At 43.3% G+C, this 144,179-nt stretch overlaps 3 protein-coding genes across 9 annotated transcripts; all 3 read left to right on the forward strand.

The window, feature by feature from the left end:
• Positions 1-17,127: 17,127 nt before the first annotated feature.
• mfn2 (mitofusin 2) lies at positions 17,128-48,154 on the forward strand. Of its 2 annotated transcripts, XR_009508219.1 has the most exons (19): positions 17,128-17,215; positions 17,748-17,926; positions 19,813-19,948; positions 20,231-20,393; positions 20,996-21,120; positions 21,234-21,342; positions 21,429-21,536; positions 23,253-23,406; positions 23,973-24,040; positions 24,245-24,366; positions 24,706-24,832; positions 24,980-25,084; positions 25,877-25,979; positions 26,700-26,920; positions 27,759-27,914; positions 43,489-43,685; positions 45,370-45,504; positions 45,868-46,029; positions 47,922-48,154. XR_009508219.1 is itself a non-coding variant. In XM_059952059.1 (18 exons), exons 2-18 carry the CDS (start codon positions 17,752-17,754, stop codon positions 45,935-45,937), a joined length of 2,274 nt encoding a protein of 757 aa, XP_059808042.1. In that variant the 5' UTR covers positions 17,128-17,215; positions 17,748-17,751; the 3' UTR covers positions 45,938-48,154. The 2 variants fall into 2 exon arrangements, 1 of the variants encoding a protein (XP_059808042.1); XM_059952059.1 differs by having other exon boundaries at positions 45,868-48,154.
• A 9,312-nt stretch (positions 48,155-57,466) lies between these two features.
• miip (migration and invasion inhibitory protein) lies at positions 57,467-85,124 on the forward strand. 5 transcript variants are annotated; one of them, XM_059952058.1, is made up of 11 exons: positions 57,467-57,758; positions 58,535-58,734; positions 61,885-62,565; positions 64,659-64,761; positions 64,939-65,050; positions 65,715-65,782; positions 66,249-66,375; positions 73,174-73,270; positions 75,462-75,587; positions 78,460-78,554; positions 84,056-85,124. In XM_059952058.1, the coding sequence occupies exons 2-10, from the start codon at positions 58,561-58,563 to the stop codon at positions 78,544-78,546; spliced, it is 1,575 nt and encodes a 524-aa protein (XP_059808041.1). In that variant the 5' UTR covers positions 57,467-57,758; positions 58,535-58,560; the 3' UTR covers positions 78,547-78,554; positions 84,056-85,124. The 5 variants fall into 5 exon arrangements, with proteins under 5 accessions (XP_059808041.1, XP_059808040.1, XP_059808036.1 ...); XM_059952057.1 differs by lacking the exon at positions 78,460-78,554 and having other exon boundaries at positions 57,468-57,758; positions 84,056-85,121; XM_059952053.1 differs by lacking the exons at positions 78,460-78,554; positions 84,056-85,124 and adding an exon at positions 76,582-78,440 and having other exon boundaries at positions 57,472-57,758.
• A 12,571-nt stretch (positions 85,125-97,695) lies between these two features.
• Positions 97,696-129,000, forward strand: LOC132382152 (tumor necrosis factor receptor superfamily member 1B-like). 2 transcript variants are annotated; one of them, XM_059952060.1, is made up of 8 exons: positions 97,696-97,787; positions 108,912-108,990; positions 119,121-119,249; positions 119,806-119,955; positions 122,286-122,379; positions 125,240-125,436; positions 126,511-126,639; positions 127,973-129,000. In XM_059952060.1, exons 1-8 carry the CDS (start codon positions 97,722-97,724, stop codon positions 128,194-128,196), a joined length of 1,068 nt encoding a protein of 355 aa, XP_059808043.1. In that variant the 5' UTR covers positions 97,696-97,721; the 3' UTR covers positions 128,197-129,000. The 2 variants fall into 2 exon arrangements, with proteins under 2 accessions (XP_059808043.1, XP_059808044.1); XM_059952061.1 differs by lacking the exon at positions 97,696-97,787 and adding an exon at positions 98,278-98,626.
• The last annotated feature ends 15,179 nt before the right edge of the window (positions 129,001-144,179 follow it).

Consider the following 144,179-nt stretch of genomic DNA (forward strand, 5'->3'; position numbering starts at 1 on the left):
TTTCTAAAAGTTGTTCTGTATGTTTGCGATTGATTGGAGTGATTGGCAATGAAGTGCTGTTTGGCCTTGCTGAGCGCGTTAACAATATTAGCTTAGAGAAATTAAAATGAGAAACTGGTATGTGAAAGAAACTAGTTCTCATAAGATATTGTAGAGGTTACTGCTGCTGAAATCACTTGTTTAGCAACACGAGTGAATCTGCAGATGCTGGAAATAAATAAAAACACAAAATGCTGGCAGAACTCAGCAGGCCAGACATCATCTATGGGAGGAGGTTGTGACGATGTTTTGGGCCAAAACCCTTCATCAGGAGTGAAGAAACATGGTATGTTTGAGGGGGGATAAGAAGTGGGGGGAGGAATGAAGGTAGAGAGCTGGGAAGTGATAGGCTGAAGGGAAATGGGCTAGGCAGGGGAAGGTGGAGAATTATGGGAAATTAAAGAGAAAGAAAGGTAGGGCTGGGGGGAGATTATAGTGAGGAGGGGGAAGAGAAAGAAAGAGAACCAGACTAAAATTATAGATAGGGATGGAGTAAGGGGTGGCCATTGATACCCCTTACCCCATCCCTATCTATAATTTTAGTCTGGTTCTCTCCCCCCCCCCCCTAACTATCATCTCCCCCCAGCCCTAACTCTCTTTCTCTCTACTTCATCCCTCCCCCCACTTCTGATCTCCCCCCCCTTGACCATCCCATGTTTCTTCACTCCTGATGAAGGATTTTGGCCTGAAACATCGTCACTACCTCCTCCCATAGATGCTGTCTGGCCTGCTGAGTTCTGCCAGCATTTTGTATTTTCATTTGTTTAGCAATTGATTTTAATTAAAGTGGAATTTTTAAAGTACACAGCTTGGTTTGTTGTCAATCACTACTTAGAGCATTCATCACAGACTGATTACAAGAAGATTTCAGCTGTAGTTCAGAATCAGAATCACTTTTAATATCACCAGCACATGTCGTGAAATTTGTTGTATTTGCAGCAGCAGTACAATGCAATACATGATAATACAGGAAATAATGTGAATTACAGTAAGTATATATGTTAAGTAGATAAATAAGTAGTGCAAAAATAAAGTGAGGTAGTGTTCATGGGTTCAACGTCCACTCAGAAATCTATTGACAGAGGGGAAGAGGCTGTTCCTGAATCACTGAGTGTGTGCCTTCAGGCTTCTGTACCTCCTACCTGATGGTGGCAATGAGAAGAGGGCATGACCTGGGTGATGGGGGTCCTTAATGATGGACACCACCTTTTTGAGGCACAGCTCCTTGAAGATGTCCTGGATACTATGGAGGCTAGTGCCCATGATGGAGCTGGCTGAGTTTACAACTTTACAGCTCTGCCGCTTATTTTGATGCTGTGCAGTAGCACCAACAACACCCCGCCCCCATTCCAGATGGTGATGCATCCTGCCACAATGCTCTCCACGGTACATCTGTAGAAATTTATGAGTGTCTTCCATGACAAAGGAAATCTCAAACTCCTAATGAAGTACAGCTGCTGCTGTGCCTTTTTTAATATAGCTGCATCGATATGCTGGGCCCAGAATAGATCCTCAGGAATATTGACACCGAGGAACTTGAAATGACTCAAAAAGGCAATTCAGTGTGAAGACAGACACAATCAGATTCAGGACAGCTGGGGCAGGGCGTGCATCCCATTACTTCCTGTAAGGCAAAGCCTAACATAAATGGCAATGATACTTCACTCCCGGATGAGATCAACACCTTTTAGGCACACTTCAAAAGGGAGAACAACTCTACACCTACGCATGTCCCCACAGCATCTGGTGATCTGCCTTGGAGGTGGACGTTAGAATATCCTTCAGGATGGTGAACCCTTGCAAGAACATCAGGTCCCGCAGGTGTACCTGGTAGGAAGCTGAAAATCTGTGCTGACCACCTGGCTGGAGTGTTCAAGGACAGTGTCAAGCTCACACTGCTGTAGTTGAAAGTTCCCACATGCTTCAAAAGGACATCAATCATACTGGTGCCTATGAAAAGCCCCAAGCTGCCTCCAGGACTATTGTAAGGTAACATTCTCATCAACTGTGATGATGGGTTTTGGGAGGCTGGTCATGGATAGAATTAACTCCTGTCTGAGCAAGGACCTAAATCCACTGCAGTTTGCCTTCCACCATAATTGGTCTACAACAGATACATCTTCACTGGCTCTCCACTCAGCTTTGGAGAACCTAGACAACAGCAGAACGTACATCAGGTTGCCATTTATCAATTACATCTTGGCTCCATCCATCCCCTCAGTACTAATCAATAAGCTTCAAAACCTGGGCCTCTATACCTCTGTCTGCAGTTGGACCCTTGACTTCTTCATTGGAAGACCACAGTCAGTGCAGATCAGTAATAACACTTCCTCCTCGCTGACTATCAACAGGCTCACCTCAAGGACATGTACTTAGCCCACTGCTCTACTCTCTACACTCATAACTATGTGGCTAGGCACAGCTTTAGTGCCATGTATAAATTCACCAAAGGACACTGTTGTTGGCAGGTTCTCGGGTAGTGACAAGGAGGCACCACAGGAGTGAGGTTACTTTATTGTCTCCAAACAATTGATACTAGAGCGTACAATCATCACAGCGGTATTTGATGCTGTGCTTCACGCTCCCTGAAGTACAGATCAAAGTAAATACAATACAAATTTAAATTATAAATCATAATTAGAAAAGGGAAAGTACAGTAGTGCAAGTCAGGTCCGGATATTTGGAAGGTACGGCCCAGATCCGGGTCAGGATCTGTTTAGCAGTCTTATCACAGTTGGAAAGAAGCTGTTCCCAAATCTGGCCGTATGATTCTTCAAGCTCCTGAACCTTCTCCCGGAGGGAAGAGGGACAAAAAGTGTGTTAGCTGGGTGGGTTGTGTCCTGGCAGCACTGCTCCGACAGCGTGCGGTGTAAAGTGAGTCCAAGGATGGAAGATTGGTTTGTGTGGCTGGGCTAGGTTCATGATCTTCTGCAGCTCCTTCTGGTCTTGGACAAGACAACTTCCATACCAGGTTCTGATGCACCCTAGAAGAATGCTTTCTACGGTGCATCTATAAAAATTAGTGAGGATTTTAGGGGACAGGCCAAATTACTTCAGCTTTCTCGGGAAGTAAAGGCACTGGTGGGCTTTCTTGGCAGTGGACCAAGTCAGGTCATTTGTGATATTCACCCCGAGGAACTTAAAGCTTTTGACCTGTTCCACCTGCACACCACTGATGTAGATGGGGTCGTGTGGTCCGCTACTCCTTCTGGGGTCAACAACCTTGCTTGAAGTCTTGCTGACGTTGAGGGATAGGTTATTGTCTTTGCACCTTGCCACCAGGTTCTTAATTTCCTCTCTGTACTCAGACTCTTAGTCTGATTAGTCTGCTCTTTGGTGGCACAAAGACAACCTGGCACTCAACGTCAGCAAGAGCAAGGAATTGATTGTAGGCCAGAAAGGGAAAGTCGAGGGGACGCACCCAGTCCTCGTTGAGGGGCCAGCAGTGGAAAAGCTGAACAGCTTCAAGTTCCTGCGCATCAACATCTCAGAGGATCTATCCTGGGCCCAACACTGATGAGTTCATGAAGAAGGCAAGCTAGTTGGAGGAGATTTTGTATGTCATCAAAGACTCCTGCAAACTTCTACAGGCATACAGTGGAGAGCATTTTGATTGGTTTCCTGGTGTGTGTGTGTGTGGGGGGGGGGGCTCCAATGGCAGAATCACAAGAGTCCAGCTCCATCACGGGCACAACCCTTGAAGACATCTTCAAGAGTTGGTGCTTCAAGAAGGCAGCATCCATCATTAAGCTCCCTCAGTATTGAGGACATGCCCTCTCCGAGCGTGGTCGTTGATAGAAGGAGACACATGAGATGTTTAGATAGGCACACAAATGTGAGGAAAGTGAAAGGGTATGGGCATTATGTAGGCTGAAGAGATTTGTTGGCCTTTTGATTGCTAATTTAATTGGTTCAGCACAACACTGAAGGCTGAAGGGTCTGTTCCTGAGCTGTACTGTTGAATGTTCTACTTTACTACCATCAGGGAGAAGGTATAGGAGCCTGAGGATCAACATGTAACAATTTAGGAACATTTTTTCTCCCCAACCATCAGATTTCCGAATTATCTATGAAGACTTGAACATTACCTCATTATTCCTCTTTAGCAGTATTTATTCACTGGTGTGATTTAAGATAATTTTATGTCAGAAATCTTTTATACAACTGGTTTCAAAAAGGGATTAGATATATAGGTGACTGTTTTGAAGGAGGTAAATTGATGTTGTTTGATCAACTAAAGAATAAATATATCAAATAACACTCTTTTCTGTTATTTCCAATTAAAGGCTTATTTAAGAGATAAACTGGGTCAAACAATGTTAATGCCGAAGCCTAATGAAATAGAAATTTTAATTCAAAAAGGAAAAATTTAAAAAATTACTTGTATGTACAATTTGATTCAAAAACAGACAATTAAACAAGGAATTCATAAGTCAAGGCAAATGGGAAACTGATTTGAATATTAAAATTGATGAAATAAGTTGGTCAAGACTATGCCTTGACAGTATGACAAGTACAATAAATGTCCGACTTAGATTAGTACAATACAATTTTCTACATCAATTATATATTACACCACAAAAAATAAATAAATTAAACCCAAATTTATCTGATCAATGTTTTCGATGTAATCAAGAAATTGGTACTTTTTTACATTCTACTTGGTCTTGTTATAAAATTCAACCTTTTTGGATAAATTTAAGAGTTTTATTGGAACAAGTTATTAGAATACAACTTCCACATAACCCAATGTCATTTTTACTAGGTGATATTGAAGGGATAAAACTGAAACTTAAATTGAACAAATATCAGAAAAAATGTATAAAAATTGCATTGGCAGTAGCCAAAAAGGCTATTGCAGTTACTTGGAAATCAGATTCATACTTAACTATGGACTGTTGGAATAATGAAATTTTTAGCTGCATTCCACTTGAAAAAAATTCTTATAATTTAATAAATGAATATGACATATTTCTGAAAATTTGGCATCCTTAATTACAAAAGATAGGATTAAATATATAGGCCCTTTGAAGATAAAGTTATTAGCCATTTGGGGAAATAAATAAATAAATAAATAAATAAATAGATATATTTAAGTTATTTTGAATTCCATGGAGCATGTGGGGATCTTTTGATATCCAGGCACTCTTTCTTTCTTTCTTCTTTCTTTTTCTCTTTTCTTTTTTTTCAGATGGGGATGTTAAGGGGGGAAAGGGTTAAGGGGAGGGGGAGGGCTGATATTATACTTTATTAATCTCTTATTCTATTCATTCTATGTAATTATCTCAAAAATTGAATAAACAATATATTAAAAAAGATAATTTTATGTCTTTCACCAGATTGCTATTGCAAAACAACAGTTCATGTTGTTATCTGACTCATATTTTCCACTATGAGCTCATTTAATTAGCCTTCCAACTAACTTCAAGGCAGAGATCATAGCTTCATGAAGAGGTCCTTACAAGGGGTGATTAATAAGTTTGTGGCCTAAGGTAAAAGGATTCAATTATTCAGTTATTTTTTCAACATAGCCCCCTCCTACATTTACACACTTTGTCCAACGGTCGTGGAGGTCATCTCCTTCTACCTTAGGCCACGAACTTATCAATCACCCCTGATGAGTTATTAACTTCAAACTTTCTGCATAATCACTGGAAGAGCCGAACTGCATGTACATCTAACGAGAGCTGTATAACTCATCGCCATCACCCCTGCTCTGGACACTTGCTCCATGACCACTGGACTAAGTGTGCAAATATAGGAGGGGACTATGCTGAAGAATAAATGAGCTAGGTTTTCTAAAATTGACTCCTACTTTAGGCCACAAACTTATCAATCATCCCTGGTAGAATTGTACTGCATGGAAACAGGCCACTGGGCCCAACATGCCCATGCTGACCAGTGAGAAAGCTTGCTATTAATTCCACCTCCCAGTACTTGGTTCATAGCCTCTGTACCCAAGTGAATCAAGTGTTCACCAAGACACTTGTTAAATGCTGTCAGTGACCCAGTTTCAGCCCCTCTCATATCTCCTCTAAATTCCTTCCTGTTTTCTGTAAGCATACTGTACATCCTCTGATTTTATCTGCCTCTGACATTTGATTAAGGGTAGACTGTAGTTTACCTGATCTCTATCGATCAGGTCTTTTCCAATCCTTTCAACTCCAGGGAGAACAACCCTAACTTGTTTCTCTCATAACTGAACTGATCCTGGGCAACATTCTGGTGAATCCAGAGCTTTCCTGTGGCATGGTGATTAGAACTGCACATTGTTCTCCAGACGAAGTCCAACCAGGGCTTTATAAGGTCGGAGCACGACCTCCACACAGGATCAAAATAAGCTGCAGAAAGTTGTAAACTCAGACAGCTCCATCTGGGGCATTAACCTCCCCAGCATCCAGGTTCTCTTCAAGGAGCGATGTCCCAAAAAGACAACATCCATCATTAAGAGTCCTGACAGAGGGTCTCGGCCCGAAACGTCGACAGCGCTTCTCCCTATAGATGCTGCCTGGCCTGCTGAGTTCCACCAGCATTTTGTGTGTGTTGTTGTTTGAATTTCCAGCATCTGTAGATTTCCTCATGTTTGATCCATCATTAAGGATCCCTATCAATCAGGACATGCCCTCTTCTCATTGCTACCATCAGGAAGGAGGTACAGGAGCCTGAAGGCACACACTCAGCGATTCAGGAACAGCTTCTTCCCCTCTGCCATCTGATTTCCGAATGGACATTGAACCCAGGAACACTGCCTCACTACTTCTTTTCCTCTTTTTGCACTACTTCTTCTGGAGAGGGACGGGCTCCACCAGGTTTCAGATGCCCAAGACACGCCACATGATGAGCACACCAAACTGGTGCAAAGCTTGTCATGACGGCACCCCGACGACTCCAAAGGAGTTAAGGGTGCAAGAAGAAGAAGAATATAATTTACAGTTTTTATTATGTATTGTAATGTACTGTTGTCACATAACAACAAATTTCATAACATATGCCGGTGATATTGAACCTGATTCTGATTCTACTTCTGTATTCAATACTCTGATTAATGAAGACCACTACCCTATGTGCCTTCCTAGCCACATTATCTATCTAAGTTGCCAACTTCAAAGACCTATTTACTTCTACTCCCTAGTCTCTCTCTCCTCAATTTTCCATAAGAGCCATTGTTCACTCTATCTTTCTTAGCCTCATCAGAACTCCCAAAGTGCATTACCTTACATGTGTGGATTAAATTCCATATGCCACTTTTTCAGCCCATTTCACCATCAAGACATCTTTCATTTTGGCAGCAAACTTGGATGTAGCTTGGCAAGACTGATGTAGAACAGAGAACAGAACAGCACAGGAACAGGCCATTCGGCCCACAATGTTGTGCCGACCAGCTAAAAAGCAAATCAGAAACATCCAAACACTAATTTATGGACAGGAAAGGAATGGAGGGTTATGGGCTGAGTACAGATAGGTGGGACTAGGTGAGAGTAAGTGTTCAACACGGACTAGAAGGGCCGAGATGGTCTGTTTCCATGCTGTAATTGTTATAAGGTTATATAATTCTTCCTACCTACACAATACACAAAGATATCCTTCCATCTTCCTTCTGTTCATGTACCTATCCAGACATCTCTCAAATGCCTCTAATGTATTTGCCTCTACCATACCAGGCAGCACATTCCAGGCATCCACCACTTTCTGTGTAAAAAATCTTACCCCTCACATCCCAAGCAACCTATTCCCTCTCACCTTCCTTGCATGCCCTCTTTTTTCATTTCATTTCCCAGGACATTTCAATCCTGGGAAACAGATACTCCCTGTCTACTCTTCCCATGTCTTTCATAATCTTGTAAACCTCTATCAGATCTTCCCTCGGCCTCTGGTGCTCCAGAGAAAACAGCCCAAGTTTATCCAGCCTCTCGTGATAGCAGATGCCCTCTAACCCAGGCAGCATCCTGGTAAACCTCTTCTGCACCCTCTCCAAAGCCTCAACATCTTTCCTTTAGTTGGGGGGGGGGGTGACCAGAACTGTATGCAATCCTCCAAACTTTGAAATTGATCCAAAGTAAAGTTAAATTCCAGCAAATAATGTGTTTTGGCTCAATGTCTTAATCTTTTGCAGCTGGTCCATTCTGCTTCTGAATCCTCAGTGCACTTTTGAATTCTGCTGAAAAGGGTCAAGCAACACTCATGCCAAATTGATTTCAGGAACTCAGCATTTTCCAATATGTGTGAAACAACTTTCCTGGAATCATAAAATTCCAACAGCGTAGTATTATGATTGTATCATTGCATCATGGTATTGGTCACCTCTAACAATTCCCACCAACTGCACCTCTCCAAAAACAAACCCAGATGCTCTTGTCTATCCTTACAAATGTAATTGAAATTTAAATGGCTCACCCTCCATAAGATACAGGAGCAGACTCGTTTTTGTGAACCTTGTTTGAACTCTCCCCAATGTCAGCACGTGCTGTCTCAGATAAGGGCTCCAAAACTGCTCGAAATACTGCAAGTGAGGCCTCACCAGTGCTTTATAAAGCCTCGACATTTCATACTTGCTTTTATATTCTAATCCTATTGAAATGAATGCCAACATCACATTTGCCTTCCTCACCACCAACTCAATCTGCAAATTAACCTTTCAGGAATCCTGCACAAGGACTTCCAAGTTCCTTTGCACTTCAGATAGTTTGACCCTTTAGAAAATAGTCTCTGCTTTTATTTCTTCAACTAAAGTGCTTGATCACACACTTCCTGACACTGTATTCCATCTGCCATTTCTTTGCCCACTCTCCTAATCTGTTTAACCTCTTCTGTAGTCGCTCTGCTCCCTCAACACTACCTGCCCCTCCACCTGTCTTCGTACCATCTGTATGTAACCTTGGCCATGAAGCCATCAATTCGGTCATCTAAGTCATTTACATATAATGTGAAAAGCAGTCCCAACACTGGCACCTGTGGAATACCACAATTCACTGGCAGAGAACCAGAAAAGGCTCCCTTTATTCGATCCTTTGTCTCCTGCCTATCAGCCAATGCTCTATTCATGTTAGTATATTTCATAATACCAGGGGCTTTTAACTTGTTAAGTAGCCTCATGTGTGGCACCTTGTCAAAGACCTTCTGAAAATTCAAATACACAACATCCACTGATTCTCCTTTGTCTATCCTGGTGTAACCCCCTGGGTCGCCTCAGGCTCGCTCAGCTCATTTCCGTCTAGGGGGAGCAGCCTTCGGCCCCGCCAAACTGGGTGATCAGCTGGTGTGGATGCTGTGTGATGTCCCCACCTCGCCCAAAAACAGACAGTACACCATATGCGATTAAATGAGTACAATTTATAAAGGTTACTATAACTAAGTGATTAATAATGATACAGTATATATGAAGAAAAAACTAAAGAAAAGGCGCCAAACTTATCAAAGTCCAAACCACTTCGTGCACAACCGTTGGAGCTCAATTACTGAAGTCTTCTGGCCACCATTCGATCCCCTCCGAACTCCTCGACTCGCAGCTCAGGACCCTCCGAAGTGGTCAACCCAGCACATCTAGCTTCATCCCCCCTCCTGGGAGTACCTCCTGGCCTCGGACCCCCGCTTGGGGTCCGTTCCTCGCCCAGCTTACAGCATTGCATTCTCTCTCTCAACCCCCTCGTGCTGATCTGCCCAAAAGCCGGTCAACAATCGCTTACAGACTCAGAAGAAAGAACAACATTAATCCCCATTTGGTTTACAAAGGAATACAATTCTCGTTATCAGTAAATTTTAACCCAAACAAGCTTCCAGCACTCTCTCGCAACAAAGAAGCATTCCTGCTAGTTAACAAAACAAAGAAGCCCTTTTGATTACATACACAGTAACAAAGAAAAAAGAAGAAACCCCCTTTACACTGGTTGTTATTTTTTTTCAAAGAATTCGAACAGATTTAGAAATATAGAAAACCTACAGCACAATACAGGCCCTTCAGCCTACATATTTGTGCCGAACAAGTCCCTACCTTAGAAATTACTAGGTTTACCCATAGACTTCTATTTTTCTAAGCTCCATGTACCTATCCAAAAGTCTGTTAAAAGACCCTATCGTATCCACCTCCACCACCATTAACGGCAGCTCATTCCATGCACTCACCACTCTCTGCGTAAAAAACTTAATCCTGACATCTCCTCTGTACCTACTTCCAAGCACCTTAAAACTATGCCCTCTTGTGGCAGCCACTTCAGCCCTGGGGAAAAAGCCTCTGACTATCCACACTATCCACTTTTGTCAAGCAAGATTTTCTCTTAAGGAAACCATGCTGACTTCAGTCTATTTTCTCCCGTGCCTCCAAGTACCCCGAAACTTCATCCTTATCCATTGACCCTAACATCTTCCCAACCACTGAGGTCAGGCTAATTGGCCTGTAATTTCCTTTCTTCTGCCTCCCTCTCTTCTTGAAGAGTGGAGTGACATTTACAGTTTTCCAGTCTTCTGGAACCATGCCAGTATCCATTCATCCTTGAAAGGTCATTGCTGATGTCTGCACAATCTCTTCCATAAATCTCCGCCTATGAGTTTTCAATTAATTTATGAGTTCACTTCTTCCTCATTCTGCTTAACCTTATCAATCTCCTAATCTCACGTTCTTTCTCTGTTATCAGTTTTGGTGCCTATTGAGTTTCCTTCTGAATGACTTTTGAGATACTTTAATTGTGATTGACAGGCACAAGGGTTCTTTGACTCGTTAATCGTTAATCGACTAGCGTTAATCGTCTGACCCACCGAGCTGCTGAATTGCGGCTTTTATTCCCGGTAAATAAAAGCTGGAAATGCTGGGGTCACTCAGCAAGTCTGCCAGTATCTGTTGAAAAAAAAAAGTAATGGATCAGATCCAAGATACTTTGTCAAAGCCTGTGGAAAATTCAAGGAACAACAGAATCCAATCTCCCCTTTCTCAAACTCTCAGTCTCCATCTCTGGAGACTAACTTTTTACTGATATATTTTATAAACCTGATTCCCATGGCTATCTTGACTATATCTCTTCCCACCCTGTCTCCTGTAAAAATGCAATTCCCTTTCCTTAGTTCCTTCGTCTCCACCACATCTGTTCCCAGGATGAGGATTTCCTCTCCAGAACATCAGAGATGTCCTTCTTCAAAGAGTGGGGCTTCCTTTCCTTCACCATTGAGGCTGCCCTTGCCCAATGGGTCTCCACATCCCCACATTGTTCTCTGCAACTTCATCCACCTTCAACGGGACCCTGCCACCAAACACATCTTTACCTGCTTTCCACAGGGATCGCTCCTTCCGTGACTCCCTTGTTCACTCATCCCTCCCCACTAATCCCCTTCTTGGTGCAAACCCTTGCAAGTGACAGAAACACCCATTCACCCCCAATGGAGCAGGCTCCACCTGAACCGTAATGGGACCTGGATCCTAGTGAACACATAACTTGAGCTGTGGATAGGGCTTTAAGCTAAATAGTAGGGTGGCGGGTTCAACAGGTTGGAGAAGTATGGATAAAGTTTAAAAAAAGTGTGGATCAAGAAAAAACAAAGGATAAAAAGAGAAAAGTAAGAGTGGAGTGAAGAAAAGTCAAGTGCAAAAGTGTAAAAGATTACAAGATTTTTAAAGCACAATGACCGTAAGGGTACTTTATTTGAATGTTTATAGCATTCGAAACAAGATCAGTAAACTTGTGGTTCAAATCAGTACAAAGAGGTATGATTTAGTAGCCAATACAGAGATGTGGTTGCAGGGTGGAGAGGATTGGGATTGAAATATCCAAGGATATCAGTAATATGGAAGGATAGGCAGGAAGGTGAGGGAAGTGGGATAGTGTTCTTAGTTAAAGATGAGATCAGGATGATAGTGAGAGACAATATAAGATCTCAGGAGCAGAATGTTGAATCCATCTGGCTAGATAGTAGGAATAGTAAAGGAAAAAAATCACTGGTGGGAGTTGTCTATCGGCCACCGACTAATAAGATTGCAGTGGCACAGGCAAAAGACAGACAAATATCTGAGGCATGTAAGAATGGTACAGCAGTTATCATGGGTGACTTTAACTTGCACATAGATTGGGTGAATCAATTTGGTGGAGGCAGTCTTGAAGTGGACTTCATAGAATGCATCTGCGATGGCTTTCTTAAGCAGCATGTTACTGAACCTACAAGGGAACGTGCTATCTTAGATCTGGTCCTGAGCAATGATCAGGAAAAATTACTGATCTTTTAGTTAGGGATCCTCTTGGAAAGAGTGATTGCAGTATCGATGAATTTCTCATACAAAAGGAGGGTGCAATAGTTCAATCTGAAGCAACGGAGACTACCATGGGATGAGGGAAGATTTGGCTAGTGTAGGCTGGGAACACGGGCTATATGGTGGGACAGTTGAGGAACAGTGGAACCCTTTCAAAGAGATGTTTCATGGTGCTCAACATAAGTATATTCCAGTTAAAAGCAAGAACAGTAAGGGTGGGGACAGCCAGATGAACATAGGTCACTTGGAGGACAAGAAGGGGGAGTTGATGTTGCTTAATGAGGAAATAGCAGAGGTTTTGAATGACTATTTTGAGTCAGTCTGCACAGTGGAGGATGCATCTAACATGCTAAAGAGAGATGTTATGGATGTGATGGAAGGTGAGGACCTCGATATAATAGCTAACACTAAAGAGGTAGTGCTGAGCAAACTTGTAGGCCTGAAACTTGTCCCCTGGTCCTGACAGAATGCATCTGAGGGTACTGAGAGAAATGGCAAAAGTTATAGTAAGGCTTTGGTGATGATTTGCCAAAATTCTCTGAGCTCTGGGCAGGTCTTGGCAGATTGGAAGACGGCAAATGTCATGCCACTTTTCAAAAAAGGATGTCGGCCAAAGGCAGGTAGCTATCAGCCAGTTAGTTTAACATCTGGCGTTGGGAAGATGCTTGAAGATATCATTAAAGAAAAAATAGCATCTGGAATGACATGGAGGCATCCATGAAGAAATGGAGAAATAGCGGGACATTAGGCAGATGCAGCATGGATTTAGCAAAGGCAGATTCAGTCTGACAAACTTACTGGAGTTCCTTGAGGATATAATGAGCACAGTGGATAGAGGGGAACAAGTGGACATTATTTACTTGGATTTCCAGAAGGCGTTCAACAAGTTGCCACATAAAAGATTTATCCATTAGATAAGGATGCATAGAGTTGGGGGTGATGTGTTAGCATGGATGGAGGATTGGTTAACCACTAGAAAGCAGAGAGTTGGGATACATGGGTGTTACTCTGGTTGGCAATCAGTGGTGAGCGGTGTGCTGCGGGGGGTCGGTGCTGGGCCTGCAAATGTTCACAACATAAATTAATGAGGGGGGGGAGTTCGAGTGTAGTGCAGCTAAGTTTGCTGATGACACTAAATTTAGTGGAAAAGCAAACTGTGAAGGGGATACAGAGAGTCTGCAGAGAGATATAGCCAGGTTAAGTGAGTGGGCAAGGGTCTGGCAGAATGTGAGGTCATCCACCTTGGAAGAAAAAATGGAAGAGCAGATTATTATTTAAATGGCAAAAGACTGCAGCATGCTGCTGTGCAGAGGGACTTGGGAGTGCTTGTGCATGAATCACCAAAGGTTGGTTTGTAGGTGCAGCCAGCTGACAAAAAGGTAAATGGGACATTGGCCTTCATTGCTAGAGGTTATGCTGCAACTGTACAGGGGACTGGTGGGGCCGCACCTGGAGTACTGTGTGCAGTTCTGGTCTCCTTACTTGAGAAAGGATATACTGGCTTTGGTGCAGAGGAGGTTCACCAGGTTGATTCCAGCATAGTCAACCCTTATGTGTACGGCATCAACGACTGACTATGAGTGGCAATCAGACACAGCATTATTTTTCCCCTTCATATGTTGTATATCAATTGTGAACTGGGATATGCAGGCCAGATGCTGGGCAGACCAAAGGTATGATATGTTGGCCATCACATGCAGGAGGGGTTTGTGGTCAACAAATGCTGTGAAAAGCCAACCCTCTAGAAGAAAACAAAAATGGCAGACAGCCAGATGGAGACTCACAGTCAAACGTGTTGTACTTCCTTTTGGGAGGGACGGAGCTGTCGGTTGAAAAAGGTGAGCGGCTGCCACACCAATTGTTGGTGTACAGAATGCACGGCACCGTCTGAAGCGTCAGTGTAACGGCTGTGGTGCATCGGGGAGGGGCGCGCCAGTAGGGTCGTGTTGGGAAGGAGCATGTTTCATATCATCAAATGCCCTGGCTCATGTCCGCTGACTTGATTACGGGTGCTGCCTTTAAGGGCACTATACAGGGGGAGCGTAAGTTGAGTAGTTTGCGGGATGAAGTGGTGATAGAAATTCACCAGACCTAAAAACTCCTGTAGATTTTTTCGTAATGCGGGTCGGTGGGAAATCCATAACAGTGGCCACTTTTGATGGGAGGGTTTCCATACCTTCTGTGGAGATGTGATATCTCAGGTAATCAATGGTTGAGATTCCAAACTGGCATTTAGCAGGATTAATAATCAACCGTGCTGGCTGACGCACTCAAGAAGTGTGCGGAGATGAGATACGTGTTTGGGTTTGGATTCACTGGCAACAAGTATGTCAGCTGGGTAAACTAAAAGAAAATCTAAGTCTTTCAGTGCAGAGTCCATCAGTTGTTGGAAAGCCTGTGCTGCATTTTTCAGTCCAAAGCGCCTATGCAGAACCTCAAAAAGACCACACAGGGTTATCACAGCTGCTTTGGGATTGTCCTCCAAGCACACAGGGTAGGCCCTAACTAGAGCGACTTTGGAAAAAAAATTAACTTTCCAACTAAACATGCCGAAAAGTCCCGAATGTGTGGGATCGGTAATAATGGGGGGGCAGGGGGAGTGGGTTGGTGGTGGCCTCGTTTAGGCGTCGGTAATCACCACACGGGCAGCAACCACCTTCGGACTTGGGGACCGTATGGAGGGGCGAAGCCCAGGGGCTATTCGACTGGTGTACAATGCCATGTAGAATAGAATAGAATAGTACAGCACTTTACAGGCCCTTCGGCCCACAATGTTGTGCTGACCCTCAAACCCTGCCTCACATATAACCCCCCCACCTTAAATTCCTCCATATACCTGTCTAGTAGTCTCTTAAACTTCAATAGTGTGTCTGCTTCAGGCAGTGCATTCCACGCACCAACCATTCTTTGAGTGAAAAACCATCCTCTAATATCCCTCTTGAACTTCCCTCCCCTTACCTTAAAGCCATGTCCTCTTGTACTGAGCAGTGGTGCCCTGGGGAAGAGGCGCTGACTGTCCATTCTGTCTATTCCTCTTAATATTTTGTACACCTCTATCATGTCTCCTCTCATCCTCCTTCTCTCCAGAGAGTAAAGCCCTAGCTCCCTTAATCTCTGATCATAATCCATACTCTCTAAACCAGGCAGCATCCTGGTAAATCTCCTCTGTACCCTTTCCAATGCTTCCACATCCTTCCTATAGTGAGGCGACCAGAACTGGACACAGTACTCTAAGTGTGGCCCAACTAGAGTTTTATAGAGCTGCATCATTACATCGTGACTCTTAAACTCTATCCCTCGACTTATGAAAGCTAACACCCCATAACTATCCTATCTACCTGTGAGGCAACTTTCAGGGATCTGTGGACATGTACCCCCAGATCCCTCTGATCCTCCACACTACCATGTATTTCCATGTTGACAAAATCAGCTTTTCTGGGTCCATTCTGTGTCTGGACTGGCAGGCCAATTGTGGGAATGTGGTGCTCAGCCTCATGTTTTGTGACTGTCATGGAGAATGTGGGCTTGATGACATTTGGGAGTTCATACAGCAGTCAAGTAAGCTCTCATGGAGTGGTGCATAAGCTTGCCAGAGTCGTTGTGGGGAATTTACTGGGGGAGCAGAGTATTGGCCCAAAGTCTTTGACTTCCACAAGCTGGCAGTTCTTAGGATCAACCAACAGTCCTTGGGCACACAGGAAATCTGCACCGAGCAGAAGTCTAGCCAGTTTAGGCAGGACGTAGACCCATGTGTAATGTTGGCCACTGAGACAGAGCATCAGCCGTCGTGTCCCGTAAGTCTAGATCCTGGAAGTTGACGGCCTCCAGCGAGGTTTTGTTGCTCCTTGCCTTCTCATCAATAGGTGATACTGGCAGTACACTCATTTGAGCACCCATGTCACCTATCGTCCTGAAAGTGTGTCCGTAAGGAACACTAGATGACCCTGGCAGCTGGAATCCGCAGTGTTCACAGACATCAGATGTGCTGATGCGTTGGCACTATCAAAGCTGCAAGACAGTCGGCACTTCCTAGTGTTCGTACCAAAGCCACCATGGTAAAAACCCTGGCCTGCCATCGTCTGTTTCACAGCTATAGGCGTCCTTATGTTGGGGGCCTTGCTGACTGGGCTTATTGAGGTAGAGAAAGGACGAGGAATGATGTACCTCCGCCTAGCTGAATGGAGACTATCAGCCATTTTAGCCAGCTACCTATAGTCCATCACGGGTGCATTACTGAGGGCTATACAAACTTGATCATGAATTTGCTGCGTAAAACAAGGGTGATGATTTCTCAGGAGAGACGGCATGTGGTCCATTAGCTCCAATGGCTTAGCATCTCCGAGACCAGGCAAGGAGAGCAACCGTTTTGTAAGCCCAGACTCCGATAGCCCTGAAGTAAAAGGTGAGTTTTCACTGATCGGTGTTGGAGCAGCCTCACTATTCTCCCAGCCATGGAGTTTCTAAGCAATGCTGCCACATAGGAGAATTTGCTGTTGTTGGAGGCCATTTCTCGCAGCACGAATTGGGCCTCAGCTTATACAAACCAAACAATGGCATTTTGCTCCCAAAACTCCGGCAGTTTCAAAATAACTGCGTCGGGTGCCACGTTCACTAACTCTGAATCGTCCTAGAGCATTGCGGTCACTGGTTGTGGTTTTCACTAATAAAACGAAGGGAGGCATTTTAAAAACTTGTAACTCATTTTATTGTCTTCGAAAACCTACACACAAAAGCGCAATAAAACTCTTTACATAAAAACTTCATCGCATGAGACTAGCCCCTAAAAGATAGACTCCCAGTGAAGTTCAGCGATTAAATTCCAGCACCGCTATTTTCCGGTGCGGCTTGATGACGTACGCGGTCGCAGGTTAACGACGCTGAATCGGGGCCCTGGATTGAGGTGAAGCCGCTTCGGCTGTGGGAAGGAGAGTGGCGGCTGCAGATCAGGCAAGGCTCCGGTCACTGAGCGGATGCGTGAGCTCGGCCCGCCGGCGTGCCCACAGTAAAGGCCCGATCGCCCCCGGCGGCAGAGGGAGAGAGAGCTGGCGTTCGACCCTGGGGACAAAGTCACGGTGCTGCGCCGTGCTTTGCGCTAGGCCGGAGTGGTGCCAGAACTTGGAGCGGGAGGTCGAACCCGAAGCTCCGGCTTCGGCTGATGGGACCCCAAGGCTCAGTGCACCCGCACCCGCACCCCCACCCCCTGCCTTCCTCCCACTCCTACCATGTTCCTCATTTACACACGGGCTGCTAACCAGCCTTCCTCATTACCCCATTCCACCCTCCTTATTCCGACTGCCTTCGCTCAAATCGTGCCCACTCGCTGGACAGAGCCAATCATTTGTTGAACAAACCTCTGACCCTCTAATCCTGTGTTTGTGAAAACAATCCACTTTGCAATGCTCTTGTATGAATGAGGAAAGGCTCTTTCTCTCCCCCACCTCCCCATGCTCTGTGCTTCACGTATCTCTCTGTCTTTCAGTGCCATGTCTCTGATGTTCTCCCGCTCACACCCAGTTGTCATTGGTAAAAAAGACAAGCGTCTGATGGCCGAGGTTAATGCTTCACCGCTCAAACACTTTGTCACTGCTAAAAAGAAGATCAATGGAATCTTTGAACAGCTTGCAGCTTACATCAAGGAAAGTGCTGCATTTCTCAAAGGTGGGTTGTGGCCTTTACTGTGTCAGGAATGGGGTATGTATGCATAGACCCTTGCAAGTACTGTAACTGGCCAACAAACAGTCTACTGGAGGAGCTCAGAAGGCTGAACAGAGTAGGTGTGGTGGAGGAAGGACTCATGGACTTCACTGGGAGCCCATCTTTTGGAGAATCAACTGCACGAGAAACCAGGAATATTACGCCTGGAGAAATAGAGGACCTCCTGGGTTGATTTCAGGATGGAGGCTTTCAGCCCACCACAGATGCTGCTTGACCTGCTGAGTTCCTCAGGCAGATTGTTGTGCCAGTCCCAGAACCCTCCAGTCTCTTGTGTCTCCTGTAGTTCACCATTCTTAGTATGAAGGGAATGCATACCTTTGGAGAGGAAACTTAGCTGGCCTGCTATTCACCCGGTGTAACTTCTTAGTATCTGCAAATCAATGTATGCATGTAACTAACCAGTCACTTTAAAAAATATATATATATTCTATGATAACCGTCATGTACCGTTCAGCTAGGTCTTCCAAATACAGAAACAGGCTACAACAAATTCAGAGTGGATCGAATTATAGGTGCATTTATCATTTACTTGCAAGCGGAGCTACTGCACATACTATTGTCTGGAGATCACTTCAATCTTGTGCTCGAACTTTTATACTTATATACTTTTTACAGAGAGCGGTATTTAATTCCATTCCATAACATTTCTTTGTTACCTGCATCTTTATCTGGTTCCTGATATTTGTTCTTTAGCGGCTATGTCATTCTTACCTCTGTTGTCAAAATATCCCTACCCTTGCCGTAAAACACATACCTTGATATATAAACACATGCACAGACTTGTAAGCTTCCCATCCAAACCAGCAAAGCACTCTGGGGTTTCATAGGTTCAATTTTGTCACGTTACATTTTACAAAAGTTACAAATTCATAAAGACTACAGATGTATTTCCACAAAGTCAAAAGGCAGGGGTTTTGCAAGTGTTGTGCAGTATTCAAATGTATGTTAGTTCAAAGTAAATTTAAAAGTACGTATATATCACCACATAGCAGAGATTCATTTTCTTGTGGGCATACTCAATAAGCCCACAATAAAATAATAACAATTATAGAATCAGTGAATTGATTGCACAAATTTGGGCATTCAGCCAGTGTGAAAAAGTCAACAAACTGTTCTAATACAAAAAGGAAGCTATAATAATAAATAAATAAATAATAAATTCCGAGAACATGAGATAAAGATTCCTTGAAAGTGAGTCCATAGGTTGTGGGAGCATTTCAGTGATGGGGCAAGTTGAAGTTATCCGCTTGGTTCAAGGGCCTGATGGTTGAGTGATGGTTACTGTTCCTGAACCTGGTGGTGTGAATCCTGAGGCTCCTGTACGACCTACTTGATGGCAGCAGCAAGAAGAGAGTGTGTCCTGGGTGGTGGGGTCCCTGACATTGGATGCTGTTTTCATGCAACAGTGTTTCGTAGATGTGCTCAATGGTGGGGAGGGCTTTACCCATGATGGACTGGGCTGTATCCACTACTTTTTGTAGGATTTTCTGTTTGAGGGCATTGCTGTTTCCATACCAGACCACGATGCAGCCAGTCAATATACTCTCCACTACACATCTATAGAAGTTTGTCAATGGTTTAGATGTCATACGGAATCTTAAGACCTTAAGTAAATTAATTCGTTCAGTGATGTTGTGGGGGTGGAACTCTGGCGGTGGTGTTGGAAAAGAGGATGCTGCCCAAGTTGCATGCCAGCTTGGACAATGTCTCCCATTCTTATACTGGTTTTCCTAGTGACATTCCTGGGGACTGCATTCACTTTCAAACACAAATCTGGGCTGCTGACTATAATTCTATAATAAAATTCGGATTTTTAAAAAATTCTGCAGAAACTTACCAGGATGGAGAACTGGATCCAATCACCACAGAAGAGCAAGTGCTGGAGGTGACTGGTTATCTTTCAAAGGTCGGCGGGATCAGTGAGGTGTTAGCAAGGCGACATATGAAGGTGGCTTTTTTTGGCAGGTATGTTTATAATGAATCCTAGTTCCTACCTCTGTAGTCCCAGTCTATTCTGTTCTGTAAGTAACAATCTGTTGCTCCAGATTCCACCATCTGTAGTCTCTTGTCTCCGTGTGAATAATGATTGACACTGGCATACCGTTACAGTTCTGCGCACCTATGTTAGATTTGATTCTGGTTGGTATTTCTAGAATTGCTTGAAATGTTGTTGGACCTGCTCCTGCTGCTACTGGTTCAGTGCCTGTTGTCCCGGTTGTGCTGGGGATTGACTTGTTTTTTTCACAGGACGAGCAATGGGAAGAGCACAGTGATCAACGCCATGCTGTGGGACAAAGTCCTTCCTTCGGGAATCGGCCACACTACCAACTGCTTCCTGCGAGTGGAAGGATCAGATGGTAATGAAGCCTATCTGCTCACAGATGGATCTGAGGAGAAACGGAATATCAAGGTGAGATGGCAGTTTGAAGCCCAGTGGGCTGTGTGATGTAGATTAAGGTTTCCGCCTGTTGTCTTGGAAAGTTGATGGGGGTATGGTGCACCAACACTTAATGGAAGAAAGTTAGATGGGGATGTGATAGATTTAAAAATAAAACAAAGATTATTGGGGTGAGTGGTTCACGTAGGATAACAATTGTTGGTAGGTGGGGTTAGCATCATGTGATGAATGGGGTTCCAACACATTATGGTTGGAAATGTTGGGAGATAGCTCAAGATTTAGGTCATGCTGTTATTTTAACAGCTCACTCTTTGCTTCACTGCTGTAGCTCTGTAGTACACTAGCACTGAGGTATTTGCTAATCCTTTTAATTTACTGAGATTTTCATCCTGTCTGGTTTGGTGAAGTTGGAGACTTCCATGAGCCAGTCTAGTACGTCTTTCTGCCAGTTGAAACAAAGCCTAGCTAATCATCAGTATCTCCAGTAGCAGAAGCAAGCCATGCCACCCTCTCAGGGTATAGGTGTATTCTGGTCTCAGAGCTGAGGGTTGTGTGGGAGATGCCATGAGGAAAATGTTGAACTTGGATTTCAGTGTTTGTTGTAACCACTGCAGACTGTGAATCACTTGGCTCACGCACTGCACCAGGATGAGCAACTCACCGCCGGCAGCCTTGTTTCTGTCATGTGGCCCAAGATGAAGTGTGCCTTATTGCGAGATGACCTGGTGCTGATGGACAGGTATGAAATTATACTGAAAGGTTGATCCCAAAACTTGGTCTTGCTGTAAGTGCTAGGATTCTGTGTTGTTTTATGCATTTACCCAAATGTCTTTCTTGTTCTGTTCCTCTCAGTCCTGGAATTGATGTAACCACCGAGCTAGACAGCTGGATTGATAAGTTCTGTCTGGATGCTGATGTGTTTGTGTTGGTTGCAAACTCTGAGTCAACGTTAATGCAGACGGTAAGTGAGTGAGATGCCCCTGTTTGCAAATAGTAGTCCCTGCAGTCCTATATGAGGTAGAGTTTACCTTTTGATTTCTGTTACAGGAAAAGCAATTTTTTCACAAAGTGAACGAGCGGTTGTCACAACCCAATATTTTTATCCTCAATAACCGCTGGGATGCATCTGCATCAGAACCTGAATATATGGAAGAGGTAAGGAGAGAGAAATAAAGCAGGGCAGGAGACCTCATTGAGTGGGTACTGGTACATTGTATTGGTGTGGGACTAACAGAAATGGTAGCAAATTGCCAAAGTTGAGGTGAATGGCATGAGTTCTGTATCAATGGAAATGGCTTCTCCTTGCTCTTGACGTTTTCAGTATTTGAACCCGTTTGGGAAATTTCCTCTCTGCTGCTTTGTTTCAAAAAGAAACAGTTCCAGCTTTTCCACAGAGGCTCTGGCTACGTGTACTTCAAATAGCTATTGAAACTTCCTCCTTTCAGAAGAATCAATACACAGCACTGTTCCCCCTAGGCTGCACAGTAACTGAAATGCTCCTACATGCATAACCTTTGTTGCTGTGCAGCTGGAATTTTCTTTCATATAATGGTAATATAATTTTTATGTCATATAAGTTTTGATCCAGTATTGCAAAGAGTAAGTTAATGAATGTAACAAACCAATCAGTAACTACTGCCTGAAGATTTTGACCAATCCACAACCTCAAGAAGCATTATCTGTCCTTAAATGACGTTTTAGAAGATCCAGCATCTCTTTGTAAATTCCTTCAGAAAAGCTGTTTGAGTACAATTGAAGCACTGCAGTCTAAGAAGCAAAAAAAAACAAGTTACAGTCAACAGTATCTTGGTGATGCTGTTTATTGGAGTGACAAAGTGAAAGATCTGCTTGCATCCATAAGTTCTGGCATCAATACTGCACCTATTATTCGATTCATTCAATGTGTGTTGAATCACTTGGAAAATAGATTTCCTGACAGTGAGTTAAGAGAATAGCAAACTTTTGACCCTGTTGCTATTGCAAACGCAACCAGTTTTGAATTTGGAAAACAGAATGTTTTATTATTGACAAAAAAAATACTCGGCTGCTATTATGAACTATGACGAAAGTTTTGCCTGAAAAGTACTGCAGCAATACTGTAATTTCAAATTTGTCATTTCTGAGAAAGTTAAGACTGGTTTGATTAAGATGTTGAGTAATATGTTGAACTACATGCTTAGACACAAAGGATTTGAAGAACTCTGGATTCTGGTTGACATTGTTGGAAAGTTTCAAACTTCTATTGCTGACTACAAACGTGAGTTCAGGTTTATGAATTCAATCAAATGTAAATCCTTAAACAAACTAGAAGTGGAACATTTGGATGATCTAAAGAGGATTAAGACTTTCATCTGGATGCAAAATTAATCTAGCCAATATTTATAGACAATAGATCTGTAATAAAGACAGATGAGAAAAAGTTAATGAAATGTAAATGATTTTCTTTGTACTGTATTTCATCATACCCTTCAATTAATAAATAAAATCAAAAGTGTTTGAGTTTTCAGTTTTCATTCTAAGTATTTAAAAAGACATTTAAAGTGCCACCCAATTTTCAGGCCATGTAAAAATTTCCTGCTTAGAGCAATGGTTGGTCCGTGCAGCTGTAAAATAAAAAGAAAGAGGGAACGTTGATATACAGTAAGGCTGAATGGCCTGATGCCTGCCACGGCCATGGAAATGGAGAAAGAATCTCATGTTTGAAAACCGTTGGTTTCTCACTAAGGGGTGTGTGTGTATACAGTGTCTTTTAGTAGATACTCTGCACACTTTACAATATGACACCAGTGGCAAGGGTTATGCATTTTAATACTGCCATCTTCAGTGGGATATTCTGTATATGGTGCAAGTCAAGTGGAATTTCTTTGGCAGGTGCGACGCCAGCATATGGATCGCTGCACCAGTTTCTTGGTGGATGAGCTAGGAGTGGTAGACCGGGCTCAGGCCACTGATCGCATTTTCTTTGTATCAGCCAAGGAAGTCTTGAATGCTCGGATCCAGAAAGCTCAAGGGATGCCTGAAGGAGGTATGACAGATGTAGATTCAGCTCATTTAGTCTAATTCTGGGTAGTGGCATAAACGGTATAAGCTGCTCTCACTTTGCATTCTATAAGTCACACATACCTTTGAAAAAGCTATCCAATTAATTCCATTCTCTTTGCTTCAAGTATCACTTTGTTTATACAATATATCACCTTTAACATGTAGGATCATTAGCTCTTTATATATGGAATATAAAATGGGTCAAGGTTTAACATGGGTCATCTTGATTCATTCATAAATTGTAGATGTTTCTGGAGTCAGATGAATATTCACTCAGATTTGTGCACTGTGAGCAACTAAGTAAGAAGGCATAGTCTCTAGGAAGTTCATAAGGAGCCAGATCATTCTATAAATGATTGTGAATATTATCAACTTGGACTAAATCTGAAATTATTGCAGAGCTTTCAAAATTTGAAATCCTAATTCATTTGTCATTAATGAATTAAAAGCAGCTCTCTCTCACTTCTTATCCCTGCCCCTTTTCTACCACCTTAAGCAATAATTTCAAAGGAAAGTGCTATAACTCAAGCTGTTCTGTGTTACGAACAGGTGGAGCACTTGCTGAGGGATTCCAAGCAAGAATGTTTGAATTCCAGAACTTTGAGCGGCGGTTTGAGGTGAGCATTTGCTGAAAATTGTCTCCTGATTTGCAGCTTCCTTCCAAGTTGATATGTTTCTAAATTTGTTCTGAATGCTTTAATGACGCTGACTGCTGGTCTGTTTTCATAACAATCCATCTGAACAAACTTCTAACTTGTGAGTTATTCTCACTTTGAGGTTTAAGATGACTCCAGTAATTGTTTGCTGAACATTATCCACAGGAATGTATTTCGCAGTCAGCAGTGAAAACCAAGTTTGAGCAACACACCGTCCGCGCCAAGCAGATCTCGGAGGCCCTGCGGCAAATTATGGATTCTGTCCACGTCTCTGCCACTGAGCAAAGGTGCGTACTGAGAGTGCGTTAGTCATGTATTTTGGACGGGGTTAAATGCGTGATGATGTTTTGGCATCACATTTCCTACCCAATCCAGCCATCAAGTTCAAATTCATTTATTTATCACATGGAGTGAAATGTATTGTTTAGTTAACAGCCAACGCGCTTAAGGGTGTGCTGTGGATAGGCTGTGAGTTTTGCCACATGTTCTGCTGCCAACATAGCATGCCAGCATTGCTAAACATCTACTCGCTGCCTGATAGAAGCGGAGATGCGTTAATTTGGGAAAATGAGGAAAACCAAAATTTCATAGAAAATGAAACTGAAAGCTGCTTCAAATTTTTTTAGGGTGCATTGCCTGGATCAGAGAGAGGAGCGAATGGATCGATTGGAGTTTATTGAAAATCAGCTGGATTTATTAACTCAGGATTGTAAAAGCAAAATAAAACAAATTACCGAAGAGGTGGAGCGACAGGTGAGAGTGGAGAAATTGCACTCGTGTTTCTGCTGTGGTGGGGTGGGTTTGTGATTTTTAATGTTTAATTTGTTCTGTTGCACAAGGCTTTTGCCTGAGCTGTTGAATACATTCGGCTGCTCTCTGATGCTCTTTGCTTTGTTACAGGTCTCTAATGCAATGGCAGAAGAGATACGACACCTTTCCATGTTGGTGGATGATTTCCACTTGGATTTTCACCCCTCCTCAGTGGTGCTCAAAGTCTACAAGAGTGTGAGTATCAATGTAAAAGGAAGAGATGGTTGTTCCTGTTTTGGAGACCCTGGGAATTTTAAAGTAGCAACAGGGCAGAGTTAACCTGGATTTATGAAATGAAGGTGATGTTTATCAAATCTTTTGGAAACTTCTACATTGTATCGAGCAGAATGGATTTAATTAATTTAATTGATTTGCCTTGCTTGATTTTCATAAGACCTTTTGATAAAGATTATAAATAAAATTGGTATCTGTGATATTTGGGGAGTAATATTGGTTAACAAGCCGAATGATTTAAATAAGAGAAGCATTGCTGATGACTCAGTTTGTCTATGGGTTGTAAGGAGAATGTCTAGTGGCTTCACCACATGAAGCTGGGTCAAGTTAATGGGCAAGGATATGGGAGATGGAAAGTTCTGTAAAAATAGTGGGAGAAGGGAAAATAGAATAATAGAATATTTTTTAAATGATGAGAGATTCACTGGTCCTGGTGTTCAGAATGAAGTGGACGTGCTTTAAACTGAAACAGTGAATAGGAAGGTTAAGCAAGCTAATAGGAAGGCACATTATTTGTTGGCTTTCATTGCAAGAGATTTAGAGATCAAAGTAGAGTTGTTGTTCAATCATACAAGTCCTAAGTGAGGCCAGGCTGTGAGGTAAATGATGTAAACAGTTAGCTGCATTCTGCCTCCCTGCACAGATGATGAGACAAATCTGGATTATTGGTTCCCTAAGGCACATGTGAAATTGTTACTTCAGTTCCCCAACCTCTTACATAACGTAAGCATCAACCTTTTTTCTCTTTTGCAGGAGCTTCATAAGCACCTCGAGGAAGGTCTGGGACGCAACATGTCTGAGCGTTGCTCTGTTGCCATTACATCCAGCCTCCAAAAAACCCAGCAAGAGATGATTGGTAATTGTTGGAAAGTCGATTATTTTGCACTGTAATAATCCAGTGCTTCAGTTGTATGTCAACAAATAATATCTAACTTGGGCACAAACTGCAGATTTGCTTGTTTAAGCTGAAGTTTCCAATCCTGTTTTCTCTCAATCAATTATTATAAGCAACTAGAAGCGGGAGTTAGACTCACTGTGCCCTTCCTTCAATATGAACATGGCTAATTTGTTCTGACCTCCGTTCTTGCTCATTGTAGGTTCCCACAGAACCCTCCATTTCTCAATCTTTTAATTATTCATTAATATCCATCTCAAATATTCCTCATGATCTGATTTCCACTAACCTCGGGGCAGAGAATTCCAGAGATTCGGAGGGAGAGATTGCCCAGAATAAGCAGATGGAGGGATTTTATGATGGTTAGAGTGGGTTCACTATGTATTCAAATCAGTTGAAGTATTGAAGTGTTAAGGGTGGATTGCTGAGTAAGAACAGGTAACTTGAACTCCATTGGTGCTTCCTTGTATTATATTTGTGTTTGCTGTGGATTTATTATTATTAGTTGGTGTCCTCTTTCTTAATTGTTATTATGTTCTGTAAAATAGATGGACCCTTGATCTTGTCATTGCTCTCATATTCCTCTTGAATTCATTGATCAGTGCAGACGACACTGATAGGGGAACACAACTGAAGAGTAAGTTATGGTTTAGTGATGATATCTCTCCAAATTTTATCCAGACAGCCTCCAGCCCCTGCTGCCACCTACAGAGAGAGGCCATGTCGATCTTCCAGTCCCTCGTCAGCGCTTCAGCCTCAGCTACGACCTGAACTGTGATCGCCTCTGTGCAGACTTTCAGGAAGATATTGAATTTCACTTCTCCCTTGGATGGACGATGCTTGTTAACCGTTTCCTTGGACCAAAGAATGGCCGCAGGGCACTGGTCGGATGCAACGATCAGGTAAGGGGCAGAGAAGGAGAAATCAGAGTCAGAACAGGAAACAGATGCCTTACTCAAACGTGTCTGTGCTGACCACTGTGGTCAGTCTGTGCATTGTGAGCTCCCACACCCAGCAAAGCGATGATGATCATGTACCTGTCTCTAAGTCAGCATTAACTAAAGAGGCCCAAGTAGTACTTGGAAGAATTCTTGTCTCTCACATATTTCTAGGAAGCCAACAGGATCTTGATTAAACATCAAATTTGAAAGAGATGCCTCTGATAATGTGTAGTGCAGGTAACTGCAGCAGTCAGGGAGGGCTTGATAAATTGCTTTAATCTCTTCGTTGATAGATAAGTATTTGGAAGAATACCAATGTTGTGCTGTTCTGGCTTGAAGGTTGAATGTAAGTAACAAGAAGTAGGAACAGGAGTAGGCTATCTGACCAGTCGAGCCTGCTCTTCCATTCAGTAAGGTCGTGGTTGATTTGGCCATGAGCTCAGCTCCACCTACCTGCCTGTTCCTCATAGCCCTTAATACCCCCCACTGTGCAAAAATTTATCTAACTCTGTCTTAATTAATTATTTAAAGTAGTGTTTACTGCTTCCCTAAGTCCAATCTGAAAGGGGACACCTCTGACAATGTATCAGCCATTAGAATGAGCACTCCTTTAGTGCTGCTATGGGTGTATCAGCCCAACTTGTGCACAAACCTCTGGATTCAAATATGCAGCAGCAGTGAGAGTGCTTCCCACTGAGTTCCAGCTACCACCAGTGGCAATTGTTTCATTTGCTTATTGCTCATTCGGTGGCTTGTATGCAGCTTTTCTCTCGCTGAAATCTGGTTCCCTTGTCTCCAGGTTCCAAGGCAACTGCCTATTACCCCAGTCAGCACGAGCTTGCCACCTTTACCTCAAGGGTCAATGACCCAAGAAGAACTTATGGTATCTATGGTAACCGGATTAGCATCTTTAACCTCGCGGACATCAATGGGAATAATCGTTGTTGGTGGGCTGGTAAGTGACAATTCCTCATTTAGCATCAGGTTATGGTGATCTTTCCCGCTCCCACAACTGGCAACTGTTTGGAGTCACTGGTGTTTTGACTAGCCTGTGTGTACCTGCGTACAATTCAACTAATGTTTTTACACAGAACACAACAATAATGCATTATGGGTAAGTGGGATAAATGGGTTGGGTTAGACTCTGAGGGCAAGGGTTGGTGCTGGGATGCTGAAGGGGTAAAATACTTCTCAGTCCCATTAGAACTTTTTTTATTAATTTTAAAATGAAAAAAATCCCAATAAAGAATAAGTTTGTACAGTGCAAAACAAAGGTATCAAATATACAGTTCATTACAGTTTTTTAAAAAAGCACCCATGGTGGAATCATATATATTATGTATGTGTGTGTACACACACACACACACGTTAGTTACCACCGCACCCTCCCATTGCCTGACTCCAAGCCAACCTTGCAATATATAGAAAAGTTCAACAGAACTTTTATCTCCACAGAGCTGTATTTATAAAAAGAAGTTATATAGCCTACTACCTTGACACATATGTTTACACATCAAAAACTAAATTTTAACTGAAAGAAGCTGGAAGTAAGGGATTTATGTATATATATAAAAGGAAAAAAGGGATGGACCTTTCATCTAAATGGGAATTATGAAAGTGTTCAAGAAAAGGTCCCCACACCCTTTGGAACGTGGTCTTGTAGCGGTGTGCTACACGCAGTGCTAAAATTACGACAAGGAGTCGGTAACTGCAGTCGAAGGAAAAAACTTTATTCGAAAACTTCAGCCTCACTTTTAAGCCTCTGTCAACCGGCCCCCCATGGCGCAGAGGCTCCAAAGCTCTGTGCTCGCAAACCCCCGTAGGCTATCTAATTGTGAGTCGGTTCGGATACGCTAGGAAATGGGTCGCCACATAACCCCCCCCCCCCCCAGAACCGGCGATACACCCCCCAATGTCCACAGTCTGGGCCAGAACCTGCTTGGGAGGTCGTCCTCTGCGCCGAGGCGCCGGAAACTCGGCCGGTTGCGCCAGGTCCACATGGGCCGGTTTGAGGCGGTCCACCGTGAAAACCTCCTCCTTCCCCCCAACGTCCAGCACGAACGTGGGCCCGTTGTTCCGGAGCACCATAAACGGGCCCTCGTATGGCCGCTGCAGCGGTGGCCGATGCCCGCCCCTTCGTACAAACACAAACTTACAGTTCTGTAGGTCTTTGGGTATGCAGGTCGGGTGCCGCCCATGCTGTGAAGTGGGTATGGGGGCCAGGTTACCGAGCTTCTCGCGAAGTCTGCCCAGGACTGCTGCGGGTTCTTCCTCTTGCCCCCTTGGGGCTGGTAGGAACTCCCCGGGGACGACCAGGGGCGCGCCGTATACCAACTCGGCCGACGAGGCGTGCAGGTCGTCCTTGGGCGCTGTGCGGATGCCGAGTAGGACCCAGGGAAGCTCGTCCGCCCAGTTGGCTCCTCGCAGGCGGGCCATGAGGGCCGACTTCAGGTGACGGTGGAAACGCTCCACTAGCCCGTTCGACTGTGGGTGGTAGGCAGTTGTGTGGTGCAGCTGAGTCCCCAAAAGGCTGGCCATAGCTGACCACAGGCTGGAGGTGAACTGGGCGCCTCTGTCGGAGGTAATGTGGGCTGGTACACCAAAGCGAGATATCCAGGTGGCGATCAGGGCTCGGGCGCAAGATTCGGAGGTGGTGTCGGTGAGCGGGACCGCCTCTGGCCATCTTGTGAACCGGTCCACGATAGTCAGGAGGTAACGCGCTCCGCGCGACACTGGCAGGGGGCCCATGATATCCACATGAATGTGGTCGAAACGCCGGTGGGCGGGATGGAACTGCTGCGGTGGGGCTTTGGTGTGCCGCTGCACCTTGGCCGTCTGGCAGTGCATGCACGTTCTGGCCCATTCACTGACCTGTTTGCGGAGTCCGTGCCAAACGAACCTGCTGGAAACCATCCGGACAGTTGTCCGGATGGAGGGATGCACCAAGTTATGAATGGAGTCGAAAACGCAGCGCCGCCATGCTGTCGGGACGACTGGACGGGGCTGGCCGGTGGCGACGTCACAGAGTAGGGTCCTCTCACCTGGGCCCACGGGGAGGTCCTGGAGCTGCAGACCGGAGACTGCGGTCCTGTAACTCGGAATCTCCTCATCTGCCTGCTGCGCCTCTGCCAGTGCCTCAAAGTCTACCCCTTGGGAAAGGGCATGAATGGTAGGGCGAGAGAGCGCATCCGCCACGACATTGTCCTTACCCGAGACGTGCCGGACATCCGTCGTGTATTCAGAGATGTAGGACAGGTGGCGTTGCTGGCGGGATGACCAGGGGTCGGATGCTTTCGTAAACGCAAAGGTAAGCGGTTTGTGGTCCGTGAACGCGGTGAAGGGCCGACCTTCTAGGAAGTACCTGAAATGCCGGATTGCCAGGTAGAGCGCCAACAGTTCCCGGTCGAAAGCACTGTACTTAAGCTCGGGTGGTCGCAGGTGTTTGCTGAAAAATGCCAGGGGTTGCCAGCGACCTGCGATGAGCTGCTCCAGCACCCCACCGACTGCTGTGTTGGATGCGTCCACTGTGAGGGCGGTAGGGGTGTCCATTCTGGGATGTACTAGCATTGCGGCGTCCGCCAAAGCTTCCTTCGTTTGAACGAAAGCGGCGGCGGACTCCTCGTCCCAGGTAATGTCCTTGCTCGGACCCAACATCAGGGCGAACAGGGGGCGCATGATCCCGGCAGCTGAAGGGAGGAAGCGGCGGTAGAAATTGACCATACCTACGAATTCCTGAAGGCCTTTGATCGTGGTGGGTCGGGGGAAGTGGCGGACCGCATCTACCTTAGCGGGCAGAGGGGCCCAGGAAGTCAATGGTATCGAGTCCGAACTGGCATTTGGCAGGGTTGATTGTAAGACCGTACTCACTCAGTCGGGCGCAGAGTTGACGGAGGTGGGACAGATGCTCCTGACGACTGCCGCTGGCTATGAGGATGTCATCCAAATAGATGAACGCGAAGTCCAGGTCCATTAACCGCTGGAACGTCTGTGCGGCATTCTTCAGGCCGAACGGCATGCGGAGGAACTCGAAAAGGCCGAATGGGGTGATGAGAGCCGTTTTGGGGACGTCGTCAGGATGCATCGGGATTTGATGGTATCCCCGGACGAGATCTACCTTGGAGAAGATCCGTGCACCGTGCAGGTTTGCCGCAAAGTCCTGAATGTGCGGCACAGGGTAGCGGTCCGGTGTGGTAGCCTCGTTCAGCCTGCGGTAGTCGCCGCACGGTCTCCAGCCCCCCATCGCTTTGGGCACCATGTGCAGGGGGGAAGCCCATGGGCTGTCGGACCGCCGGATGATCCCCAATTCCTCCATCCTCTGGAACTCCTCCTTCGCCAGTTGGAGCTTGTCCGGGGGAAGCCGCCGAGCACGGGCATGGAGGGGTGGTCCCTGGGTCGGGATGTGGTGCTGTACGCCGTGCCTAGGCATGGCTGCTGTAAAATGCGGTGCCAGAACCGATGGGAACTCCGCCAGGACCCTGGTGAAGTCGTTGTCGGACAGCATGATGGAGCCGAGGTGAGGGGCCGGCAACTGGGCTGCACCCAGGGAGAACGTCAGAAAGGTATCGGCGTGTACCAGTCTCTTCCTGGGCAGGTCGACCAGCAGGCTGTGAGCCCGCAAAAAATCCGCACCCAGAAGCGGTTGGGCTACGGCGGCCAGTGTGAAGTCCCACGTGAACTGGCTGGAGCCGAACTGTAGCTGCACCTGGCGGGTGCCATAGGTCCTTACGGTGCTGCCATTCACGGCCCTCAGGGGGGGACCCGGTGCCCTGCTGCGGGTGTCGTAACTCGTCTGAGGTAAAACGCTGATCTCAGCCCCAGTATCGACCAAAAACCAGCGTCCCGACCTTCTATCCCACACATACAGGAGGCTATCCTGATGGCCAGCCGCCGTAGCCATCAGCGGCGGCTGGCCCTGGCATTTCCCGGGAACTGGCAGGGCGGGCGACAACGGCGGGCTTCTGCACCCCACCGCTGGTGGTAGAAGCACCAGTGTTCATTGGGCCGGGGGTTAGCGGGCTCTGCGGCCGGGCCTGGACTGGTTTGCTGCCAGGAGCGGGGCTGGGAGATCCGTGCGATGGACGCCCCGCTCACCTTTTTGGCGTTCCACAGCAAGTCCGCCCGGGCTGCCACCTTCCGGGGGTCACTGAAATCCGCGTCGGACAGCAGCAGGCGGATGTCCTCGGGCAGCTGCTCCAGGAATGCCTGCTCAAACATGAGGCAGGGTGTGTGTTCGTCGGCGAGAGACAACATCTCATTCATTAAAGCCGATGGAGGTCTGTCTCCCAAGCCATCCAGGTGCAGTAAACGGGCAGCCCGCTTGCGCCGTGAGAGTCCGAAAGTCCTGAGGAGCAGGGCTTTGAATTCCGTGTACTTGCCGTCTGCCGGGGGCGACTGTACGAACTCCGCGACCTGGGCCGCTGTGTCCTGGTTGAGGGAGCTCACCACGTAGTAGTAGCGGGTGTCTTCTGAGGTGATCTGGCGAACGTGGAATTGTGCTTCGGCTTGCTGGAACCATAGGTCCGGGCGCTGTGTCCAGAAACCTGGCAGTTTCAACGAAACCGCATGAACAGAGGCGGCGTCGGTCATTTCTGGTCCAAAAATCGTTTGGACCGTCGGGGTCACCAATTGTAGCGGTGTGCTACACGCAGCGCTAAAATTACGACACGGAGTCGGTAACTGCAGTCGAAGGAAAAAACTTTATTCGAAAACTTCAGCCTCACTTTTAAGCCTCTGTCAACCGGCCCCCCATGGCGCAGAGGCTCCAAAGCTCTGTGCTCGCAAACCCCCGTAGGCTATCTAATTGTGAGTCGGTTCGGATACGCTAGGAAATGGGTCGTCACAGTCTAAACAGGCCATTGAGCATGAGTGGGTGGGGCAGCATCTCTCCACCTAAGAAGGACTGCATGTCTGGCCAAAAGGGAGGCAAATGACAGTGCACGATGTTTAGTTGGATTCAGGTGCGTGTCAACCTCGCATTAGGGTGCCGAAAAGAGCTATCAGAGGATTAGGTTCCAAATAGTAATTAAGTATATGAGATAAAGTTAGACGTCTCTCCAGTATTTCTCCAAGCCAGGGGCAAGTCCAATATATATAAACTAGGGAAGCCTCGCCCCCTTTACACTTGTCGCAACAAGGACTAATGTCTGGATAGAAACGCAATAATTTAGTTTTAGACATATGAGCCCTGTGCACGACCTTTAACTGGAACAGACAATGGCAAGCACATAAAGAAGTTGAATTAACTGACTTGAAAATTGAATCCTGTGGATCATTGGACAAAGGAAAATTTAACTCTTGCTCCCAGGCATTTTTAATTTTGTTGCTCGCCTCAAAGTCGCTAACTTATCTGGAATAGTAGATGGTAAACCTTTACACAATGGGTTTGTGTGAAGAAACAAGTCAACAACATTTTTATCGGGTACCTCGGAAGTTTGATATTAAAGGGTTGATAAAATGTGTGATCTGGAGATATCTAAAGAAGTGAGTGTTGAGTAGGTTGAACTGTAGAGACAATTGTACAAAAGATGCAAAATGATTATCCATAAGAAGATCTTCAAAGCACCTGACGCCCTTTCTGTGTCAGACTTGAATTGTTAAATCGTGCATAGAATGCTGAAAGAGATGATTATATAAGATAGGACTAGAGAGAGAGAAACTGTGAAGACCATTTACCTTGCTAAACTGAGCCCATATTCTCAAAGTGTGCCTGATAACAGGATTAACAATTGGTTTAGGCGGATGGCAAGGAAGTGCGGAGATAGAGAAATTCTTATTAAAGTTCAACTCCATTGCCACCCATATTGGGCAGTCAGACTGATTTTGAAAGTAAGACCAAAAGATAAGACAGTGTATGTTGGCTGCCCAGTAATATACGCAGAAATTGGGGAAGGCCATACCCCCTACTTTTAGGTTTTTGAAGGTGAGCTTTATTTAATCGGGGAAGTTTGCCCTTCCATATATAGGAAGAAATAATTGAGTCTGACAAGTAGAAGAAAGCTTTAGAAATAAAAATTGGTAAAGATTGAAATAAGTATAAAAATTTAGGAATGATATACATTTTAACGACATTAATTTGACCCATTAGGGACATGGACAAGGGTGACCACTGTACTAGACTCTTCTATATGATTTAAGAGATTAGTAAAATTTTCTCCAAAAAGACACTTATAGTTCCTTATTATGGTAATGCCAAGGTAAGTAAATTGATTATTCACTACTTTAAAAGGGAGGTTGTGAAACTCTAACATTTGTACTTCTCTGTTTATTGGAAAGAGTTCACTCTTATGTAAGTTAAGTTTGTATCCGGAAAACTGGCTAAATTAGTTAAGGAGTGAAAGCATTGGAGATAGAGAGGTAGTCGGATTTGATATAAAAAGTAAAAGATCATCAACATAAGGAGAGACTTGGTGCTCAACAGCACCCCCTCCAAATCCCCAACAGATCAGCGCAGCCACGAAACGCAATCCCTGATGGCTCTAAGGCCAGATCAAAAAGTAAGAGACTTCAAGGGCACCCTTGCCGGGTGCCACGTTTAAGATTGAAAGGTTGGGATTGCTGAGAGTCAAAACAGAGGCAGTAGGATGGGAGTATAACAATTTAATCCATGTAATAAAACTTCATCCAAGATCAAATTTTTCTAAAACCACGAAGAGATAGTTCCACTCCACACGATCAAATGCTTTCTCCACATCTAAAGAAATGACACATTCAGGAATCCCAGCTGAAGGTGAGTATAAGATATTAAATAGATGCAGTCTATTGAAAAAAGGAAGACAATTCTTAATAAAACCAGTTTGGTCTTCAGAAACAATTAAAGGTAGAAATTTTCCTATCTATAGGCCAAAACTTTAGCCAAAATTTTAACATCAACGTTTATTGTTGTGTTTCTAATCAGAACACAACAATAATGCATTATAGGTAAGTGGGATAAATGGGTTGGGATAGACTCTGAGGGCAAGGGTTGGTGCTGGGATGCTGGAGGGGAGAATACTTTTCAGTCCCATTAGATCTTAAAGTAAATCAAGATCAATCAGTTGCAATTAACAACACACACAAAATGCTGGTGGAACACAGCAGGCCAGGCAGCATCTATAGGGAGAAGCACTGTCGATGTTTCGGGCCGAGACCCTTCATCAGAACTAACTGAAAGGAAAGATACTAAGAGATTTGAAAGTAAGAGGGGGAGGGGGAAATGTGAAATGATAAAAGACCGGAGGGGGTGGGATGAAGCTAAGAGCTGGAAAGGTGATTGGCAAAAGTGATACAGAGCTGGAGAAGGGAAAGGATCATGGGACGGGAGGCCTAGGGAGAAAGAAGGGGGGAGGGGAGCACCAGAGGGAGATGGAGAACAGGCAGAGTGATCCCTTGATCATGACCCCACTAAGGAGCACCAGGCTACTGTCTCCTATACCATCACCAACCTTATCAGCTCTGGGGATCTCCCATCCACTGCCACCAACCTCATAGTTCCCACACCACACGCTTCCCATTTCTACTTCCTACCCAAGATCCACAAACCTGCCTGTCCAGGTAGACCCATTGTCTCAGCTTGCTCCTGCCCCACCAAACTCATTTCTGCATACCATGACACTGTTTTATTCCCCTGTTCAATCTCTTCCCACTTATGTTTGTGACACTTCTCACGCTTCGAATTTTTTCAATGATTTTAAGATCCCTGGCCCCCACTGCCTTATTTTCACCATGGACGTCCAGTCCCTATATACCTCCGTCCCCCACCAGGAAGGTCTCAAAGCTCTTTGCTTCTTTTTGAATTCCAGACCTAACCAATTCCCCTCTACCACCACTCTCCTCTGTCTCGCGGAATTAGTTCTTAATCCTAATAATTTCTCCTTTGGTTCCTCCCTCCAAATCAAAGGTCTAATTGTGGGCACCCACATGGGTCCCAGTCATGCCTGCCTTTTTGTTGGCTTTGTGGAACAGTCCGTTCCAAGTTTGTACGGGTATCCGTACCCCTCTTTTCCTTCACTACATCAACGACTGCATTGGCGCTGCCTCCTGCACGCATGCTGAACTCGTTGACTTCATTAACTTTGCCTTCAACTTCCACCCTGCCCTCAAATTTACCTGGTCCATTTCCAACTCCTCCCTCCCCTTTCTTGATCTTTCTGTCTCCATCTCTGGAGATGGCTTATCTACTGATATCTACTACAAGCCTACAGACTCTCACAGCTACCTGGACCTGTCCCACCCTGTCTCTTGCAAAAATGCTATCCCCTTCTCACAATTCCTCCGTCTCCGCCACATCTGCTCTCAGAATGAGGCTTTTCATTCCAGGACGAAGGAGATGTCTTCCTTTTTTAAACAAAGGGGCTTCCCTTCTTCCACCATCAACTCTGCTCTCTAACGTATCTCTCCCATTTCCCGCATATCTGCCCTCACCCCATCCGCCCGCCAACCCACTCGTGATAGGGTTCCCCTTGTCCTCACCTACCACCCCACCAGCCTCCAGGTCCAATGTATAATTCTCCGTAACTTCTGCCACCTCCAACGGGATCCCACTACCAAGCACATCTTTCCCTCCCCCCCTTTCTGCTTTCTGCAGGGATCGCTCCCTACGCGACTCCCTTGTCCACTCGTCCCCCCATCCCTTCCTACCAATCTCCCTCCTGGCACTTATCCTTGTAAGCAGAACAAATGCTACACCTGCCCTTACACTTCCTCCCTCACCACCATTCAGGGCCCCAGACGGTCCTTCCAGGTGAGGGGACACTTCACCTGTGAGTCGGCTGGAGTGGTATACTGCGTCCAGTACTCCCGGTGTGGCCTTTTATATATTGCTGAGACCCAATGCAGACTGGGAGACCGTTTCGCTGAACACCTACGCTGTGTCCACCAGAGAAAGCAGGATCTCCCAGTGGCCACACATTTTAATTCCACATCCCATTCCCATTCTGATGTGTCTGTCCATGGCCTCCTCTACTGTCAAGATGAATCCACTCTCAGGTTGGAGGAACAACACCTTATATACCAGCTGGGTAGCATCCAACCTGATGGCATGAACATTGACATCTCTAACTTCTGTTAATGCCCCTCCCCTTCTTACCCCATCCCTGACATATTTAGTTGTTTGTTTTTTTTCTCCCTCTCTGCCTGTTCTCCATCTCCCTGTGGTGCTCCCCCCCATTTCTTTCTCCCTAGGCCTCCCGTCCCATGATCCTTTCCCTTCTCCAGCTCGGTATCACTTTTGCCAATCACCTTTCCAGCTCTTAGCTTCATCCCACCCCCTCCAGTCTTCTCCTTTCATTTCGCATTTTTCCCTCCACCTCCTACTTTCAAATCTCTTACTATCTTTCCTTTCAGTTAGTCCTGACAAAGGGTCTCGGCCCGAAACGTCGACAGCGCTTTTCCCTATAGATGCTGCCTGGCCTGCTGTGTTCCACCAGCATTTTGTGTGTGTTGTTTGAATTTCCAGCATTTGCAGATTTCCTCCTGTTTGCAGTCACAATTAACGATGGTTTTTCTGGGACATTTGACTTCCTTATCAGAACTGATGAGGAAATACTATCTTGGACAATCTGGGACTTGTAAACCATTAGTGACTTGAGTACATTAAAATACTGTGGGTTTTAATGATTTCAAGGTAGTTTCCATGATCTCACTATCCAAATGAGCATTGTCATTGAGCAAGATAATATCTCATCCTTGTTCTGTTTGATCAGTGAAAGGTTACTCAAGAATGAAAGGGATTTGAGTTGACACTGAGCTCATTAAAAGGGATCGTTAAAGCATTGTTTGTAAATGTCTTAATTTGTCCTCCCAATGCTGAATCTATGAACTTTGATAGTGAGCACATTATCACTATCTCATTGTACTTCCCTTAAGAGTTCATTCACATTAGCAAGGTTCCTTTACCAGACATGAGATTATAGTTGAGTATGTCGGCTTTTTCGCCTTGACTAAAATCAGAATCCAGTTTATTATCACTGGCATGTGTCATGAAATTTGTTAACTCAGCAGCAGCAGCTCAATGCAATACTTAATACAGAAGGAGGGAAAAATATTAAATAAGTCAATTACAGTATATGTATATTGAGTAGATTAAAAATCGTGCAAAAAACAGAAATAATATAGTGTTCACGGGTTCAGTGTCCAGTTAGGAATCGGATGGCAGAGGGGAAGAAACTGTTTCTGAATCGCTGAGTGTGTGCCTTCAGGCTTCTGTACCTCCTACCTGGAGGTAACAATGAGAAAAGGGCATGCCCCGGGTGCTGGAGGTCCTTAATAATGGACACTGCCTTTCTGAGACACCACTCCTTGAAGGTGTCTTGGGCACTTTGTAGGCTGGTACCCAAGATGGAGCTGACTAGATTTACAAACTTCTGCAGCTTCTTTCCGTCCTGTGCAGTAGCCCCCCCTTGCCCCATACCAGACAGTGATGCAGCATGTCAGAATGCTCTCCACAGTACAACTATAGAAGTTTTTGACTGTATTTATTGACATGCCAAATCTCTTCAAACTCCTAATAAAGTACAACTGCTGTCTTGCCTTCTTTATAACTGCATCAATATGTTGGGACCGTTAGATCCTCAGAGATCTTCACACCCAGAAACTTGAAAGTGCTCACCCTCTCCACTTCTGATCCCTCTATGAGGATTGAATGTGTTCCCTCGTCTTGCCCTTCCTGAATTCCACAATCAACTCTTTTGTCTTACTGACATTGAGTGCCAGGTTGTTGCTGCAACACACTCCACTAGTTAGCATACCTTGCTTCTGTACGCCCTCTCATCTCCATCTGAGATTCTACCAACAATGGTTGTATCATCAGCAAATTTATAGATGGTATTTGAGTTATGCCTAGCCACACAGTCATAAGTATAGAGAGTAGAGCAGTGGGCTAAGCACACACCCCTGAGATGTACCAGTGTTGACAGTCAGTGAGAAGTTATCACCATTCCGCACAGATTGTGGTCTTCCAGTTAGTAAGTCGAGGGTCCAATTGCAGAAGGAGGTACAGAGCCCAGGTTCTGTAACTTCTCAATCAGGATTGTGGGAATAATGGTGTTAAATACAGAGCTATAGTCGACGAACAGCATCCTGACATAGGTGTTTGTATTGTCCAGGTGGTCTAAGGCCGTGTGAAGAGCCATGGAGATTGCATCTGCCATTGACCTATTAAGGCATTAGGCAAATTGCAATGAGTCCGGGTCCTTGCTAGGGCAGGAGTTCGGTCTAGTCATGACCAACCTCTAAAGCATTTCATCACTGTAGATGTGAGTGCTTCTGGGCGATAGTCATTAAGGCAGCTCACGTTATTCTTCTTGGGCACTGGTATAATTGTTGCCTTTTTGAAGCAAGTGGGAACTTCCAGCTGTAGGAGTGAGAAATTGAAAACAACCTGAATACTCCCACCAGTTGTAGATTGCATCAATTGTTTGCCCAGGTTCTTGTAAACTTTTGGTCCTTTTTTCAGCTTGGTGTATGTTCCGCAAATCTAAGATCTAAATAGAATAATCGTAACGGGTGGATGTTGCAACTATTTGGTTTCGTTTGAACAAATGGACCCAAACTCGGTAGTTCCTTCAAAACACACTTTATTGTTAATACAGAGAAGAAAATAGAGAGTTGCGAGAAATGCTTTATATTGTACACTACCTACACCACCGAATATACTTGGCAATGTCTACGTGGTCCCTGAAGCAGACAATTGGCCGTGGACTGGCTAGGGTGGAGGCCTTTGGTGCCGGTTCAGCTGCTCAGCCTGAAGGTGGGATCCAGGCGAGTGGTCTGCCCAAGAAGGCACTTGCCCACCTTTATAGAACTTATCGCTACCTCCCAGTCCCGCTGGAAGGGGCTCGGCATCCAATCCAACACTTACACAACCCCAATTTAGCTAATCCAAGTCCCATTCACGTCTAGAGCCAACATGCATCCTCCACATCTGCCTAGTCCCACAACTGGTTGACCTTCAACAGTCGGCCACTGCCTACCCAGGGACAATGCTTCCTATTAAACTTACAATCAAACAATCAAAAAAACATTTTTAAAGCCAAGGTAATTGATGGCTTTTACGCAAATCAACACTTTTTAAGCTTGTTTTCATGTATTGTCATCCGGTACACCAGGGTCATATATTGTCCTCTCTTTATTTAATATCAAGGTTCAATCTGCCCAACAACATAGCAGGCCCACAAATTTCTAATTGTTAACCATTTCTTTACCATATCCATTTTCATACCTACTCACTCTACCCATACACTATACAGTTACCTATACACTCCACCCCCTGACTCTGGTATAGCGGATCACAGACACCTGAAAGCAATTCGAGTAGCACACATTGACTTAAGCACATGCACAATAACTACTGCAATAACTAATATTATTACAATCCATATTACCCATTGCAGTATCTTGTGTCCGATGCCCCCAAAGGCGTTAGATAGAAGCAGGTCTGTGGAGTCGTTGGCCCAAAGAGGTCAACTTAGCCGACTCCATTTGAATATGGTCTGCCAAATCGGTAATATTCTTACTCTTGTCTGGAATGTAAGTACAGCATTCTTGACCGATTATGGCACGCAAAAAATCCAACGCCATCCAATTTTGCAGGGCCACTGTATGGATAGCAACTAACTCAGCATTAACCATCTGAAACGTGTTACTAGTCTGGGCTAAAGCTAAGGTGGTTTCATTGGCTAATGTTGCCGTTGCATCAGACAAATGAATCACCTCTTGGGAAATACGGGCGGTACCATGAAAAGGGAACAATATAAGATAAATGCTCAGATTCGGTAATGTGCCTACGAGGGTCATGAGGGTACAAATGATGATAGTAAGGTACAGCATATGCAACCTTTCCAAGCATGGGGCAGTCAAGGGTAAGCATTGTCACCACAAATCCAGTATGTGCCATTTAGTGCTCGTAAGACCAGTGGTATTCGATCGGGAATTACAGTAGTGATCCCAGTACAAGAACTAATCCCCAACTGCATTTAACCTCTATATTTACAGATACTCTTAAAACCTCGTATGTGAGGGGATAACTTAAATGTAGGGGGCATCTTAGTCATATCACATAGGGGCAAAACCTACCCTTTGAACACTGTGGCTCGGCATATCCGGTTTATCGGAATCTGTTTTAGACTTGGGTCAACGACAGGTTTCTCTAAAGCTGTATCTGAGGTAGAGGTAGGGATTCTTGCAATCCTGGAGTGGTTATTAAATTTACACCGCCCATTCTTTCTTGGACGTGAAGGGTATTTGGATCACAGGAGTCCCTCCCAATGCATACAATGGTCCCATTGAACACACCCAACATTTTGATACATTCAGTTGTACAGCATATTCATAACTCATTCTCAAAAACATATTTCGGTGCTCGACACTATCATCAAAGTGCTCAATCCTTTGACGCGTCGCTCCTCAGTCCATATTCGTCAATGAAAAGGGACAGTAGAGGGAATCTGTGACTCCGGACGGTGACCCATGGACTGAGGGTGTTTTCTTCGTGCCTTAGACAGAACATCTGTATCACTCATTGAATTGAGAGATCCCAACTTAGCAAGGGTGTTAGCAAGCACAGCAAACCCATTAGTATTATCTGTCCACCCAGGTATGCGATATTGTTATGGGGCAACCTCTTTGTTCCAGCGAAACAATGTCAGCAATCCACTATCCCGCCATGACTATGCCAAGTGTTCCGCAAACCTAAGATCTAAGTAGCATAATTGTAACAGGTGGATGCTGCAATTATTTGGTTTTGCTTGAACAAATGGACCCAAACGCGGTTGTTCCTTCAAAACCCACTTCATTGTAAATACAGAGAAGAAAATAGAGCGTTGTGAGAAATATTGTACACTACCTACACCACTAAGAGGTAGAGCTAACTTAAGCAACCCCTAATAGTCTACACCACCAAATATACTTGGCAATGTCTGCATGGTCCCTGAGGCAGGTGATCGGCCGTGGACTGGCTAGGGTGGAAGTCTTTGGTGCCGGTTCAACTGCTCAGCCTGAAGGTGGGACCCAGGCGAGTGGTCTGCCCAAGAAGGCACTTGCCCTCCTTTATAGAACTTATCGCTACCTCCCAGTCCCGCTGGAAGGGGTTAAGCATCCAATCTGACGCTTACACGACCCCAATTTAGCTAATCCAAGACACATTCACGTATTAAGTCAACATACATCCTCCACAGCTGCCAAGTCCCACAACTGGGTGACCTTCAACAGTCGGCCTCTGCCTCCCCAGGGACAATGCATTCTATTAAGCTTACAATCAAAAAAACATTTTTAAAGCCAAGGTAATTGATGGCTTTTACGCAAATCAACACTTTTTAGCTTGTTTTCATGTATTGTTATCTAGTATACCACGGTCATATATTGTCCTCCCTTTATTTAGTATCAAGGATCAATCTGCCCAACAACATAACAGGCCCACAAATTTCTAATTGTTAACCATTTCTTTACCATATCCATTTCCATACCTACTCACTCTACCCATACACTACACAGTTACCTATACGGTGTCTCTGCTTCTGACATTTTATCCTCTATTGACCATCTTAACATTCTACTGCTCTTGTTCCCAGTTTAAAGTTATTGTTTTATTTACTTATTGAAGTATAATGAAATATTCTCACTAAGATATCATCCCTGTTTTTACTTCCTGCAGCAAATAATGGTAATTTTTGCTTCTGTCTGAATTCACCCTGGTCCTAAGTCTTTGATTTGTTACCAGTCTACAGAGTTTTGACTCAAAATATTGATGGTTCCTTTCCCTGAACTGATGCTGTTTGATCTGCTGAGTTCTTCTAGCACGAAGACGCAAAAGTCTGAAGATGCTGGAATTCCAAGCAACACACACAAAATGCTGGAGGAACTCAACAGGCCAGGCAGCATTTATGAAAAAAAGTAAATAGTTAATATTTCGGGCCAAGACCCTTCATGAAGACTGGGGAGAAATGAGAGGTTAGAGCAAGAAGGTGGGGGAGGGGAGGAAGAAGTACTAGGTGGTAGGTGATAGGTAAAACTGGAAGGGGGAAGGGTGAAGTAAAGAGCTGGGAAGTTGATTGGCGAAAGAGATAAAGGGCTGGAGAAGGGGGAATATGACAAGGGAGGGTAGAAGACCATGGACAAAAGCAATGGGGGAGTTGCACCAGAGGGAGGTTATGGACAGGTAAGGAGATAAGGTGAGAGAGGGAAACGGGAATGGTGAAGTTGGGGGTGGGGGGAGGAGACAATTACCAGAAGTTTGAGAAATTGATGTTCATGCCATGAAGGTTGGAGGCTACCCAGATGGAAATCAAGATGTTGCTTCTCCAACACCTTAGAGGAGGCCGTGGTCTGACATGACGGAATGGGAAATAGAATTGAAATGGGAGGCCACTGGGAGATTTTTGCATAGGTGCTCGGTGAAGCGGTCTCCCAGTCTACGTTTAGCAGATTGTTTGCTGGTGTTCTTGATACCCAAGCACTGGCGTTGGAGCAGGTAGATGAGCCAGTGTTCCTGAATGTGGAATGGTATAGGGGTTGGTTTGTAGAAATGTGTTCTCTTGTCTGATTTTTTTTTCTCTCAGGTGTGGAAAGCAGTGGGCTGGCGGCTGATTGCATTGAGTGTCGGAATGTACGGTCTTCTCTATGTGTATGAGCGACTGACTTGGACAACCAGAGCGAAGGAACGAGCCTTCAAGCGTCAGTTTGTGGACTATGCTGCTGAGAAATTGCAGCTCATAGTCAGTTATACTGGTTCCAACTGCAGTCATCAGGTGCAACAGTAAGTGTAAGAAAGATTTTGGGGGGAGGGGTATAGCTGTGTCAGCGTTTTTGCAAAGGATGCCTCTTCCTCCTGTTCCCCATATTATAGTCATCTTTTCTGAAGTACATGTTGCTCCCTTCAGTCTTCATGATTTGCCCCCCTAGCTCACTATGAAGGAACTTAATCTTTCTGGGGTTCAGTCATCTGACTTTCAGTTATTCCAATCCTAATATGCCAGTGTAACTTCTCTCAGACATCCATTGCAATGACTTCTTCATATGTGAGACTTGGAAAGTAACCCTCCTGAAGGAACCACAATAAATGTCAATTTAAATTTTCCTTGTACAGAGATCAAAGGTTCAAAGGTCCAATTTAATGTCAGAGAAATGTTTACAATATACATCCTGAAAAGCTTTTTCTTCGCAAACATCCACAAAAACAGAGAAGTGCCCCAAAGAATGAAAGACAGTTGAACGTGAGAACCCCAAAGTCCTCCCCCCAGCTCCCCCCCCCAACGTGTAAGCGGCAGCAAACAATGATTCCCCCTCCCCCCAGCAAAAAAAAGCACACCAGCTACCGAGCACAAGCGTGAGCTAGGCAATAGCAGAGACACAGACTTGCAGTTATCCCAAAGACTTCTGCATTTCATCTGACATTTGACAACCCACAGGTTCTCTCTCTCTCTCTCTCTCTCTCTCTCTCTCTCTCTCTCTCTCTCTCTCTCTCTCTCTCTCTCTCTCTCTCTCTCTCTCTCTCCCCCTCTCTCCCTCTCTCCCTCTCTCCCTCTCTCCCTCTCTCCCTCTCTCCCTCTCTCCCTCTCTCCCTCTCTCCCTCTCTCCCTCTCCCCTCTCTCCCTCTCTCCCTCTCTCCCTCTCTCCCTCTCTCCCTCTCTCCCTCTCTCCCTCTCTCCCTCTCTCCCTCTCTCCCTCTCTCCCTCTCTCCCTCTCTCCCTCTCTCCCTCTCTCCCTCTCTCCCTCTCTCCCTCTCTCTCTCTCTCTCTCTCTCTCTCTCCCTCTCTCCCTCCCTCCCTCCCTCCCTCCCTCCCTCCCTCCCTCCCTCCCTCTCTCTCTCCCTCTCTCCCTCTCCTCCCTCCTCCCTCCTCCCTCCTCCCCCCCCTAATAAGGGAGAGGCAGGTGTCCCCCATTTTCACAGCGAGCAGGAGACATAACAACAACCTGCTGGGTTACAATGTTAAAAAGTCCATTTCCTTGCTTTTTATGAGTTCTGTGCCTGAAGATTGCAAAGATCTCGGTTCTTTGGACCCTTAGCGAAAGATTTTCCGGCTTCCCCGATGACACGAGTCTCCTGCCGTGACAATGATCCTCGATCCACCCGTCTCCAGAGCCCCGAGATCTTAAGCTACCAAATATGAGTGAGACTCGCAGGCCGAACCCTTGGATGTCGAACAACAACGGCCAGTCCTGAAACCCTGAGAACAGGTCCCACTGCTGCGAAGAACGGAAGTCTGCAAGGTCTAGGTCAGGGTCTTCAAAAGAACCCTGAAAGGGAAAAATAAAAACATTACAGATGGAAATAGAGCTGTTTCCGAAGATGCAAGCAAAGGAGTCGCTGTTTAGCGCCATCAGAGACAGGACTCTGAAATATAGGCTTTTCTTAAAAACTCTCCCACCTCTTCATTTGCTATTGTCACAGCAGATATCTTCTCCATCATGATTTTACTGTGCTCATTTTTATCTTGCAGAGAACTGGCAGGGACATTTGCCCAGTTGTGTCAGCAGGTGGATGTAACACGGCAGAACCTGGATGAGGAGATTAAAGAACTGAATAAGAAGATTGAATTACTGGACTCACTGCAGAGTAAAGCCAAACTGCTCAGGTGGGTATCAGAAAAACCAACATGAGAATTTTGTCAGCTTTGGGACCACGAGTTAACTACCAGATACTTGCTTTGTGGAAAGCTATTTCAAGGGATCCAGTGTGTTGACTTCATGTTGTACTTGCTGCTGTAGCTCATAAGTTACTGATGCAGCAACTTGGAGCAGGGATAAGCTTCCTCCACTTAGCAGGGAAAAAAACAACGATGTGAACTCTTTCTGTACTTGCAAACCTCAAGGTTAGGGTTTTGGGAACTGCCAGCACCCTCCAGTGAGGAATGCAGCATGGTACTGGGCGAGTACCTGGGTGGCCAGTGGGAGGGCTAACCTGTCTGCACTTGGAGTAACTGTGTCATTCTTTGCAGAAACAAAGCTGGCTGGCTGGACAGTGAGCTGAACATGTTTACTCACCAATACCTACAGCAGAACAGATGAACTAGACTGCCAGATGCAAGATCACAAGATGTCTTCATTTATGGAGAAGACAGTCTAGCTGCTGCGACAGAGGAGGATGGTGGGGAAGTGTGGTGAGGACATCACTGGGATCTTAATTTCTTGCTCAGAATAATTTATAAACATGTTTGGAATTAATTTAAAGATGCCGGGGCAGAATTATCAACAGTGACTTGCTAACCCAGTGCTTATGATTTTCCAATGAGGAGTCTCTTGATCCAGATTGTTACCCTAGTATGAACCCTGTACAACCTGGAGTAGGAATGCATTTGGATTTTGACCCTCTGAACACTACCTTCTCTCCTCTCCAGTTTGCCCAGGTAATCTAATCATGTTGTACAGATCTATCACCATCGTAGGAATGTTGATTGAATCTGGTCATGGTAATCTGTGGAATTCTTGCTTTATCTTGGTGTGTATCTTTACCAAGGAATAAAAGCTGAGAATTTTGTTCTTACAACACTGAGAGACACACTAAATTTCCAGCTATGTGGGTTTCAGGGAAAGATCAGGAAGGATTTGATCTTTGCTCCACTGTATGTGCCATCTGCCAAATGCATTATAGTGATGGTAGTGTTAATACTCCAAATTTCTCAACTAAGTCCTAAACTGTAACTTTTAAAGTTACCCATTGTCTCAGATCTGGTGTTCTGTTCATTGCTGATTGGTTTCTTATAACAAGCAGTTAGAAACATTTTGATTTGAGCAGAGATTGACATTATGTTCAACTGAATGTAGTCCTGGCACGTGCTGATGTTTCCTGTGCCTCAGTCAGTTACACAAATTAGCCAGCTAGTAGCAAAAATAAGAATAAATTCAATTGCGAATGGACTGGGTAATCTGGAAGTAGAAGAATAATGCTGTATGTGAAAAGAATGTTTGTGATATGGTTTTAGATGTGGACATTGAAGGGGTCAAGTGAGACCACCAGTACAGTTACTATAATTCTAATATAGTGCTAATTATTTTGGAGTTTCGGAAATTGAAGGCAAACAGTGTTCTTGCCCTCTTCCCTGTCTGTTTTCCCTAGTCCCTTTTGTTCCCTTTTCCATTCATCCCACTATACCTGGTGCTAGAGAGTATCTGTCAGGGAATGGTAAGTGAGAGCCAATGAAAGGTAAATATTGGATTTACTTTATAAAAGGTTGCCTTTTTTTTCCTATCAGTGTAAATGGAAAGAGCATGCACTGCTATTGTGTGGATTTATCATTATGTAGTTAGGTGTTTGGTTTGAAGTTGGTTACAGCTTTGCACACAGTGTGTATGAGGCATCATCTCCACTGCCCTAAGGTTATAAGATTCAGAGAGCTCTGGAGTTCTGCTATGTTGCCATAGTGGTTCTCCAGGCTTGTCCCAAGAAGGAAACAATTTACCATGAACACTTGGGTTTTGTGTTTTAGCTGGTTTCTGTTGCTGTATGGTGGCAGAATGGCAGTGAGATGATATATTTGCATTGTGAATAGTGTTTTTAACTCTGTCCCAGGAACCTAGTTCTGGATCTGCCTCCTCACCTACGATGCGTTTAAGGTTATAGTTTTTGTGTTTAAACACTACCATGGTTGAAATTTATATTTACAATTTTAAGCATTCACACCTTTACTTCAAAAACTACAGAATATTGTGGAGAAAAGGCTAGCTAATGTTCCTGAGACATTATCCTGCTTAGTGTTTTTTTTAAAACTGAAATCAATTTTCTATCCAGTTTTGTTCATTAGAATTGAGTGAGTGTTCTGGGAGGAATAGGATTCTGCTTCATTTGGGTTTGAGTCATCGCTTCAAATAGCAGACAATAATGAACATTAATGAATCCAAATTCTTGCTATAACAAGATTGCAGGATAGGTCTAGGTCTCTTTCCATGATAAAATTTCTGATTAGAGATAATTAATTTGAAACATTAGTTCTTTCTCTCCCCTTAGGTGCACTCTTGTTCTGAGAATTTTCAATATTTTTTGTTTTCATTTCAGATATCCAGCATCTGCAGTATTTTATTTGTTCTAAATCTCTACTTTTGACAGTACCTATTCTGTTGGATTTTGAACAAATGTTTTCGGTCAAAATGCACTTTAAGTTTTTGCTGCTCAAGATATACCCTTAAAGTTAAAATTTATGTAAAGACTTCTCTGTGTAATGTACCATTGCTTTTGCTGTCTCATAATCAGAAACAGGCTTGTTTAAAATAAATTTGATTTGGAAAATAGTCTTTTTGCCTAGTACTCATTCTTAATGCCTTTATGTGTTTAAAAATATATATTGAGTCATTCATTGTTCAAAAATCGGGTCAGAATCAGAATTGGGTTTAGTTTTATGAAGTGAATTTTTTTTTTTGTTTTGTGATAGCAGTTCTGTGCAGACATAAATTACTATAAATTTTAAAATAAGTATTGAAAAGAAGGAATAATGAGGTAGTTTTCATGGGTTAATTGACCATTCAGAAATCTGAGGGCAGAAGGGAATGAAGCTGATTCTGAATTATTGAGTATTCAGGCTCCTCTACCTTTTCTCCCGATGGTAGTAACAAAGAGAGACAATGTCCAGGATGATGAGGGTCCTTAGTGGTGGACGTCCCGTTCTTGAGGTAATGTCCTCAGGTGGAAAAGGTTGTGCCTTTGATGGAGCTGGCTGTCTACAGTCTTCTGCAGCCTTTTGCGATCCTGCGCACTGGAACCTTCATATAAAGTTGTGATGCAGCTAGTCAGAGTGCACTTCAATGTAGATCTTTACAAATTTGCTAGCCTTTGAGGAGTTTTGTCATGTCACCAAACTCTTAACAAAGTACAGCCATTGGTGTGTCTTCATTGCATCATTGTGTTAGGCCCAGGGTAGAGCTTCAAGATGTTGACACCCTAGAATTTAAAGTTGCTCTCCCTTTCCACTGCTGACCCCTCAGTGAGGACTAGTGTGTGTTCTCCTGATTCCCCTTCCTGAAGACCATGATCAGTTCTGTGGTCTTGCTGGTGTTGAGTGTGAGATCATTGTTGTGACGTTGTTCAACCAAATGAGCACAGCTTCATTTGTACCACAGGGAGGAATACAACAAGGACGTGAAATCATAAATAAGGAATTAATCTCGGGCATTGACAGCAATTCAGTGGGTAAAAGCTGATGGCAATATTCTATATGTTGGAACAGAGAGTAAGTTAGTTAGCCCTTTATGCCTGCTCTGTTATTCACTGAGGTTAGCTGAACTAGTCTTACAATTGCAAGTAAAGTTTGTGAACCCTTTGCAATTACCAGGTTTACTGAAGTAATTACTCTTAAAATGTGGTCTGATCTTCATCTAAGTCACAATAATAGACAATTTGCCTAAACTAATAACACACAATCAATTGTGCTTTTCATGTCTTTATTGAACAAATTGTTTAATCATTCACAGTTCAGGCTGGAAGAAGTATGTGAACCCCTGTATTTAGTAACTAGTAGAACCTCCTTTACCAGTAATAACTTCCACTCTGTTTCTTGTAGCTGCTAATCAGACTTGCACAATGATGAGGAGAAAGTTTAGTCCATTCTTCCGTACAAAATCAATATTTCTGTGATACCTTGCATGAACAGCACTCTTCGGGTCCAGCCACAGCATCTCAATTGGGTATGTCAATTTTTGGAGAGCAAAGTTCTTTCACAAACACCATTCTTGTTCAGTGTTTTTCTTATAGTGGACACGTGAACAGAAACTAGCAAGTTCTCAAAATTAATGCAGGTCTTTTGCTGTTATCCTTGGGTTCTTCTTCACCTCCTTCAGCATTGTACATTGTGCTCTTGGTGTGATCTTTGCAGGATGCCCACTCCTAGGGAGGGTAGTAACAGTACCAAATTTCCTCCATTTATAGACAGTTTCTCTTACTGTAGACCGATGAACACTCAGGTTTTCAAAAATGCTCTTGTAGCTTTTTCCAGCTTCATGCATCTCAACAAATCTTTTAAGGTCCTCTGAAAGTTGTTTTGATTAAGGCATGGTGTACATAAACAGATCTTTCTTGAGAAGAGCAGGCTCGTACAGCAACCCAATTTTGTCCTTTTTTAATAGGGCACCCTCACAACTCTCACCTCCAATCTCATCTTAGTGAATCCGAATAGCTTTTGTAGAAGGCTTTATGCCAGAGGTTCAAATACTGTCTTGACCCTAGACTGTGGTTGTTTATATGGATTGCTCAGTATTGACAAGAAGTAGTACAATTGTTCATGTGTTATTAGTTTAGGCAGATTGTGTTTGTCTATTACTGTGACTTGAATGAAGATCAGACCACATTTTACGAGTAATTAATGGAGAAAACCAGGTAATTCCATAGGGTTCACAAACTCACAAACTGTAACTTCACATAATTTTCTCCACATTCTTAAATGGTTTCTCCCTATCCTTTTGTTTCCCCTTCAAAATTTCAAAACTCAATTCTATCAACCTTAATAGCAAAAACTTTTTAAACCACGGAATCCAAGTAGCATTCTCTGCCAGATGTGAGCTAACCACGATTTTGCATAGCTGCAATAGATGATGTATTCCAATATTGGCCTTTGATAATTTTCTGTACAGTACAATGCAAAAGTCTTAGGCACCCTAGATTTTAATATAAATTTAGTTTTAGTTTTTTGTCTTCTGGATTAGTGTGTCAGTAGAAAAGAGCAAATTTTAGATTTCAAGTATTAAATGTTACAAAGAAATATTTGCATTTTGTTAAAGTAACATTAAGTAATAGACCACTTTTCAAATAAAAACTTGATTACTTTGGAGGTATATGGCCCAAAGAGGTATGCTCTTCTGCACACCACTGTTGTAACGTGGTTATTTGAGTTACCATCTTCTTCTTGTCAGCTTGAACCAGTATGGCTAGTCTTCTGTGATCTGTCATTAACAAGGTGTTTTCACCTACAGAACTGTTGCTTACTGGATGTTTTGTATTTTGCAACATTTTCTGTAACCTCTAGAGCAGGGGTTCCCAACCTTTTTAATGTCATAGACCCTTACCGTTAACTGAGGAGTTTGGGAACCCCTGCTCTGCAGACTGTTGTGTGTGAAAATCCCAGGAGATCAGCAGTTCCTGAGACACTAAAACCAGCAATCATTCCACGGTCAAAGTGACTTAGATCACATTTTTCAAAGGTTAATTTATTATCAAAGTATCCATGTAATACTGTGAAATGGAGTCTTGTCCAGATAGCAGGAAGCATAGAACGAACATGAAAGATGTTCAGAGAGAAGCTTCAAACACTACCCCCCCTGCACAAAAAAGAATGGCATCCCGGTGATGAAGCCTCCCCCAGACCCCCCTCTTCCAACACAACATGCAACAAGAACATCGACCCCCAAACCCCCTTCTCCCTGCACAACAAAATGGAAAAGGAATGGTCAAAAAATACGATGGTAAAAATCGTAAGTCAGAAAATGTCCACAGTCCATAAATGCAATAGTCCAATCTATAAATGCAGAACCACGGTAACATCCTCTGATGTCACTGACACCGTGAGGCAGAGAGGCCTGCTGACCTGCCACAGCGAGCCACGCAGTGAAAGGATGCTCACAGACTCCTCTGGTAGCAATCAAAAGGCAGGCAGTCGGCGCCGAACTCTCACTTGCCTTCCGCATTTGCTGCGACATCCCAATCTTCCTCAACGCTTTAGTCTGTGAAATGGAGTCAAACATCAGCTTACGTCCCATCTCTCGCTTCACATCGAGGCTGTTTGAGTACGTGCTTGCTTCCCGGAATCTTCTTGGAGATAGCAAAGCGCTAGGTCACTCAGTCGATCTCCAAACCGTAAATCGGAGGTTCTGACAGTCTCAGAAACACATTTAAGATGAACAACAGACATAAAAGAAGTAAAATAGACATTTTCTTGGGCTATCTGGAAGATGTCAACCAAAGGAACGTTGTATACTGGCTCCATCTTGACCGGAAGTCCTTACGTCCCTATTCCAATGTCTGGGCTGAACTACAACTGAACCTCTTGACCATATCTGCATACTTTTATGCACCGAGTGGCTGCCACATGTTTTGTGTGATTAGATATTTGCATTAACAAGCAGGTGTGCCTAATAAAGTGGCCACTGAGCATATAATTATGTGTGAGAGGATCCCTACAGCAGAATCTGCATGGCAATTATGAGCTTTAATACCTTGGTGTATTGTGGTTGTTCACGTGCATTGGCCACCCCCCCCCCCCCCACCTTGTTAAAACAGTTTGCACACAAGCATCTTCCACTCCTTGGAAACAGCTCATTCTTGATCCAAGTTCAAGTTTATTGTCATCTGTCTGTACATATATACAACTAATGAAGCAACATCCCTCTGTGCTACATATATCATACACAGGACATTATTAACTTACGATAGTATTTTGTTTAAAGTGTAGGGCTTTCAGTACCATTAACTGTGGTGTTAACTGTTCAGGCTAACAAGAGGGCTTCTCTGTAATGTTACTTAATGCTGTAATGGGTTTCTGTAGCTGGAATGTTTGGGTTATAACTGCAGATAAGGGGGGATCTAACCAATGGAGAATTGATATGCTATCTTGTATCTGTGAGCTGAGCTCACGGTCTTTTCCGGGAAGCGAGCGAGGAGGACAGACGTGTGAGGAGCAGACACCAGTTCCAGGGTGGCAGATACTGGATGTGGGCGGTTCGGAAGGTGGCTAAAGGCTCGGAAGGTCGTTGTGGATGGAACCGGAGGCGTGAGCTCCAATGTATTAAAATATTACGTGCACAAACTGATAAACTTACTGATTTGATGCCTTTAGGTTATCTGTTTCTACTAACCCACCACTAAGAAATAACTATAAAGTTGTAACTATTTACTTGCCTTTGGTGTATTGTCTGGTATTTGTGTTGCGAGCGTGTACTGGGAGGGGGGTACTACACCGTATTTACACCGAAGTATTGCACTGTCGGTGGGGCGGACTATGGTTCACCCTAGACGAATGGGGGTAAATTGGGGGCACAGACGTTACAAAAGTATAATTCAAACTGCATATATTGTACAGCAATTTACACTGATAGCATAAGATTTTTACCCTCATGAATAATCAAGCTGAAAGGATACAGTTTTGCATTTAGGATGAACCTCAGCAAAGCACTACATTCCCCCTTTGTCCTCAGCCCAGGCACCTCAAAGCCACTATGCCGTGGAATAATGCCTATGCAAGAAAATTCTGACAAGAAGGCCCTCCTTGCCATTAACCAAGCAAAGTCTTGCTGCTTATTTGAAAGTTCATGTAATGTGTTAATGACCTTGACATCTCAGGGATTCATCCAATACTACCCACCAGCTTCTTTCGCTGCAGGATTATGATGACATTCTACATCGACCACTGCATGATTAACTTGTGGAAAAGTGTGTGCAGAAGAAACTAGGGACAAAACAACAGATGGTGGGGTGTGGGTGCTGTAGTAGTCTGGCAGACTAACCTCTACCTTGCTGAGGCTCTTGACAACTGTCAGACACCAACTCTTATTTATCCCTTTAACAGGACTCCGCTAAGGAGCACCAGGCCATTGTCTCCCACACCTTCATCGACCTTATTAACTGTGGGGATCTCCCATCCACTACCACCAACCTCAGTTCCCTCATCCTGCACCTCCAGTTTCTACCTTCTACCCAAGATCCACAAACCTGTCTGTTCAGATAGACCCATGATTTCTGTTCCTGTTCCACTGAATTTGTATCTGCATACCTCGACTCAGTTTTATCCCCCTGATTCAGTATGTTCTTTCCCACATCCATGACACTTCACATGCTCTTGACCTTTTCAATAATTTCAAGTTCCCTGGCTCCAGTCACCTTCATTATGGATGTCCTGTCCCCCCCCACCAGAAAGGCCTCAAATCTCTCTGTTTCTTTCTGGACACCAGACCCAACCAGTTCTCCTCCACCACCACTCACTTCCATCTGACAGAATGTTTCTCCTTCAGCTCCTCCCAGTTCCATCGAACAAAAGGTGTATTCATGGACACTCGCATGGGTCCCAGCTATGCCTGCCTTTTTGTTGGCTACATGGAACAGTCTATGTTCCAAGCTTACACAGGTATCGCTCCCCAAATTTTCCTGCAGTACATTGACAACTGCATTGGTGCTGCTTCCTGCAACCTTGTGGAGCTGGTCAACTTCATCAACTTGGCCTCCTACTTCCACCCTGGCCTCAAATTTCCCTGATCCATTTCCGACATCTCCCTTCCCTTTCTCGATTTCTCTGTCTCTATCTCTGGAGACAGCTTATCTACTGATTTTTAATATAAACCCACTGATTTGCAGCTACCTGGACTATATCTCTTTCCACGCTGTTACTCGTAAACATGCCATCCCCTTCTCCCAATTCCTCTATCTCTGCTGAATCTGCTCTGAGGATGAGACTTCTCATTCTAAAACTAAGGAGATGTCCTCCTCCTTCAAAGAAAGGGACTTCCCTTACTCCACCCTCAATGCGGTCCTCAACTGCTTCTCTTTCATTTTGCGCATGTCTGCCCTCACCTCATTCTCCTGTCACCCCACCAGGGATAGGGTTCTTCTTATCCTCATTTATCACTCCACCAGCCTCCACATCCAGCACAGAATTCTCCATAACCTCTGTCATCTCCAGTAGGATCCCACCACCAACCATGTTCTTCCCTACCCCCACTGCCCCAAGTTGTCTACGTACAGGAGGACTTTGTCCTGCATGTTTCCTGATGGACAAAGGGTCCGATACAACCCATAAGTAACAGCTGTATATTTGGTTTGATTTGTCTAATTTGAGTGAATAACTGCAACTGACTTACTGTGCATTCCCAAAGCGAAAGCCGTGGATGAACCAGGAGGTACATTGTCTACTGAAGGCTGGATCTGTGGCGTTCAAGTCTGGCGACCCAGGCCTGTACCAGAAATCCAGGTACGATTTGTAGAAGGCCATTTCAAGGGCGAAGAGACAATTATGTTGGAGGCGACATGGGATGCATGACAATTCTGGCAGGGTTTGCCAGGCATGACTTCCTACAAAGTGAAACCCAATAGCATGAATGGCAGCGTTGCTTCACTACCAGATGAACTCGTTGCCTTCTATGCCCGCTTTGAAAGGGAGAACATAACTACAGCTGTGAAGATCCCTGATGACCCTGTGATCTCCGTTTCAGAGTCCCATTCCTGTTTCAGAGGCTCAAACAAGCTGGATGAACTCAGCAGGTCGGGCAGCATCCATTGAAACGAGCAGTCAACGTTTTGGACCGAGACCCTTCATCAGGACTGAAGAAGGAGGGGGCAGGAGCCCCATAAAGAAGGTGGAAAACTAATCAGAGGAAAGATCAAGGCTGGGGGAGGGGATAGGGAGGAGAGGTGAAGAAGGAATGTAAGGAGAAAGCACTATGGGTAGTAGAAGAAGGCAGAATCATGACAGAGATGATAGGCAGCTGGAAGAGGAGACAGAGTGAAAGTGGGATGGGGGAAGGGAGAAGGAGGGAATTACCGGAAGTTGGAGAATTTGATGTTGATTCTTCCTCCTTCTACCCATAGTGCTTTCCCCTTACATTCCTTCATCACCTGTCCTGCCTATCCCCTCCCCCACCCCTTGATCTTTTCTCTGATTGGTTTTCCACCCTCCCCCCACCTTCTTTATGGGGCCCCTGCCCCCTCCTTCAGTCCTGACGAAGGGTCTCAGCCCAAAACGTTGACTGCTCATTTCAACGGATGCTGCCCGACCTGCTGAGTTCATCCAGCTTGTTTGTACGTGTTGATTTGACCACAGCATCTGCAGTGTACTTTGTGTTTCCAATGTTAGGCTGTCTTTAAAGAGAGTGAATCTTCGCAAGGTGGAAGGTCCTGATGAAGTACCTGGTAAGGCCCTGAAAGCCTGTGCCAACCAACTAGCGAGAGTATTGAAGGGCATTTTCAACTTCTCGCTGCTACGGGCAGAAGTTCCCACTTGCTTCAAAACAGGCAATTATACCCGTGCCAAAGAAAACAATATGCGCTGCCTTAATGACTGTCGCCCGGTAGCACTCACATCAACAGTGATTAAATGCTTTGAGAGGTTGGTCATGATTAGACTAAACTCCTGCCTCAGCAAGGACCTGGACCCATTGCAATTTGCCTATCACCACAATAGATCAACGACAGATGCAATCTCAATGGCTCTCCACATGGCTTTAAACCACCTGGACAACACAAACACCTATGTCAGGATGCCATTCATCGGCTATAGCTCAACATTCAATACCATCATTCCCACAATCCTGACTGAGAAGTTGCAGAACCTGGGCCTCTGTACCTCCCTTTGTAATTTGATCCTCGACTTCCTAATCAGAAGACCACAGTCTGTGTGGATTGGTGATAACATATCCTCTTCGCTGACTATCAATACTGGCGCACCTCAGGGGTGTATGCTTAGCCCACTGCTCTAATCTCTTATATACACATGACTGTGTGACTAGGCATAGCTCAAATACCATCTATAAATTTGCTGACGATACCACCATTGTTGGTAGAATCTCAGGTGGTGACAAGAGGGCATACAGGAGTGAGATATGCCAACTAGTGGAGTGGAGTAGTGCAGCAACAACCTGGCACTCAAAGCCAGTAGACGAAAGAGCTGATTGTGGACTTCAGGAAAGGTAAGATGAAGGAACACATACCAATCCTCATAGAGGGATCAGAAGTGAAGAGAGTGAGCCCCTTCAAGTTCCTGGGTGTCAAGATCTCTGAGGATCTAACCTGGTCCCAACATATTGATGCAGTTATAAAGAAGGTAAGACAGTGGCTATACTTTATTAGGAGTTTGAAGAGATTTGGCATGTCAATAAATACACTCAAAAACTTCTATAGTTGTACCGTGGAGAGCATTCTGACAGGCTGCATCACTGTCTAGTATGGAGAGGCTACTTCACAGGACTGAAAGAAGCTGCAGAAGGTTGTAAATCTAGTCAGCTCCATCTTGGGCACTAGCCTACAAAGTACCCAGGACATCTTAAGGGAGCGGTGTCCCAGAAAGGCAGTGTCCATTATTAAGGATCTCCAGCACATGTCCTTTTCTCACTGCTACCATCAGGTAGGAGGTAGAGAAGTCTGAAGACACACGCGGCGATTCAGGAACAGCTTCTTCCCCTCTGCCATCCGATTCCTATACGGACATTGAATCTTTGGGCATTACCTCACCTTTTTAAAAATATACAGTATTACTGTTTTTGCACCTTTTAAAAATCTATTCAATATACATAATTGATTTACTTGATGATATATTATTATTTTATTTATTGTTCTTTATTTTCTCTGCTAGATTATGTATCACGTCACATGCCGGTGATAATAAACCTGATTCTGAACCCATCTGTGTGGAGGTGTTGCACTCAATAACAGATTTGCTCCTTGCATTCTATTTTGTAGTGCATGTACATCTGACAAAGCCTTCTCGTGGTTCTAGTTAACAAAGTGTCCATAATTTCAGACTATGCAGGAAATCCTATCCTGTGCATTCACGGTGGGTCTGTCTGGAGAAGTTTGAACTTGACAGGAGTGCCCTTGCACGCAGTCTTGAGGTCCATATAAAGATCTAATGAATCTGCCGAAGCAACTACTTCAGAAAGATTCATAACCAAAAATTTTCTGGGCATTAAATCCTGCGTTAAAATAATTACGAGAACTACGATGCTGTAAACTCCCCGAACAGTCAAATATTTGATAGTGTTGGCCAATTCGTCGGAGTTTGCTGACGGACGGATATGTCGACCTATCGCTGTCCCGACCGTTAGGGATTTAACTGACTAATCGAAGAGGAGTTTACTGCGCCGTTCAGCTGGATAACCAATGTAAACACGGCGGGAGGAAGCGGTTCAAATGATGAGCTGAGGCCGAGTGAGTGGAGCCGAGGGAAGGGGGGATCGGGAAGCGAGCGGGCAAGGGGTAACGGTAACTTTGGGTGGCCCGCAATCAGAGCAGCGAAGCCCGGGTGAATCGAGAGCGGCTGCGGTCGCGAGAGTAATCTGGCTTCGGAGAGCCCCGGGCCCGCAAGAGCTCCGTCTCCCGTCCCTTCGCAGTTCGCAAGCGGCTGGGCTTGGTGCCTTTGAACCCGAAGATAGGAACAGCCATAGAGGCCAACCTCTCTACCCTGTCGGTTAATTACCCCAGTCTTCCTCATAATCCTATATCCACTCGTCATTCAAAAACGGATCTACTTCCACTCTAAATATTTCTAATGTGCACAAGTAAGGCGAAATAATTCCGGAACTTTCAATGTATGTTTTTAAACGTGCAGTCCCTGATCATGAAACCAGGTCTCCTCATGTCATGCCCCCTTCGGAATTTATATGTTTCAATAAGATCACCCCTCATTCTTCACACGGAAGAATGTAGATCGATTTGCTCCACCTCTATTAAAATCTTTCATCCCAGGTATTAGTCTGGCGAATCTCTTGCATCACCCCAAATGTTACTACTGTTTTACTAAGGGGACCAAAACACTCTGTGTAGCCTCGCCAACAACCTGCACAATTGTTACAAAACGTCTCTGCTAATAAACTTCAGCTCCTTCGCAATATGACATTTACCCTCTTAAATACAAGCTGCACCTGCCCACTTTTAGTTCTGGCCCTGGTTTCTCCTACCACTGACTCTTGTGCCTATTTTCTCAGCAGTCATTGTATTCCCTTGTTGAGTGATGTCATACTCCGATCGTCTGCAGTTCCTTCGGGATCAGAACAAACAGCTGTTGCAAAGGTTAAGAGAAGAACGACTGCGGTTTGCGTCCTCCAGCAGTGAAGGACATGACTCAGCAGAGAATGGTACAGCTGTGGATTACCAAAGGAACAGCTACAGAGGCAACAGATTAGAGGTAGCTGTAGATGCCATTATCCAATGAAGTGATGAAATACATTTCTGTACGTTCGCTTAAATTGCAAGTAGAATTGTAAAGATGTACTCCTGAGCCCAAACTTTCAATCCATGCTTTAGACCCCTGGAGTAAAATACATTCTGCATCAAAAGTTACTTCTGTTATTGGCTACAGTATATTTATCAACAACACTATTCTCTTAAATGTATCACTAGTTCAAGAAATAATAGAATCAGGTTCAGTTTGGAACCCTTCACTTGTACCCACGGCAAGTTCAGCTCCAGGTTAGAGTAAGGCACCAAAGTACCATTTCATCATCATAGTAAATCAGGCAAATGTGACCAGTGACTTCTGAACAATGAGCTGGGTTTGAATTTAGTTCCTGGATGGGCTGCTGCAAAAAAAAACAAATTTCATGACATATATGAGTGATGATAAACCTGATTCTGATATGGGCCTCTATTGTAGATTGAGAGTGGGAAGGGAACAGGGAGATGGGAATCATGGTTGGAAATGGGGAGGAAGCAGGAAGCCCCAGAGAGACATCTTGCAATGATCAATAAACCAAATGGCCTTCCCTGCTGTCTTGGGGCAGGGTGTGTCTAACACCCACACTCCCCCCCACCCCTGGCATTCCTCTGCCATCTGTCACACACCCCTCCCGTGGCACTCCACCCTCGCCATTCCCAACATCCTTTGCTCCTGCCAGAGTTACAAACTTGCTCCCTGGCTCCATGTTGACAAATACAGTACTGCGCAAATCTCTTAGGCATCCTAGTTCTATATATACCTAAGACTTTTGCACTGTACTGTAGGTCAGATTATTCTCCTGTGTATCTGATGAAGGTAGGAATAAAGGGATCATTTTTGAATTGTGAGGTTGTGACCAGCATTGTTGCTTGGGCTTCTCACATGGGATGGGTTTTATTGTGGAGGCCCAGTGTGCTTTCAAGCGGTTGTAAGATGTGTAATGCCGTTAGCTCCTATTGGATCCACCTGATTTAAATAGAAGAAAAGTATTTTATTGCTTTAATTATTTGGATGAGAGGATCAAGTGTAATAGATCCACGTTTTCTAATTACACAAAATTAGGTGGCAGTGTGAGAATGTATGTAAAAAGACAGGTTAAGTAAATGGGCAAGGGTGTGATAGTTATAATAAGAGATCATCCAGTGGTAGAAGACAACCTTAGCTGGTGAGAAATTGAATCACATTAATGGCATTGATGTTCAGAGACCCCTGGCACTTCCAGAATCATTGAAAGTTAGCATTTGGGCACAACAAACAAATAGTAAGGTAAAACAGGGACACCTCTTTTTCCCTTATTAGGGGGAGAGAGAGAGAGAGAGCCTGTGATTTGTCAAATACCAGCTGAACTAGTAGTCTTTGGGGTACTGCAATTCTGTGTCTTATTGAAGCTTAGCTGCATGTTTGAGTGCTCATTGGGGCTCACTGATGCTTTTTTTGCTAGTTGGGGAGGGGCTGTTCCTTGCTGCTGCTCATGTGTGGAGGCACTGGTGGGAGGCTTTAGGGCTCTAACATTTAACTGTCATTCGTTCTTTGGGGCACTTCTTTGTTTTCGTGGATGTTTGCAAAGAAAAAGATTTTCAGGATATGTATTGTATACATTTCTCTGACATTAAATGTACATATTGAAACCAATTTATTGCAAGAGGATTTGAATACATCTTGCTCCAAGTATTTAGAGTTGTAAAACTCAAAATCATGCTCTTTGGCACACTACATGCATGCTGACCTTTTTGTATATCTACACTAATACCATTTCCCATTCTAGGACCATATTTTTCTATATGGGAAATGGGATTAGAACTGAGATTCTTACAGCCTCTGTAATTCTTGGACAACTTCAAATCTGAATGTCTGTCTAAATGCATTTTAAACATTTATGATTCCATCATCAGCTTTGGGAGTACATTCCAGATATCAACCAAAAACTCTGATCACCTTCAAAACTCCTTCCTCAAAGCCTTAAACTGATGTCCTCTTGTTTTTGATATCCCTTGCCATGGGAAAAAGATTTTGGCCACCTACCTTGCCTATGCCTCTTGTGTTAAAATTTGTGTACTTTAACTACCACCCTTTAATTACTTTAATCTGTGTACCACAGAGCCTTCAAGGTAAACAAACCTAGCCTATCCACTCTCTTTTCATTACTAAAATCCTCAATTCTATGTGAATGTCTTTTGCACTCTCTCTGGTACAGTTGCAACCTTCCCATAATGTGGTGGCCAGAAATGAACATGGTATTTCCAAATGCAGCCTAACCAGTGTCGCAAGTTCCAATGTGACATCTGGTATTCAATTCCCTGGTCCACGAAGGCAAGTGTATTATACCCTTTTTTTAAAAAACTATCCTATTGATCTGTGTTTCCATTTTCAGAGAACTTACGGACTTAGATCTCTACATCTTTCTGTTCAACATTTGTTGGTCCCCTACCATTTCACGTCATCTCTCAAAATGCTTCACCTTACGCTTGTTAGGATTAAATTCTATCTCCAATGCACTGCCAAACTTTCCAATTGATTTGCATCCCATGGTAGCCTTGGCTGACTTTCCTTACCAACCACCAGCACCAGTTTTCCTGTCATCTTCAAACTTACTAATCGTATCTTCAACACCGCCTGGAGAGACTGCATCTGAAATATTGTCCATATATCTGTTCCCACTTCATTTGTTTGTGATCGAGGGAACGCATTGAAGGCTCACTAGACTGATTCCAGGGGAAGGTGGGGTTGAGGGCAGAGTGATGCAACGCAAATCTATACTTCAGAGTTTAGAACAAAGAAAGACTTCATTGTAACATGGAATTTCTACAAGGCTTGATAGGGTGTCTGGAGCAAGGGCTCAGAATCTCAGAATACAGCCTCAAATGTTCAAGATAAGAATGAAAAAATCAGGGTAGTGTATTTTTAGAATTATCTACTTGAGAGCAGTGGAGGTTCAATTGCAGAGTAATTTTAATAAAGAGATTGACACGTTTTAGATAATAAAGGAATCAAGGTTTGAGTTGGTGCAAAGCAATTGAAGTAAAAGATCCACTTTTAGAAATGTAAAAGGATTAAATGAACTTGTCTTGCTTCTTCTTCCTTGTTCTTATGTCCTAATGAAAACATTCCAATCTGCTTTAGCAGGGAGATGGAGGCTCTATGAGGAATTCCACTGAGAAATACAAAACTTGTGAACTGCTTGATCAAGAAATGAAGAATGGTGCCTTACAGCAACCCAGTGAGGTGGTTATATCTGAATCCCTACAGAAAAGAGAAGACTCTCGAGTGGCACTTTGTACTCCCTCGTTGCACAGAGCTAAGAAGCAAGGTTGGACCCTTGGCTCAGGGGATGGAGCAAACATAGAGCTGGCTGACATGCTGCCTCTCAGTAGGTCCAAAACAATTTCCGGTGTGGAGAAAAACTGTTCCACATTAGCGGTTCTGTCACCTGAAGAAAGCTTTACCTCTGCAGAAGCACTGGGCCAGAAGTGGGATGTGCAAAAGTTGGATCCCCAAAGGTGTAATGTGACTGAATGTTTCCAAAGCTCAACTCCTTTTACCAAGCCTCCTCCTGACCCAACGTTAACAGATCACGCAGAGTGCCCTGCCCCAGCACCACCAAGTACAGGGGGAACTCCTCAGCACTATTCCCTATTGCTTCAGTCCCTCAGTGAGAATCCAAAGCCAAGGTCCAAATCGGATCCACCATTATATGTGGATCAGCTGTTGGATGTGGGCAATGATCGGCACAGCAAACATTTCATCAGAAACACTCAGAAACCAAAATCAATCCTCTTGGAACCACATAACAAAATTGTGAAGGTAGGTCTATTTTAATTTGCCAGTGCTGCTGGTTGCTTCTGCAAGTTTTCCATACATTTTTCAAACTTCAGAAGATCCGAATACCCAGCTGTTGTGATCTTTTTTTGTTTGTTTTGAGTTGACAGCTTTTCTGTCTTGTAGAAAATTCTGCTGACCAGCAGGGAGTTGTTCAGGAAGCTGTGATGAGTTCAAAGTGACTAGCCAGAGAGAAGAGTTGTGGGAGAAGTGACTGAGTCCATAAGATATAGGAGGAGAGTTAGGCCATTTGGACCATTGAATCTGCTCTGCCATTTCATCATGGCTGATCCATTCTTGAGCCCCATTCTCCTGTTTCTCCTCATATTACTTCATGCCCTGACTAACCAAGAATCTTGTCAATATTCGCCTTAAATATACCCAATGACTGGTCTGCACAGCTGCTTGTGGCAACAAATCCACAGATTCACCATTGACTAGTTAAAAAAATACTTCCTCATCTCTGTTCTAAATGGACGTCCCTCTATTCTGAGGTTGTGTCCTCTGGTCTTAGACTCCTCCACCATAGGGAACATCCTCTTCAAATCTACTCTATCGAGGACTTTCAAAATTCAATAAGATCCCCCCCTCATTCTTCTGAATTCCAGTGAGTGCAGGCCCAGAGCTATCAAACACTCCTCATTTTTGTGAACCTTCTTTGAACCCTTGCCAATGTCAGCGCATCCTTTCTTAGATAAAGGGGCCAAGAATACTCTCATACTCCAAATGAGTCCTCACCAGTCCCCTATAAAGCCTTAGCATTACCTCCTTGCTTTTATATTATAATCTTCTTGAAATGAATGCTAACATTGCATTTGCCTTCCTCACCACCAACTGCAAATTAACCTGCCAAATGCCTTTGTGCCTCAGACTTTTGAATTTTCTCTCCTTTTAGAAAATAGTCTCCAAATCCTTCCAGATACTGTATTCCATGTGCCTCTGCTTTGCACATTCTTGTAATCTGTTTAAGTCCTTCTGCAGCTTCTCTGCTTCCTCAAAACTACTTGCCCCTCTACCAATCTTTGTATCATCCACAAGCATGGCCACAAAGCCATCAATTCCTTCATCCATTTCGTTGGCATATAATGTAAAAAGAAGCATTCCCAACACAGTCTCCTGTGGAACACCACTGGTCACTGGCAGCCAACCAGAAAAGGGCTCAGTCTATTCCCACTCAACCTTCCGCCAATCAGCCATTGCTCTAGCCATGTTAGTATCTTTCTTATAATGCCATGGGATCTTAACCTATTAAGCAGCCTCATGCGTGGCACCTTGTCAAAGGCCTTCTGAAAATACAAATGCACAGCATCCACTGATTCACCTTTGTCTATCCTGCTTGTTATTCTTCAAAGAATTCCAACAGATTTGTCAGGCAAGATTTTCGCTTAAGGAAACTATGCTGACTGCAGCCTATTTTATCACGTGCCTCCAAGTACCCCGAAACCACATCCTTAACAATCAACTCTAACATTTTCCCAGCAACTGAGGTCAGTCTAACTGGCCTGTAGTTTCCCTTCTTCTGTCTCTCTTCCTTTTTGAAGATTGGAGTGACATTTTCAATTTTCCAGTCCTCTGGAACAATGCCAGAATCCATTAATTCTTGAAATTGATGACTAATGCTTGCGCACTCTCTTCAGCCATCTGGTGCAGGTGACTTATTTACCTTCGGACCTTTCAGTTTCTCAAGCGCCTCCTCCCTAGTGATGGCAACATCATTTACTTCTGCCCCCTGACATTCTCAAACGTCCAGCATGCTGCCACGGTGAAGACTGATGCAAAATACTTACCCAGTTCAGTCAGAGTGAAGATAGACAGTAACTGAAGGATGTGTAATAGAAAGATATGTAAACTGGAGCAGAGGCACCTTAATTGTGCCAAAGTAAGCTATCACAGGCATTGAGAACTATGACTTAGAATATAAGAGATAAAATGGTCAGAATGGTTCTCAATCTTAATTATGTAGTGCATTAACCATCTGCTTCTGTGATTTTTGAAAGGTATTTCCTGTCACTGAAGTGTATTGATTTAGCTGTTGTCAATGTAGTTCAGGCTATTAAACTTTTCTATTTAATTTACAGAAAGATGTGGGCCATGTGACATTCCAGTCCCCAGATAAGGAATCCAGCTTAAGTACAGAGGTTCAGTCTGTCCAACCTCTCCTGGGCTATGATTGGATAGCAGGTACTAAATTGGGCTGTGTTTCTCTGTATTGGAATTTCAGCTGCCTGTCTGTGCTGAAGAGTTGCCTAGAGTGTTCCCAGCAGGCACGCTTATGATCTTGGTGTTGGTCCCTTCTTTTGTGTGAACTCTCAGAAGTGCAAGCTAATTGATTGTTATTTTCTAATTTGTACTCTTCAGGTCTGATAGATGTGGACTCACCACTCTCTGAACAATCTGAGGAGTACTTTTTGGAACTGCAGAATTTCCGAAGGGTGAACAAAGAAGAATGTGTCCATCAGGAATGCATAGAGTATGTTTGTGCAAGGGCTTTGCATAAGACAGCAGATCATGAGTTTGGATGGGGGAGTACTTGACAAGTCAATAATTAAGGGGTATATTCTCAGAAAAACAGGTTGGATATTTAGGACTGTGCAGAAGGAATTCCACAATGTGAAGGTTCAGAGTTATTTTGAATATTGTGAATGTTTAGTCATTGAGTATCTCCAAGGCTGAGAATAATAGTCTGTTTTTGGAGAAATAAGGAATTGGGAAGGAAATTAAAATCAAAGGGGCAGCTTAGTTGTGGAAGGGCAGAATAGACATTATGGAGTTTTGTGACTTGGTATGATGAGTCAGCAGTGTAAGGGGACAAAAGAGTAGGAGGCATCTATGAGAAGGAATAAAGAGGCAACATTTTGAACTGAGACCCTTCACCAAGGGTCGTCGCGAAACATCATCTCTTTATTCCTTGCTGCCCAACCTACTGAGTTCTAACATTTTGTTTGTGTTGCTCTGGATTACACAGAATCTCTTCTGTGAATCCGTGGAAGGACTCTTACTGGTAATTTCCTCTTTTTATGGGGATTACAGTTAGTGACTGGTCAATTGTTTATTCCTTGAAGCCAGAATCTGGTAAAATTGAAATATTAATTACAGTCATAAAGCTTTAATTATTTTGTGTCTTCAACTTTCAGGGAAGAGGAGCTAAATGATAAGGTCACTGATCGAGAAGACCTCAGCATCAACAGCCAAATTCACCAGTGTGAGTAATTTCTGTAGGGTAGTTGTGTTTGTTACAAGTTCAAATTATAGCATGATTCATTGTTGGCTCAGTAGGAAATTATATTGTGTTTTGTCTTACTAATTCCATTTCTAGCCTCAACTTTGTTGAATTTCAAACAGAAAAGGGAAGTATACTTATTTTGACTGACTGATCAAGGAGAATCATTATATATAGTGAAAGCTGAAATAATTTTTGGACTATAAAAAATACTGGTTGTAATATTGTAATTTGGCAGCAAATAAGTGTTAAAGCCAAAGATCAGATCATCCATCACCTTATTGAATAGCTTGGCAGGCTTGAGGGACCATATGGTGGATAGCTGCTTATTCTTGAATTCCTATGCCGGTATTTGTCACAAGGCTCTGGGAAGCCTTGTTGCTTTTATTCAGGCTTCATCTTTCTGTTATCAGTTGGCAGTAAGGGTAGCTGTGATTCTCCCTTTCAGGCACACATTCTTACCGTGTTAACAGTCGCTTGTTTGCAGTCCCACTGGAACCAGCAGCAGCATGTCCTGTTTGCAAAACTCCCAAGTCAAAGCGTCCACACACCTTGGAGGAGCCTGCCTATATCAGGTGAGATCTTACCCATTACAGCAAGAGCTACGTGCCTCTTCATCTGTTCATTCTAGTAATTTAAACCTTAGAGAAAAATTGTTTACAGGTAGTCCTCAAGTTACGAACGTTCGACTTATGGACAACTCGTACTTATGAACCGAGGAAGGAGAATGCCGTCCGCCATTTTAAGTCATTGCCATTGACACTGTGTTGAGAGTTTAACTTTGTATTTGGTTAAAAGTTTTCTTAGTAAGATTCACCCTGACCCCCCCCCCCCCCCCCGCCGTTCCGGTTGGCTGGTGGCGCAGTGAGATCAAACTGGAGGTTTCCGTGCCGGGTTGATGTCGATCCAGTGACTCCTGTACCCTCCGTTCCGGGTTGATATCAAGGTCGCAACTCAACCTCGTAAAAAGAAGCACTGCCACCACCAGTTTAAATTCCCACGCGGAATATTGTGGATGATCAAATACGCAAACCCAGCACAGTCACCACTTGTCCCATTCAGCCTGTCTCAGTGCAGTGGTCATTAGGACCCAGCGGACCTCAGGACCCGCTGCTCACAGTGTTTCTGTTCCGCTGATGGTGTGTGGTGATCCTTAAGATCCAGCGGACCTTGAGAGCCGGCGGAGTTCGGGAACCACTGCCCACAGTGTTTCTGTTCCATTGACAGTGTGCGGTGGTCCTTAAGACCCAGCGGACCTCGAGAGCTGGCGGAGGTCAGGACCTGACGCCGGTAGTGTTTCTGTTCCATTGACAGGAAGTGATCACAATTGAAAATAAAGTGGAAATAATTAAGCGTTTGGAAAGAGGTGAAACGCCATCGGTCTTTAGAAAAGCATTAGGCTACAGCTGGTCAATGATTGGAACAATTTTAAAGGATAACAGATAAAGTGAGGATAATGGAGCATCTGAAAGGCCCTGCCCTGTTGAAAATTACAATTATTACTAAGCAATGCAATGGTTTAATTATTGGAATACATACGTTTCTTGTGTTTTATATGCATAGAAAGGTAAAATATGTACTATATACTAAGACAAAAGTTTGACTGACGCTAAATAATACCGGATGTACTTGTTCCGACGTACGTACAAATCCAACTTAAATATGGACTCAAGAATGGAACTCGTACGTAACCCAGGGACTGCCTGTATAAAATAGCAGATACTGTCCAAACACAATCCAAGGTGTAGGCATACTGGAAATTACTTTCCAAAAACAAAAATACAGCAGTACGGTTCTCATGAGCTACAGATTCATATTTATGTCTGCTTGTTTTCAGATATCAGATCCTTATTTTTATTCTTCTGATTCTCAAATTGGCTTGTGCTTCTGATCATTATAGTAATTGAATCATCCTGTACAGAAACAGGCCCTTCAGCCCAACATATCCATGGCATCCCGGATGCCCACTTAAGCTAGTCTCAATTTTTTCTTTTTCTTTATTTTAGGTGAAATGATATTAAAAGACAGAGATAGATCACTGTCATGGCTGTATGGCTTATACACACCCAACTTACATACACATGAAAGTACATGAATGCCTGAATACATGAATGATCACTTGGGAGACCGGTGGTATGGACATGCCATCTACTGCTGTCCGCAGGCATGTTCAGCTGTGTGGTGACTCAGTTCACAGTCACATTTACAACTTCCAAACCTTTTGGGCTACAGAAACAGAACCCTGCCATAACCTGGGGGATGACTTCTAATTTGGATTTCTTTTTAAGTTATTTTCTAATTTTAATTTGCTCAGTAACAATTCCCTTATCTGCATTTAGCATTAATGCTGGTATTGCAACAGCTCCACTGACTACATAGATGAATTACAAGGACTAATTTATAGAGACAGTTTCTGTTATATAAATTAGTATAAGGGATTTTGAGCACCTGTAAGATTGGTAATATTTATATTTTTAACATTTATGTCTCCAAATATTAAGTTTGGTTCTGCAACAACAGATATGAAACTAAAAATGAAAAGTACTCCAAAAGGCTAATTACAGTAGTTTCTTAAGCACTGGTTTCTACCAAGTGAATTAAATACAAAAATTAGTAGAGTGATGGTAAACAGTTCTGATATTTTCCATAACAAGAAATGATTATTTCAAAGTATCACAGCCTGGAGTGGCTATACCTTGAGTTGCTTAGAAGAGCAGGGTGAAAAATGTGAGGCTCAGATCCCGATCTTCCAGTCCCATTGGATTGAGAGTGGTGTTAGAGGAATGATTTAATTTAAAGTTCATACATGACACAGAAGTTGTAGGTAATAGAAGTAAAAGGAGTGTGGTAATAGACTTCAGAAGGGCAGTGGGCAGGGTGGCCAAACTTGATGTGATAAATGTGATGTGATGAGCTTTACAGGAGACTGGTGAGACACTATCTGAACTAGAAGAATTTAAGAAATATTCATGCCATCTTCAGAAAGGATAAAACAAAAATACATTTGATACTGAATTATTGCTGAGTGAATGTGTCAAATCAGTTATCGTTAATCAAATTCACAACTTCCTTAAACATAGAAAAATAGAAAACCTATAGCACTTCGGCCCACAGTGCTATGCCAAACATGTATTTACTTTAGAAATTCCCTAGGGTTACCCCATAGCCTTCTATTTTTCTAAGCTCCATGTATCTATCCAGGAGTCTCTTAAAAACCCTATCGTATCTGCTTCCACCACCATCGCTGGCAGCCTATTCCATGCACTCACCACGCTCTGGTAAAAAATCCAACCCCAGACATCTCCTCTGTACTGACTCCCAAGCACCTTAAAACTGTGCCCTCTCGTGTCAGCCATTTCAACCCTGGGAAAAAGCCTCTGACTATTCACATGATCAATGCCTCTCATTATCTTGTACAGTACACCTCTATCAGGTCACCTCTCATCCTCTGCCGCTCTAATGAGAAAAGGCTGAGTTCACTCAACCTATTCTCATAAGGCATGCTCCCCAATCCAGGCAACATCCTTGTAAATCTCCTCTGCACTCTCTCTATAATGTTCACATACTTTCTGTAGTGACGTGACCAGAACTGAGCACAGTACTCCAAGTGGGGTCTGACCAGAATCCTATATAGCTGTAATATTACCTCTTGGCTCTTAAACTCAAGATGAAGGCCAATGCACCATATGCCTTCTTAACCACAGAGTCAACCTGCACAGCAACTTTGAATGTCCTATGGACTTGGACCCCAAGATCCCTCTGATCCTCCACACTGCCGAGTCTTACCATTAATACTATATTCTGCCATCACATTTGACCTACCAAAATGAACCACCTCACATTTATCTGGGTTGAACTCCATCTGTCACTTCTCAGACCAGTTTTGCATCCTATCGATGTCCTGCTGTAACTCTGCCAATCCTCCACACTATCCACAACACCCCCAACCTTTGTGTCACCATCAAATTTACTAACCCATCCCTCCACTTCCTTATCCAGGTCATTTATAAAAATCATGAAGAGAAGGGGTCCCAGAACAGATCCCTGAGGCACACTGCTGGTTACCGACCTCCATGCTGAATATGACCCGTCTGCAACCACTCTTTGCCTTCTGTGGACAGGCCATTTCTGGATGCAGAAAGCAATGTCCCCTTGGATCCCATGCCTCCTTACTTTCTCAATAAGCCTTGCATGGTTTACCTTATCAAATGCCTTGCTGAAATTCATATACACCATTACTACCGCTTTAGTCACATCCTCAAAAAATTCTATCAGTCTCATAAAGCACAATCTGCCTTTGACAAAGCCTTGCTGACTATTCCTAATTATATTATGCGTCTCCAAATGTTCATAAGTCCTGCCTCTCAGGATCTTTTCCATCAAATTATCAACCACTGAAGTAAGACTCACTGGTCTATAATTTCCAGGGATATCTCTACTCCCTTTCTTGAATAAGAGAACAACATCTGCAACCCTCCAGTTCTCAGGAACCTTTCCTGTCCCCATTGATGAGGCAAAGATCACTGCCAGAGGCTCAGCAATCTCCTCCCTTGCCTCCCACAGCAGCTTGGGGTACATCTCATCCGGTACCAGAGACATATTCAACTTGATGCTTGCCAAAAGCTCCAGTACATCTTCTTTCTTAATGTCTATATGCTCAAACTTTTCAGTCCGCTGTAAGTCATCCCTACAATTGCCAAGATCCTTTTCTGTGCTAAATACTGAAGGAAAGTATTCATTAAGTACCTCTGCTATCTCCTCCAGTTCCATACACACTTTTCCACTGTCACCCTTGTTTGATCCTATTCTTTCACGCCTTATCCTCTTGCTCTTCACATACATGTAGAATGCCTTAGGATTTTCCTTAATTCTGTCTGCCAAGGCCTTCTCATGGCCCCTTCTGGCTCTCCTAACTTCATTCTTAAGCTCCTTCCTGCTAGCCTTATAATGTTCTAGATCTCTATTTTTACCTTGTTTTTTTTTAACCTTTTATAAGCTTTTCTTCTTGACTAGATTTTCAACAGCCTTTATACACCACAGTTCCTACACCCTACCATCCTTTCCCTATCTCATTGGAATGTACCTATGCAGAACACCACACAAATATCCCCTGACCATTTGCCACATTTCTGCTGTACATTTGCTTGAGAACATCTGTTCCCAACTTATGCTTCCAAGTTCCTGCCTGATAGCTTCATATTTCCCCTTACTCCAATTAGACACTTTCCTAACTCTTCTGATCCTATCCCTCTCCAATGTTTTGGTAAAGGATATAGAATTGTGATCACTATCTCTAAAATGTTCTCCCACTGAACAGACCTGATACCTGACCAGGTTCGTTTCCCAATACCAGATCAAGTACAGCCTCTCCCCTTGTAGACTTATCCACATATTGTGTCAAGAAACCTTCCTGAACACACCTAACAAACTCCACCCCATCTAAACCACTTGCCCCTGGGAGATGCCAGTCAATATTTGGGAAATTAAAATCTCCCATCACAACAGCCCTGTTATTATTACACCTTTCCAGAATCTGTCTCCCTATCTGTTTCTCGATGTCCCTGTTACTATTGGGTTGTCTATATAAAAAAAAACACCCAGTAGAGTTATTGATCCCTTCCTGTTCCTAACTTCCACTCAGTAGACAAACCCTCCATGACTTCTTCCTTTTCTGTAGCCGTGACACTATCTCTGATCAACAGTGCCATGCCTCCACCTCTTTGGCCTCCCTCCCTGTCCTTGCTGAAACATCTAAAGCCTGGTACTCTAAGTAACCATTCCTGCCCCTGAGCCATCCAAGTCTCTGTAATGGCCACAACATCGTATTTCCAAGTACTGATTCACACTCTTAAGCTCATCCGCTTTGCCCATGATGCTTCTTGCATTAAAATAGACACATCTCAAACTATTGGTTTGAGTGTATCCCTTCTCTATCATCTGCCTATCCTCCCTCTCGCACTGTCTCCAAACTTCTCTATTTGTGAGCCAACTGCCCCCTCCTCTCTGTTCAGTTCGGATCCCACCCTCCAGCAATTCTAGTTTAAACTCTCCAATAGCCTTAGCAAACCTCCCCACCAGGATATTGGTTCCCCTGGGATTCAAGTGCAACCTGTCCTTTTTGTACAGGTCACACCTATCCCAAAAGAGGTCCCAATGATCCAAAGATCTGAATCCGTACCCCCTGCTCTAATCCCTCAGCCACACATTTATCCTCCTCCTCACTCTACTCCTATACTCACTATTGTGTGGCACAGGTAGTAATCCTGAGATTACTACTTATGAGGTCCTGCTTCTCAGCTTCCTTCTTAACTCCCTGTTAACACGAGGAAATCTGCAGATGCTGGAAATTCAAAGAACACACACAAAATGCTGATGGAACGCAGCAGGCCAGGCAGCATCTATAGGAAGAAGCACAATCGACATTTCAGATGAAGGGTGTCAGCTCGAAATTTCGTCTGTGCTTCTTCCTATAGGTGCTGCCTGGCCTGCTGCGTTCCACCAGCATTTTGTGTGTGTTACTTAACTTCCTGCGGTCTGTTTTCAGGACCTCCTCCCTTTTCCTACCTATGTCGTTGGTACCAATATGTACCACAACCTTTGGCTGTTCACCTTCCCACTTCAGGATATTGTGGACTCTTATTTGGGATCTAGCCTCATAGGAGATATGCCTGATCAAAGGTAGATAGAGGCATTGAGTGACGTTTCAAGATGACTAGAAAAGCTTGCATAAAGAAAACAAAAAAGGTTAGAGTTTCTTGGATTTATAATTATAGGCCCAAGATTACAAAAAAAAATTAAGTTACACGAACCATTATGAATCACTGACCAGGCCTCATCTTCACACCTTCTTTAGGAAGAATGTTAAGGTCTTGGTGAGAGTTAAAAAACTAGTTTATACAGTAATACAATGGAAATAAGACTTCACCAATGTGGAGAGAGTGCAAATACTGGGTTTGTTTTCTTATGGCTAAACTAGATGTGATGCAGACTTTCAAACTAAAATGTCGAACATTCCTTTCCTTCCACAGGTGCTGTGCTCTTCCAGCAGTAGTCCTTACCTTATATGCTTTTCTCTCTGGGAGAACAGAAGATTTTGCCCTTACTCTCATTTTCTTACACTAATTGTCATTAAGAAAACCACTGAATGGCCGCCCTTCAGTTCACACTCTGAACAGATAATTACATTGCGGGGCAGGTACAGGGAACAACTGAGATAAAATAGTGAGAGTCATTGAATGTTCCTGCTTTTTCCTTATTTATTGCAGTTCGAACACTTCCACTCAAGATTTGAGAAGTATTACCAAGTACTTGTGTTCTTATAAAGACAAAGCTATGAAATGATCAGGCAGATTCAATATTTGTATCACTTTCAGGGTCAGTATCCCCAGATCAACTTTACTCCCGCCACATAAGTATAAGCCACACCGTCGGAAGAGCTTCAATCCTACTGACAGCTGGTCACTGCCTTCGGTGAGTTTTTACATGCTTATTTGCTTGAAACCTATTTATGGTATCAGTCCTCTTCACACAATTAAACTTAGGAGTCCAAGCCTTTGATTGAAAATTTTAAAATTCTGTTTCTGTTGTGATTCTGTGTTTTTTGTCTGGAATCTATGTTAATCACACAGATCTATTTTTCTTAAAACATTCTTAAAAGGCTTTCATGCTTTTTTGATTGTGCTCATTTATTTTTGTACAAATAGTTAAAGGATAAGTCAGCATTCTGATGATGGGTCTCATATATACATCAATAAGCCTTCTTAGTTGCGTCGATTGGAGTTGAGACACTAATTCTACAATTTCAACTCATTTTGCAAGGGGTATGGTCTCTGCACCTTAAGAAGGATACATTTGCTTTGAAATTACTGTAGTATATGTTAACTACGTTATGGGAGTTGCTCTCAGAAAAGGATGAGTGAAGTTGGCTTATGCTGCCTGGAGTTTAGAAAATAGAAATGGAAGTATACAAGAATTTGAGAGGGATTGAGAGCATAGGGGAGAAGAAGCTGCTTCTCCCTCTTAAAGAGCTAGAGCTGGAATTAATAGTTTCAAGGAAAGGATGATACTTTGCAACTGATGAAAATTTTTCTTACTGTGAGGGTTTCAGATCTTTGGAGCTTTCTGCTGAAAGATCTGTGGATGTTTTATTTTTGTGTCTATTTGTGGCTGAGGCGAATATATTTTTGATTATTAAAGATATATTAGGATCAGATAGGAAAATGGAAGAAGTTAGGTTTAGCTATGATCCTGCTGATTGGTGAGGCAAGTACAGGAATCCAAATGGTCAAAGCTTATCTGTGCTATGTTGTAATGCAGCTCATCAATAATCAGCATTTTGTCTTTGAGAAAAGCTCGTAAGCAGTTAACAGTAAGGGTAGGGTCAGGTTTCATTGTCTGTTATACACGGCCAAAATGTGCCTCCACTCCGTCCTATTCCACGTAAGTGCCTCTTACTCAGGATGCTGTTTATCGACTTCAGCTTGGCATTTAATATGCTCATTACTGAGAAGCTGGTGGGTAAACTGTCTTTATTGGGTCTCAACACCTCTCTCTGTAACTGGATCTTGGACTTCTTTACAGAAAGACCACAGGCAGTCTGTGTTTGCAGCAGCATCTCTAGCTCCAGCGTGCTGAGCACCAGCGCCCCAGAACTGCATGGTTAGCCTGCTGCTAAAACATGACTGTTCTGCTAGATCCAGCTCAAACTGAAGCATAAAGTTCACTGATGACACAACAGTGGTTGTCTCATCAACAACGGCGAAACTGTACAGAGAGGAGGTAGAACGGCTTGTAGAATGATGTGAGCACAATGACTTGAGTCTCAACATGGACAAAACTAAAGAGGTGATTGTGGATTTTCGGAAGGTGCACGCTGACCACTCCTCACTGTGTATAAACGGCTCCTCCATAAATAGAGTTAGGAGCATCAAATTTCTGAGAGTGCACATAATGGACGATCTCAGCTGGTCAAGAAAGCACGGCAGTGTCTCCATTTCCTGAGCAGATTGAGACGCGTCAGACTCCCCCGCCATCCTAATCAATGTTTATAGGAACAGCATTGAGAATGTGCTGAGCAGTTGCATCATCATCTGGTATAGGAATTGCAAGGCATCTGACCGCAAGACGCTACAAAAAATTTCAAGGACTGCTGAGAGGATCATCTAGGTCTCTTTTCTAACCGTCTGAGATATTTATCAGGAGCAGGGCCCTCAGCATTGTCACGAATCCCTCCCTTCCATTCCCAATCTCTTTAATTCCCTACCATCAGGCAGGAGGTATAGTAACATTAGGACAAGGTCTGTTAGGATGAGAAACAGTTTCCACCCCATGCCATGATAGTACTGAACCCCTGCCACCACCCAGGTCTCATGACCAATGAAATGCCAGCAGCGTTATACTATTTACTTTTTAACTTGTGTTGTAAATACATTTTAAGCTACATGTCAATCTTCTGGAATATATTTTATTATTTGTTAATTTATTTATGATAATATTACATGTTGTGTGTGAGTTATATGTATTATGTTGTGCCCCTTGGTCTGGAGGATTCACATGGAAGTATATATTTATACGGTTGAATGACAGTAAACTTGAACAAAGTATACTATGTGTAAATGTTGTACTGTTGCAGCGTCAGATCTCACCCCATTTTTTCTCTTAGCATTGTCTTTTGGGCTGGGAAAGTTCCATGCCTTCTGCAGCTCCTGTTGCAGGCACCTTAGACTTGCGCAGCGCACTGGAACACAAAAGAACTTCGGTGCTAGTGACTCCTAATTGCTCCAATATGGTAAGATGCTGATAATTTTATTTGGTATTCTGCCCTAGCCAATAATCAATAAAATACCTCTGGTTGTTGTGACTGAATACAGGTATGTGTCGCTTAACGTCCACGATACGTGCTGTGAAATCGGACGTTATGTGATTTGGATGTTGTGCGAACACCATATTATGTACTTTGCCTCTTGCTGCTGCTATCACTAGGAGTGGTTTTGCTGCATTTGGAAGCCATGATGCACTTTACGGCAATATTTTCGAAAGAAAATTAAACAGAGAGATAATGCTACTACACTCAAGAGATGTGCGATACACAAGATTGGTTACGTCCATTACGTCACGTTGGGGCTATGGATGTGTATGCGATTGGACGTTGTTGGAATGGACGTTAAGCGGCGCACACCTGTACTAAACGCTTATAAAAGAATGTGCATAACTTTGAAAATTATTTAGCCTCATTGAAAGATGTCAATTTTATCTAGACTATATTTATAACTCCTTCCAAAAAGAATGAGTAGACACCATCTCTGCCTTAACAGTTTTACCAGAGGTGAATTTGGCATACTTGATGCTTTGCTGTATTTTACAGATTTTATTGATTTGCCTCTTTAAATTACTTTCTCCTCACTTGTTTCACAACTTGCACAAAAAGCAAATTCAAGCTTTGATTGGCTTCTTTATTTTGACTTCTTAACTTCACGTTTGAATTCTATTCACTGTGGAAAAATTTGCTGAGATTAACATTAGGTGTTTATGTAATCTTTGAAACTGGACAACATGTCTGCACATGACTTTGTTTCTAATTTTGGAGGAATAAAATTGGAATTCCACAACTGACTGAACCCAGGGGTATCTTCCACTTTCAGAGATAAAAAAGGGAAAGAAGTAAAGAGGAGAATGTAATATATACAGAGAAGAGTGTAAACCTTCACTTGTGATACACTTTTGCTGTATTTTCTGTGAAGCAAAATTTGAACTAGGAACAATTTTGTGTGTGTCTTTTTAAGGGTGCTGCTGCAGTGTCTCGAATGGCTGGAAGCACCAGAACAGATGAGTTACTGGATTTATCACGTTCAACTCAATACCAGTTTCAGAAACTAGAGCAAAGCCTGAAATTGAGGTGAAACAGGCCTCATTCACCCTTCTTTAGGTGCACATGTTCCCAATAACAAGAATTCATTGATTCACAGGTACAGTTCCCCATCATGATACTGTACTGGGACGTATCTTATCTCTGAACCTGAGCTTTTCACTCCAACTGTGGAAGTTTCGCTCAGTTGGCTGTTGTGAGACTACCTGAAGGGCCGACTTATCAGAAATATAGAATGTCTGCTGAGTAGAACCCTAGGAAATTGTCCACCATTTCTGATTTAAGAATGTCTTTCTTGGAGGGTAAAGTACAGCTTACTTGCACGAGTGACAGCATGTACACCTGCACATACCACATACACCTGTATGATTGGTTGGCTGTCCTGTGCACTCATCTGATTGGCCATTCATTTTGGTATCAAACAATCTATGCATATCACAATAGTTGCCTTGATTTATGGGTGCTTCTCCCACGGTGGGGTTTGTGTATGCCATTGATAGATGTTAATTCTTTCCATGTTGCAAACACTTGCCACGTGTGGCAAATGTGTCACAAAATGGAGCTGATAGCAGAGGAGATTTTGCTCTTATTGTAATATTTTTATGCTTTTAACATGGATTTAATGTTTTTGTTCATGGAAAAATCATGAATCTAATTGCTTGAGTTCAATAATTCGATAGGATTATGGTGTGGAAATGTGGCTGCGAATCCCACACAAACATATTAAACTGATTTGGTTGTCGAAGGAAGCACAAGACTGACTTACAGCTATTCCAACAATATATCATTGTCAATTCATAAATTTTGCTTTCAGTTATATTTTATGTATCCTTTGAAGTATTCTGAGAATTATGTTCCTGTGGCTCTCATTGAACTTGTAGTTAAGTAACAAATATAATGAAATAAGAATAAATATTGGCCAGGATGTTGGGGAGAATTCTTTTCTAATACTGTTAAAATTTCATTTATGTCTCAGGCAGGTAGGGACTTAATTTAGCATTCGAAGAAAATTGGCATGATTTAAAAGCTCTCTCAGTTCTGTAAATGAATAATTTTTTGCACTTGAAGTGAATGATGAATTTGTAACCTTTGTAAATGCTGAGAGTTGTGATTTTGATCATTTGTAGAAATTTGATTAATATCAATCATTACCTGTATGCCTTGTGGAGGAATCAAGATTCTTAAACTGAGCTGCTAAGAGTTCACAAAAAGCAGTTGTTTCTGCAAAGTCTATTTTTCTACAGATACTAAAAAGAGAACTCAATTTGCAATGTGTGTTCTATTCTGAATGACTAAAGAACAGACCAATATCATATAACTGACACCTTATAAAGCCACTGGATGAATTATTACAAAAGTAAGAACAGTAATAAACTAATCAGATAACAAAAAAGGGTTTCATTTTTTATTCAACAATTTGAAACACCTTTGCATGATTTATAAGGTTTCCTGAAAACCTGAAAATTTGGAAATGGTCCAACAACAATCGTGTATCAGCGGAACTAAATGTGTGGCAATGTACAGGAATATTGAATGCGATGGTGTGAAAACTAGGCCAAAATTTGGAGTATAAGTGGCCACCGCAGAGTTTCTGAAGCATGTTTATTTTGTGTGGTAGTGTTTTTTGCAAATAAACTTAATATTTAAATTCAGTTGAATTGTCTACCCACATCAAGGGTTCCCAAACTTTTTTATGCCATTGACCCCAGGTTGGGAACCCTGTTCCACACAGAAATCTTGGTATCCAGGTTAAATTGGTTGTCTGGATTAAGAATATTTGCACTTCTTGTCACAGGTGAAATGCTGTGTTCAGAACTATGCTTTTGGATGTCACAGACATAATAAGCCCCTTCTTGGTCAGTTCACAGTCATGCATCAGTAGGTCTGATGGTAAGTTAACCACTTTAGGAGCACTAAACTGCTAGATTATTCTGCAAAGTGACTTTGTTAGTGTTTTGACAATCTGGCACAAACCAAGCGGGTCAACAGTACTGGTGTCCCCCATTTTACAAAAGTTTACTTTACGCCACTTTGCTTTTACAAAAGACCTACATTAGTACCTGTTATTGCTAAAAAGACTACCATGACCTTGAAGCCTTGCACGGGCAGGTGTGTGCGCATGCGTATACGTGCCGATTTTTTTCTACAAATTGGTTTTGGCTAAGTCTTCCTGATTCTGTTAAGTGAAACTACACTGTACATAGATTATTTCTACTTTATATAGGCTGTGTATTTATCATTTCGTTCCTGCTTTTAATATATGTTAGTGTTACTTTAGGTTTTATGTACTATCTGGTATGATTTGGTAGGTTATTTTTTGGGTCTGGGAATACTCGAAAATTTTTTCCATATAAATTAGTGGTAATTGCTTCTTTGCTTTATGCCATTTTGGCTTACAAACAGTTTCATAGGAATGCTCTACCTTCGGATAGCAGGGGAAACCTGTAATTAGATAAGTCTTGTAAAGTTGATGGGTAAAGTAATGCAGTTGCTGGTTATTAAAGAATATCTGAAAATTAAATTGCTGTCTGTTTAAGAGGCAATCATATTGACAGGAAAACTTGATATGTCAATGTCTTATTAAAACATATTATTGGGCTGATGATCCCTTGGAGTTGAATGAACTGAGGCATAAAGATTGTTAGAGAGGAAGGTGGTAATTTGAAAGATGCAGTTAGGGTACTCCATTGGGGTAGCAATAGGGCCAGATCAGGCATAATGTAAAAGACAGTAAAATGTAAAGACTGGAAGTTGTGTTGCAGAACAAGGAGCACTGTGACTCAGAGATGTGGTGAGAGACAGATAAAAGGGTACTCTGAGTAGCGTGAGACTGGGCAGCGTGAGAACTCAAACCAAGATCAAATATAAGTTCATTATCAAAGTACATAGATGTCAGCACACCCAACCCTGAGATACCTCTTCTTGCGGGCATACTCAAATTCATAGTAGAAATGATCCCATTTGAGTCAATGAATGACCACACCAACTGGGCGTTCAACCAATGCGCAAAAGACAGTGCAAATACAAAAAGAAAGAAATAATAATGACAAACAAATATTGAGAACATAAGGTGAAGAGCGTAAGTCCTTGGGAGTGAGTGCCAGCACCCGTCGACCGGAGTTCCTCGTTCTTCACGTTCTTTCCTTGGCCAGTTTGGAGTTGTCGCGGATGTGGGGCGGTTGCACATGCGCGCTGGGTTGCCAGGTTACAGCGTCCTGATGTTTAAAGATGGCGCTGCCCTTACCAATGGCCGTGGTGGCCTTTCTGGTGGGCGGGGTGACGTCGCAGCGAGAGGCGGGATCCTGGCCCAGGCCGGGAGGTAATAAAGGATGGAAAAGCTGGGTAGGGTCGGTACTGGTCTCTAAAAAGCGGCCGTTTCCCCAAACTGACTAAGTGCCTTTTAACCGCCGTTGAAATAAGCAGAGTTGGCAGCCTTCGGCCTATGGCACAAACTAAACCCACGAGGCCTGAGCACTCTGACTACTACAGTCTGGCGCCGCTGTGTGTAGCGGACTGGGACCTTCGCGTCAGGAATTAATTTCATTCACCTCCGCTCTCCATCACTCCCCAACCCCTACCTTTCCCACAGGTCTGGGTATGAGTTTGTTAACTTTCCAGAAAATACTTTTTTTCTCTCTCTGGGACTAACATCCCAAAAGGAGTAAGACTTTTCGGGAGTGGGTATTTCTTGTGTAATAGGATCACTTTGCCGAAGTGACAGAAACTTAACACATTTGCTGAAGCGATGATGAAGCAGACCCCATAAACAAATGTTAAATTCATAATTCATGAAGAGTTGAGATCTGTCAGTCTTGAATGCTGAAATTCTCGGGACTTTCCATTAAAGTTAATAATTAAAGTCATAAACTATAAAGCTGGGAGTTTACCTACAAAATTAAGTAGGAAGCAAAAATAAAACAAAGGACTTTTTTGACTGGGGCGAATTTAGTAGTGTTCTTTAATTACTGATGTAAGGACACTACTAAAATTACCACACCAGGGCTTAATTAAAAAAATTGACTATTACACTGAATCCAGAAATCTTATAAAAAAAGATGGTAGGAGCATATAGTCAGATAAATTAAGTAAACATGTGGAAAATTGATTTTATATTAAGCCTTTTGGTAGGGATAATGAAAGATGAAATAATTGGTTCCATTTTAAAATTAAAGTAAATAAGTGTTGGAAAGGTCCAGGAACTGATGGTTATGAGGAATTGGTGTTGAGGTCATGCATCAGCCGTGGTTGTATTGGATGGATGGGCAGCCTTGAACCAAGTGGTCCACTCCTGCTCCACTTTCTAAAAGTCATGTATCGATTGAGAAACTGGATGGTCCAGTATACAAATATGTGAAACTGACAACATGATTTTGGAGATTCTTTAAAAAAAATTCTTTGGTATACTGTGAGAGGAGTAGAGTACAAAGCAAGGAATTGTACTAAAATTTAGAAATCATTGTTTAGACCCTAATTGGATTATTATGTTTCAATCTGAGCACTTGATTTTAGTAAGGACATTGAGGCTTTTGAAAATTACTAAACTCGAGATTTAAATTGAGACTTTAAGGAAAAGGTGATTGTTCTCTTTAGAGAAAGTAATGTTGAAAAGGAGAATGCTGGAAACCTGAAACAAAAGCTCTGAATTATTTTCTGAAATAATTGAAATCTGTTGAGTCCAGAATGTGCCCAGGTAAGAAATGAAGTCTGTTCCTCAGACTTACATTGATCTGAAATAAAAGCAGAAAGTACTGGAAATACTCAGCAGGTCAGGCAGCATCAGTGTAAAGAAAAACAGACCTCTCCATTTTATTTTACATTGCCGACAGCTATGGTATTTGATTTTAGATTCATGTTGACTTCTATTGGAACAGTTTTGAAGGCTGAGGACAGATAAATTATAGTGGCACTGAGCTGGAGAAACAAAATGAAGGGTCACTGGGAGCTCATGGTCGTATTTATGAACAAAATGAAGTTACTCTGTAAAGAGATTACGCAATGTTTGCTATCAGTGCAGAGAATGTGGCATTATGAACAGTGGATATAGCATACTAACCAGAAAAGTACCAAAAAAAATCACTTCCTGTGGAAATCTATGTGGAGCTTTGATATGGGAAAGAGAGAAGGGCAGATGTTGTAGAAACTGGAGTGGGTGCTGAGGAATTGCTTCAGCATTCTGGAGGAGAGAAGAGAGGAGTGTGGTGGTGATGATGATGATAAAGTTGTATTAGAATGGGATGGAATATAGGCTGTGAGGGTGGATGCACAGGTGAAATCCAAAACTTTTTGGTTGGAGGAATGAAAGAGTACCACATAAAGAGGTAAGTTTTTCACACAGAGGGTAGTGGGTGTGTGGAATGTACTGCCAGTGCTGGTGGTAGAGGTGGATACAATAGGGTCTTTTAAGAGACTATTAGATAGGTACATGGAGCTTAGAAAAATAGAGGGCTTTCCGGGTAGGGAAGCTCTGGGCAGTTTCTACAGTAGGTTACATGGTCAGCACAACATTGTGGGCTGAAGGGCCTGTAATGTGCTGTAGATTTCTATGTTCTATAAAGGGTACAATACCGAATGGATGAAGGAAAATACTTCAGAGCATAAAGCATATTATAAAAGTACAAAACATACACTCAGTGGCCACTTTATTAGGTACATCCACACACCTGCTCGCTAATGCAAATATCTAATCAGCCAGTCATGTGGCAGCAACTCAATGCATAAAAGCATTCAGGCATGGTCAAAAGGTTCAGTTGTTGTTCAGACCAAACATCAGAATGGGGAAGAAAGGTAATCAAAGTGACTTTGATCGTGGAATGATTGTTGGTGTCAGATCGTGTGGTTTGATATCTCAGAAACTGCTGATTTCCAGGGATTTTTACGCACAAGAGTCTCTAGAGTTTACAGACAATGGTGCAAAAAACAGAAAAAAAGAAACCAGTGAGTAGGAGTTCTGTGGCCAAATGAGGGAGGTCAGAGAATAGTCAGATTGGTTCAAGCTGACAGGAAGGTAACAGTAACTCAAATAACCACACCATTACAACAGTTATGTGCAGAAGAGCATCTCTGAATGCACAACACATCAAACATTGAAATGGATGGCCTACAGCAGCAAAAGACACTCAATGGCCACTTTATTAGGTACAGGAGGCACCTTGAGTGTATAAGCCATCATTAACAGACCACAAAGACAATCAGGACTTTTTGATCCTCTGTTTCAGCCACAAGTGGAACATTTGGCCAATGTTTTGTTATTGTCCTACAGAAAACCATATGGTGTGATTAAAAAAAATAGACCAGGGATTTTGGACTCAATTATATGGATAGTCTGGAAGAGCTGGGACTTTCCAGAGAAGAGGAGAGATACTTTGTTAGATAGTACAATATCAGGAAGGCTTTAGACGATGCGAATGAAGAAGAACTGCTTCATGAGGTAGAAGATAAAAAGCCAGAGAGGTTCTGTTTTATTTCAGATAAAGCCTGAGGAAAACGTGCTGTCTTCTGTCTAGGCACACTGTGGGTTCAACAGAGTTCAACTGTTTCAGTATTTTCATTTAAGATGTCCAGTATTCCTTCTGCAGGCCTTGTGGCGGGCCGGTGGGGGGGGGGGGGGTGCGAGGGGTGGAGGGTGGGAAGGTGGAAAACATTTAAGGAGATTGGCAAAAGAACATCAAAAGATCTCTTTTTACACAGAGGACCATAATAATTTGAAATTCTGTTTCAGAAAAGTACTGCAATCAGAGTTTTCATTTCTATAAATGCAGCCACTGGCATGGTGGCCAGGGTGGAGGAAGAGGGGGAGAGTGCTCAACAGTCGGGTAGGTGTACCTGTAGAGGATAAGCATCTGTGGGCAGGAGGGAGGCTGTGCAGGTCTATGGAGAAAGAGTCAAGGGCAGGACAAACTGGATTGTTCTTGTAAGAAAACCACCATCAATGGCCACCTTCTGGACATATAGTGTTTCTGTGATGAGGTAAGTAACAAATGATTCATTTTATGAGTAGATTAGAAAATTAGATTGCAACTTTCATACAGGGTAATTATAAACTTTTTTTGAGAAAGGTTTAATGAGGTCCATTAATCATTTTTGTTTTTTTTTAAAGCAATCTAGGAATGAATTTGGAGGGAGAATGGGACATTCATCAGAACACTTCTATTTAATTTAGAGTTTATAAAAGGCTAAATACTAAATATGAGTTAGGAATGGGCTATGGTAAACAAAGAAGCAAGTTCAGAAATTAATTAAATCACTTGTTTTGCTGGGTGATGGCTTTTGTTTGAAACATTTGATATATATATTTTCAAATTATTGGGGGATTCCAGAGATTAAAGCACTTAAGCAGAAGCTTCTGACAGCAGGGAGTTTGGTTTGAATATTTGTTCCTCCTGTTTTCCCAGCTGGTCCAGACTTCCAGTGGACTGAGTGGGAATCTTGGGTATGTATGTGTGACATTGGCAGGCAAGGACGTATCCGATACTTCATCGTGTCAACAAGTGCCGAAAAGAGCAATGTGAGCCTGGATGACTTCTGGCAGGTCAAACCATGTTCCCTCACTGACTGTACAAAATGCCAGACCACTGAGTGCCCAGTATCAGAGAGTGAATTTCAAGTAGCCCCACGATTTGGCCATCATTTCTCTCGGCCAGCTACTGACATCTTGCAAGTCTCTAATGCCAAACCTGCCGCAGCAGATTCCTACGATAGTCTCCCAGTGATTGACGATGTTGGATAGGACAGATCACCACCTCTGTGTGGGTAATCAGTTTTAATCATTCAATGGAAATAAATCATATTACAATGAATGTTTAATTTCGTGTTTCGTTGTTCTCATCTTCCCACTTATCCCTTCTAGATGGACTATGGAACACAACTTCCCTTGACACCTAAATAACCAGGCAACTGGTCTGATTGCTAATTAATAACCTCACTTATTCTCCTGAGGAAGATCAGGAAGGCTGATTTCTCAATATTCTCCTAGGACACTGAAATGTATAGACCCATTTGAGGTTATTACCATGACAACTATGTGTTGAAAGCTAGGAACTTCACCATTGACCACAGTCAGAATGCTGGAGGAATTTGACCTGCTCTGCTCTTGTGGCAAGTCATAAACACAAGAGGTACAGCAGATGCTGGAAGTGCAACACAACACATACAGAATGCTGGAAGAACTTAGCAGGCAGGATCTTTGGAAAAGAATAACAGATGACATTTCTGGCCGAGACCCTTCAACAAGACTGGAAAGGAAAATGCCAGAATAAGCCTTTTTTTTTCCACAGATGCAGCCTGACCTGCTGAATTCCTCCAGCATTTTGTGTGTGTCGCTGTGTTCCCTCAGCCTTTTTAGGTTATAGATTCCAATATCTGCAGTCTCTTATATTCAAACTCCAACCTTGCACTTGTGTGTAGAAACTGAATTAACCACCAAATACACATGAAGTACAGCACAAACAAGCCATTTGTCCCTACCAGTCCATGCAACGTTTACTTTCTGTGCGCAAGTTTGATCCTAATTGTATTTCCTCATTTCTTCTCTTATATCCAACCTAATCTCAAATGCTGCAGTTTGTACTTTGGCTAATAAACCTGAATATAAATTTCATGACCTTACATCCCTGTAGGAAGTTTCTCTTGATTATTGTTTTAAATTTAATGTCAAACCTCCTTGGTAGTCTAATTTTATTTTTGCATTTCCTGTATATGACCCAATCAATTCTGGTGTCCTGCAGTTTGCAAATGAGTAGACCTGAGAGGGTGATGACTGATTTGTTTCACAGAATGAAAGTGCAGATATGAACAATGCTGAGAGTTAGTGAATGTCATTATTACTGGCACCTGAAAATTGATGAGTGCTGGTATATACAGTAACTTAATAACCAATACTTTTATTTGAAACTAATTTTGACGTGGAGATTATAGCTCAAACTTTGTGAAATTAATTAATTAAAGTAACTAAAATGGGCTAAAGATGAAATTCACTCCAATGTTTGTAGAGTAGGATCATAAATGTTGCAATATAGATATGTAGATTTGTGTTGGTTCTAGTAGTCTTTTACTCCATTTTGCTATTTTATTTGTTTCATTTTATTCTTTCTTTCCAGAATCTGCCTCAGATTTTCCTTCTCTGTATGTTTTGCATTTATATTGTCCCTTTTTTAATTGCAACTTTGAGATATAAGCCTATTCTTTATTACAACTTTTGCTTTTAAAACTCTTTTTGATTTTCAATTATTTTGTCGTTATGGTCAAGTTTATCATAGTGAGACTCAGTCTCAGTACCTTAGTCCCATTACTTAATTCTAGAATCTTACTGTGTTTCTACTTCCAAACTAGTTCATTCAATGAAACCGGATTTTTATCACTAACGGAAAAATGATCGTGCATGGTTAAAATTTAACTAAGTCTGGTTTAATTCCCTATAAAATCTGACATGCCCTGGGCTGCATATCTTCTGGCATATCTTTATTGGACACATTCACGAAGATCACCATATTTTAAATCTGAATAAAACTACAGATCCCAATCTACATAAACCTGGTATAGTTGGCAGAATTTCAGATGGTGATGAGGAGGCACAGAGGAGTGCGATCGATCAGCTGGTTAAGTGTTGTGACAACAACCTTGCACTGAACTTCAGTAAAAACAAGGAACTGATTGTGTATTTCAAGAACTGGAAGTCAAGGGAACACACACTGGTCCTCATCGAGGATTCAGCAGTGGAAAGAATGAGCTCCTAGATGTCAACATCTCTAAAGATCTATCCTTGACCCAACATGTTGATGTGATTACACAGAAGGCACCACAACCACTGTATTTCATTAGGAGTTTGAGGAGATTTGGTATTTCACCAAAGACTAGCAAATTTCTACAGAGAACATTCTTACTGGTTCCATCACCATCAAGTATGGAGGGGCCACTGCACAGGGTGGAAAAAGCTGCAGAAAGTTCCATCATGGGCACCAGCACCCCTTCCTTCCCCCCATCATTGAGAACACCTTCAAAAGGTCATACCTCAAAAAGGCAGCATCCATCACTAAGGACCCTCATTACCCAGGACGTACTCTCTTATTGCTACCTCAGTGTATAAGGAATAGCCTCTTCCCCTCTGCCATTAGATTTCTGAACAGACAATGAACCCATGTACACTACCTCACTATATTTTCACTCCCCTTTTGCATTACCTACTGTTAAATTAATTTAATTACATATATATATTCTTATTGAAATTTATAGTTCTTTCTATTATGTATTGCACTGTACCACTGCTGCAAAACAATAAATTTCATGAAGTATGCTAGTGATATTAAACTCTGTTCTGGAGTAAAGGGAATTACAGGGGCATGTGAGAAGGAGCTGGCTAAAGTTGATTGGAAGGGAACACTAGCAGGGATGACAGAAGAACAGCAATGGCTGGAGTTTCCAGGAGTAATTGAGAAGGTATAGGATAGATACATACCAAAGATGAAGAAGTACTCTAATGCAATCATGGCTGACAAATAAAAGCAAAAGAGAGGGCATATAATATGGCAAAAATATTGGGAACTCAGAGGACTGGGAAGTTTTTAAAAACCAACAGAAAGCAACTAAAAAAGCCATAAGGAGAAAAAAGATTAAATATGAAGGTAAGCTAACCAATAATATAAAAGAGGATATCAAAAGTTTTTTCAGATATATAAAGAGAAGCAAGAGTGAATGTTGGTTGCTGGAAAATGACACTGCAGGGGTAGTAGAGAGGGACAAAAAATGGCAGATGATCTTAATAAGTATTTACGTTGGTCTTCACAGTAGAAGACACTAGTAGTATGCCAGAAATTCGAGAAAGTGCTTGGGAAGCTGAAAGGTCTGAAGGTAGGTAAGTCATCTCGACTAGATAGAATATACCCTAGAGTTCTGAAAGAGGTAGTTGAAGGGATTATGGAGGCACTAGTAATGATATTTCAAGAATCACAAGATTCTGGAATGTTTCCAGAGAACTGGAAATTACAAATGCCACTCACTCTTTAAGAAGGGAGGGAGACTGAAGAAAATTACTTAAGCCAGATGTTGAAGTTCAGTTTGTGAGGTACTTGGAGGCACATGATAAAATAGGTCATAGTCTGCATGGTTTTTGTAGGGGGAAATCTAATCTGAGAAATCTGTTGGAATTCTTTGAGGAAGTGATAGGCAGGATAGACAAAGAGTCAGTGGTTGTTGTTTACAGGTGTACGGTTTTTCATAAGATGCCACACGTGAGGTTGCTTAATTGGATAAGAGCCCATCGTATTACAAAATGGGTACTAGCATGGATAGAAATGATTGGCAGGATGCAAAGAGTTGTCATGAAGGAGGCCTTTTCTGGTTGGCTGCTGGTAACCAGTGGTATTTCACAAGTGTCAATGTTGGGACCACTTTTTTCCAAGTGATGTGTCAATGATTTGGATAACAGAATTGATGGCTTTGTAACCAAGTTTGCAGATGACAGAAAGACAGGCAGTGTTGAGTAAGATGGAAGTCTGTAGGACATGGACAGATTGGGAGAATGGGCAAAGAAGCAGCAGATGAACTGTATTGAACTGAATTGTATGGTCATGCACTTTAGTAGAAGGAATAAGACGAAGACCATTTTCTAAATGGGGAGAAAATTCAAAAATAAGACGTGCCAAGACACTTGGAGTCCTCGTGCAGGATTACCTAAAGGTTAACTTGCAGGTTGAGTCAGTGGTGAGGAAGGTAAATTAAATGTTAGATTCATTTTGTGAGGTCTGGAATATAAAAGTAAGGATGTATTGCTGAGGTTTTATAGGGCATTGGTCAGACCACACTCAGAATATTGTGAACAGTTTTGGGCCTCTTATCTAAGAAAATATATGCTGGCATTGGAGAGAGTCCAGAGGAGCTTCACGAGAATGATGCTGGGGTTGAAAGGGTTAACATGAGGAGTGTCTGATGGTTTGGAGCTTAGAAGAATGAGGGGGGTCTCAGTGGAACTTATTGAACATTGAAAGGCCAAGATAGAATGGATGTGGAGAGGATGTTTCCCATAGTGGGGCAGTCTTGAACCAGAGGACACAGCCTCAGAATAGAGGGGCATCCATTTAGAACAGCGACAAGGAGGAATTTCTTTAGCTACTGGGTAGTGAATCTGTGGAACTCATTGCCACAGTTGGCTGGGGAGACCAAGTCATTAGGTATATTTAAATCAGAGGCTGATAAGTTCTTGATTAGTCAGGGTGTCAAAGGTTATGGGGAGAAGGCAGGAGAATGGGGTTGAGGGGGATAATAAATCAGCCATGAAAAAATGGCAGAGCAGATTTGATGGGCTGAATGGCCTAATTCTGCTCCTATGTCTTAAGGTTTTATCATTCTGATTCTGAGGCTGAAATTTAAAATCCCTACCAAAGAAAAGTGGCATTACCATATGTTTATCTGAATATTCTGCCAAGCACAATTCCCTCCTCGCCTGAAATAAAGACTGACTTGAGTGGAACTGTTCTCAATGGGAGCAACTGAGTTCCATTGCTTCTAGAATGTAGAAGAGTACGGTACAGGAACAGGTCCACCAGCCTACTAAAATTGTACTGACTATGGTACCAATTTAACTAATCCCATTGCCTGCAATGGTCTATATTCCCTCTATTCCCTGCCTTATTCATCTCCTTTAAACTTTACCCCTCTCATCTTAAACCAATATTCTTTTGTATTTGACATTTCAACCCTGGGAAAAAACCCTGGGACTATCTACCCTATCTATGCTTCTCATAATTTTATGTTCTTCTGTCAAGTCATCCTTGAGTCTCAAATGTTGAAATCCAAGCTTGTCCAACCTCTCCTTATAGCTAATACACTCTAATCCAGCAACATCATTTGCACTCTTTCCAAAGCCCTCCCCATTGTGACAACCAGAACGGTACACAAATACTGTAAATGTTCAATACAGCTGCAACATGACCTGCCAGCTCTTACACTCAAAGCTTCAGCCAAGGAATGCAAGCATGCCATATGCTTTCTTTAGCATCCTAACCACTTGTATTGCCATTCTCATGGAGCTATGGACTCGTACTCCTCAATGCCTTTTTACATTAATACTCTAAAGCAGAGGTTTCTAACCTTTTTTATCCCTTGGAGCCTCACCATTAACCATGAGCCCCAGGCTGGGAATCCCTGCCATTTACTTTATGCTTTCCTCTCGCATTTGACCTTCAAAAATACAACACCTTACACATGTCAATTAGCATTACTCATCTAAAATTTTCAACTGTTCTATATCCTTTAACAATCTCCCTCACTATCCACAACCACATTCATTTTCATGTCCATCTGCAAACTTACTAATCAGAACATTGACATTCTTGTCCAAATTATTTACATAAAGCAATGACGAGAGGTCCCAGCACTGAACCTTGCTCAACACCACTGGTCAGAAAAAAGAATCCCTCTACCATTACCCTCTGTCTTTTATGATCGAGCCAACTTTCTTGAATTACCAGTTTACTGTGATTCAATGAGACTTAATCCATTGGACTACTTTACTCTGAGGAACCTTGGAAAATAATTTAGTGAAGTCCTGGTAGACACCATCCACTGCTCTACCCTCAAAAATGATCTTAGTCACCTCCTCAAAAAATTTCAATTAAATTTGTGAGATGGAACTACTAAGCCATGCTGACTATTCCAGTTAATCTGTGATAATAATAATCCACAATAACAATATCAACAATATTAATAATAATATTAATAACTTTATTTCTAGAGCACTTTTCATACAGATGATGTAGTTCAAAGCGCTTTATAATGGGATAAAAGTACAAACATGAAAATAAAATTTAAAATAAACATGAAAATAAAAGACAAAAAGGTGTCAGTTATAAGCAAGGTTAAATAAATATGTTTTGAGCTGGCATTTAAAAGTGTCAACTGAGTCTGCATCCCTTATAGTTTCAGGTATTGAATTCCACAGTTTAAGGGCGTAGTTCATATAGCTGACCTGATTATCTTTTGAGGGAGATAGTTTAAATCTTAAGTATTTATAAATATGGGTAAATCCTGTACTTCAGAATTTTCTTCAATAATTTCTTTACAACTGATTTAAGGCTCACTGGCTTACATTTCCTTGATTAGCCCATCTTATACACATTGGCTATTCTTCTTGTTTGTGGCTAAAAAAAGATATAAAGATATCTGTTCAATGCCCCAGCAATCTTCTCACTTGCCACCCTCAGCGTTCGGTGATAGATTCCATTAGGCTTGGGAATTTATCCATCCTAATGTTTCTAAAGACACTCAGCGCTGCCTCCTTAATATTAACGCATCCCTTTCAGATTCTACAACATTTATGTTTTTCTCCTTGGTGAGTACTGATGTGTAGTGTTCATTTAGGACTTTTTCTACTTTCTTTACCTTCCCCTGCTCCTGCTCACTAAACCACTGGTGTTTAAGGCAGGAATGAAGTTCCTCCATCTCTGGTGGTGTTCAGGGCTTCCTTCATCCTCTCAGTTTTTACTACTGTTAGTTACACAGGGTGAGACTCAGGAATACTGTTGCACTCAGATGTACAGGATTCTTCATTGTTGTTTCCATCACAATCTTGTTTGACCACTCAGGGTTGTTGGCCCTGAGCTGTACCCCTGAACCTGGAGGACCGGTGGACCACTCTTAGTCTGGTCTCTGGCTTTTGACCTGCTTGACATGGTTGACCCTATCCAGAGCTAAAGCATAAAGCCTCGCCTCCAGCCAACATAGCTCTCCAGGTCATTGAGGCATGTAAGCCTCCAACCCACAACAAGATTCTGGTCCTCCTGAGGTCTCTCTTTAGCTTCATGAATAAATTCCCATTTTTGTCCTTCAGTGGACCCACTCTTTCACTAGTTACACTCTCACTCCTAAAATGCAGTATATATAAATTACTTTGAGGTTTTCTTTAATCCTGCTTACTAAGGAATTTTTGGCCCCTTAATTCTGTTTTACATTCATCAAGGGCCTTATCTAATATCAGCTTCCAAAACCATACGTATGCTTCCTTTTCATTTTGACAAAACTTACAGTATCTCATGTCATCTGAAGTTTCCAAACCCTGCCATCCTTATCATTCATCTCCACAGGAACATGCTAGTCCTGAACTCTAGCTGATCTAAATAATAATTATAACTTTATCTTAACCTTTTATATGTTAAGATGCAGGCTCAAATGCTTTACATCGATTGTAAAGATGAATCAATCTAGTAATAAAAATACAAGACAAAATTAAAAATCATAAGTAAAGACAAACATTATATAGACTAAATTGTAATTGAATGTAATGATATGAATGTAATCAACATCAACAGGTACCAAGTAATCCTATAAATAGGCCAAATTTAAAAAGTTGGGTTTTATAATTAAACACGTACAAAAGCTGGATGAACTCAGCAGGTCGGGCAGCGTCCATTGAAATGTGCAGTCAACATTTCGGGCCGAGACCCTTCGTCAGGACTGAAGAAGGAGGGGGCGGGGCCCCATAAAGAAGGTGGGGAGAGGGTGGAAAACCAATCTGAGGAAAGATCAAGGGGTGGGGAAGAGGAAGCAGGGAGGGAATAGACAGGAGAGGTGAAGAAGGAATGTAAGGGGAAAGCACTACGGGTAGTAGAAGAAGGCAGAATCATGAGAAACGTGATAGGCAGCTAGAAAGTGCTTCACCTGTCCCTACACCTCCTCTCTTACCACCATTCAGGGCCCCAAACAGTCCTTCCAGGTGAGGCAACACTTCACTTCTGAGTCTGTTGGGGTAATCTATTGCATCCGGTGCTCCCGGTGCGGCCTCCTCTACATTGGCAAGACCCGACACAGATTGGGGGACCACTTTGTCGGGCACCTCCGCTCCGTCCGCCACAACAGACAGGATCTCCCGGTTGCCACCCACTTCAACTCTCCTTCACATTCCCGTTCGGATATGTCCATACATGGCCTCCTCTACTGCCATGATGAGGCCAAACTCATGTTGGAGGAGCAGCCCCTCATATACCGTCTGGGTAGTCTCCAGCCCCTTGGTATGAACATCGAATTCTCCAACTTCCAGTAATTCCCTCCCTCTCCCTTCCCCCATCCCACTTTCACTCTGCCTCCTCTTCCAGCTGCCTATCATGTCTCTCATGATTCTGCCTCTTCTACTACCCATAGTGCTTTCCCCTTACATTCCTTCTTCACCTCTCCTGCCTATCCCCTCCCTGCTTCCCCTCCCCCACCCCTTGAACTTCCCTCTGATTGGTTTTCCACCCTCGCCCCACCTTCCTTATGGGGCCCCTGCCCCCTCCCTCTTCAGTCCTGACGAAGGGTCTCGGCCCGAAACGTTGACTGCACATTTCAACGGATGCTGCCCGACCTGCTGAGTTCATCCAGCTTTTGTACGTGTTGATTTGACCACAGCATCTGCAGTGTACTTTGTGTTTACTTTGGGTTTTATAATTGTTTTGAAACTTTCCACAGTACTAGCCTGGTGTTTTTTCAGTCGGTAAATGACTTCCAGATGTGGCTTAAGCACCAAACATTCACTCCCAATCTTATTTTGAATGCTTAGCTGCACATCTAGGAAGAGCTGCCCAGGACTCTTTCTGTGTACTCCCGGGTTTGGGAAAGTCTAGAACTTTGGCCAACAACATATTAAGTCACAGCAACAGTTCATATTTTTGTATTACATCTATCATGATAAAATACCTCAAGATGTCTCACAGGAGTTTTTAATGAATAAAGTCTTGTATAAACAGTATAAGGAAATGTTTGGATGTAACCAAAAGCTTGCTCAAGCAGATAGAGCCTGGCCTAAAGGAGAGAGTTGCAAGAGGTTAAGGGAGAGAATATTTGACTTTAGGGTCCAGATAGCTCAAGGTGGAACAATGAAAACTGTGATACAGACAAACTATTCATTGAAAAGATTTGAGGCAAGTCAATGGAGAGAGATTTGAATTCAAGGATGATTTTTTTAATATATAATAAGAGCATAACCAGACCAGCAATGCAGATTAACAAACCCAAAATAGCAGGTGGACTACAGTTGGCATCATAGATTTTTGGGTGAACTGATGGAAGAAAGCCTCCAAGAGGACCACAACTTTGTTGTAGGGTTTGGAGGCTTGTGTTCCTCAATAACTCAGAGAGCTATATTGGCTGGAATCAGGGCTTTATGTTTTGGCTGTTGGTAGAGTTACCAATGCCAAGCAGGTCAAAGGGTAGAGGCCAGACTAAGAGTAGACCACCGGTCCTCTGGGTTCATTCAGCTCAGGGCTGACACCCCTGACTGGTCAAAAAAATTGTTATGGAAACAGCAATGAAGAATTCTTTTATATCTGTGTGCAAAGTAACATGGCCAAAGACAGACAGAGAAGGATAACCTTTATTGTTGCCCTAAATGCCGGCAGCACAGCGGGCAGTAACAGATGGAAGAAAGATGATAATGAGTCAGGAAGCTTTAATTACCATGTCCAAAGCTGACAATGGCATGAATGAGGTTTCGGCAAAAGATAATTTGAGTGACAAGAGTAATGGAAGCAGCCAGTTTTAGGAATGGACTAGATTTGAATTGGAAGCTCAACTCTTAGCCAACATTAAGCATTTGCCAATTCATTAGACTGCACTTTGAGATATATTGGCTGCTACTGTCAGTGTAAAAGATGCTGTTTGATGTCTTGTATATAAGAAGAGCTCTCACTGACTTTCAATTAAACCCTTGAAATGATCAAAGAGCCTGGGTGGAACGTGTCAGCCGCTCATAACTTCAGCATGGTAAACTTGAAATTTCTCAGCATTGGTGTTGCTGGGAAAAGCTAACCAAAACTCAGTTAGTAATTGGTCCAATTCTGCAAATCTGAAAGTTTGCTTTGTCATCTCAATAAAGGGGCAATCTGCATTTAAGAGAAAGACAAATTGAGCTTTGAAGCTATTGCTCATTTTTAAAAATATTTGAGGCTTTTTGTTTGAAATGTGAGCTGACTGGTTGAAAGTGAGTGTAACTCATTTTGATTGATGTGGAGTTGTGCACGTTGCTTTGATCAAGGCTCTGATGTTTCACCATGATCTTGCATCATAGTCAAAATATAAAGAAAAAGATTGCAGCCAATCATTAACTCTCCCATCCCCTCTCTATACTTATTAATTCCCTCAGTGCTAAAAGTGTATGAACCTGCATCCTGAATATCTGCTGATCTCGTGGACTGTAGCGTTCCAAGATATTGCTACCTTCTAAGTGTTCTCCTCATCCCGGTCCTGAATGTCTGGCCTCTCACCAGCATGAGGGAAGAAACTCTCAGCATCCATTCTGCCAAAGAATTTTATTTGCTTCAAAGAGCACAGAGAACATCTCTTTATAAGTTATTTTCTCCCAGGAACAATGCAGGGAATATTTACAGTAACCTTTCTAAGGCATGTGTTTCCTGTTCCATTTAAAGAGCCCATTTAGGTTCAATTTCCATGTGGAGCCTTGCCAAAGCCCTTCCATAAAAATCAACAACTTCCTCCAGGTTCCAGCATCTGCAGTTTCTTGTTGTCTCTAAGATTAACATAGCATTTGCTTTCCTAACTAATGCTTATTCTTATACATTACGTTTTAGTAATTTGTCTACAGAGACACACAAATCCCTCTGAATGCACAGTTACAGTCACTTTCAAAAAAAATGTTGCCTCTTTGCCGTCCTTTCCACCAAAGTGGATGATTTCTCATTCTGCTAAATACATTCTAGTCCAGTCATTTGACCCTTCCACAGTCGTTTTACACCTCTGTGAGGCTTACTTCCCCACCTAGATTAATGTCATGGGCAAACCTAGACCACTCTGAGTTACAGACTCATAGAACATTTATGAACTAGATAAGGCCACCGGGCCCACTTCACCTTTACTGGCCAATAAAAGAACAACTCACTATATTACACTTCCCTGCATTGTGTCCGTCGACCTGCAAGGCATAATTTTTGGACTACACATCCAGTTTCATATGTAATAGTTGTTTCCACCTTTTCACTCTGTCATGTACTAAAGTTTCACATCCCTTACCACTGTCTGGGTCAAAGAAAAATTCCTTATTATTCTTTTAAATTATCTGTCAATTACTTTAAGTCTTTGCTGGTAGTGCTGTTGTCTCACATTTCCATTGGCCTACATTCAATTTTATCTGAGGCCTTCACCAGCGTCTGAGACACAACTTCACAACTCCTATTCTTGACCTGACTGACAAAGGGCAGTATGTCAAATGCCGTTTACACCTCCTTATCTGCTTGTGATGCTGGTTATTACAGCAAACTATGCACTTGAACTGCTAGGTCCCTCTCCTCTGCGATGCGCAGGGCCCTACTATTATCCGCATAAGCCCTATCCTGGTTTGGTCTCCCAAGATGCAATACCTTGAATGTATCTGGACAGAAGGCCAATCCTCAGTCCACGTATCTATCTGTTCAAGATCCACCCCCCCCCCTTGTAATTGTTGTAAGTACACTGTCAACAACACCTATTTTAGTATCATCCACAAAATTACTAACCATGTCCACTGCCATTCTTTAGACATTACCTATTACTTTTTAAGCAATCTGTCCTTTCATCGGGATTATGCTGGAAACTCATCCAGTTCGCTGCTTTGGACCGGTCTGTTCGATCAAGGCAGGGTGGTTTGCAGTCCAGTCCAGTGCCGCCCAAATCTGCATCCTCGCCTCCAGCTCCCACTTCTCCCTCGCCCTGGCCCGCGGGGTTCAACAAGGCCACGAGATCGCCAAGATAAACGGCACCAACTCGCCGGGATTCACGCGTCTGTTTATCAAATAGGGGACACACAGCCGAGACCAAATATCAAATCAGGCGCCTTTCTGCTTGGAGCTTCGCCCTGAGGGTCTCGTACGGGAGCGGTTTCGGAGACTGTGCCAGTGACAATGTGTTTAAATTGGAGGCTGGCTACCACCCCAAACCCGACAGTACCCGATGGTACTGGGGATCTGGCTTGCGTCGGTTTTGAATACAGACTATATTACATCGAGGAGATCTCTTTTCCACAAATGCTGCCTGAACTTCTGATGAATTGCAGCGACAAACAAGAGAAAATCCGTCGACGCTGGAAATTCAAGCAACGAACACAAAACGCTGGAGGAACTCAGCAGGCCAGGCAGCATCTGTGGAAAAGAGTTTATCAGGACTGGGAGTGTGGAGTCAGAGTAAAAAGGTGGGAGGGGTGGAAGAAACACCAGTTGATAGGCGAGACTGGGAGATGGGGAGGGGGGGAAGGGATGAAGTAAGGAGCTGGGAAGTTGATTGGTGAAAGAGATACAGGGCTGGAGAAGGGGGAGTCTGATAGGCGAGGACAGAAGGCCATGGAAGAAAGAAAAGGGGAATATCAGAGGGAGGTGATAAGGAGAGAGAGGAAAACAGGAATGGGAAGTGGTGAAGTGCGGGTAGGGGTATCATTGCCGGAAGTTCGAGAAATCGATGCTCATGCCGTCAGGTTGGAGGCTACCCAGACGGAGTTGCCGTTGAGGAGGCCACGGACTGACATGCCGGAATGGGAAGCAGAATTAAAACCCGCTGATCTGGAAGATCCCGCTTTTTCTGCAGGATTCGGCGAAGCCGTCTCCCAGTCTGCGTCGGGTCTCCGGATGCTGTGGATGACCCCAAGAGACTCACAGGTGAAGTGTCGCCTCACCGAGAAGGACTGTTTGGGGCCTTGAATGGTAGTGAGGGAGGAGGTGCAGGGGCAGGTGTAGCACTTGCACCGCTTGCAAACGGGTAAATGTCAGGAGGGAGATCAGTGGGGAGGGACGAATGGACCAGGGAACTGCGTGGGGAGCGATCCCTGCGGAAAGTGTGAGGGCAGGAAAAATGTGAGATTGCAGTTGGAGATTAATGGAAGACTGCAGCCCGTATTTCATGCCCTCGTTTGTCTTTCAGTTAGTCCTGACGGAGGGTCTCGGCCCGAAACGTCGACAGTGTTTCTTTCTATAGATGCCCGTATTTTATAGCGGCCAAGCGCTCTAGCTCCTCCCACCAATTCACGTACAGCACCCGCAAAATTCAAAGTCACTCTGCTGTGTCAATTCGAGTCTGTCACTCTGCCAGCAACCTCTGGGCAGCGAGGAGCCGAGGATGCCGCGGCGGAGCTCAGTCCCCGTCTTGTGGGTCTCGTTGGTGTTCACGGCGGCGCTTGGAGAGGTAGGTCAACAACTGCGAATCTTATTGTAGGAGTGGCCAGTGTATCAGGAACGTAATTCATAACTCAGACCTTCTCCGTAAAACGGGACCGAAAAGCATTTAAATTCCCATTTGAATTGTAGGGTGTTCAGTCGGACCCAGCGCTCTGGCAACATTCTTCAAGATGAAAATATGTAATGATTTCGGATCTGCGCTCCGAATAATAAATAATAAGGACACGGACGTATTAAGACGAATTCCCTCTTTCCCCTATACTCTTCCCAGCGTGAAATTCGAGTTTCTCTGAGAGTTCTTGATTAAATAGTCAGCTCGTGTAATTATCAACAGAGTAAGCTCCACTTGTTCAGCAGAGCCCCCCCCCCCCCCCACCCCTCACTCACACTAAAAACCTACCTGGTCACGAGGATTTGTATTGTTTCTGCAATTTGACAGAGGCTGGGAGGGGTCCCATCGCGATTAGGGCGGTAGTCAGGCTAACACGTGGTTTCTGTCAGCCCCTCCGCGGCCCCCGAAACTGCTCCGGAGTAAGATCCCATAATGAAACACAAACAGTAGAAACGCACCTGGTCTGCTGTCTGGTCTTATCTCAGTTGTGCAGACCAGCCACGGTCGGTTGGTGTCGCGAATCGAGCACACCGTTTCAAGCGTGGGCGTCGATGACAGGAGACTTGAAATTTCGCGGATGTTTGTACACGAACTGAACGGGGAAGGACGATTTCTTGGGAACTGGGGGAGTGGGTCTCGGACCGAGGTAGAATGAATTTGTTAAAGCATAGACGCTGTCCTGTAAAATTTTATATATGAAAATTATTTCGCCTGGAGCGAAAGATAACTGGAAGGTAAGTAACAGAATAACGCGGGTATATATCTTGGCAATTATTGACGGGCGTGGAGGTGAGAACTGCTGGAAGTTTTTTAAAACTTGTATTACCCTTTTTGTAGTCTTGCTATATGAATACAAGCGTGTTTATGTTGCTCACCGTGTGCTGTTTTACTTTCCTGGAATGGGGTAGCTGAAATCGGTAGATGAGTTTGGTGCGTGCGGTTAGGATATGTAAGATCAGACGTATCGAATGTAAGCCGATGAATCTTCAAGATGATTAACTTCTCTGGATTTGAATAATTTACTTTCTGAGTAATAGATATTTATTGGCGGGGGGGCAAAGGGCGATGGACGATGCACGCAGAAAATGGTCACTGAAGGAAAACGACGACTGCCGACACTGGAACCCTAAAAACATTTTTTTAAAAAATAGAAAATGCTGGAAAAAATCCGGTAGGTCAGGCAACGTTTCTGGAGGGAGAAGTAGTTAACGTCTCAGGTCCGAAGAATGTTGTCTTGCTGAGTCCTTCCCGAACTTGCTGTGTTTATATTTTAGCGGGCATGAGTCGTAAAGCACGTTTGCGCTCTGATTACCTGCTGGCATGATTAATTGATGAGGAATTGCCTACATCAAACCAATCTTGTGGATGGGGGGGTCTCCATCGTGTAGCGAATCCACTCGGAGTTCTCTGCATTGAGGATTGTCAGATGTCTACTTATCCCTGGGTCAGGGGAGTGTAACCCACACTATCAAGTTTTGTAACTTCAAAACATTAAACTAATTCAAATGAAGACCTGGGAGTCAGAAACGTGGATCTGCTTTTTAGCTAGCTGCACGCGGTATCACATGGTAGCACGACGTATGCCATCGATGTAGTTGTACTTATAATCCATGATGAATTATTTTTAAAGAACAGGAATGCTTAATCAACAAGATACAGCCCGGTATAGAAAGTATTCATCTTCCCCCCACCCCTCAAAAATGTTCATGTTTTATTCTTTCAGAGCATTGGATTTAATTTGGCTTTTTTGACACTGATCAACAGAAAAAGACCCTTTTGTGTCAAACTGAAAACAGATCTCTTCAAAGAGATCTAAATTAGTTACAAATATAAAACACACAAAATAATTGGGATGGCATTAGTATTCACCCCCTTCAAATCAGTAGTTAGTAAATGCACCTCTGGTAGCAACTACAGCCTTTAATTCTGTAAGAATAGATCTATTAGCTTTGCACATCGGGATAGAGCAATTTATCCCCCTTCTTTACAAAACTGCTTAAGCTCCGTCAGATTGCATGGGGATCATAAGAGAACAGCCCTTTTCAAATCCAGCTAAATGTTCTCAATTGGATTGAGGTCTGGACCCTGGCTTGGCCACTCCAGGACATTAACTTTGTTGTTTTCAAGCTATTCCTGTGCAGCTTTGGCTCTATGCTTGGGGTCATTGTCTTGCTGGGAAACAAATCTTCTCCCAAGTCACAGTTCTCCTGCAGACTGCGTCAGGTTTTCCTCCAGGATTTCCCTGCTTTTTGTTGCGTTCATTTTACCCTCTACCTCCACAAGCCTTCCAGGGCCTGTTGCAATGAAGCATCCCCACAGCATGATGCAGTCTCCACCATGCTTCATGGTAGGGATGATATGTTTTTGATGATGTCTGGTGTTTGGCTTACGCCAAGCATAGCATTTTAAAAGAAAACTCGAGTTTAGTTTCATCAGACCATAGGATCTCCTTGCAGCTGACTTAGGAGTCTCCCACATGCCAGCTGGCAAACTTCAGCTGCGATTTCATGTGATTTTTGTTCAACAGTGGCTTTCTCTTTGCCACTCTCCCATAAAGCTGAGACTGGTGAATCACCCGGGCAACAGTTGTTGTGTGTGCAGTCTCTCCCATCTCAGCCACTGAAGCTTGTAGCCCCTCCAGAGCTGTCATAGGGCACATGGTGACCTCCATTACAATTCCATTTTTTGCACAGTCACTCAGTTTTTGAAGACGGCCTGCTCTAGGCAGATTTACAGCTGCTCCCTATTCTTTCCATTTCTTGATGATTGACTTAAAATGTACTCCAAGGAATATTCAGTACCTTGGAAATTTTCTTGTATCCATCTCCTGACGTGTGCTTTTCAATAACCTTTTTGCTGAGTTGATTGGAGTTTTCTTTTGTCTTCATGGTGTAGTTTTTGTCAGGATACTGACTCACCAGCAGTTGGACCTTCCAGACACAGGAAACACCTTGACTGCATTCCAAAAACAGATCTCCATTTAACTAGTTATGGGACTTCTAAAATCAATTGGCTGCACCAGTGACGATTTGGTATGCCATATTAAAGGGGGGGGGTGAATATTTATGCAATCAATTATTTTGTGTTTTATATTTGTAATTAATTTAGATCACTTTGTAGAGATCTGTTTTCACTTTAACACAAAAGTTTTTTTTCTATTGATTCGTGTCATAAAAACCAAATAAAATCCACTGTGATTCAATGTTGTAGAACAGTAAAACATGAAAGCTCCAAGGGGGTGAATACTTTTTATAGCCACAGTATTTACAAGATTTATTCAAACATTAAATATGTGACATTCCTTCTGCTGAATCAATGGTTGTCTAGCTGAATATGAATTGCCAAGCTAAGCAGTAGTGGTAATTTCAAATGGTGAACTTTTTGTAGATCTTTGCTTATTTCCGAAAGGGTGGTTTATCAGGCCCTTAAAATGCAGTCCTCATTTCCTTTTCAGTAAGCTAGAGTCAGGGAACTGCTTGCTGTTAGTTACCTTGGTGACATCTATCAGTGACATTGTGATTGTCTGGATCAGAAGATAATAGAAGGGTTAGTCAAAATTGTAAATGTCTTTATGGGGACTTTCCTGGGAAGAGAGGAGATGGAGAGATGCTTTTGTGAGATTATGCAGAAATTTATTGTTCTTTGAATAGATCTTCAATGTAATCAGCTGTGATTAATTTTGCCTTTAGAGTATTGTCTGCTGTTATGTCCCTTTTAGTTTCTTGATCTGATAGGATGATGAAAACCATGAGATTGTAGCTGACATATATTGATTCACAGGCCAGTGGTCTCATTGATGTTCATCTCAAATTCACAAAATGAATAGACAGTGTCTAATGTTTAAACCTGCTCTTGATATTTATCAATTGTAAATTAGAAGAATTACAGGTGCTGGTAATATGAAATTTAAACTGAAATTGCTGGAAATATTCAGTGGGACAGGCAGCTGATGAACATACTTGACTTGAAATATTAAATCTGTTTTCTTTTTTACAGATGGTTCCTAACCTTCTGAATCTTTCCAACATTTTCTGCTTTTATTTTTTCTTAAAAGTTGGCGCAACACTGCAGGGCGAAGGGCCTGTATTGTGGTGGAATCTTCTATATCTCCAGCACAGAGACACTGGACTGTGTGGCTAGGGAACAGGAGGACAAAGTCTGCAAAAGAGATTGCAGATATTGGTTTTGATGTGGGATTTTGAGCCTCAACATTGACAAATTCTCTCCTCCTCCCAATGCTGCTTGACCTGCTGAGTTCTTTCAGCAGATTGTACATTTCTCTGGAGGCATTGTATCCTTCTAAGAAAGGCAAAATCTTCACATCTTCAGCTTGACTGTGTTAATTACCTGAACAGGTAGAAATTGGCTTACTGATGACTGATGACAAATTGGTTTGATCCAGCACACATGCAGCCAGCAGGGAAGGCAAATGGAATGAGGATTTTATACAGGTCCACAATCCCTTATCTGAAATCCTTGGGGCCAGTTGCATTTCGGAATTCAGAATGTTTCGGAATTCAGAATTTAACCTGTCTGAGTGTGGGTGAACTTAAGGACCCAGGGGAGCTCCAGACCTACACACATCCTCTGGTATACTTTAAATCATCTCTAGGTTACTTACAATACCTAACACAATATAAATGCTATGTAAATCATTGTTATACTGTATTGTTTAGGGAATAATGACAAGAAAATATACATGCACAAACAAGTGCTGGAGAGAGAACTTACAGGTCTTCCCAATCCGTGGTCTTTTTAACATTTTCAAAGTGAAATTAAATACAAAGTCAACAGTGAACAAAACATATAGTTAAATGTTCCATCAGCATTGTAAATTTGTTCAGGGCTAAGGTTTTCATCAGATATTATCTTGGCAAATTCATCAATGTAAGATGCCACACAGACACAGCACGATCAAGCATTTGCAATAACTCCACTTTCTGCGTTTTTGATAATGACAGATACTTCCTTCTCTCTTTTCTCATTGTTACCCATTGGGGTATCTGCAGCTCTTTTTGACATTCACAGTGAAGTTAAACACAAAGTCAACAGTGAACACAAAATAACAGCGAACAGCAAATGCACGCATAACCAGTACGAGCGCCGAGCAACAACTGACGTCTGGCGGCCTCTGCTAGTGCTGCCATGTCTCTCCTGAGTGACGTCAGCTGTTGGCACAGCAAAAACTTCGTTTCTTGGCACTTTTCGGTTTCAGAATTTCAGATAAGGGGCTGTGGACCTGTATAAGAAAATCTTTTTTTTAAAATTAAATGGGGCTTTAATGTGACCACACTTGAGTTACTGCAAGTGGATTTTGTCACAAAAAAAACAAGTGCCTTGGGATCTGCGCAGCATAGATTTACAGTAATGTGCCAAAGTTTTAGGCACAGTACTACAGTAATTTTATGTATTTCACTGTACTACTGCCGCAAAATAAAACAAAAACCAATTTCATGACGTGAGTGGTGGTAAACTTGATTCTGATATGGATTTCTATTGTGGACTGAAGGGGCGGGGAGGGGGGAATCATAGTTTGGGAAACAGGAAGAGAGAGGGGAGGAGGCAGGAAGCACCGGAGGGACATTCTGTAATGATCAATAAACCAATTGTTTGGAATCAAATGACCTTGCTTGGTGTACCAGGGCTGGGTGTTTCTGCAGCTGTGCCAACCTGGCACTCCTCTGCCACCTGTTGTACACTCTTTGTGTGGCACTCCACCCTCGCCATTCCCAACATCGTTTGCTTCTGCCAGATTTGCAAACTCACTCTCCACTCCACATTGACAAGTACAATACCATGTACCCTAGCTATAAATGTGTGCTTAAAACTTTTGCACAGTACTGTATTTGATTGATTCCTTAGATGAGGAGATTGTCCAATGGACAATCAATCATGTTCGAGTTTAGAAATAGGACTAGTTTCATCGAAACATATAAGTTTAGAAATCATGTCAGGGTAGTGACTGAAAGGAATATTTTTCCATCAGGAGAGTCTAGAACAAAGGGGCACATCAAGAACTAAGACATAGGTAAGGAGAACTTTATTTACTTAATGATTATGAATTCTGATAATTATCTACCAAAAGAATTGATAAATCTATCAATCTTTGAGTATAGTCAGAACTGGTATAGATAGATTTTTGGACCATTAACAAACCAAAGGACATTCAGAAAGGGTGAAAAGTTGACAAATGTATTATGAGTCATAATCTCACTGGACTGTGAAGGAAAGACCCTACTCCTCCCTCTTTTTTATTAACGTTCCCCCACCATCTTGTTGGTGTTGAGAACATGAGTAAAGCAGAGTTAAAAGGCTTTGAATTCCCTCCTCAGCTAGTCATATTCATTGTTGGGAGTCTTCAAACTCTCGGTGGAAGATTTGATAGAGTTAGCCGATGACCATGCCTAATATTACTTAGAAAGACTAGCAATGTTTCAGTTGGAGCCTAACTACATTTGAAAATATTTAAAAGCATCTGAGATATTAATTCACCTGGAGAGGTAATTCTACTTCTGATGCAGCAAGAGTCCATGAAGTATATAAATACACTAATCTGTCTTAGTGATGTGCATTGAGGGAGAAGTGATGGCTGCAGGCATCTGGTGAGATTTCATCACTCAAGTAATGAGCTCTACTATGTCTACCTAAAGGTGTACATGTCACCTTGGTTTATGTTCTCATCCAAAAGATAGCTCCACTGCTAATCCTATGCTTTCTCAGTAGCATTCCTCGACTCCTTCTTCTCATTGCTACAGGAAGGATGTACAGGAGCCTGAAGGCACACACTCAGCAATTCAGGAACAGCTTCTTCCCCTCTGCCATCTGCTTTCTAAATGGGCATTGAACCCATGAACATTACCTCACCATTTAAAAAATTTATTTCTGTTTTTGCACGACCCATTCTAACTTAGCAATTTAATATACATATATATACTTGCTATAATTCAGGTTTTTTTCTATATTTGGCATGTATCGCAATGGACTGCAGTCGCAAAGTTTACAAATTTCACAACATATGCCAGTAATATTAAGAGTAAACACGAGGAAGGGGGAAGGGTCTTGGCCCGAAACGTCGACAGTGCTTCTCCCTATCAATGCTGCCTAGCCTGCTGTGTTCCACCAGCATTTTGTATGTGTTCCAGTAATATTAAACCTGATTCTCATTCTGACACTGACGCCAACTTAGATTATAATTTCTATTATAAGAGCATGCAAGAAGGTTTGAGAATGTAAGATGATCCCTTTGTAAAGCTGAACCGAGAAAATAATGCTGTTGAGATTTTACGGAGATGCAACTGCCCAGACATGCACATGGAGCAAGGGTTTCTCTGAAATGTCTGAGTGATTTAAAAGCAAGCAGGTCTTGTCATGGCTGTATTGAGCATATGCAAACCAGCTCATGCCCCACTTAGTCCTGTAGGACCATTGAAACGGAAACTGAGTAAAGCTGTACTTTACCATTTATACAATGAATCATCAGCATTGTAGAACCACCCCTGGATGTATATCTCAGCAGGGCATTGGGAGGGTTGCAGGGGCACTCTGGGGACAGGACCTGGAGCTGTCACATCTTGAGGAGGGTTAGGTTTCATTTGGCTACATATTGGGCTCTGTGCAGATGATTGGACCAGAGAGAATTAGGGACAGTGGGGGATTAGAGTGGCTCTGATTCTTCTCATAGTATGAATCAGTTTTGCCCCTTTTAGCTCTCAGGCTGAAACCACAGATCCTTTAAATGAATCACTGCAGATATCACCGTTATCTCCAGACAGGCGATCACCCTTGTCCTATGTTCGAGACAATTGTCACGTTCCACATCCATCCTTCTTTTCTGATGCTGTAGCCTTCATTCACAAACAGACACACATTGTTACTGCATACAGCCCAACCCTAACCCCTGACCTCACCCTCACTTCTGTCTGCATACTTGGCCTCAAAACTTTGCATTTGAAGCAATCCCCTAAAGACAAGAGTCATATTCTTCTTGGGCAACTTGTATTTCCCAAACTCCTAATGACACATCAGCCCAAAACATCCCCACCATTGCACAAAAACCACACAGCTGACATTACCCACAGCATTACCATTGTGCTCCAGATGTCACCCGCACCCTCAGATAACCTTTAGCTCCAATGTCAATATCACTGTACAAAGTTAATTTTTTTTAATCAAAGTACATGCATGTCACCATATACAAAGCTGAGGTTCTTTCTCCTGTGGGCAATGTCAGCAAGACTACAGGACAGTAACTGTAAACAGGATCAATGACCAACAAACTATGCAAATATAAATAAATAGCAATAAATAATGAGAGCATGAAATAAGAAGATAAAGAGTCCTTAAAGTGAGATAATTGGTTGTGGGAACACTAGAAACAGAGTGAGTATTGTTATCCCCTTTTGCTCAAGAGCCTGATGGTTGAGGGGTAGTAACTGTTCTTGAACCTGGGGGTGCGAGTCCTAAGGCTCCTGTACCTTCTACCCAATGGCAGCAGTGAGAAAAGAGCATGGCCTGGGAGGTGAGGATCTTTGATGAAGAATGCTGCTTTCCTACAACAGCATTTCATGTGGATATTCTCAATGGTTGGGAGGATTTAACCCATGATGTACTGGACCGAATCCACTACCTTTTGTAGTACTTTCCTCTCAAAAGGCTTTGGTATTCCCATACCTGGTTGTAAAGCAGTCACTCTGCACAGTTTCCACCACACATCTATAGAAGGTTGTCAAAGTTTTTGATGACATGCTGAATCTCCAAGACACCTAAGGAAGCAGAGGTGCTGTCGTGTTTTCCTTGCAATTACATTTATATGATGGGTCCAGGGCAGGTCCTCTGAGATAGTGACACCCAGGAATTTAAGGTTACTGACCCTCTCCACCTCTGATCCTCTGATAGGTACTGGCTTATGGACCTCTGGTTTCCCTCTCCTGAAGTCTACAATCAGTTCCTTGGTCTTGCTGAGGTTGTTGTTATTACACTACTTAGCCAAAATTTCTATCTCTCTCCTGTATGCTGATTCCTTTGATTTGGCCCACAACAGTTTTAACTTATAACATCATCCTCACCCCCAGTTGCACCGCAACCTTGAATGATTGTTCCTGTTATTGCCCTCATTTCCCTGCCCCCGTGACCATCCCAGCATCATTCCTGCGACTCGCCAACTCAGCGTCGACATCACCTCCACCTTCACATGACCTTCAGCCCCTACTCCCAACCTCAAGGCCACCCTTGCCCCAGATCAGCCTTGTCTACACTCTTCCCCCCATTACAATCTCAGCAATGCCTCGGGCACTTGTGTCTTAATTATTAGTGTGTATGAAAAATGCATGGAATTAGATGCTGAATTCCTTGGAATCCCACTAGTAACATAAATACACATCACTGATTATCCTTTGCTAGTACCCACTGACTTCAGATTGAATTTACTAATTTTCCTTGTTTCCCTTGGGGGTTTGACCATTTTAACAGTCCTGACAGCTACCTGTATCCTAACGTTATTTATACATCACCTTTATTCATGTTCCTGTGACAGCCTTACCTTTCAGTCCAACTAGAGCAGGGGTTCTCAAACATTTTTTTTTAAGCCATTAACCAAGAGGTCTGTGGACCCCAAGAATTAGGGTAATGGCTTCACTGGACGAAACTTGGCCTGAGTTTGTAAGTAGGAGAGTGTCTCTCATTGGGACAGGCAGAGAGATTAGGATGCAAAAACTGTAAAATGTACCACGGTTAAACAGGCAGGTTTAATTAAGGACAATATGTGGTTGTGCTGAGCAGTGGAGGACTTGTTTTCCTGAGGCTGCTGACTCCAGTCTCACCATCTCTTGCAGGCAATCTGCTACGGGGGGGAGCAGTACAATTTTTAAACTTTTTTAACAAGGGTTTATTTGCCTTTGTATTCATATTTATTGTTTTTGTTTGTGTTCTTTGTGCTTATTGTGTTACTTTTTAATAGTGCAACAGATCCGGAGTAACAATCATTTTGCCCTCCTTTATACTTGTGCTCTGAAGAATAACAATAAACAATCTCGAATCTATTTCCAGCACAAGGGACTCTGCAGATGCTGGAAATCTTGAGAAACACACACAAGAAGCTGGAGGAACTGAGTAAGTCTAGCATTATCTCTGGAGGCGAATATACAGTTAACATTTCGGGCTAAGACCCCTCATCACCCGAAACGCTGACTGCTTATTCCCCTCCATAAATGCTATCTGATTTGCTGAGTCCCTCTAGCATTGTGGTTGGGTCTCCTTTGATTTGTGTGCAAATTCCCCTGCTCTGCAGTGCCCTCATTGTATGCTGCACCAGTGTGAGCTTAATTTAGACCATTTAACCTGAACTCTGTTAGACAATACAGAGAACTTTCTCGTTGTTTAGTTTTAATCAACTGTGTGACCTATAACTTGATGGAAATTCTTCCTGTCTACGATTTGCATACCGCTTATTGGGACTGTTGATATTGTGGAGAGAAACAGCCAGAGGTGAAACCATAATAAATTTTACAAGCTCTTTGTTTTTAAGTTAATTTCATCAAGTTTCCAAATGAGACATTTTCCACTGGACCCTTTTCACAATGAACAAATGTTCATTAAGTTCTGTCCAACGCACTGAATTCTGAACAAGAGGGTCATTTGGAGCAACTTTATGGACCATTGTCTTATAATCTTATGGTCTGACTTTGTGCTTGTGCCCTGCCTTCACCCAACCTTCCTTCTGACCCCCACCCCCCAGCCGCATAACTTAAAATCTCGGCAATTGCAGTTCCCTTTTTAGGAATCAGAATATTTGCCCCAGGTGCATTAATAGCTCCTTCATGCCTACTGGAATGGAATATGGTGTTCAGTTTAGGTTTGGTATTGTGGAGGAGCCGAGGGTTTTTGGAAACTGAATAGGTTTGGAGTTAGTAGCTGCTTTCTGCAGTGACTTGAAAAGCTGTATCTTTATCTCTGAGAGTGGACGTACTGGATAGTGGGTAATTCCTGAATAACGGCCAATTCTCTCTTTCTCTCGCATGTCAGCAACAAAATGGCAAATCCTGTAAGGAGAATGAATACTATAATGAAGATGCAGATCGGTGCTGCTCGTTGTGCCCTCCAGGTATGTGTCATCCCTCACTCCCTGAATACCCGCCATAAAACACGTGGGTCTTTTGTCTCACAGCCTCCAGATGTCCTAAATCCATACCAATGGAAAGGTTTGTGTCGCGGAACTCACAGCCACGGCAGCCTCACAACCTCAGCTTTGGTGCCACTGTTACAAAGAGACAAAGTTACTGTTTTAAATTAATTCATAGCGTATGGATGACACCATTATTGTTCACGATATTCTCCATTCCTCCTTGCCCCTCAAATGTGGAGGTGTTCAGAGTCAATCACTTTTATAGGTCCAGAGTCATGAATAGGTCAGACAGGGTGAGAATAGCAGGCTTCAATTTCAAGTTCAGTTTATTGTTATTCAACTGTACACACATATACCACCAAACTAAACAATGCTCCTCCGGACCGAGGTGCGCAACACATAACATATAACATGTTACATGTAACTCACATACATAATATATAACACATTACATGTAACTCACACACAACATATAACACATTACATGTAACTCACACACATAACATATAACACGTTACATGTAACTCACACACATAACATATAAAGTAACATCACGACAAATAAATGAACAAATAATAAGGTGCACATGAGGGTTACAGTCTAAGGAACGTCTGGCAGCTCTTGGGCTCTATTCCCTGGAGTCCAGGAGAATGGGGGGGGGATCTCATAGAAACATTCCAAATGCTAAAAGGCCTGAACAGATTAGATAGGGTAAATCTATTTCCCTTGGTAGGGGAGTCCTGGACAAGAGGGCACAACTTCAGGATTGAAGGTCATCCATTTAGAACTGAGAGGTGGAGAAATTATTTTAGTCAGAATGTGGTAAATCTGTGGAATTTGTTGCCCGAGTGGCTGTGGAGGCCAAGTCATTGGGTGCAATTAAGGCAGAGATAGATAGGTTCTTGATTAGCCAGGGCATCAAAGGGTATGGGGAGAGGGCAGGGGAGTGGGGCTGACTGGAAGAATTGGATCAGCCCAAGACTGAATGGTGGAGCAGACTCAATGGGCTGAATGGCCTACTTCTACTCCTATATGTTATGGTCTTAATACAATTTACAAAGTAAACAGTACAAAGCTGCATATATGATGACATCTTAGCCTAGGTGGTGGCAGAGAGTTCAGGAGGCTTATGGCCTTCCCTGCAAGATATAAGAAACTGGGCATGCTTTCAACTACAAACTAATAATTGTATGAGACTAACATTATCATTTCTAGATTTATCTATATTTACCCGAATTTCAGTTCCCTGTTGCCTGCCTAGGAATTGAACTGATTCTGGTGGATTACTGCTTGAAAACCTTGGTTGCTAGTCCAGTAACTTAATTACCAACCTAACATGCTGCATAATGGTCTGGATTGTTGAGTTGGGGGAATTTATATTCGAACAATGCAGTGCATTTTAAATAAATAACTGGCTTCAATTATGGAGCCACGACTCCATTAAGTTGCTTCCTTGGGGGAAGAAATTTGCTATTCTTCTCTGGTCTGACTAGAAATAGAATTTATTTAAATCTTACATCCATCCTACAACATGAGGGAGTAAAAGTCTTTGTGTTACTAAGAACTTTACTAAGTGATTCTTAAGCAGTTGAAGTTTAACTGTACACTGAAAAGATGTGGCAAGTTATTCCGTTTAAAGAATTCTTTTGGGATGGGTAATACTGGCTAGATGATGTAACCTAAATCACATTTCACATGTACATGATCCCCAGCTTCTCCTGTTTAAAGTTCCCTCATCCCTGAAGAAAACTACCAAGTAGTTTCACCATCATTTACTTCCACTACTTCAAAGTTTTGGGACCAACAATAAGGCACTCAATGGTATGAGAAGATTGAGAGAGAATGTTTAATCTCCAATTGTTTTCAAAGCTGGCGAACTGGTAACTTGATGCTCTTCGAATACGATTCTGGTGACAATAGATTACCTCCATACACAGAGGATGAAGGGAACGAAGATTGTTTTGGCACAAGCATCACATAACCAGACATTGATATCACTAAAAGGAAATAGTATACAGTATGTCATGTAAAGTAAAACACTAACAAATGCGGGAAGGAGCAGGGACAATGTTTCGGAGTACGGTGCTTCAGTCACACAGCCTGAATAAATTCCTCCTGCACTGTAACCGTACTGATTGTCTGAGCCCATACTCCTTGAGAAGGGTCTGGGCAGTGGCTGCAGCACTGGTAATTTGATAATCAGCCAACAGACCCTTTCCACAGCAGCAAACCCACTCAATGTCCAAGCTCGCATTGCCATAGAATTTAAGTGTTCAGCAACTATTTCCTGATCAGGCTGCATTTGGCCTCTGACTCATATCCTGCATGTCACTAAGATTAAAGCCTTGTTCGCTGACAAAATAAACAGCTAGACAAGCAGTCAAAGTTTCAAAGACCCCTGTTTGTAGTGGGGGAAACTTTATTTGCTTGCTTTGAAACCTTTGCTCTGCCTCACCACAAAGACCTCATCCCCACTGCCACAACCTGTTCACTTGGAGTACTCCTTGCTTCTCCTCGTAACATTCTTCAAGCTCAGAATGGTTTAATCTTTTTAAACAAAACTTCAGAAGTACATAGAAACATAGAAAACCTACAGCACAATACAGGCCCTTCAGCCCACAAAGTTGTGCTGAACATGTCCTTAATTCCCTAGGGTTACCCATAGCCCTCTATTCTTCTGAGCTCCATGTACCTATCCAGGAGTCTCTTCCAAGACCCTATTGTATCCACCTCCACCACCATCACTGGTAGCCCATTCCATGCATTCCTCACTTCCTGCGTAAAGAAACTTACCCCTGACATCTTCTCTGTACCTACTTCCAAGCACCTTAAAACTGTGCCCTCTTGTGCTAGCCATTTCAGCCCTGGGAAAAAGCCTCTGACTATCCACACGATCAATGCCTGCCATCATCTTATACACTTCTATCAGGTCACCTCTCATCCTCCGTCGCTCAAGGAGAAAAGGCTGAGTTCACTCAACCTATTCTCATAAGGCATGCTCCCCAATCCAGGCAACATCCTTGTAAATCTTCTCTGCACCCTTTCTATGGTTTCCACCTCCTTCCTGTAGTGAGGTAACCAGAACTGAGCACAGTACTCCAAGTGGGGTCTGACCAGGGTCCTATATAGCTGCAACGTTACCTCTCGGTTCCTAAATTCAATCCCACGATTGATGAAGGCCAATGCGCCATATGCCTTCTCAACCACAGAGTCAACCTGCACAGCAGCTTTGAGTGTCCTATGGACTCAGACCCCATGATCTCCCTGACCCTCCACACTGCCAAGAGTCTTGCCATTACTACTATATTCTGCTATCACATTTGACCTACCAAAATGAATCACTTCACACTTATCTGGGTTGAACTCCATCTGACACTTCTTAGCTCATTTTTGCATCCTATCAACCGTAACCTCTGACAGCCCTCCACACTATCCACAACACCTCCTATGTTTGTGTCATCAGCAAATTTACTAACCACTTCTTCATCCAGGTCATTTATAAAAATCACGAAGAAAAGGGGTCACAGAGCAGATCCCTGCGGCACACCACCGGTCACCGATCTCCATGCAGAATATGACCATCTACAACCACTCTTTGCCTTCTGTGGGCAAGACAGTTCTGGATCCACAAAGCAATGTCCCCTTGGATCCCATGCCTCCTTACTTTCTCAATAAGCTTTGCATGGGATACTTCGTCAAATGCCTTGCTGAAATCCATATACACTACAACTACTGCTCTACCTTCATCGATGTGTTTAGTTACATCCTCAAAAAATTCAATCTGGCCCGTAAGTCACAAAGGAATCTGACAGAGGTTATGTGAAGGCAGGTAGCAGCTTTGTTTTCATTGATGAAAGAGTTGAGAACTGGGTGCAGAAGGACCAAAAGTAATTTGAGGACAGTTTTTTTTACGCAATGAATGGTGGGGTTTAGATGGTTAGTTATGGAAACATTTTCACTTGCAGTATTCAAAAGAGATGCGTGAAAAGAAAGTAAAGAAAATGCAGTTCTGAAGTGCAAGGACAGAATAGGGGTTATCTGTATTGCCCTAACATGGAGCTAATTTTGATAGACCAAATGTTCTCCTTCCAGAGTGTGATTCTATGCTTCTTGAGCATTCAGTCCTGATAAGAAATTCATGTCATTCATGTTTCGTGCCTGGACTTTGTATTCACCAGGTGAAAGGCAGCTAGTATCGGGACTGAAAACAATTCCGTCAACTGCAGCACGATTTATGAATTAGAAAGAGAATAAAACACCTTCAAAAGATATTCAGGCAAGAACAGTCCAGCTTAGAAACAGTAAACTTCCTGTACAACAGCTTGAATGGTTATTTTGCTGCTGGGTAGATTATTTGAAATTATTTATTAGTCATTGTGTAAAGTTTTGTTTTCTGCTATCTGATCTAATTTCCATTGTGGCCTCTCTCACCTCATTTGCTGGTCTGCTTTGAGTAAAGCTGTAGTTTCCCGTCCTCTGCCCTGAATAATAATCTGAAGTATTCATTCAAGTGCAGTGAATGTCACGGACCTCGGTCATCTCGTTTGCAATCTTTGTGCTGGAAATCATTGCATATCCTGGGAGGTTTTTTATGACGTCAGCCTTAAGCTTCATGATTTGTGCTCGTATAGGTTTTTTTACAACTCAGTGGACAGGAGTGCGAATTGCATCAAGTTCTCATTGTCTTTATCCATTGTTCTGTAGTGTCTGATTTGTTCTTTCTCTTTCTGACTGGGCAGATTTTAATCAGCACTTGTGCAGAGCATACTCCTACACAGCTCACATCATTACCATTCTGTTTTCATTATTAATCTTTTTTTTTGCTATGTGGGGAAGCCAGTGCAAAGGGAGCTGCAGTCAGAGCTGAAGTGAACGCAGTACTGTGTTACTACAATATCAGTAACTGGACCTCATGCTGCGTCTTGAGGTTCTCGGAAGACCCATATCTATTAAAATAGAAACAATGCCCTCTATAAATTCAGTACCATTCATTCAGAACAGTACAAAGTGCTGGATGATTTCCTGGAATACAAGTCGTGAGGACAGAAAGGTTAAAATGAGGCAATACCGAAAGCGGCCGTTTGGCCCATTTTAGAAGAGCTATCCAATAAGACCCACCTCGTCATTCTGCAGATCTACACAAATAAACATCTGTCCTAGTCCCCTTTAAGTCCCATTCCGCCACATTGTAACAACCTGCGGCAAGGTAGCGTCTGCACAACGCTTTACAGTACCGCCAACCCCGGTTCAATTCCTGCTGCTGCCTGTGAGGAGTTTACGCCTTCCTCCCTGTGACCGTGTGGGTTTGCTCTGGGTGCCCTGGTTTCCCCCCACAGTCCAAAGACCACAGACAAACAGGTCATTGTAAAACCGGGGGTTGCTGGCGGTGTGGCCAGAAGGGGCAAAACCTTAATACAGAAATCCACCTGATGCCTTACTACCCGCCTGCACAACCTCTATAACTGCAGCCCTCTATTCTGTAATTAGACATTTGAAATGAAATGATCTGCACTGTACCTCAGCCAATAATATCCAGAAGTAACAGTAAGTTGCTTCATTATATTTTCTCCCTGTCCCTGGTTCAAGCACCATTCACTTCTCTCCCCAGTTACTGATTTTTCTTCCACAGACTTTACCTCAGAAAGTTCAGGGATATCTCTGACACATTTCTGTCTACCTGAGTCATCACAGTTTCTCAGCCTACCCACATAAAAAAGTCTATCATTACCGGGGACCATTTCAGTACATCTCTTCTATATCCCTGGCATCCTAAAGTACACTATCAAATTACACCCTCGGTGGTTCCCTTGTCCATTCACCCCTCCCCACTCATCTCCCTCGAGGCACTTATCCTTGTAAGCACCCAAAGTGCCACACCTGTCCATACGCCTCCTCCACTTAGGGCCCTAAACAGACCTTCCAGGTGAGGCAACTTCACCTGTGATGGGGTTGTCTATTGTGTCTGGTGCTCCCGATGCAGCCCCCTCTGCAACAGTGAGACCCGTTGTAAATTGGGGGTCTGCTTCATCCATCACCTTCGCTCCATCCGCTACAAGTGGAACTTGCTGGTGGCCAAACATTTTAATTCTGATTTCCATTCCTGTTTCGACATGTTGGTCCATGGCCTCCCTCCTCTTGTGCCAAGATGAGGCCAGCCTCAGGGGGGAGAAGCAACACCTTGTATTCCATCTGGGTAGCCTCCAACTCAATGGCATGAGTATTGATTTCTTCTGGTTTTAAAAATTTTTCCTCCCCCCCATTCCCTACTCTGATCTCTTGCCTCTTCCCACCTGCCTATCACTTCTCTCTGAGTCCACTTGTCCAATGCTCAACTCTCTTCTCCGACCAGGTTTCTTCTTCTCCCACCCACCTGGTTTCAACCTCCCCCACGTTTTTATTCTGTTGTCTTTCCCCTTCCTTCTCAGTCCTGGAGAAGGGTCTCGGCTTGAAACGCCGACTGTTTAAATTTCCATAGATGCTACCTGACCTGCTGAGTCCCTCCAGCATTTTGTGTGTGTAACCTGTGATTATTTTTTCAATATTCAGCCTGATTTCCTTATTGTTATGCTCTAAGCCTCAAAATGTCCTTTTTATTAATCTCCTCAATTTGTCTTTCAAGTAAGAACAGAACATGTTGAAATTATCTTAAGGATCAGACCACACACGTGGAGAGAGGAACTTGTGTATTTAATATTCTGGTAAAATTTTGAGTAATAGTGTAAATGTATTGATTAAGCTTTCTTTGTTGTTTAGCAAATGAATTGTGGGTTAAATGTAAAAGTATGCAAATGACCTAGGCCGTTACATCACCATGTGATATGTGTACGTGTTGCTTAAAGTAAACGTGAAGTTAGACTCTCATTCAAATGAGTTTGAACTGCATTTTAAAGATACTGAACTGAAGCCAGCAGATATCCATGTAAGAACATATACTGGAGAGAAGATAACTCCTGTGGGAATAATAGTGAAGTGCAAAAACCAACAAGCCACATTGGGCTTGTATGTGGTAAAAACAGGAGGGCCAGCATTATGGGGTTGTGATTGGCTGAGACCACTACAAGTTGATTGGACATCCCATCCATCATTTGCATGCAACATTGCCTGCAGAAGGGGCAACTGAAAGTGAATTTAAAAGGTTCCTGAATGAGGCTACAACTGTCTTCGTGCTGCGCACCATGTACTGTTGCTGCCAACCTCTGTGTCTCTGGTTGGAAAGCATATCAGACCACGAAGGACCATGCTGTCCAGAGGAATTGTGAAAGTGGCGGAAGCCGTGGTCCGACTACAACGGGCTTTTTGTGGGCAGCAAATCTGAGAAAGCTTCTGATATGTTAATCAGGCAGTTTCTTGTGAAACAATGCTTGATTTTAAGCAGAAAGGAAGTTCAAAGAATTTCAGGAAAGTTGCAAGTGTTTGGCTTTTGTAAGTATGAAGAACCAGAATCTACTCTGTGTGCATTAAGGTTGTTGCATTAACTTCAAGTGGGAGACAATGTAGAACATCGAAATCTACAGCACATTACAGGCCCTTTGGCCCACAATGTTGTGCTGACCATGCAACCTACTCTAGAAAATGCCTAGAATTTCCCTCGGGCATAGCCCTCTATTTTTCTAAGCTCCATGTACCTACGTAAGAGGCTCTTAAAAGACCTGCTTCTTCTACCACCGCCATTGACAGTGTATTCCAACACACCCATCACTTTCTGTGTGAAAAACTTACCCTTGATACCTATTTAAAAGCACTTTAAAACTGTGCCCCCTCGTGTTAGCCATTTCATCCCTCTGGCTATCCATACGATGAATGCGCCTCATCATCTTATACATCTCTATCAGGTCACCTCTCATCCTCTGTCGCTTCAAGGAGAAAAGGCCAAGTTCACTCAACCTATTCTCACAAGGCATGGTCTCCAATCCAGGCAACATCCTTGTAAATCTGCTCTGCACTCTCTCTCTACAGTATCCACATTATTCCTGTAGTGAGGTGACCAGAACTGAACACAGTACATCATGTGGGGTCTGACTAAGGTCTTATATAGCTGTAACTTTACTGCACAGCTCTTGAACTCAATCCCATGGTTGATGAATGCCAACACATCATACACCTTCTTTAACAACACTGTCAACCTGCGCAGCAGCTTCGAGTGTCCTATGGACACGGACCCCAAGATCTCTCAGATCTTCCACACTGGCAAGAGTCTTATCATTTGTATTCTTTCTTCAAATTGGAGCTACCAAAATGAAGCACATCATGCTTATTTGGTTTGAACTCCATCTGCCACTTCTCAGCCCCGTTCTGCATCCTATTGGTGTCCGACTGTAAACTCTGACAAACCTCTACGCTATTCACAACACGCCCAACCAAAAGCAACTTGTAAAATGAAATGCAAAGACCAAAGCCCAGCTGGATGAACGGAAGGCCAAAAAGAAAGCAGTCAATGGAGATATGAAAACAGAGGATTCAACAGGTGATGTTGCAGATGAGGAAACCAAGAGGAGGGGTTTGATCGTAAAGGGAGAGTGAACTAAATGCACCTTCCCAAGATCAAAATGCACATCCTAGAAAGAGGAAAAATGAAAAGAAAGGGGAAGGAGGATGACATGAGTGCTATGGAAATGAATGAGGATAAACAGGAATTTCTTGAGAAATTAGCTAATTCAGAGATACAAGAAACTAGCAGAAAAGGGAAAGTGAGAAAATGAAAAACAAGATGAAAGGAGAGAAGGGAGGATCGAAGAAGATCCAGAAAGAAAAGAGGAAGAAAGTTGTCCAGAGCTGTCAAAACCACTTCCTGCAGTCTCGGTCAACTCCTACAACCACTACAGAGGAGAACCTCAGACTGTGTCACAGCCACAAGTCTCACCTGCCAAGCAGGGTGGCTTCCCTTTACAGCAGAGCTGTAGTGTACTGTGCATATACATTGAGATGCATTCTATATGTTGGAGTTTATAGCTAAGCAGGAAGGAGTGTTGTGTATTTAATATTTCAGTAATATTGTAAATATATAATTTGATTAAGCATTGTGGGTTATATGTAAAAGTATGTAGATGACGTACGTCATCATGCCACCACATGATAATGCATGCACCTCTCACTAAAGTAAGACCCGAGGTCCTGGACCCCTGTCTGTTTCTTGCAATTGTTTTTTGTTTTGGAGTTACAAGTTGTAACAGAAACAGTTACTGTTTCAGAGTCTGGAAAAATGTGGTGTAAAAAGGAAAAGATTAAAATATGCAGAGGAGAGAGGAATAAAACTAAGTACTGTAACGGAGACATGAGATACAAGGGTAGAATGACTAATTAATTCTAAAATCAGATACTCTGTAATCAGACAGAATCCTTGGAAAAGGAAACCGAATTAACATTTCACATCTGTGACCTTTCAACCGCACTGACCTTTCCCCTTCTCTATAGCCCCACCACACCCCACACCTCCCACAACCTCTCTCTGCAATATAGAGCATTTTCACATTTTGCCTTGTTTTACAACATCTGCAATATTTCATTTACGGGCTGTTGAATTCAGAGTTTACATCTGAAAGGATGTAAAGCACCTAATTTGAATCTTTTGAGCTTATCTTAAGCTCTATTGAAACAGTTAAAGGCAGGGATCTCAGACTGGAATGGCTCGAAGAGTTAAAATAAAAGATCATTGTGGCATGAATTGAGTTTTGTTTAACATTTTTAGAGCTGCTTATACTGTGTCGTGATTGTCTGGAACAGCAATAGTTTATTCATTTCTGTAGATGCTGTCTGACCTGCTGAGATCCTCCAGCATTTTGTGTGTGGTGCTCATTTATTTTCAATGTCCCTTGAATTATCTTTCTCATCACACTGTTGCATTTTATATTCTGCTTTATTTTCTACTGACATTAATCATAAGCCTTTTTGTCTTTTATGTGGTCACTCAATATTTTCGCATCGAGGGAGCTCTGACTGTAGGGGTCCTTCCTCGCCTCCTCATTGAACATGTTGGCTCTCTTTATGTGAATAATTGTGCCATCATTTGCGAGTGCTTGATTCCGTTCCAAGTTGGAGAGATCTCCAGAATCTGATTAGATTTGACGGGATGCAGAATGTAGGTTGATATTGTCCGTTGGTCTTGCTTTCAGGGACATATCGAGAGACACTCTGCACATCTGGACACGACACGGTCTGTACTGACTGCCAACGGAACACGTTCAAGGAGGAGTGGAGCAACTCGTATGAGTGCACACGCTGTGTGGGAGTATGCACAGATCGTAAGTCTCTCTCATGTGTGAGTACAAAGCACTGTAAGCTCAGAGACTTGCATTCAGTAGCAAGACAATGACCGATGATGAACAGACAACGTTACAGGAATATTGTCAGATTCAGAACAATTTTCGAAATCTGCCTACTTTAATGACTATTAATTCCCATTCACCACACTTCCCAGCCTCTGAAAGTGAAGACCAGAATCTCTGGAGAGTTGACTCTAATCTAACAGGGTTTGACTTGCTTCAGTGATTCATATTAGCAATGGGAGAATCAGCCAGCATTTCAACCTGTCACTGTTTTGGCGTCCTGCTAGAATACATGTATATGTATTCATGTAGATTGTATCAGGTGTGGTGGATGAGAACAGTATCCATTTATGGAGCTGTCCAGTTCTGAATAGATAAATGGCTGAAATTTGGTAGGGGAGGGAGTGGAGGAATGAGGAGCACAAAGGATTTGAAACAAATTCTAATGTGTGAAGCCCAGGGGGATAGGCCTCATGTTTTCAGTGAACCCATTAATCTGTCACCTTTTTCTTGCTGTCTTCCTGTGTTTTAGCTCTGCGACAAATTCAAAGCTGTACCAAGAAGACAAAGCAAATCTGCGAGTGTAAACCCGGGATGTTCTGCAAAACTCCAAGCAAAGACTACTGCTTGCAATGTTTTGAACACAGCGTTTGCAACGAGGGAGAATACTTGATTATCGCAGGTGTGAATTTTTATCTCCAAGCCTCAACAAGTGTTATCCACAGAGAGGCGGGTTCTAGTGAAGGGCCTCAGGCTGCTTGTAACCACACTAGGAAGTAATTGACAGACGGAAGGCCATAAAGCCTAACACAGGCTTTGACTTTATCCAGAAGGAATCAATAACACAAAGGCAGACTAAATTAGAATAATTGAATAATTCCTGAGAGAGAATAGACTTGGAAACGATTTGGGATCTTGGATTGATATGGAAATATGGAAAACATGATGTCCTGGGCCAGTCCGCATAGTGGACTGTTGATGTCCCCGTCAGGAAACTCAGGATGGATTGTACAGAATTATCGGATTAAGGTCATGATATTTGAGATTTATTTATTTCAGTTCAGGCTGAAAGAAGAGCACTTCATCCTTCAATCACTTGTGGATTTGTGATTAATTTTTAGAATTTCATATTTCTTTGCTCCTAATTTATTCCAAAGCAGTAGCGGGTAAACACTCTGCTCTTCCCAATTGCAGCTGTCTAGGTCCATTGTTTTGTTGTTTGTCCTATTAAAAACCTTACATATCTGTTCTCTACTTGCTTTGTATTGTGTTGTGTGCTTATTATGTAGCTTGTCACATGCGCAGGTAAAGGCAAAGGGAATAAGTAGCGTCTTCTTGCTTATTTCATGCAGGTTGGGACCGGTGGAGGACATGTCTTTTGCTGACTGCTGAATAATGCTTAGCTTATGCCTGGGTGCACTTAAGTTTTAATGCTTCAAGATTGTATGTTTGCTAACTGCTAATAAAGGGTTTGACTTTTGGAGCAATCATTGGAGCTGAGGACACAGCAAGCAAGCATAATGACTCCGTAGCGGTTGCAGGCTGGCGACAGTTGTTTTATTTTGGTTTAGTTTTTCCGCTACAAACTCCCTCACCATCTTCCCTTTCAGACTTTGCCTTTAGCTAACAAGCGGAAAATTGAAATTGCTGGAAATGTGAAATAAAAAAACCAAAATTGGCAGAAATCACCTGCGGAGCTGCCAGCTTCCGTGGAGGGTAAAACTTGCATTTTAGTTGTATTCCTCTCTTCTTATTTAGCCTCCGTATACGCTCAATACCCCATTGTATCTCTAGTAGTAGGCAGCCGTCGATCCCAGGGGATCATTGGTTTTTGCCTCTGGTGGACTCTCTCCAGAGCACAAGCCTGGACGGGAAGATTTGAAGAACAGGCTACTGCCCATGCAGCAGGTTCCCCCTCTCCAAGTCACTGATGTAGTCCAAGGGAAGGGTGAGCACCGATACAACTTGACACCAGTGTTGTCACAGAGGTTGCCAGAGTGAAGTTGTAAACATCAAACTGCCTTAGGGACCCTGGCTCCAGATTTCTTCCTGGGGGTTTACTCCCAAAGCCTGTCCCATAGGTGGGTGGGTATGGCCGCAAGGCAACAGAGGTTTAAAATCATTGTTTTCCTTCTCCTAGGCGGGCTGGCGTCCAACGTCTGATGAGCCCCACCTTCCTAAAGCATCTGGTTTTGAGGCGCCAGTGTTCCGCCTTTGCCCTTTCTCTTGTCAGTAGAAACAGTTCTGCCGGGCCTAGTAGTTAAGCCACCCCTGCAGGCCAAGAGTTGGCCTAGGTTGCCATTTGGAGCATTTTATAGGTAGTGGGAGTTTATCCCCACTACCACCCCTGGCTGTGGCAACCTTAGGAACCATTTATCTCTAATTCAGCAAGAAACTTGTGGACCTGAACTTTAATTCAGCTAGAAACCCATGGACCTGAACTCGAATTCAGCTAGAAACCTGTGGACCTGATCTTGAATTCAGCTAGAAACCCATGGACCTGATCTCGAATTCAGCTAGAAACCCGTGGACCTGATCTCGAATTCAGCTAGAAACCCATGGACCTGATCTCCAATTCAGCTAGAAACCCATGGACCTGATCTCCAATTCAGCTAGAAACCCATGGACCTGATCTCTAATTCAGCTAGAAACCCATGGAGCTGAAGTGTTAACTTCCTTCATCTCCACAGAAGGTAACCTAGTCATTGAGTGTTACCAGATTATCCTGCTGCCTCATTGCTCAACTGACCCCACTTTTGGAGATTCTGCAGTTCAAGTTCTCAGTATCTGATTGTTTTTTCTATTATTTGTGCTACGGTGTGCCCCCCTTTGTTATATGTGCTTTTTCATGGATTCCATTGTATTTGTTAGAACATTTATCAAAGGCTTAGTGCAGAATTTTTTTTTCCCTGTGCATTGTTAGTTGAGTTTAAGATTAACTAATCAACTCAATTTCAGGAAGCAAATGCAATGATTATATTTCATCTCCTCACCTTTGTGCTTCTCTACCAGGAAATGCCACAAAGGACAATGTTTGTGGACCCTGCCCAGAAGGCACATTCTCAAGTAAGAAGTCTGTCTCCACCAAGTGCCAGCCATATGTTAAGTAAGTGCAAGTTATTGATCATTTGCAGCCAGTTACTCTGCCTCTGCTTGGGGTCACATCCCAGAGGCAGAGGGCTCTTGCAGGAGGAAGGAGCAAAGGATTTGAAAGGTCTCTTTGCTGAGGTATTCTTTATGGGCTGTGTAGCTGCCACGATTATCTTCAATTCACTTTTCTCAGGGTAGGGTAACATTCCTGATTACCATCCAAGTGGGAAGTCTTAGTAAAAGATTTGTTCTTGGGGAGTAGTTACCCTGGGGGAGGAAGACAGGACTTGCTGGACAATAAGAGAGAAAGGTCCGCCATGTGCTTCTTCCACTAGTTTTGGCCCAAGCTGCAACTGTGATTGACATAACACTGTAATCTATCAAAGATCTGTAACAGATCGAGAATCTGATCTGGAAGGGAACTGTGGGGCCCTTCGGTGCAAAACCACCCATTTCTTTCAGCATGTTGCTTTTCTCCCCAGAGATGAAGTAGCCAGTAGGGGATACAAAGAAGAAATTGTTTGATATAGTCAGTATAAATGAATAAACATGCCAACATTAGAGATATAGTCATACTGATAAGAAATTTACCTTCACCCTGCTCTTTCTACATTCCATTGCTCATGTACTAGATCCAAAATTTGAAAGATAGGTTTTTCTAAATTGCATCTGACAAGATCAATATTTGTTCTGGCTTCTCTCTCTATCCCCAGAGCTAGTCTCATTGACATGGTGCCTCCCTTCCTTTTTGGATCCATTGTTCTGGGCGAGGTGGAGCAGCTGGTCATGGCAGGCGTCACCTCTTCCCCTTGGGATAGCGGGTAAACTGCTCCTCGCCATTCTCCCCCTCTGGTGAGAACGTGTCCGATTTACCATCCAGTCCCGCCGCCCTGATGAACATGTTATTTGTTCTCTTCTGAGATCTCCGTCCTTCCTATTGCACGGTGATAGCAGTGCACAGTGTTCCAGTGCAGCCATGGCAACGACGACAATAAACGTAGAAGAACGTGGCACAGGAGTGGCCCCTCATCCAACTATGCCTGTGCCAAGCTACACTAATCCCCTCTGCTAGCACATGGCCCATCCTCCTCTATTCCATGCTTGTTCACGTGTCTCTTTAAATGCTCCTTAAACTTTGCTTCTAACACCTCCCTTACCATTCCCTCCGGCAGCACCTTCCAGCTGCCCGCTACTCCGTGTTTTCAAAAAACTTCCCATGTGTGTCTCCTTGGTTCTGGGAGAAGCAGGTATTTCAGAATCAGGTTTAGTATCACGGTCTTCACTCATTCTCCGTGATGCTCATCTTCAGGACTCTGAAGCAATGAAGACTGTCCCGGCCTCTGTGCTCCATGCCCCCTACTATGAACTGATAGATGAGGCATTGGGCCTACCGTGGGGCTTTTGCCCCCTTTCTCTTGTGCATTGAGCGTTGGTCGGTTATTTTAAGTCTTTTTCTTTAATTGGGTTCTTTTGGGTTTCTTGCTTCGTGGCTCCCTGTGAGCAAACAAATCTCAAGGTTGATAATAAACGTACTTGAATCTTGAACCTTACATGATGTGAAATTTATGGGTTTGCCGTAGCAGTGCAGTGCAAAGGCATAGAGTTACTATAAATTACTAAGTAAATAGGAGGGGCAAAAAAGAAAGGAATAACGGGTAATATTCAAGTTGTTAAATCATGGTCCATGGATGATTTGAAAGTCTGAGGGCAGTGAGGAAGGTGCTGGTTTTGAATCATTGAATGTGAGTTGTGATTGCTTGTCGTAATAAGAAGAGGGCGTATTCTGGACGGCGAGTGTCCTTAGTGATGGGTGCCACCTTCTTGAGGCACTGTTCTCAATGGTGGGAAGCACCATGCCCGTAAACGAGCTGGCTGAGTCTGCACCCCCTTTGCAGCGTCTTGTAACCCTGTGCATCGGAGCTTCCATTTCAGGCGATGGCACAGTGCTCTCCACTGTACACCTGTGGAAATCTGCAAGAGTCGTCGGTGACATACCAAATCTCGTTGAGCTGCTAACAAAGTGGAGCCACTGGTGTGCGTCAGTGTGATGGCCCAGGTAGATCCTCTGAGATGTTGACACCAATGGACTTAATGCTTCACACTTTACAAGCCCGCAATGAAGACTGGTGTATGTTCTCCTAATTTCCCCTTCCAGAAGTCCATTATCAATTCTTCAGTATTGTTGATAGTGACGGTGCAGTTGCTGCCACAGCAGCAGTCCACTAGCTGGTCTGTGTCACCCCTGTATGCCCCTTTCATGCCACATGAGATTTTAACAACAGCAGTGTTATTTGTGAATTTATAGACCGTATTTGAGCTGTACATAGCCGCACAGTCATGAGCGTGAAGAGGGCGTGGAGCAGTGGGCTAAGCACATGACCTTGAGGTCCGCCTTCATCAATTTTCAATGAGGATCTGTTTTTACCAATCCATGTCCCCGGTCACTTGCCAGATTAAGTGTTATTTGGTTGAACTATTTGGCTGACATCTTTACAAATGTTATAGCACTTTCAAGCATTTCCCTCATTGTGAAGTACTGAAGACACAGAAAGTTTTGTGCAAAAGTTCATTGTTTTAGAGAGAAGACAGAGAAAATAGAGGTGGCAGGCACACGGATGTCTGATGATGTGGGGCCATCATAACACTAGCTCACCTCACCTGCTCACTCACCTTCCCATCCCCTTACACCATCCCTACCCTTTCCTTGAGTCAGCCACTGGAATACAGCCCATTTAGTCTAACCCTTCAAGCCTTGCACTTCTCTAGTTTCAAGATATTTTGGCGCTGACATCATGGCTTTGATGTTTGAGGATAAGATTTGCATCACATTTCCATTTACCATCCACAACTTTTCTCTTTGTCTGTTCACTCTCAAGATGTGCCAAATTGTTGAAAAAAGGCACAGCAACTACGGATGCAGTGTGCGACAATTCCTTCAGCCCAGAAGCCACTACGCTCAAGACTGGCATGAGCAAGTTGAACTTGTCCAAGGCATCCACATCTTCACCAGTGCAACTTCTGACCACTCTGAGGGTAGATCATCTGACAACGTTATCCACTCCCGCAGGAAATAGTAAGTCAACTTAGAGTTTCTCTCTGAACTTGAAAGCTAATCCTCATACCTACCTGCATCCCCTCCTTACCTGCTTTCCTCCCTCCCCATCTGCCTCCTGGCTATTCTTGTGCAGGACACTGGCAGTCTGAAGTAAATTCCAACTCCTTTCCTGCTTGTCTGCAATCAGCCATTGTCAAATAGCTAAAGTGATTAATTAAAGGACAGAGGGACACGGAGAAGACGTGCATTCGAGGCTCACTGTTCCGGGGAAGACTTCTTCCAGGAAGAGTTTGACCCGGTGGAAGCAAATGAGCAAAGAGCTTGAAGCAGAATCTGCAAAACACAAACCGTGATTGGAATAAACTTGCTAAGTTTTAAGAACTTCCTCAAACCAAGCGTTCGTGTATCACTAAAATGGCATTTTGAGATAAAGTTCAAAATAAATAAATCCCAGGGGTATGAATGGCGTTTGTCCATGGGTGCTGAGTGTGAGAATTGTGGGGCTCTGACACAGGAGACAGTGAAGTTACGTCGGCCGCAATGCAGTTACATTGGAAACAGACTGCTAAAAGGCACTTGAGTTGGTTGTCCTTGGCTGTCCATCCTGTTTATTTTCCTCTAAGCATACTTGTTTTTACCTCTGCTTTCCTCTTTTTTCATTTTCCTCTCTGCCTCAGTCTCTGTTCAGTTCTGTCTTCTCTACTTCTGCTTGACTTAATGTGACGCAGTCCCTTTTGGTATCTCCATATGCCTCATCTTTCTCTCTGTCTGCCACTCACTTGCTTTTCCAGTCTCCTTTTCTCATTCGCTTTCTTTCCCTGCCTATTGCTTGTGTGCCCAGTTTCTCAAGTGCATGTTGCACGCCTCTTCCTTGCACACTTCTGCCTCTCTCTTCTTTTGCACGTGCATCAGGTCTCCTGCCGTTCTCTCTCTAACTCTCTGTGTAGGTTCCCTCTGGCTATCTCTCTCTCTCTCTCTCTGGCACATTAGAGATCTGCCAATTGTCACTTTCTTTTCCCCTACCCTCCCCCCCATGCTCTGTGTCTGTCTCTCAGACACTTTAATCTGATGCCTGCTTTTGGTTTGTTACAGAACAGATGGTTAATCTGCTTCTGCCAGTCGGACTGTCCCTTGCACTTGTGCTGATACTTGTCATTTCCAGTTTGCTGTTCCGCCGGAAGAATTATTTCAAAAGTCTACTCTTGTCCAACAGAGCCAAAGGTAAGGACATTCCTGCCCCAGCTCTCACTCTTCCCTCTCTTCACTTCATCTCTTTTCATCAAAGGATGGCCCTTGCTTGGACCTCACCACCTAATTGAATTGAATTGACTTTATTTCTTACATCCTTCACATACATGAGGAGTAAAAACCTTTACGTTACATCTCTGTCTAAATGTGCAATGTGCAATCATAGTAATTTATAATAAATAGAACAGTCAATGTAATATAGAGTACACTCAAAACAGTGTGAGTTCATCAGTCTGATGGCCTGGTGGAAGAAGCTGTCCCGGAGCCTGTTGGTCCTGGCTTCTATGCTGTGGTACCGTTTCCCGGATGGTAGCAGCTGGAACAGTTTGTGGTTGGGGTGACTCAGATCCCCTATGATCCTTCGGGCCCTTTTAACACACCTGTCTTTGTAAATGTCCTGAAACATGGGAAGTTCACACCTACAGATGCGCTGGGCTGTCCGCACCATTCTCTGCAGAGTCCTGCGATTGAGGGAGGTACAGTTTCCATACCAGGCAATGATGCAGCCAGTTAGGAAGCTCTCAATTGTGCCCCTGTAGAAAGTTTTTAGGATTTGGGTCCCATACCAAACTTCTTCAACCGTCTGAGGTGAAAGATGTGCTGTTTTCACCACACAGCTTGTGTGTGAGGTCCTTGGTGATGTGGATGCCGAGAAACTTAAACTTGTTCACCCTCTCAGTCCCAGATCCATTGATGTCAATAGGGGTTAGCCCGTCTCCATTCCTCCTGTAGTCCACAACCAGCTCCTTTGTTCCTGCGACATCAAGGCATTTCATCTCTTTTTATCAAAGGATGTCCCTCAGACCTCGCACCCCCCACCACCTTCTCAACCTTACCTCCCTTGAGCCTCAATACCTATTCCCAGTCATCACTTCCTAATTTTAACGTGTGGATTTGACACTTTTCTTGTTGCTACCACTGAACAGGAGGTATGGACACCTGAAGCCCCACACTATCAGATTCAGAAACAGCTACTTTCCTATAACCAGCCTTTCTCTACACAACCCTCACCCTGCTTCAGCAACTGAACACTGTGGACCATATCGTATTGTCTTTTCTTTAACGGACTTGTATAATTTACGTTCCCTATGTTGTCGGGAGTGCTGGAGAAAGCGTGTGCCTGGAACCCAGCATATTTGTGCATATGGCAACCAACTGGACCCCTTTCCTATCTGAAATATCTTCATTTGGGCTTTTCAGCCAGATTTGTCTCCTTTACTTGTCTGTGTTGAGAGGGGACCTTCAGAATCAACGCGAATTCTCACTCAGCACCACTAATCAGAGATCCTCTCTGTGCACCCACCAGGTTCCATCTATATCATGAGCCCTCGCACAGTGTACGTGGGAGTGGAAACCAGCGATTGTGTCAGCTCCGGTCAGCAGGACCCCATTGTTAAACCTCCGGAGTCCCTCATCCCCTTTCCTCAGCAGGAGTCGATGAAGTCTTTGAGTATAGGAGAGAGCCATGTCTTCCCAGTGGAGGAGGAGGGGAAGATCTTCCATGAGCCGATGCCAGCAGCCGACTGCTAACAGCTGGAATAAGTTCAACTGGCAAAGATTGTGGATATCGGCAGCTGATGTCGGACACAGATGGCAGTGCTGATCTTACTGAAGTGCTTGAGGAAAAATTACCAATCTTATTATATAATTGAACAACAAACTCAAGCACACTGACTCAGAACGGGGAAGATTTTCTGGTATTTATGTAACTATTGTCTTCTTGCTGGCTGTGAGGGATCTTTGCTGCTTAAAGGGACCTGCACTGGAGATCAGCTCCCTAGTAATGGGAGAAACCGGCGACGCAGGAATACTACCGTACTCAGATGTAGAAGGATTTTTCATTGCTGTTTCTGAAACTATTTTGTTTTACCGGTCAGGGTTGTTAGCCCTGAGCCGAACATGGAGGACCGGTGGACCACTCTCAGTCTGACCTCCGCCCTTTGACCTGTTTGGGATGGGTGACCCTACCAAGAGCCAAAGCATAAAGTCCTGACTCCAGCCAACATAGCTCTCCGGGTCATTGAGGACCGTAGGCCTCCAGACCCAATGACAAGTTCGTGGTCATCTTGGAGGGTCTTCTTGTATAAGACACCAAAAGTCTGAAATACTTAACCATGAATTTTTGTCTGAATATATTGAATGTTGTTGATGGATAACTGGTAACAAACAGAAATTAAAGGCTAGCCAGAATGGGTTCAGAAGTGAGGTGGGCTTTTCTTGTGGAACATTTTCTTTGGAGCTGGGGAAGATTTTGTTGGTTGAGAACACGTGTAATTTTATTATTTTATTCTGTTATACGCTGTGACATTGTCAAATCAAGCTGTCCTCAAATGTCTTGTAAATTCTTCTGATCATTTAGCTGGATTGTGGATTGAATTTTTAGAAAAGATTGGATACTTCTTGGCTTCAAATAACTTTGCAGAAGGCAAGTAGTCTATTTTACTCTCATATGTAATTACTTACTGCCCCTTACGCCATTGGCCTTTGGGGCAGCAATGGAAGTCCTCCATCTCTGCCAGTGTTTACTGCTTCCTTCATCATGCCAGTATCTTCCTCTCGGTTTTCACTACTGTCAGTCACACAAGTACTGTGTGGAAGCTCGGATGTAGAAGGATTCCTCGTTGCTGTTTCCGTAACAATTTTGTTTTACCAGTCAGGGTTGTTAGCCCTAAGCTGCACCCCCGAAACTGGAGTACTGGTGGACCACTCCTAGTTTGGCCTCTACCCTTTGACCTGTTTGGGATGGGTGACCCTCCCAAGAGCCAAAGCATAAAGCCCTGACTCCAGCCAACATAGCTCTCCGGGTCATTGAGGCACGCAAGCATCCAAACCCAGCAAAGGTTGTGGCCCTTTCGGTGGTCATATGTAAGTGCTGAGACAGAAATTGATTAAAAAAACAGAACTTTGCCAGGTCTAGAGTTTGAAGAGTTGGTTAAGTTGGTTGGAGTTATACCCTTGGTCCTGTAGCTCAGTGGTTCTGGTTTAATGGCGGAATTAATGCCCAGATGAAATTGTTGTGGACTTTGTCACAGATTCGGGACAGTTTGTCATGACGCTGGGCATACTCCTGGTTTGAGGGAGATGTTTGTGAAATTGGTCATGTCCATAGTCAGAGGAAGCTGATCAAGGATTTCAGTCAGACGCTCAGGCTGATCAAGCTAACATAGGCTCTGTAATGTCGCTCACCAAGGATTCAAAACGTTAGCTTCGATCTGCAGCATCTTCAGTAGAAGAAAGGCACAGCCTGAAGAGGACAAGCTCAGGACCTGAGTCTAGTCAGTGAGTGCAGTTATCAGGAATCTCCTGATAGCACAGTCGTGGCATCAGACATCATCCCTGCAATTCTGCTCTGTGGTCCTGTTTGTACCAAGGCTGTGATGAGGTCTGGAGCTGAATGCTTATAGTGAAACACAACTTGAGCATTGGTGAAAAGTTTATAGGTGAGTAATTGTCACTTAATACCTTCTATCACATTAGAGTCAAAACTCTATAGGAACATACTGCACAAACACAAGCCTCTGACCCCTCATATTTATTCTGCTGTTATATCTAAGTGTACTAAGCTCAGTTACCTGTCTTAGATCTGTAGCCTTCTATGCCTTTGTACAGTACTAATGTAGGTTTTTCTGTCATCTCCCTCTGAACCTCATCTGTGAGCCAATAATACCCCCTCAGATCCTCTACGTACTCACTTCAAACTTGTGTCCTTTTCTCTTTGGCACCCCCACCATGGGAAAATAAATTACTGCATACCTTATCCACCTCCCTTATAATTTTATGCACCTCTCTGCCCCAGGGAAAACAAACCATGCCTGTCCAGTCTCTCCTTATGGCTGCAAGGCTCAAATCCCAGCAACACCCAACTGGGTTTCCTCTGCATCTTCTCCAGCACAGCCTTGAAATGATGGGGGAGAGAAAAACGGACAAAGATGAAGTAAAGTCACAAGAAGTGCAGATACACTACTGGAAATATAGAGGCATGAGGAGATATCAGTGGGCTGGCTGGTGGTGTGGTGGCATCGGCACTGGTATCTGAGGCAGACAGTCCTGAGTTCGAATCTGGCCAGGTCCCAACCTGGGCAGCAGAAGTAATCTGTGCAGAAGAAAGGCCTGGCATCTACTACTGTATGTACCACAAAACTCGATGGACAGTTACCCATAGGTTCTTCAATCACTCAACCCCTTTACCCAAGGTAAAGATGATGATGTGGATATCTCAAAATTTGCCAATAACACCCAACTTAGAAGTGTGGTAACCAGGGAGAATGTGTCCAGCAGGACACAGATATGTTCACAAAAGTGACTAAGTAGAAGAAGAAATTTAACGGAGAAATGTGAGTTTTATAAAGTACATGCACAAACAGAGGTGAAGCGTTCACAGGCATGAACCTGTCAAAGTGCCGGATCATGTTAGCACAGTACATGAGGACCTGGTCTTCAGAAAGAAGTATTGAGGGAAGTTGGTTGGACCTTTAAGCAAGCTCTGGTTAGACCACAACTGAACTATTACATTTGGTACTGGTTATCAACTTTTAGAAAGATATGGAGGTCCTTAAGAGGTGCAGGAAAAATCTTACAAAATCATTCAAGGCATGGATTTTACCACATAGTTTGGAGAAATTGAGATGCTGTATGATGTTCCCCCGTGACTCCATCCTCCCTCTCCCCACGCCGTCAACTCGTATTTCTTTCCCCACTGATACTGCCTGAAATTTTTAGATTTCTATCATCTAATTCTTCGCTTTAGTGTTGAGAACGTTAGACAGGGGTGTAAAAGATTATGAGAAGTGGCTGAGGGCACATGACATGCTTGCCTTCATAGGTTGGAATATCAAAGTTGGGACATTTTGTTGCAACTTTCCAAAACAATAAACTAGCCGGTGGTGTAGTGGCATTAGCACCCGCCTTCAAGCGCAAATTCAAGTTCGAATCCGGCCAGCTTAAAAAAAACAGTAAACGTTAGGCTGAACAGGGCCGTTAACTGCAACTCACAGATGGAAAATGAAACGAACACTGCAGCTGAAAGAAATATAAAATGAATACCGCTAGTCTTCAGAACCAGTTAACTCGACAGTCCAAGGCCGAATGCGGGCAGCGAAATGTTGCTGTGCTTTTCTCAAATCTCGACAAGCACTGCGAAGAAAAGGAGGGTGTTAAATACCATCACAATGAAATAAATAATTAGCTGATACGCGCATATTCATGAGCACAGTTGCCCTATCTGCTGCGCTGCTGAATCTGAGGTAGTAACAACGCTTTCCATCCGTACTGGGTTGAGAGTGCAGTTAGCACACTCGGCCTGTAAAAAGCAGATAAAATGCTACAGGAGGCCGCCCAAAGCCCCAGAAGGTGCGATGAGGAACGAATATAAAACATTGTTTGGACCACCCTTGAGCTATTCTGTACTGTTCTGGTCACTAAAGTATAAGAATGTTGTAGTTTAGCTTGAAAAGTGCAAGACGGTTCACCTGAATGTTGCTTGGATTGGGGGATTTGTGTTATGGAGAAAGATAAGGTAGATTGGACTTGTTTTCCCTGGAGTGAAGGAGACCTGATAGAGGTCTATAAGAGGGGTAGATAACGTAGATAGTCAGAAATCTTAATTTTATTGTTTTATTCTGTTATACTTACATCAGTTATGCTGTGACATTGTCTTTTTGCCTCGTTAGGAGCATCAAAAAAGGAGTGTAAAATTTTTAAGATGAGATGGGGTTTTTAAAGGGGATTTGAAGGGAAAGTTTCTTTTGCACAGAAGATGGTTGATATCTGGAACTCGCGGCCAAAAAAGGTGGTGGAGTCAGTTACAAATCACTATGTTTAACAGACATTTAGGTAGGCAAGGCGTGGGAGGGCGTTGATGCAGGCAAAGAGAATCAGTGTATAGGAACAAAGGGCCCAGTTCAGTGTAACTGTGTTACCTTGAGGTTCAGTTAAGGGAGAAAGAGAAGTGTTTTTCCTGTCCGCTGATGGTACAGGCACTTGAGGAATCATAGATTTAAAGATCTGGTCGCAAAATAAGCTGGAAACCAGGGAGAACTATCTTGCATTAGGGCCACTCACCACTTGGAACTCACTGCCTGTGAGGAAACAGAGGCAAGCAGTTTTATCAGAGGATGTGGCAGCCTCTGGTGTTGTGATGGTCCTTGGGCTCTGTAAGTAAATCTCTGAAAACCTTAAAGTGAGCAGAAATTACAGGCGTCAGAAATAAGAAGGCACAGTACTTCCATAATTTTTGTGACACCCAACCTTCCTAATGCAGCTAATGTGTCTGTTAGGCCACATGGAGACTGGAGATGAGCACCTGATTGGTTTGCACGTCAGAGCGACATTACAACTAGACAACTGTAACTTTTGATTGAAAAAAAAACAGCAGTTGGATTGTATTTGTAAATTTGTTAATTGTACAGCTCCAAGTTGAGAGGGAAGAGATGCAGTAAAGCTCCACGCCGCCGGGACTCGTGTATCCGCTGCCAGATTCTTGTTAACAGCGCCCTCTATTGGAAGAGTGGGTGAATGGAAGCTCTACCAAAATTAGAACCATCACTTGTACACTTGATACAGACCAAACATCACACAGTGTATTGAAGTACAACCAAGTCAAACAATAACAGAATGCAGAATAATGTGTAACAGCTACGCAAAGTGCAGTGAAAGCAAACCATAAGCAACACACACACAATGCCGGTGGAACGCAGCAGGCCAGGCAGCATCTATAGGGAGAAGTACTGTCGACGTTTCGGGCCAAGACCCTTCGTCAGGACTAACTTTAAGAAGAGATAGTAAGAGATTTGAAAGTGGGAGAGGGAGGGGGAGATCCAAAATGATAGGAGAAGACAGGAGGAGGTGGGGTGAAGCTAAGAGCTGGAAAGGTGATTGGCAAAAGGGATACAGAGCTGGACAAGGGAAAGATCATGGGACAGGAGGCCTAGGGAGAAAGAAAGGGGGAAGGGAGCACCAGAGGGAGATGGAGAACGGGCAAAGAGTGATGGGCAGAGAGAGAAAAAAATAATAAATAAATAAATAAATAAATAGATAGCTAGATAGATAGACAGACAAAAAAATAAATAAGGGATGGAGTAAGAAGGGGAGGAGGAGCATTAACGGAAGTTAGAGAAGTCAATGTTCATGCCATCAGGTTGGATGCTACCCAGATGGAATATAAAGTGTTCCTCCAGCCTGAGAGTGGCTCCATCTTGACAGTAGAGGAGGCCATGGATAGACATATCAGAATGGGAATGGGACATGGAATTAAAATGTGTGGCCACTGGGAGATCCTACTTTCTCTGGTGGACAGAGCGTAGGTGTTCAGCGAAACGGTCTCCCAGTCTGCGTCGAGTCTCACCAATATATAAAGGGCCACACCGGGAGCACCGGACGCAGTATACCACACCAGCCGACTCACAGGTGAAGTGTCGTCTCACCTGGAAGGACTGTCTGGGGCCCTGAATGGTGGTGAGGGAGGAAGTGTAAGGGCAGGTGTAGCACTTGTTCCGTTTACAAGGATAAGTGCCAGGAGGGAGATCAGTGGGAAGGGATGGGGGGACGAGTGGACAAGGGAGTCGCGTAGGGAGCGATCCCTGCAGAAAGCAGAAAGAGGGGGGAGGGAAAGATGTGCTTGGTAGTGGGATCCCGTTGGAGGTGGAGGAAGTTATGGAGAATTATATGTTGGACCTGGAGGCTGGTGGGGTGGTAGGTGAGGACAAGGGGAACCCTATCCCGAGTGGTGTGGTGGACGGATGGGGTGAAGGCAGATGTGCAGGAAATGGGAGAGACACGTTAGAGAGCAGAGTTGATGGTGGAGGAAGGGAAGCCCCTTTGTTTAAAAAAGGAAGACATCTCCTTCGTCCTGGAATGAAAAGCCTCATCCTGAGAGCAGATGCGGTGGAGACGGAGGAATTGTGAGAAGTGGATGGCATTTTTGCAAGAGACAGGGTGGGAAGAGGAATAGTCCAGGTAGCTGTGAGAGTCCGTAGGCTTATAGTAGATATCAGTAGATAAGTTGTCTCCAGAGATAGAGACAGAAAGATCAAGAAAGGGGAGGGATGTTTCTGAAAGGGACCAGGTAAATTTGAGGGCAGGGTGAAAGTTGGAGGCAAAGTTAATGAAGTCAATGAGCTCAGCATGTGTGCAGGAAGCAGTGCCGATGCAGTCACTGATGTAGCGAAGGAAAAGTGGGTGACGGATACCCATATAGACTTGGAACATGGACTGTTCCACAAAGCCAACAAAAAGGCAGTCATAACTGGGACCCACGCAGGTGCCCATGACTACACCTTTGGTTTGGAGGAAGTGGGAGGAGCCAAAGGAGAAATTATTAAGAGTAAGGACTAATTCTGCTAGATGGAGGTGAGTGGTGGTAGAGGGGAATTGGTTAGGTCTGGAATCCAAAAAGAAGCGGAGAGCTTTGAGACTTTCCTGGTGGGGGATGGAGGTATATAGGGACTGGACATCCATGGTGAAAATAAGGCGGTAGGGGCCAGGGAACTTAAAATCTTTGAAAAAGTTCAAAGCCTGAGAAGTGCAAACCACAAGTGCAAGGTTGTGAGGTCAAGAGTCCATTTTTATCCTACTAGAGAGCCGTCCAATAGTCTTGTATCAATGGAGCAGAAGCTGCCCTTGAGCCTGGAGGTACGTGCTCTCATGTGTTTGTATCTTCTGCTCAATGGCCCCATTGATGTAGACAGGAGCATGTGCACCCCCACCCTTTCCTGAAGACAATAGCCAGCTCTTTTGTTTTGCCTGATACTGAGGGAAAGGTTGTCGTCATGACTTTGTGTGACTAAGTGCTCCATTTCCTTCCTCTTCTCCGACTCCTGGTTATTTGAGTATCAAACTTTTAGCTGGAGTTACAACAGAATGTGGCCATGCATTCATGTGTGTGAAGGGAATAGATTACGGGGCTGGGGACACAACCTTCTGGATCACTGGTGTTTGGAGTATTCGTGGTTGAGGTATTGCTACCTGTCCCTACTGGTTTGCTGTCTAGTAGTCAGGAAGTCAATGATCCAGTTGCAGAGGGAGGTGTTGACTCCCAAGGTCCAGATGTTGCTTGGAGGTCGAGCTGTAGACTAACATTGTTGGCACACGTTTTAACTGCTGAACCTTGAGTACTGATTTAACACTATTTGCATACTTTGAATTATGCGGTTATCATAATCTCCCCAGAGCAGATCATGCAATGTTACGTGGCTGCTATGAGCAACTAGTGAGCAATGTTCCCTCTAATTCTTAATAGTATGCGCAAAAATCTTACATTGTGCAAACTTTTTTTCCTGTGACAAAAGTATGTGCGCACTAAATGCACACATGGGCCAGTTTATGTCGGTTTACAAAATATTTGACATAAAACTGCACAGCATAATAACAAAATAACATAGCAGATAACATGGTTTCATCGACTGCTAACATGTGAAAATCTGCTGGTGCTATTTCTTCAAACATGTCTTTCTGAACAATATAGTTGATAGTCTCCAGAAATTCGCACGCATAATTTTTGCTTCGCCAGCTGTCTGGAAGTTGAAGATACTTTTTTATATGTTCATTAATGTGTTGAACTGAATGTAAAGAGTTATTCATTTTAACAGCTAACAACACACTGTTGATAAGAACTTTGATCTCCTCTGGGTCTGATTGTTTCCGCCCTCACTCATCAGCACTCAACCGTAACATGCGTAACACTCCTGTAACAGGTAATGATGGGTTCTGTCGCCCGAGCTTTTGTACACCATCCAAATGCAATTTTCTTGCCAAATGACGCTTCAAAAAGTCAAGTTTCCAAATATCATCTTTCCACTAGCAAATTCTCCAGCAACTTTCGGATCAAGACAATACAAACAGATAACTCCAGTTTCCAAATCATACATAAATATTTCTCGTAAAGAGAGAAAATTCATGACCTCAGGAGCTTTCAGTGTAAGAGTTTCCACTATTTTGTTAAGCCATTCAACTTTAAACAAATTCACAGTTCTTTTGCGCTTCACGCCCTTCGCTTCTTTTGAATTCGACACAGTGAATCAAAATTTTTTTTCAATGAAAACTTAGTAAGCTATCCACAGGATCTGAAACAGACCTTTGTAAACTTTACGATATGAACACTGTCCGCCAAAGATGGCTGCCGCCGTGATGCAGCTGTACAAACCGGAACGGGAAAGGTGAGGTGACGTTAATCAGTGACATGCATTGTGGTATTTGAAAAAACAACTAACTAGTTGACAGAAACATTTAGCTAAAAGATTATTTCAGTAAGTATAATTATTAATTCCTACATTATTTTAGGTAACTAACCTTTTGTGCGCACATTAATTTCCTTTGTGCGCTGGTTGAAAAACTTGTGTGCGTGTGCTCACAGCTTAGAGGGAACATAACTAGTGACCAAACTGAGGTCACCGCGACATGGGGAAGTGTGCAGATATTGACCAGTCAGGCTTGGTTTGCATGTACATTCTGTGAACAGATTGCAGATACTGACTGGTATTGGGAACAGGTCATGGGTTCTAAGCGGGTAAAAGTTGCACATACTGACCAGACATGGACTGCCTGGGCACAGAGTCTGGGGAGGGTATTTGGACCAAATCTCGAGCCGGTGGGAGGATCCTGACGGGAGATAGATTTTGCGGAGAAGGGCATGTCTGTAAACTAAGCCCGCACTTCCTGTGAATGGTGAGTGAGGTGAACAGCTGAATAGTTTCCCTATTCCTGGACCAGTAAGATCTCAGGCATCTTTTATCTTGCATACCTCCACCAAGTCCATCAAAGTTGCAAATGTACCCAAGCTTATTTCTATTAATAAGAATGCTCCCTTACATTTCTGTGGCTTTGCTTTTGGCAGATATGCTTCCACCCTCACTTTTAATTTCATGACAGCATCTCCATCCATTCGTCATAACAACAGAAGAGCTCCTAAACCATATTACCAACGCTGAAGATGCTAGAGTAACCAGGTTGCACTCTGCGTTATTCCCACCTTAACAGGCACAAGGCTTTCCTCAGCAATTGGAATGCTCTGCTGTCAAGTCTAAACCCGAATCCCTTTGTGATAAAAGGACCGATTAATTATGAACATTCAGGCTCATCCAAGCATCATGAGCTTTAGTTTGACGACTATTATTTCCAACTGCAGTCTAACATAGACACACCTTAATCTCCTGAAAGTACCAAGCAGACTGGGGGGGTGGGGGGGAATAAAAATAGACATAAAAGATGTGCCCAAATCACATTAGCTAGACTTACTTCCATATGTCAGAGTGAGTGGGTGGATGGTTTCCTTTGTTGTTGGATTATGAAGATCACAGTTGCTTCACTGGCAATTTTCTTCAGGGTGGTTAACTGTTTTGATTCTTAGCGATTCTCCCAGTCAGTGGAATTTTGATCAGCCTGACAGAGATTACACACACAACTCTAGTCTTTAAAAGGTAACTAACAGGTAACTACGCTATCACACCTGGATCAATGTGGCAACTTAACTAACCGTTCCTAAGTACCCCAGAGTGTGTCGGAGTTAGGATGCATGATAGGACGAAGTGAGCATTTAAATCCACTTCCAGCAGTGGGGCAAGGTTGGAAAGAGGAATGTAGAACGAGAGGAAGAAATGCATCCACCACCCGTCGGTGCCTAAAGCCAGGTTTGTTAGCATCAGCATTGGTGAAACACATGAAGAAACCAGTAGGGGGCAGGCAAGACCAATTTAAAGATGATCGGGTTTCTCATCACCGGCACGTGACGTGAAATTTGTTAACTTAGCAGCAGCAGTTCAATGCAATACATAATCTAGCAGAGAGAGAGAAAAAATAATAAATGAAATAAAAATAATCATCATAAATAAACAAGTAAATCAATTACAGTATTGATATTCAGAGGAAGTCAATTAAAAATCCCTCCCTCCATCATCAACATCAAAAACAAAAATCTTTATTTATATTATAACTTTAAAGTATTAAAATATCCCAAAGTGCTTCACAAAATTTGACATGGCATAATATGAGATATTAAGTACATTTTTCTCTTGGTGGGTGGGTTGTGGGAAGATATAAAAGAGAGAAACCAAGGTTAGAAACTTTAAAGAGGGTGGGGGGGGGGGGGGGGAGTTCCAGAAGATAAGGCTTGGATGTCAGAATGACATTATTCTGACTTGGATAGAACGATCAAACTCCATGATGTTCAAGAGATCTGAAATGGAATTGGGGAGGAATATTTGATGACTGTGGGATTAGAAACATAGAAACACAGAAAACTGACAGCACAATACAGGCCCTTCGGCCCACAAAGCTGTGCCAAACATGTCCCTACCTTAGGACGACCTCGGGTTACCCATAGCCCTCTATTTTTCTAAGATCTGTGTACCTATCCAGGAGTCTCTTAAAAGACCCTGTTGTTTCCACTTCCACCGCCACCGCTGGCAGCCCATTCCACACACTCGCCACTCTGTGTAAAAAAACTTACCCCCAATATCTCCTCTGTACCTACTTCGAAGCACCTTAAAACTGTGCCCTCTCGCGCCAGCCACTACAGCCCTGGGGAAAAAGCCTCTGACTATCCACACGATCATCACGATTGTAAATAGTTACAGACTGGTGATCTCCCTCTGGTGAGGCTTTATGCGTAGAACCGAGGAGTAAGAAAGGTCTGACCACTCTTGATGGTATCAGAAAGGATCTGGCAGGTCTGGATATGGACCTGCTGTTTTCTGGCAAAGCTTGTACTTGGCAAATGGGAGGTTCTCGAAAGTGAAATTTTGAGAGTACGAAACTTGTGTGTGCCTGTCAGAATAAAAGGTAAAGATAACAGGTGTAGGGAACCTTGGTTTTCAAGAGATACTGAGGCCTTGGTTAAGAAAAAAAGGAGGTGCATAGCAGGTATAGGTAGGCAGCAACAAATGAGGTACTTGAGGAGAGTAAGAAATGCAAGGGAACACTGAAGAAAGAAATCAGGAGGGATAAAAGGCATGAGATTGCCCGAGCAGACAAGGTCTAGGAGAATCCTAAGGGCTTCTACAGATATGTTAAGAGCAAAATGACAGCAGGGGACAAAATTGGCCCCTGGAAGGTCAGAATGGAAACCTATGCATGGAGCCTAACGAGATGCTGAAGAACTTAAATGGATTTTTCCGTCTGTATTTATTCTGAAGATGGACGCATTCCCATGGAAGTTATGCAAAGCAGCATTGATGTCACGGACCCAGTGCAGATTACAGAGGAGGAGGTGTTTGCTGTCTTGAGGCAAATCAGGGTGGACAAGTCCTCGGGGCCTGACGAGGTGTTTCCTCGGACCCCGCGGGAAGCTGTTGCAGAAATTGCAGGGGCTCTACCAGATATTGAAAACATTCTTAGCAAAGGGTCCCCCAAGAGGGCCATAACCTTGTCGCGGTTTGGAGCCTCGTGTGCCTCGGTGACCTGGAGAGCTGGGTTAGCTGGGGTCAGGGTAGGGTCAGCCATGTCAAACCGCTCGAAGCTAGAGGCCAGACTAACTGTGGTCCACTGGTTTGGAGATTCCAGCCAGGGCTAACAACCTGACTGGTAAAACAAAAAGCAGTGATTCTGTTTCCACTCCTACACCTGATTCTGATGGTAGTCTTGAGTCTCCTGGAACAGACAGTAGTGAAGACATGATGAGGGAAGCCCTGAACACACCAGTTAGGGTTAAGTCCTGAGCCTCATCAGGCCGGTTCCGTGGCGTGAAGCGACTGTGAGTACGAGACTCTCCCGGATAGGACGCCAGCCTATCACAAGGTTAACCCCCGGCATTTTGCCCGTACCCGTTTTCAGCTGGGTGGACTGGAGCAATGTGTGGTTAAATGCCTTGCTCAAAGACACAACACACTGCCTCGGCTGGGGCAGATCGCTAGTCCAATGCCTTAGCCACTTGGCCACTCCCCACACTGTGGCATAATGGGCAGTGTGTAGATAAATTAGCGACAGGTGAGGTACTGGAGGGTTGGAGGATAGCCAATGTTGTTCCGCTGTTTAAGAAAGGCTCAAAATAAACCAGGAAATTATAAGCTGGTGAGCCTGACATCAGTTGTGGGAAAGTTATTGAAAGGCACTCTAGGGTCCACATACGAGTATTTACATAGACAGGGACTGATTAGGGATAGTCAGCTTGGCTTTGTGCATGGTAGGTCGTGTCTTGACAATCTTCTAGAGATTTTTGAGGGAGTTACCAGGAAGGCCGATGAAGGCCAGGCAGTGGATGTTGTCTACAATGACTTCAGCAAGGCATCTGACAAGGCCCTGCATGGAAGGTTGGTCAAGAAAGCTCAGTCGCTCGGCATTCAACATGAGGTTGTAAATTGGATTAGACATTGGCTTTGTGGGAGAAGCCAGAGAGTGAGAGTTAATGGTTGCCTCTCTAACTGGAGGCCTGTGACTAGTGGAGTGCCGCAGGGATCGGTGCTGGGTCCTTTGTTGTTTGTCGTCAGTGCTCTAGATGGTAACGTGATTAACTGGATCGGCAGATTTGCAGATGACACCAAGATTGGGGGTGTAGTGGACAGCACGGAAGGCTATCAGAGCTTGCAGCTGGATCTGAACCAGCTGCACAAGTTAGTGGAAAAATGGCAGATGGAACTTCATGCAGACAAGTGTGAGGTCAATGGGACCAGCCAGGGCAGGTCTCTCACAGTGAGTGGGAGGGCACTGAGGAGTGTGGTAGAACAAAGGAATCAGGAAATACAGCTCCATAATTCATTGAAAGTGGCATCACAGGTATATAGGATCGTAAAGAAAGCTTTTGGAACATTGGCCTGCAGAAATCAAAAGCAGGGAGTACAGGTATTTGCAATGTTATGTTGAAGTTACAGGTATATTAGACATTGGGGAGGTCTAATTGTGTGCACTTGTGGTCACCTACTGACAGAAAAGATGTAAATAAGATTGAAAGAGGACAGAGAAAATTTACAAGGATGTTGCTGGGACTGGTGGGCCTGAGTTATAAGGAAAGACTGAATAGGTTAGAATTTTATTCCCTAGAATGCAGAAGATTGAAGGGTGATTTAATAGAGGTGTGCAAAATTATGATGGATATAGACAGGGCAAATGCAAGCAGGCTTTTCCCCTGAGGTTGGCTGAGACTAGAACCAGCGGGCATGGGTTAAGGGTGAAAGGTGAACTGTTTCAGGAGAACATGAGGGGAACTTGCTTCACTCAGAGGTGTGGAATGAGCTGCCAGCGCAAGTGGTGCAGGTGAGCTCAGTTTCAATGCTTAAGAGAAGTTTGGATAGGTAGATGGATGAGAGAGGTATGAAGGCTAAGGTCAAGGTGGGAGTTCAGCATGGACTAGATGGGCCAAAGGGCCAGTTTCTGTGCTACAGTTTTTTATGACTAGGAAGGTTGAGATAAGGGCGAGGTTGGGGTATTGAAAACAAAGGTGAGGATTTTTTTTAAATCGGAGACTGGTTAGATTGGGAGCCAATGGGAGTAGCAACAGAAAACCTATGACCTAGAAAACATAATGGGTGGGAAGAGTAGAAGAGGTCCACCAACCCCCAGATAATCACAGCATGTCAAGATTTTCACAGCTGCCAAGGCGATCTAAAGCACCCATGGCTCCACCTCACTAAGATTCGAGAACAGAGATGAAATTATAAAAGATAGAGAAGGAATCTATGCCCACTGGAAGGAACATTTTAAAGGCTTCCACAACAGCCTTGTCTCCATTCTATAGTGGCTTATTTGGTCTCATCTGGCCGCTATTCATGACCGACAAGAAGGTCTAAAACACAGATAGGGAAAAGTTCACAGCTTCAACCACAAGTCCACAGCTCCAGTGACCACATTGTGAAGAAGAGCATCCCAGCAGCTCAGGCACATTGCTGTTGTAGCCGTCCCACTAGGAGGATGTACCTTTGGCTGCAGTAACTCCAGAGGAGCCTCCCTGTTGTCTGCAAAGGTCATCATCAACCTCTTCCCAGCGGCTGAGGAGTGGATCGCAGATCAGAGTGGACTGCACACAATATGATCAGCGTCAGGTTTAATATCACTGCCATGTGTTGTGAAAGTTGTTTTGTTGCAGCAGACATTGTAATGCTTAATAATAAAAATTATAAATTACATTAAGAACAAAATGGGTGTGGAGAAGTATATGTACGTATATGCATATGTCTGTGTATGTATAATATTAAATAAGTAGAGACATAACAGGGGAAAAAACTGAGGTAGTGTTCATGGGTTCATTGTCCATTCAGAAATCTGATGGCTGTGGGAAAGGTGCTGTTCCTGAAACATTGACTGGGTGTCTTCAGGCTCCTGTACCTCCTCCTTGATCCAGTATATCATCATATATATAATGAAAAAGACCTTCACAATGCAGCAACTCCAACATAAAGTTTGGAGCATAATATGTGTCCTTAATCTGCCTTCATCAATCTGTAAAAACTTTGGAGCAATCCCGCAAATTCAACTGCCTGTGGAAATACTTCTGCATCTTACTCGTGCTGCAGGTTGGTATGAAGCAGTGATTAGTGGGTCCACGGCAGACCCTGTCTTCGTGCAGTGTAATGTGAAGCAAATCTATATCACCACCCCAACGCCTCAGTCAAATCTTTCACACTGCGTTGCCTTCTCCTTCCTGTGGGGAGAAAAAGCAAACTGCTGGAGGAATTCAGTGGACCTGTAGAGGGACATGACCCATCAACGTTTTGGGTGGAGACCCTTCATCCAAAGGGGAGATGAAATGAGAGGAAAGGGTGGGGCAAGAGCAGCCAAGTGATAGGTGGGTCTGGGTGATTGCAACTTGGATGGGAGGATGGAAATGGCAATAGAGGCTGGAAGATGGCAGGCGGAGGTGATGAGATCTGATGAGAGAGGAAGGTAATACATAGAACCAATTAAGGGAGTGGTGTGGGCAGATGGGAGGAGTGAGGAGGAAGGGAAGTGAGTTGAGAGTGTGGGTGATGGTCAGATACAGTAGGTGGAAGAGAGAAAAGAAATTGGGTCAAGTCCGGAACGTTCATATCGTGACCCAGTTAATCCGAAAGGAGACCAATCCTGACACCACGCGCCAGACAAGAATGGCTGATTGGTGCGACACGCTTAAAAAAAAACTCCTTAATTTGCTCGTACGATCTACCTTCCTTTTTTTATTATTTGATTCCATCATCTATAGCCCAATATTGCCCCACCTATCACCTTTTTATACTCGCTATCTTCCTTTCTTCATTCAGTCCAGATGACAGATCTTGACATGCATGGAGATAGTTTCCCGAATTAATGGGAAACTGCTGCCTCCACTCCATAACCAAAGTTATGCCAACCTCAGCAACTGACTGAACTTTCCACTCACTGGCCACTTTAATGGCTGCACCTGTACACCAGATCGTTAATGCACATATTGATGTTGGAATCGAAGGTGAGAGCAGATTTTTTCTCCATGATACTCATCTCCATGGTGCTGAGGTTACGAAGACTGCCCCGGCTGCTGCGCTCCATGCCTGCTAATATGATGAACTGATAAACAAGGCTCTGGGCCTACTCTGGCCTTCAGACCTGAGGACTCAATTTTGGTTCAGAATGCTGTTGTT

Source organism: Hypanus sabinus, chromosome 27 (assembly GCF_030144855.1).
Source record: "Hypanus sabinus isolate sHypSab1 chromosome 27, sHypSab1.hap1, whole genome shotgun sequence".
Lineage (NCBI taxonomy): Eukaryota > Metazoa > Chordata > Chondrichthyes > Myliobatiformes > Dasyatidae > Hypanus > Hypanus sabinus.

What these genes read in the sequence shown, in the direction of transcription:
- mfn2 (XM_059952059.1), top strand. Translation starts at nt 17,752, where the DNA reads ATGTCTCTGATGTTCTCCCGCTCACACCCAGTTGTCATTGGTAAAAAA. An exon ending in GTCTCTGCCACTGAGCAAAG is followed by an intron (nt 24,367 to 24,705) that starts GTGCGTACTGAG and finishes AAATTTTTTTAG; the next exon opens with GGTGCATTGCCTGGATCAGA. An exon ending in TGCTCAAAGTCTACAAGAGT is followed by an intron (nt 25,085 to 25,876) that starts GTGAGTATCAAT and finishes TCTCTTTTGCAG; the next exon opens with GAGCTTCATAAGCACCTCGA.
- LOC132382152 (XM_059952060.1), top strand. Translation starts at nt 97,722, where the DNA reads ATGCCGCGGCGGAGCTCAGTCCCCGTCTTGTGGGTCTCGTTGGTGTTC. An exon ending in TCACGGCGGCGCTTGGAGAG is followed by an intron (nt 97,788 to 108,911) that starts GTAGGTCAACAA and finishes CTCGCATGTCAG; the next exon opens with CAACAAAATGGCAAATCCTG. An exon ending in AAGTGCCAGCCATATGTTAA is followed by an intron (nt 122,380 to 125,239) that starts GTAAGTGCAAGT and finishes TTCACTCTCAAG; the next exon opens with ATGTGCCAAATTGTTGAAAA.
- miip (XM_059952057.1), top strand. Translation starts at nt 58,561, where the DNA reads ATGTCATACTCCGATCGTCTGCAGTTCCTTCGGGATCAGAACAAACAG. An exon ending in GAGGAGCCTGCCTATATCAG is followed by an intron (nt 66,376 to 73,173) that starts GTGAGATCTTAC and finishes TATCACTTTCAG; the next exon opens with GGTCAGTATCCCCAGATCAA. An exon ending in CTCCTAATTGCTCCAATATG is followed by an intron (nt 75,588 to 84,055) that starts GTAAGATGCTGA and finishes CTGTTTTCCCAG; the next exon opens with CTGGTCCAGACTTCCAGTGG.